This window comes from Tursiops truncatus, chromosome 17 (genome assembly GCF_011762595.2).
Source record: "Tursiops truncatus isolate mTurTru1 chromosome 17, mTurTru1.mat.Y, whole genome shotgun sequence".
NCBI lineage: Eukaryota > Metazoa > Chordata > Mammalia > Artiodactyla > Delphinidae > Tursiops > Tursiops truncatus.
This window is the reverse complement of record NC_047050.1, coordinates 76,891,591-77,025,653: the sequence shown is the minus strand read 5'-3', so window position 1 is coordinate 77,025,653 and position 134,063 is coordinate 76,891,591. Positions and strand designations below refer to the sequence as shown.

Below are 134,063 nucleotides of genomic sequence, written 5' to 3'. Positions count from 1 at the left end.
CAAAATGGTTTTCAGCTTTCTTGTGGAAAGAGTTGCCTGCCTTGCAGGAGAGGTCCTAGAATTACTGGTTGGTGGTTGTATGCGCTTGGGAGAATGTGGGACAATGGTAGGATTGCTCGCCGAAGTTTAAAATGGCTGCACCCGCTTTCATTCACCACCTTCTGCGTGTCAGGCACTGTGCTGTATGGTAGCGACAAAGACAAGTCCTTGACCTCAGTGGGATTATATCCTATGAGTCTAAACTACAGAAATGGATACTTATTTCAATAATTTTCATAATGTCAAAAATGGACGCAATGTAATTTTCTTTCAGTAAAAGGATTGCTAACTTTCGGTGTGTCTGTTCATTAGCAGCCTAACCATCAGTGAAATGAAAAAGTGAGGTCCGTGTGCGAGCATTTGTATAGGATGATAGTCACCATGTGCTAACTAAAAAGGCAAGTCCCAGCGTTACACTAGGATGTGGACGGGCTCACACATTCTCGCAGATACACCCACAGCCCCAGACAGACACACAACCATAGTATAAACCTGTATTCTACTGTATTTTAAGCGGCACATTAACAGTGAGGAGAAGTATCAGAAAGCCTCTGGAAATCAAAGGCAAGCGTCCAATAGATGTGTCGTGACAACACCATTAGATGTCAGAAAGCATCAGAACAATATACTCGCGGTGTGTAGGGAAATGGCCATCCACAGCGGATTTAAATCAGCTCAACGTCCATTCAAGAATACTGGTTAAATGAAACATTTTAAAGAAAAGGCGAGTGACAAAAGCAGTTCGCTAGTCACAGACCTTCACCGAAAGAGCTACCCAGAATTTGCTTCAACAGAAGGAACGTGGACCCTAGAGAGAAGATGTGGGATTTAAGGTGGGAGTGCGAGCACAGAAGCTGATACAACGCATGGCTACATTCGATTAATCACTGACTGTGGAGAGGCCCAAGGGCACAGATCCTGTGAGTGCGGGTGGAGGAGCCCCGCAGGACTCAGCACTGAGGTACTTAGAGCATTTCCGGAGACGCTTCCCTGCTGTGATGTGTGCTCTTCCTCAGCTTTCGGAACCAGCCCCTCCGAACCCCCAGCATGTGCTGAGGCCCTTTATCTCCAGCTCCGGACGCTCCCGGACAGGGCCAGGTGCCCTCAGCCTCGGGCTTCCCTGCTGGGAAGACTCAGGAGCCCCAGTCGCCTTTTTAGCGACAGTCGTGTGAGCTGGGAAAGCGGTGGGACTCCTGCTTCTGCAGGTTGCTCCCAAATCTGCAACGACACTAAAGGGATAATGACAGCACAGTCACGCTAGTGCGGCTTTAACGTACCAACCGCTGGCAATCTGGAGCACTTCTGCGTTACCTGATCCACATTTTGCATCCGTCCCATCCAGACGCGGCTGTGAGTGCGGGGCTGTCACCATCCTATCTTGTCCGTCAGAAAATGGGAGCCCATAGAACAAGGGTCTTTGTCCCAGGATTCAGGGCTAACCCGCGGGTCGGTGGGGATTGGAACCCTCATCCCTGTGACTGCAGGGCCTGAGCTCCACCTGGGCTCGCCCAAAACGCCAGGCAGGGGAGAGGACTCCTGCCTGGGGAGGCAGGGTCAGAGGTCAGGGAGCAAGAGGAGAAACAGTCCTGGGGAAGCCCAGAGAGACAGCCTGAAGGACTCCAGGCCCCAGCTGGGACGGACTCTGCAATTCGCTGGGGAAGAGGCCGAGTGTCCAGCGTTCCGTCAGTGCCTCAGTAGCTGAAATAAGAAGCATCCAGGCCCCCCAGGTCCCCAGCAAAGGGGCTGCTGCCAACAGGACTAACACCCCTCCCCAAAGGCTGCCACCAGCTAGCACCCACCGAGCTGATTCTAAAATTCACGTGGAATGCAAGGAACCTATGTAGCCAATGTAATCTTAAAAAAGAAGGACAAGGTAGGAGGACTCAAGCTTCCCGATTGCTAACCTTACTGCAAAGCCACAATCATCAAGACAGGGTGGTGCTGGCACAAGGGCAGACAGACCAATGGAGGAGAACTGAGTGTTCAAAAATGAAGTGGTACATCTGTGGTCACTTGATTTTTTACAAAGGTACCAAGACTCTCCGCCGGGGAGCATATATTTTCAAGGAATGATGTTGGGACAACTTTATAGCCACGTGGGAGAATATGAAATTGGACCTTTACCTCACTCAGACCTTACACAAAAACCAGCTCAAATGCACCAGAGACCTAATCATATGAGCTAACACTGTAAAAACCTTCGACGAAAATATAAAGGTAATTCTTCATGATCCTGGTTTTGGCAAAATATTCTTAAATATGACAGCAAGGGCATGAGCGCCAAAAGAAAAGCTAGATAATTTGGGCTTCATCAAAGTTAAAAATGTTTGGTCTTCAAAGGACACTTCCAAGAGAGTGAAAAGACAAGCCACAGAATGGGAGAAAGTATTTGCAAATCATATGTCTGATAAGATGCTTGTTTTCTGAATGTATAAAGAACACTCAAAACTCTGTCATAAGAAGACAATTCACGGGACTTCCCTGGTGGTCCAGTGTTTAAGACTCTGTGCTTCCACAGCAGGGGGCGAGGGTTCGATCCCTGGTCAGGGAGCTAAGATCCCACATGCTGCTCGGTGGGGTAAAAAAAAAGACAACCCAATTTAAAGTTGGGCAAGTCATTTGAATGGACATTTCTCCAAGGAAGATGCACTCACAAATGACCAACACACACATGAAAAGGTGCTCAACCTCATGAGCCGTCAGGGAAACACAAATCAAACCACAGAGGGGGGCTACTGCATACCCACTGGGATGGCTAGAATAAAGAAATCAGAAAATAACAAGTGCCGGTGAGGGTGTGGAGAAACCAGAACCCTCATGCACTGCTGGTGGGGCTGTGAAATGGTGCAGCCACTGTGGGAATAGCCTGATAATTGTTCCAATGGTTAGAGAGTGATCGTAGGACCCAACAACTCCACTACTAGGCATACACCCAAGAGAAGTAAAAACCTATGTCCACATAAAAGATGTTCACATGTATGGTAGCAGCATTACCCATAATGACCAAAGGTGGAAACAAGCCAAATGTCTTTCAGCTGCTAAATGGATAAATAAAATGAGGCATAGCCACACAGTGGAATATTATTTAGCCAGGAAGAGGAAGCACTGCAACACACCACAGCGTGGGTGAACCGTGAAAGCTCTAAGGCAAGCTGAAGAAGCCAATCACAATCGACGCCGGGTTATATGATTCCATTCACAGAAAATGTCCAGAACAGGGAAGTCTATAGGGACAGAAAGTCCATTTATGGTTGCCTAGTGACGGGGGGTTGAGCCTGGGTAGTGTAAAGGGATAATCACGAGTAGGTATGGGATTTCTTTTCAAAGTGAGGTAAATATTCTAAAATGGACTATGGTCATGGTTGACATAGCTATGAATATACTAATAATTATTGAGTTCTATACATGAGTGAATGGCATGGTATGTGAATTACATCTCAGTAAAGCTATCTAAACAAACAAACAAACAAGGTAACAACACATGTTACAACAGGGATGAAGCTTCAAATATTATGCCCAGTGAAAGAAGCCAGACACAAAAGGCCACATATCGTACGATACCTTTCGTGTGAAACATCAAGAGCGATGGGTGATTTCACGTGTCAGCTTAGCTAAGCGCTGGCGTTCAGTTCACTGGCCAAACACCAACCTCAGTGTTGCTCTGAAGATATTTTTAAATGCGATTAGCGTTTTCATCAGGAGACTTTGGGTACAGCCGATTATCCCCCATAACGCGGGTGGGCCTCACCCAATCCATGGAAGGCCTTAAGAGCAAAGACCCAGATTCCTCAAGTAGGAGAAATTCTCCTTGCGAGACTGCCTCTGTGCGTGGCTGTATGTTCCTCACTCTCATAGTTGCATACCTGCCATTGATGAATATAAACCACAGTTTACTGTTGATGGACATTAGGGCCGTTTCTGGTTGCAACCACCCCAGGTGGTGCTGCAGTGAATATTCCAGTCCTTGTCTTGAGGTGGGGCATTGTGAGTGTTTCAGGAGCTCCGTACCCAGAAGTGGTAATGCCGGGTCTTTGACGTGCTTAAGTACAGCTTTGGCAGGGCTGTTGAAGAGATTTCCACAGAGTGTGCCTATTTATACTCCACAGGGTCCCGCACACTTCAAAATCTCGCCAACACATGGTGTGGTCGTCTTTGAACGTTTAGTCATTCCCGTTGGGGTCATCGTATTGTGTTTTCACGTTGGATTTCCACCAAGAGGAATCGTGTTCAATAACTTTTCTTATACTTATTACCCATACACATTTCCTATCTGGTAAACTGGCTTTATGCCTTTTGCTCAAATTTCTATTGGATGATCTGCTATTTTAGTTACTGATTGGTAGGAAGAAGCTCATTCTATATTCAGAATACGAGTCGTTTAGCAGATACGTGTTTGAAGTGCTTTCTCCTCATCTATGGAGCACATTTTCACTGTCTTATCAGTACCTTCTCAGGGGCAGACGTTGTGAATTTTTACATAATGCCAGTTATCATTTTTTTCTTATGTGACCAGCAGAATTTTGTTCAGTTTTGAAAATTCTTAATTTTCCAAAGGACATAAAGATAGCCATCTACATTTTCCGCTGTAAAAACTTCATTTTTGAGTATTTATGGAGATCCACAAATGTCCTGAACCTGCTTCTTTTGCGTGGTGTGAATACTGTGTACGTTATCTTGTGTATCCACCACTCGTCAAGGCAATCAAGATTCTATCCCCACTCCAGGGCAGGGTCAGCTTCGTCAGAAAGCCTGTAACTGGATATATGTGCTTTCTGACTTTGCTTTTCTCCTCTGTTGGTCTATTTTTCAATCCTGAGCCCAATCCCACACTGTCTTCATAAATGAGACGATATAAATGCCCTTGGTAGTTGACAGTGCAAGTCCTCCAGCGTTTTTCTTCTCCCACTAGCTTGCCTTGGCTATTCCTAGCCCTTTCCATTTCCATAAACACTTGAACATTTGGAATCAACTTCACGCGCACACACACACACACACCACCTGCTGAGACTCTGACTGCAATTTCATTGAATTTGTAGATTAATCTTTACTCTATTGGGACTCACCATCAATAAGCTTGGTGTATCCTTCTATTGCTTTAAGACTTTAACTTCAGTAGAATCTCTGGTTCATAGGGTTTTTGAAAAATATTAAGGACATTTCGGCCTCCCTCTCTCATTGTGTTATGGTTAACAGTGTTTTCCAAGTTTTTGTCGTCATCAGAAATCTCACATTTATCACAGGGAGCCTACTCATAACAGCCCCTTATTTTCTTTATAAGGTCTATGAGGGCTGATTGATGCCTCCCTTTCGATTTCTGATATTGGCAATGAGAATTTTATTTTTCTTCTTTGTGATCTCCTTCTGTGTTACCAATGCCCTGAATCCTTCCAAAATACCAGCCTTGGTTTTGTGGATTTACGTCGTGTTCATTCTGCTCTCCTCTTTATACTTCCTTCCTCATTTCTCTGAGTGGATCATCTCTTCTTTTTCTAACATCTTGAATGGAAGCTGAGGAAACTTTCACCCTGTTCTCTCTTCTGCTAGATGCCTGTGATGTGATATATTTTGCACTAAGCACTTTTTCAGCTGCTTTCCCCGCACTCTCAACTTGTCATAACTTCATAATCGTTTAGACCTTACTATTTCCCAATTTCTGTTGGGGCTTGTCTTCTGTGTAATTGGTTTAGAAGTGCCCTGAATAATTAGTAAGCAGTTGGGGATTTCCTGGCTCTCTTTTGACTAATCATTTCTAGCCTAATTTCACTGAAGTACAGAAGGAACTCTAAGTAACGTCAATCATTTGAGATTTGTTGATGCTGGGTTACGTCATGGCATGAACTCAAGCTTGTAGAGTCACATGCGACCCTGCAAAAAGCTGTATGTGGTCATCTCTGGGTCTGTTGTTATGTATACTGATTTTTCCTAGTTTGTTAATGAGGCTGCTCAGAACTTCTATAGCACAGGTTGGCAAACAGGAGTGTGTGGGACAAACCCTGTCCACCAACCGTGTCTGTAATTAAAGCTTGGTTGGAACACAGGGATGATCATATGTTTACTTAGCCTGTATGGCTGCTTCCACCCGCACAAAGACAATGTTTTGTAGTAGTGACAGAGGCTAGAAGGTCTACAAAGCTGAAAACATTTGCTGTCTGCTCCTTTCAGGAAAAGATTATTGATCCAGGTCTATCGCTGTGATGTTTTTCTCCTTGCTCCAGCATCTAGAAGCTATGGAGAGGGACGTGTTGATGATAACTAAATATAGGATAATGGAGTTGTCTACAGTACCTAAATTCCACCAAGGTATCTTCTGTACGTATTTTGAGCCCGTGTTAGGGGTGCGTATGGATTTTGATTGTAATGTCTTTCTGCTATTTTGTCCCTTCGCCTCTACACAACGTGGCTCTTCACATAAGTAACGCTCTTGTCTTAATATTTACTCAGCCCGTGTGTGTGTATAAGAGGGTCCTTTGGGGGGCAATCAAATTGTATACCATTTTCTATATTTCATTTTCAATCTTTTCATGTCCTTGTTTTAAAGCATGTCTCTAATAAAGAGCATTTTTTTGTTTACCCCAAAAGCCTTGAGTTCCTAATTGTAGCCATTTAAATAATAATGTAATTAATGATATGTTTGTTTAAACATTTCATTTCCATTGAACGTTTACTTTGAGATAATTGTGTATTCAAATGCACTTGCAGGAAATACAGAAAGATCCTGCGAGTGCTGTACTCAGTTACTTGTTAATATCTCGCAAAATATAGTACAGTATTACGACTAATAGGGTAGTTCCATTCACAATAGTGAGGAAGAAGATTGGTTTCATCACTGCAATTTCCCTTATATGGACTCACGAACCTCTTTTCCACCCATATCTGGAGACAGTGGCCCCTGCAATACTAATTTCATGTCCATTTATAAAAGTTTGTCACCTGTATAACGGCATATAAAAGAAACTGTGTATGTAACCTTGGGAGATTGTCTTTTTTCACTGAGCATAAGTCCCTGAATATTCATTTAAGTCAGCGCATGTGTCACATTTTTCTCTCTTTCCTGCGGAGTGTCTCCCGGGTGAGAAAGTTACATGGCTTGTTTGCCCACTGCAGGACATCTGGGGTGTTTCTTGTCGTGGGATATTACAAATAAAGCTGTCATATACAGCCATGCATGTTTTCTATGGACACGTTTCAGTTTGTCTGGGGAAAACAGAGAAGTAACTTTGGGGATCTTCTGGTAGTTGCTTGTTTAGCGTTTAAAGCAACTACCACCCTGTCCTGCTCGTTGGCTGCACCATTCTTCTGGGTCACCAGCAATGTGTGAACGATCTGGTTTCTTTGCATCCTGCCCAGCATTTGGTGTGGTCCCTCTGGAGACCTCCACGCCACACCCGTCCTGCCCAGAACTTCTGGAACCATCTCCCCCGTCCGTGTCCTCCGAGACCTTCGGGCACCAGCCCGCCGCCAGGCGCTCTGAGGGAACCGCCTCTGGGGACGCGCTTCCGCCCCGAGGCCAGGCCAAACCTTCTAGAGGCCGCGCAAAGCCTGACGGGAGACGCCTTTCAGTACTTCCGGGGTGAGGTCTGCGCTCTGAGCCTGACCAGCCTCTCCTCACTCACCTGCGGCGGCTGCGCTCTCTACGGCCTGTGGGAGCCCGTCTTGAGGTCGTGTCCCTGAAGGTTCCATAAGGTCTGGGCAGGACGCAGGGATGTGGGGGAAGGTTTCAGAAGGTCCGGTCAGGACACGGGCCGGGAGCTGGGAGGGGAAGGTTCCAGAAGGTCCGGGCGGAACGCGGGCTGGGAGCGGGGAGGGGAAGGTTCCAGAAGGTCCGGTCAGGACACGGGCCGGGAGCTGGGAGGGGAAGGTTCCAGAAGGTCCGGGCGGAACGCGGGCTGGGAGCGGGGAGGGGAAGGTTCCAGAAGGTCCGGTCAGGACACGGGCCGGGAGCTGGGAGGGGAAGGTTCCAGAAGGTCCGGGCGGAACGCGGGCTGGGAGCGGGGAGGGGAAGGTTCCAGAAGGTCCGGTCAGGACACGGGCCGGGAGCTGGGAGGGGAAGGTTTCAGAAAGTCTGGGGAGAATGTGGACTGGGGGGGGGGGAGGGGAAGTTTCCAGAAGGTCCGGGCGGGACACAGGGATGGGGCAGATTCCAGAAGATCTGGGTAGGAGATGGGGGGGAGGGGGATGGATGGGGGGGAGGGGGATGGATGGGGGGGCAGGGGGGATGACGGATGGGGGGGCGGGAAGGTGCCAAAAGGTCTGGGCAGGACGCAGGGTGGTGGGGGCAGTGCTGCAGGCTTGGACTGGGTCTTAGGTCAGTGTCTGAAGATCCTAGGGTTTGGCCCTGCCCTCCTGGAGCAGGGGTCGCAGATCCACTACCACCACCCATCCGTTCTGACCACACGGCATCCCTCGCCTGGGGTCCCATGGCCTCTCCTACCCACCTAGCAGCCCTTCCTGTGGGTATTCCTTTCACCACCCCCTGTGCCATATAATATATGATGATATATGGCATATATTATCACCTTTCTGGGTACGGATGGCCCACTGAACCCACACAGCATCTTCACCACTGAAATCCCTGTCCCACCCGGACCCCACCTAGCATCCCCTCCCCTGAGTCCCAAGGCTCCCGGACTCATATACCCGTGCCTTGTAGATTCCAGGTTTATTTAAAGTAAGCCCCTAGGAGGATCAGGTATTTCCTGCTAAAAGCAATTCACAGATGTGACACCCTGTTATCTTTCTGTTGGCCGACACCCTCAGTGGAGGACCAGCACAGAGGTTTGACCAGGTCATCATTTTCCTTCCCAAACTAGTGGCCCCAACAGAGAGGAAAAATGAGTTTACAGGCTGCTGCTGAACTTTGCCTTCTACAACTTTTTGTAACCTCTGGAGCTAAAATTGTGGGTGGGGGGTGCTCAAAATAATCCAGGGTCCAGAGTAATCCCCAGGATCTTTTTTCCAGAGATCTCTTCAGGTGATTTCTTTCCAGGTGGCAGTGAATAAGGTTACTTATCACACATTTCCTTGAGGGAAGTCATGCACGTGCTATTATCAGTGTCGCTACTTGCTGATTCTCAGACTGAAACCCACCACACTGGATTTTCACATATGCTGGCAAATTCAAACTCCTCTGTGGCAAAACCATAAATGTATGATGAGTTTCATTTCCAAAGAATACACCTTTTGCCTGAATTGGGAGAAGAGGGCCTTAGCTAAGTTGTCCTCGATACATCAGTTCTCCCATCGGCCGTTTTTCTTCTCGCACAGTCTTTGCCGTATCAGGGACAACGGGAGTGGTGCGAAAGGCCACCTATTTTAATTCTCATTCATTTAATGATATTCTTATTCCTTTTTCTATCCCCATAGCTTGTAAGACTGTGATTAGCAATCCTAAAACATTCTAAATACCACCCCCAGCCCATTTAACTCTGCAAAGCCTTAGATTCCTACACTCAGGGTTATGCAACCAAATTCTGGACCTTCAGTCTTTAGCTGAGGAGGCGAATTCAGCCTCTTGTTGAAATATTTTCTGCTCTGTGTCATGATTCTCATAATGGATTGAATCTGGGCTAAATCACGTACAGCCCATTTTTTTTAATTAAAAATATTTTTTTTTGCCCACGCCACTCATCTCACGAGATCTTAGTTCCCCGACCAGGGGTCGAACCGGGCCTGTGGCTGTGAATGCATGGAGTCCTAACCGCTGGACCGCCGAGGAATTTTCTGTAGAGCACATTTTTAATCCCTGGCACTTTATATGAATTATTTGAAACAGTAAAGTTGAAAGAATTTACAGCAAATACAAGGATACCCACCACCTAAAGTCCACCCTTAACATTTGACTAGTTTTTCCACATATCCATCCATCTCTCCGACCATGCTTTAGTTCATCTTATCTTTTGATTCATTTCCAGAGGAGCTACAGGCATCAGCGTTCTTTCCCTACAAACTGTAGCAGTTTTGCCCTGCATGATTCATGCTTTATGTGTCTTATCTAAAAATTCTTTGACTAACCCAAGATTGAAAAAATTGTTCCTGTTTCCTTCTAGAAGTCTTCTAGCTTTGTATTTAGATAAGTTTTATAGCTTATAGTTATACCTGTGATCCATTTCCAATGGATTTTTGTATATGATGTGAGGTAAGGGGAAAGTCACGTTTATGTTTTTGCTTTTCTTTTTTACAAGTTCTTTTCATTTGGGGGCATATCTTTTGCATTTGGTTGCTCAAAGGTCCCAGCACCATTTGTCACAGAGGTGGCCCTTTCTTCATTGCATTATCTTGCTTGGCACTTTTGTCTAAAATCGATCAATCACACATGGGTAGGTCTGTTTCTTGACTCTTTAGTCCGTTCTGTTGATCGTACGTCTAAGCTTTCTGCAGCTGCAGCCTCACACTGTCTTGGTTACTGTAGCTTTTTTCTAACTACCATTCAAAATCCAGAACCATAAAAGAAAAGGTGGTGATAAAGCTCCTCTCCTGACCAAACTCCAGCCAGGCTCCTCTGGGCCTTTTATCAACTAAGCCTCAAGCTTGGCCTGTAAGGACTAGAGCAAACACTAAGGTCGCTTCTAACAGCTGAAGGCCGCATCCCTAGGGTGACTCAAACCCCCCCACCCCTGCCTTAAAGTACCCGCCTGAAGAACTGTGTTCCGGCGGCCACCTGAAGATGGGCCCCTTCTCCCAGCCTCCGTGGGAGGGCGGGAGCTTAACTTAGATAAGTGCCAGTTAGCAAACCCAAATGGGTTTCACAGGGACCAACCGTGCCTTCCTGCTTCTGTAATTTTCACCTCCCTGACTCCACTGAGCCCCTCTCGCCACCTCCGTACTCCCTCACTCTCCCTTTGAGATGCCCAGTCACCCCTGTGCAAATCCAAGTGGAGTTCCCTTCACACAGACTCTTTTCCCCACTGAGATAGAATGTTCCTGATCAAAATCCATCCTTACCACTTTAACTAGTGTCTGACTTTGTTTATCTTTGACCATGAAAAGCAAGCACTTCTGCTTGGCAAAAATACCAAGACCTGTATCAGATAGGAAAAAAGTTTTTTTGACTTTTTATGGCAGACAGTGGACTACTGTCACAGTGCATTTAGACAACAGACTTGAATAGAGAGCACAGAAAAAGGAATACACATATCTACCTGAATGCAAAAACGTGCTCAACGTCACTCATAATTAAAGAAATGCAAATTCATGCTACGGGATACTATTTTTATCTACTGGATTGGTGAAAACCCAAAGGGTGGATAAGAATGCATTCTTTTTTACGATACTGTGGGAACGGGCACTCACACTTCTCAGAGATGGGAGGAGAAAACTGATGTAGCTGCTGGGCAAGTGCATCTAGATTGCAAATACATTGAACCTGAGACTGTCAGTCGAATTTCTGGGAAACCGTCCTTCCGGTGTACCTGCACTCGTAAGAAATAACATTACGGACAACTGCAGCTCTATTTCTAGTACGACACGCTGTAAGCAACACAAAGGCTCATCGAAGGAGGCCCTGTAAATACACTCTCTTACATCCAGGCCGTGGATGCTCCGCCACTGTAAAAAAACAGAATTCCTGCGAAGGTGCTGCCAGTGCTAACAAAGGCACGTCTGCAGGAGAGGGCTGCGGGAAGAACGCAGGCGGGGAACGGCCACGCGCCACGCCGCTCTGGGGCCACGACGTGGGAGAAACCACAACGCGATCCTGTGCGGCCCGGGAAGCGACAGGGTGCGAGCACCAGGGCTACCTGGAGCAGCCTCTCCCCTAGCGCCAGGCGCCGGGTGCGCGTGCGCGGCCCGCCCTCAGGGGGCAGGGTCTTGCGGAGTGGGAGGGGCGGTGGGTGTCCGCTCCCTCCGCGGGAGGGCCCTGCCGCCCGCAGACGCATGGCCGATGTCTCGCCTCCTTGACCCGCCACCCGCCAGATAGCAGGGCGAATGTGGGTGTGGAACTTGGGGAACATTCCAGAAGGAGCAGGAGAGGGGAGCCCGGAAGGGAGCGGGCAGGAGTGCACGGGGCGCGTGAGGCCTGCAGGCTTGGTGAGAGGAGAGCCGGCCTCGGCATCCGGGGTGGCAAGGCCAGCCTGGGATGGGCTGGGTGCTGCAGGGGTACCCGCGCCTTCCTGTGCCCTGGGGTCAGGATGCATGGTGATGCCCTGGCCACAGATGGAGAGGGAGATGAAGATGGAGGAGGAAGGCCTGTGGTGCTGGGTGGGAGGGTGCCCCATGAGGGCTCCTGAGAGCAGGAATTCAGATCCGCGGTGGGGGAAACCTGGTGCAGCCTTCAGGGAGCAGCAGCGGGCACACCTGCCGAGCAGGTTTGCTGGGGCGTGGGCGAATGAATGCAGAGTTCCAGGGAGTGCTGACGTCCCTGGGGATAGAGGGGACTTAGTGGCGGTGACAGGCCACCGAGCACCGAGAGGCCACACCTGGCCCCAGGCCCATGGGCGAGGAGGAGAGGGTCTGCCCCGGTGTCCAGCGGGGAAGGGCTCCAAATGCTGGTGGACACACAGGGGCCAGATCTAAGCGCGGAGCCACAGGGCTGAGCACGTGGCCTGCTCGCTTCTCACGTTCAGGGCCGGATGTCCTCGGAGATGACCGTCCTCCTTGTCTGGCTGTTGCTCGTGAGCCTGCCACGGGTGGAGACCAACGTCACCGTGTCTGTAAGGCAAAGTAAGTTCCAGGCCCTCGGACTCCTGGGCTGGGAGGAGGCGGTGGGCCGGAACGCCTGTGCGGACTCGGGGGTGGCCATCCCCGTTTGGGTGCCGCCCTGGCCCCAGGTGGGTTTGGACAGTTGCAGCACAGAGGACTCAGTGGGCAAAAGACCGTGAAGAGGGTGGTCAGCTCCTGGATGCCTAGTGGGGGAGGCTCTTGATGTGGAGCCCCCCGAGAGCAGGTCCGGAAGGCTGGCTTTATTCCCCAGCACCCAGCTCTCCCTGCCACAGCCCTGCCTTCCTGGGGGAGGTCAGGCTGGAGGCCAAGCCTGGCGCAGCCATCGCTGGGCCTTCTGGGGCTGCCTTTGAGAACAGAGAGCTGCAGGAGCGTGACCAGCTTCTCCCCCAGCAGCAAGTCCCGCCGTGACGCAGAGCTGACAGTGGGCCGCCGCTCCGGGGTCTCGGGAGGGGAAGGCGGGGCCGGGTGCTGAAGGAGGTGGGGCGGGCCAGGAAGCGGGATGGAAAGGGTGTGTGAGAGCAGACTCCAAAGCTGTGGCGTTTCTTTTTCTAGAGAAGTCAGAGGTGAGACGACAGTGTTGTGTGTGGATGGGGCACATCCCTGAGGCTGGGCGGGGTGGGGGGAGGTGAGCCTTGGGTGTTGCCATATGACGGTGAGAGCTTGCGTGTCTCTGGGACGAGTGTCTGTGCGTGTCGGGTTCGTGTGGTGGGTCTTGGTGTGGAGGTGTGAGAGAGACACACCCTGTGTGTGGATGAGGGAAGCCCAGAGAGCAGAGAAGGAGCTCCGGGCATGGGGCGGGCTGTGGGGAGCTGGGAAGACAGCGGGACCCCAGGCCGTTCTCATTTGGAGGAAGGAGAGGATGGGGGGTGTTGGTCTGACAGGACCTGAGAGCTGCCACATTCCATTTTCTTTTTATTCCTCATTTCAGACGTACTGAAGTGTCACGTTTGCGAGAAGGAGAACGCTTTCAATTGTGCGAGACCAACAAACTGTAGCCAGGGCGTCTCGTATTGTAGTACTGTGGCCGTGAGTGAGTATCTCCGTTAGTGCTGGGCTTCCGCGGGCAGGCCAGTGGGGTACCTTCAGGATTCAGGGTCTGTCTAGTTTTCCTCAGTGGAGAATAACTAATATGAAAGCTACCCTTTTTTTAAATTTGAAGAGCAAAGTCCTGTGAAGCCAGGAGGGCAGGTGGACCATGGAGGAGACCCAGCTAAGTCACAGCAGGGCCGACGTAGGGCAACACGCATTGCCCGCTGGTCAGGGTGAAGTACTGAAGTGCAGGAAGAAAGTAACGGAGACTTCTTTTCATTCACTTCTAAGTGAAAAATTAAGCTTTAAGGACTTCAGACGTCCCACCAAGAGTAGCTTTTACAAGAGATGTACATAATTAGGGGCATGGGCTTAAAATATGTTCTGAAAGGAGTGTGCAGGCTTTGAAACGACTGGACACCACTGCTGGGTCATCTGTAATTCGCCCGAGGCCTTCTGGCCGCATGAGGAGCTCTCTCCCGAGGGCGAGTCTGAGGGCCCCGGCGTGACCCAGCAGTGGCTTCGTCAGGGCTGGAGAATTCACTTTCCGTTCGTCAGTCGCTTCTGGAGGCTTCCGTGTTCCAGGAAGTGTGCGGGGTGCTGAGTGGGTCGAGGTGTAAGCCCCACTGAGGCCTCACGTGGACCTGATAACTTAGTGTGGAAAGATGACTGCACGGTGAAATATGAGATGAGGTGAAGTCGGAAGACGGGCCCCGTCACCCAGCGCTGAGCTGTGCCCTTGCGGCAGGCGCACTGGCACAGCACTCACACCCAGGCCCTGGGCAGCGGCCCCTCAGGGGGCAGCGCCGAGCTCCGGGCACTGGCTGGGGTGGCCGGGAGCCCCTTGCTCTCGTGTGTCTGTCCGTGGTCACAAAGGCCTGAGCGGCCCTGCGTTTGAGAAGTTGAGGCCTAAGGAGCCTGTACGTTCCCAAACGGAGACTGCCAGGCCCAGGTTCCCGGTGCGCGCGGACAGGCCAAGGCTGGGGGCATCCGATGCCACACCCCACTCCCAGGAGCAAATCTGAACACAAAGACCTGATCCTCTTCCTCTGTGGTGATGGCTCCCGACTCCCCATCAGGTGCCCTCTCTGAGCGGGGCTTCTGAGAGGCGCCACCGGAAGGGTCAGGGTCGGGCAGATTTCAGACAGAAATGGTGTTGGTGTCGTTTTCAATTCACGTGACTCCTTTCTGTCTCTGTCCTTATTTCCCATTAGGAATATTTCCGCGGTTCTTCTATGTTTCCAAGCAGTGCGTAAAGTATTGTGGGACAATCAGTCCACCTCCACAGATGCCCAAGTCGTTCGTGCTCATAAAGCCCACGCCCTTCCTGTTCGTGGCGTGCTGTCAGCAGGACCTGTGCAACAACCATAGACCAGTCATCAAAGAAAACATAGAAGATAGATACAAAGAGGAGGGCGTCGGCAGCAGGCAGGGCCGCAGGGGCAGCAGTGTGGGGCTGGTGACTTTCCTGACACTGGCCTCTGGGCTCCTGGGCCTCAGGCTGCCATGATGAAGCCGACTGGCTGCAGACGGTTGGAACCTGTTGCATTAAACTTGTTTTCCGTTGATTAGCTCACTGGTGGTCTGACTTTCCAGGGACCTCGAAATGGGGAAGGAGTGGGGAGATCGAATCTGTCTGGCTCTAGCCGGCAGGTCGGCAGGTCAAATTAGAGCAAGGCCAAACCTTCCCCACAGCGATTTCGTCTACAAGTTGTTTCTCTCTGAAAACAAGACTTGTAAGTCTGTTTATTGCTGACAACCACTCTTGACTCCCCTTCACCTTGGAGGGCCTCAGTATTGTTGGAAGCGAGGGCCTGAGGCCCACCCATGAAGAGTAGTGCTCAGATGCTTCTGACCTTTGGGGCGCCCAGGGTCAGTGGGGGAGACACAATGATTTGGGCGTAAGACATCCCTGAAGCGAAAGAAATACTGCTCAGCGTGGGGAGTGGGACATCGTCCTGGGGACAGCCCTCTTCTGACGGGGGAGGCCCCATGGCTGCTCTCCGTCAGCTCTTGCTACCAGCTTCCAGGAGACAGAAGACACGGAATTCTGCTGAATAAGCATGCACTTCACCCACCAACTGGCACAGGTGGGTGGACTCACAAATTCTTTCACATGCATTTGTCCAGCATCTGAAACTTGAGCAGGTAGACAGCAGCAGGGTCAGCCTTTTCTCGGTTTTCAGTTGAGATGCAGCTGTCCAAAGACAGCTGAAAAGTCAGAGTCACAGTTGCGCACAAAACAAAGGCTTTCTCCCCCGTGGCGTTGACTCGGTGTTAGGATGGGGGCAGCGCCATCTGCAGCTCACCTTCCTAGCCGTCTGCCCACACTCCAGCCCGCCCCGACCTGGTCTGACTCAGGGAGACTGCTGGTGGGGGCAGCCTGGGAACCTTCCAAAGAGTCTCGGTGGCCGCAGAAGGAGGCACTGTGGGGCAGGCAGGGAGGAGGGCCCTCTCTGTCACAACTGGACCCTCTAAACCAGAGGTCTGGGTGGGCCAGAAGCTCCCTGAGGCTTGGCCAGCAACTCCAGGACTGAAGATTTCCAGCCTCTGTTAGGCTCCTACTGCGCGCATGTCCCTTTTCCAAGCACAGGCTTTGCGCTCACACCCTGCTACTCATGCCGGGGTCCAGGAATGGCATCCCCCAGCTACTCCCGACTCAAATCCTAGGATAGGAGCTTGTGGAGCATCCCTTTTGTTAGGGCAGGCAAGAGAGGTAAGAGGTCAACTACGTGAGAGTTACCATGGCACCTGAAACTGGAGTCTCTTCACCAGGAGGACGGTTAGGTGCAGTGTAAGATAACCGGGAAGTCAAGACGTGTGAATATGGAGAATCCCTAAATTTGGACCTGGTGGGTCTTTGGTGATTTGATGAGGATCGCTTTCAATGGCAGATGATGGGAGATACCAGCGTATTGCAGGATGAGGAGTTCAGGTGAACTGGGAAACGTGTTGTCACCAGTGTGATAGATACTCTTTCCAGAAGTCACTGTGGAAGGAAGGAGCTGTAAGAGGCTAGAGTTTAGAAAAAACAGATCAAGGGTCAACATCGGTGCCACATTAAGAGTGTAAAGACTTGGGAGCCTTTATCTGCGAAGAGTGGGGAGCCAGTCGGCGGAGGACAGAAGCAGGAGGCAGGGGCCCAGCTGGTGCAGGCAGAACGGAACGGGATCCAGAGCAGAGGCCGCAGTCTCGGCAGGGAGAGCGGACGCTTCTCCCGTGAGCCAGCAGAGCGACGGGCAGGAGTGCACAGAGAGCGCGCATGTGGGAAGGGGCCGGGAAGTTGAAAGGATGCACTCCCCACAGTCACGCTTGCTCCGTGAGCAGCAGACGGGGTATCTGCTGAAGAGAGTGAGCAAACAGATGGGGTGGGCATGATGGCAGCTTGGGACCGTCCCTGCAGGCTGCAGAGACAGGAGGTCGTGGCTGAGACCGTGCAGAGGCCCAGAGGAGCTTGCTGGCAAGAGGACGCAGGAGCGGTCGAGGCACAGGAGCCAGCCGACATGGTGGAGGCTCTCTGAAGCCTGCTGTGAGCTAATCCCCTGAGTCACCAGGGCAAGAGGGAACTGCACATGGTTTCAGGAGAGCAACTGAGTGACGACCTGTCGAAACTTGGCCGGATAGAGAAGGAGGTCCAGCCAAGGTGAGTAGGCCCAGGCCAGGCCTGCAAGGCCATGTGGAGGCAGAGGGCAGAGTGTTGGCTAGAACTGAGGGAAGAGCGTGAAGGGAAGCGCCTACAGTCACCCGGACCCCTCAGAACTCCATGCAGAGTACGAGAAAGCTCACGTGCTGGGGAAGGACGCGTGATTCCGCAAGTGGCGTTGCTAAGGTGGGCCACCGTGTTCCTTAAGAGCCGGTGTGGGGCTTCCCTGGTGGTGCAGTGGTTGGGGGTCTGCCTGTCGATTCGGGGGACGTGGGTTCGTGCCCCGGTCCGGGAAGATCCCACATGCCGCGGAGCGGCTGGGCCCGTGAGCCATGGCTGCTGAGCCTGCGCGTCCAGAGCCTGTGCTCCGCAGCGGGAGAGGCCACAGCAGTGAGAGGCCCGCGTACCCCAAAAAAAAAAAAAAAAAAAAAAAAAAGCCGGTGTGGTGCAAGTGACAGAAAACCCCAAACCATGGTGACCTCAGCAAGGGCAGGAAGTATTTCTTTCTGGCTCACGTACACGAAGCGCAGCGCTCAGCAGCCCAGAGCGGCGCGGCGTGGCGGGGAAGCACGCTCCGCCTTGCCGAGCGCTGCTGCAGCTCGGGGCACACGCTTCGGGGAGGGGAGTGTGTGGGCCGCAAAAGCAGCATCTCTTTCAAAGTGACAAGTTCTCCAAAATATATATGCATGCCCAAGTTGTCACCTGTACGTAGGCTTTAAAAACCAAGAAAACTGAGAATTTGAGGGTCCACTTTGAGTATAGGAAGCAGTCTTCTAGGGAGAACAGGTATCTCAGGTGCTCTGAGCTGTCGGTCCCTTGGACGGTTGGACTCAACGGGCCATGTGAAGACACACAGAGGAGCTAGGGACTGTAGCCTTCAAACATTGCCCCTCAACCACAGCAAAGGCCCCCCCCCCCCGTCCTGATACATATGCAGCAAATCACAAGGTGCTGGACACAGAGTCGCCAAAGCCTGTGTGCACCTCTGAACAAGCATGTCCACCTTCTGAAACGTCATCCTCTGTCTCAAGCACTTGGAACGCTCCTACCAACTCACTCCCTTCATAGGCCAAGCGCAGAACCGATACTACCACAAAACAAAAACAGTACAAGAAAGGAACACTAGAGGTCCAGGTAACTGTGAACTAAAAACAAAAACTGGCTAATCGGCTGTATTAAAATAATAACAGGTTATGACCAAGTACAATTTGCTCCAGAAACGTTAAGAATGAGTCAGCCTTAGAAAAAGATGTCAACCAAGGAGATAAAGGATAATAACCAGAGGATCATCAACGTTCACTTATATGATTTTTTAAAAATCCTGGATCACTAGGAACTGGAAAAAATGTCAGTAACTTACTAAAAGTCACCCACCAGAAACCTAAAACAAACACCATACTTAGTGGTGAAGTATTCCAAATGCTCCCACGTAACCCAAGAACGTAACGTGCACACACACTGTCCTGGCTACAGTCAGATGCTCAAGGGGAGGCTTAGACATGTCACAAAGGAAGGAGAATAAAGGAAGGGCTATAGAAATGCTTTCCCCCAGCAACAGGTCTAACCGGGCAGCTAAAAACCCTCCTATTACAAAACACTTAAAAATGTTGCATGAAAAAACATTCTAAATACTTTTCAACTGTATGCCAAGCTAATGTGAACACTTCAGAAGAGGAAGAAAGGAAAGAAGAGAGGGAGGGAGGGCGAAAGGGAGGCAGGGAGAAAGGAAGGAAGGGGAAAAAAAGAAAAAAAGAAAAGAAAAGGAAACAATCTTGACAATATATGGACAGCAAGTAGTGAAGCTGGCAGCTGCCTTCAGGATACTTGCTTCTTTCCAGTCACCTAGAGCCACAGGTTGGGTGGCAGACAAGGCACTGGTCTCCATAAGAGAGGAAGTGAAGGTAAAAAAACATAAATGAGGAGCTTCAGAAGGGATATGCCCTAAATTAAATACTAAACTAGAAAAAAAGATACTCTCTGCACAAGGAAGCTTGTCTGTGTCAGTATTGGCTCTACGTGGAGAAAAACATATGAAGAGAAGTTATTCCTGAGAATTAGAAACTCTCATATGACCTTGTGGCTTGTATTTCCACTACTGGTTTATTCCAATCAACCTCAAGCCACAAAATAAATGTTAAGTGGCAATGATGGGTTTCACCCTGTAGATACCTAGAAGAACAAAGGAAAATCCTCTCTGAAGGAATATCTGCTCAACTCAGAAGTCAGAGTCCCAAAGGTATTATCTCAATAAATATCTGCTAAAAAATAAAAAATCACAAAAGACACAAGAAAACAAGAAACAATGAGTAAGCAGAAGTAGACCACCAAAGGTTTCAAACATTGGAAATCATAGATATATAATAAAAAATAAATTTGCTTTAAGAAATAAAAGAGCATAGAAAACATGAGGAAAGAACGAGATACCATCAAAAAATATTAGGCAAAAAAATAAAGGAAACTGCTGGAAGCGAATGATGTAATCTTTGAATATAAAAACTTAAGGGAGATGGTGGTGGGATGAATTGGGAGATTGACATGTATACACTAATATGTATCAAATAGATAACTAATAAGAACGTGCTGCATAAAAAAAATAAAATTCAAAAATAAAGACTTAAGGGAGAAATTAAATAACAGATTACACATAGATGAAGAGAGAACAATAAACTGGAATTTGAGCTGAACAAATTATTCCACTGCAACCTAGAGATTAAAAGAAATGGAAAACACAGAGAAGAAACTAGAAGACATGAAGAACAGAAGGAGAGAGGCTAATACAGAAATAAGCAGAATCCCAGAAGAAGAGAACACAGAAAATGGAGTACAGACAATGTTCAAAGAAAAGAGCAATGGATGATTTTCCAAAAGTGATGAAAGACATGAATACTCAGGTCAAGCAATCACAACAGACCTGTACTGAGACACACTCCGAGTAAAATGTCCAGATTTCAAACCAAGAGAAAATCCTAAAAGCTGCCAGAGAGAAAAGACACGTCTCGGAGGCAACAGCAGTTACACCCTATGCAGACCTCAGCTCAACATGGGAGACAGAGGACAAGGCAGTGATCTTGGACTCACAGCCTACACAACTGTGAGAAATAAGTGTCTGCTGTTTAAGCCCCCCAGTCTACGATGTTTTGTTGTAGCAGCCCGAGCAGACTAAGACATGTGGATAAAGCAAAACAAACACTGACTAGAGAGCACAAAAATAATAATTTCTTATTTGGGAGGTTAAAGAAAATAAGACAACGTGGGATACAAACAGCATGAAAAGACAGGAGGAACGTGCTTAACGATGAAGTGTTCTCTGGTTTCTACGTGGTTCACAGAGAGGTTAGAGATGCCATAGGCATAAAGGGTCAATGCCAAAGGGTCATAGAAATAGCGTTTGTTACCTTCTGCATAGGTACAGAAAAAAGAAGTCATAATTGAGAAAAAACGGATAGAAAAAATTAAAAGTACTACATAACTGATGATAGAAATACATCTGCCTGCCTTAGCAACCACAATAAATAAAATTACCAGCTCAGAGACAGATTATTAGATTGAAGTTTTTGTTTTCATCCAGAAAAACACTCAAAACAAAAGACCACAGAAAAATTCATCATAAAAGACGGAAGAGGGCTTCCCTGGTGGCGCAGTGGTTGAGAGTCCACCTGCCAGTGCAGGGAACACGGGTTCGTGCCCTGGTCCGGGAGGATCCCACATGCCGCGGAGTGGCTAGGTCCGTGAGCCATGGCCGCTGAGCCTGCATGTCCGGAGCCTGTGCTCCACAACGGGAGAGGCCACAACAGTGAGAGGCCCGCGTACTGTAAGAAAAAAAAAAAAAAAAGATGGAAGAAGATATCATGGACTTATACTATTAATGTTAGACAAATAGACTTTAAGGCAAAAATCACTAAGAGACGTAAATGACAAAATATTCAACTCACCGGAAAAAAAATTTTTTTAACAACTTAAAACTTATGTGTATCTATCTAACAGAAGTGCTCCAAAATACGTAAAAAGTGCTCGAACAACAAGGAGAAATGGACTAAACCAGCAACACTGTGGAATGTTTAAACACACCTCTCCCAACAACTGACAGACCTGAGGGCGGAAGTTTAGTAAAAACACTGAACAACACAGCTAACATATCTTGTACCCTGCACCCAACAATTACAACATAGGCACTCTGCTCAAAAACAAGACACCATGATGAAAATCTTCAAGTACTTTAAATTGGACAGTTAACAAAGTCTACAGAAAACAAAACAATACGCAACAAAACACTGGGATAAAGCTAGAGCAGCTTCCAGGGGAAAACTGATAAGCATTTTAAAACTCAACCGCTTATAACAGAAAAGAAGAACATCGGAAAATTAAGGAATTAGACATTCCATTTCAAAAGTTAGAAATCTGTAATGAGAAATAATGAAGTGGCAGAAATTAATGAAATAAAACTCTAGGGTATAATAGAAAGGACCAAGAGTTGGGTTAGCAGCATTTGAGACAAAACCAAAGAGAGAGATTTTAGTAATCGAGAAGAGTAGTAGGTAGAAAACATCAGACTAAACACAGTACCACTTTTAAAGGACTAGAAAACAGCAAAGAGATTGCTATCTGGGACATGGTGAAGGGTCTAACATACTTGAATGCAGAGGTAAATATGGACCCCATTTCTTAACCAACCCTTTGCCATATAACTCTGCAGTCCCTTCAACCAAAGGCTGGATTTATTTCCTTGACCTTGACTTGGGGCTCAATCTTGTAACTTGCCAGGGGCTGCTTTCTTATGCCGCTATCACCATCATGAGAGAAAATGCTCATTAGTGCCCTTGTAGCAGGAGGATGAGAAACACATGTGGCTGAACATCTCAGCTGACCCCAGATCTGCAGTGAGAAGCACCGAACCCAGCCTACGCTCAGATGCATGGATGATAATATCAATGCTTTAACTCTGAGAGCTGCGTAGCCACTTGATATGCAGCAGCAGCAGCAGCTGACTGAGACAATGTGGATCCACTAAGAGGAAAAGAAAGAGAATGGGTCAGACACAACATTTCATCAAGATACAGGAGCTAATACGATTCCAAAACTGATTAAAGATATCATCCCACAGGTTTAAGAAATCCTTAAGGAACTGAAGCAGGATCAAGAAAAATCATACCCACGCACATCACAGTACAACTGCTGAACACCAAGGATAAAGAGAAAATCTTAAGAGCAGCCAGAGAAAATAGCCACCACACTTAAAGGGGCAACATCAAGACTAACAACTGAGTTCCAAAAGAGAAAATAATCAGTGAAAGACAGGAGACAATGGAATGACATCGTCAAACCACTGGCAGAAAATAACTAACAATCTAGAAGTTAATACAAAGCACAAATATCCTTCAAAATTCAAAGGTAACAGGGACTTCCCTGGTGGTCCAGTGGCTAAGACTGCGCTTCCAATGCAGGGGGTGCAGGTTCAATCCCTGGTGATGTAACTAAGATGCCACACGCCTCGCAGCACAGCCATAAAAAAAAAAAAAAAAAAAAAAAACCCTAAATAAATAAATAAAAAGAAAGATCAAAGGTAACAAATTCAGAGAAAAAAAATCTCAGAGAACTTACCCCCAGCGAACCACACTCAAAAAAATTATAAGAGGTAGAAGAAAAATGATCTCAAACATAAGCACAGAAATGCACAGAAAGAAGGGAAGAAAAGGGTGAATGTGAGACAATGTAAATGAATATCATTATCTGAAGCAATAACAACGAGGTCTTGGGGTTTCACTACATAGGGTTAAAGAATTACATAGCATATTTAACCCAACGATATCTATAGTGTAAAGAGTTGCCTGCGACAGGAGTGGCACAGGTGGCAGCGAGATACACGGAGCCAGAGGCGGTAAACATGGAAATGGACAACCGTGGCTACGTTCCAAAAAAACTTTACTTATGACAGGCGAAACCTGAATTTCATATATTTCACAAAAGTTGCTTCCCCCCGCTCCCCCCACCCCCACCGTTTAAGCGCACAAAAGATGTTCTCAGCTCCCAGGTGCAACTAAAAACAAGCAGCCGGACTGCTCTCGGGCTGCAGTCGGCCAACCACTGCATCAGGGAACCACTAACACCTAGAATCGCCGTCGAGCGGAGCCCACGGAGCGGTCACAGAGACCCCCGCCAAGAGATCTCTTTTTCTTTGAAAAAATAGTAAAACTGATAAATCCCTAGAAAGAATGATTATGACTAAGAGAAGACACAAATTATCAATATCAGGAATGAAAAGGATGACATATCTACAGGTCCTATAACCATTAAAAAGATATGGAAAGAGATACCATCTAGGGCTAAGCAAAGAGTTCTTAGAGTTGGTACCAAAAGCACAATCCATGAAAGGAAAAGTTGATACAGTGGCTCCATCAAAATTAAAACCTGATGCCCTGCTGAAGACCGATAAGAAGACGAAAAGACAGACTACAGACTGGGGGAAATGTCTGCAAGGCACGCATCCAGCAAAGTGTCGTCTAAAATTCTAAGGAACTCTCAAAACTCAACAATTAAAAAGAAGAAAATCCGATTAGAAAACGGGCCAGGGGACTTCCCTGGTGGTCCAGTGGTAAGGAATCCGCCTTCCAATGCAGGGGATGCGGGTTCGATCCCTAGTCAGGGAATTAAGATCCCACATGCCTCGGAGCAACTAAGCCTGCAGGCCGCAGCTACTGAGCTCGCGTGCCTCAACTAGAGAGAAGTCTGTGCACCGCAATGAAAGATCCTGCATGCCTCTACGAAGATCCCGTGTGCCACCACTAAGATCTGATGCAGCCAAAAACATAAAATAAATAAATAAATAAAATATTAAAAAAAGAAAGAAAATGGGTCAGAACGTACGAACAGACATTTCACCAATAAGCAGAGGCAGGTGGCAAATACGCACATGAAAAGATTTTCACCAGCATTAGCCTTTATGAAAATGCAAATTAAAGTCACAATGAGATATCACTATACACCTATCAAAGTGCTAAAGTAAAGATAGTGACCTCACCATATGCTGATGAGGAGGCATAGAAACAGGGCCATCCACACATTGCTGGTGAGAATGTGAAGTTATATCACCACAGGGGCAAACAGCGCGACAGCTTTTCATAAAACTCAGCATGCAACTACCATATGACCTAGCGATTGCCCTCTTGAGTGTGTATTCCAGAGAAATGAAGATGTATGTTCACAAGAAAACCCCGTGGATAAACGTGTATAGCAGCTTCATTTAAAAGTGCCAAAAACTGGAAACAACCGAGATGTCCTTCAATGGGCAAGTGGTTAAACCAGCTGTGGTCCATCCATGTCATGGAATATTTCTCAGCAATAAAAAGCAACAAAGTATTGAAACAGGCAACAACCTGGATGAATCTGAAGGGAATTGTGCTGAGTGAGAAAAGCAACCAGTCTCCCCCTACGTACTACGGGGATCCATCCGCATAATGACGCAGGCTTTCTCAAACCATCCAGAAGCCCAGGACCTCTTATGGGGAAGCCTCTTGGTAGAATCCCCTGAGGGTGAGAAGGCAGCCGAGTCTATGCAGCCGGTGATCAATAAATGAATGAACAGTATGTGGCGAGCTGTTGTCCTAAGCTCGGTCTGCACAGATCCACCCAGTGAGAAGGGCACTCACACCTTCTCCATCCTACAGGTGACAAAATGAAGGCTCAGTTGAACACGTTTCAAGCTTGCCACGGGGTAAAGCCCCAAGGCAAGCCAAGTGAGAGACCTTCCTCCTCTTTGGGACACTTTATGGAAGGAAATTGGTTAGATCAGCCCTGATCCATGGGCTCTGATGGCTCCCCACTGGGACGTTTCTTATCTTGTTAGGTCTTTGGGAAGCATATGCAGGGCTTCGGAAGCAGCGGCAGAACGCACAAGGGCTGGGATGCAAAGCTCTGTGGCAAGGCTGCCTCCCCACAAACTGTCAGCGCCTCTGGCCGGCAAATAGTGAAAGACGGGGCTGTGCTCGCCCCGCAGGGTCACCGGGACGAGTGGAACTAGAGAGACATGTTTGATTTGCCAGCGAAAGAGCCGCTGATGCAGCGGTAGCGTTGGCTTGTGTGGAGCTGGGGATGTGGGAAGCGGGAGGAAGGTTCTGTGACCACGGCGGCAGGTTCCCCACCTGCCAGCACTGCCCTTCCCCCGGGGCTGCTTCCACGCCCCGTAGCCGCCCGCCCGCAGCTGCCTAGTGCGTGAAGCGTTGCCCCGTGTGATAGAGGAACCGATTTTACGTTGTTTAATTTGAATTTAGATAGTCATACTCGGCTCCAGGTGATGTCAGAACACGATCCATCGTAATAGATCTTGAATGTCTATGTCTTGCTGTTCCTTGTATTTTTAAAACTGAATCAAGAAAATACATTCCTCACGTCCTAACAGTTGCAACAGCGAGTTAAGTGCACAGCTCTTCCTGCTCTATGTGATCTCAGCAGCCTCAGTGTGGTCTGGGGGGCACACCTGGCTCAGCTTCCACTTGGGAAGGTTTCTGCGGACTCAGCAGCCCAGGGAGATCCAGCCGCAGTTTCCAGGACCCTCGGCCGTGGGCAGGTCTACTGTCCAGGTGTTTGCAGCCTCCCTGGGAGCCCCACAACCCCTGAGATAATCGTTAGCATCATGGCCGTAGCTGCTGGCGGTTGATCAGCTGTGTGCCAGGTGCCGAAGGCACTAAGTTCCAGGCCTCCCAGGAGCAGCCCTGAGACAAGGGCTGGAGAGCAGGTGGCTTATTCCGGAGGTGAAGGCTCATCTCCAGGGGAGACGGGGAAGGGAGGCCACCAACCAGCTGCCACTGCAGATGGCCCCCTGGGGCTCTCTGACGCCCATGTAGAACCCTCACCTCAGAATCGTCCCACCTGGGCGAGGAAGTGCGGGTACCGTCTCCCAGTTGTCAGTGCTGGGGCCTCAGGGACTGAGGAGGGTATCGATTCCCTACCTTGCTGGGGGGAAATGGGATCCAGGCCAGGAAGTGCAGCGCCGGTGCTGGGAACGGGGCACAGGCGCGGCCAGGCCTACGGCGGTCTCTGGTAGGTGCCTTCCAGGGTTGGCCATGCGGGGGCTCATGGTAAAGCCGAGAGTGAAGCAGGCGGCTTGCCTAAGCTCTCGCTGCTGGAGGCCAGAGGCTACAGTCAGGTGTCTGAACTACCGGCCCGCCGCCCCCGCCTGAGGACCTCCCAGAAAGGTCTTCTCCGCTCCCTGGGACTGTGGCAAGCGTGTGCAGAGACCATTCCCTTCACTCTTCTCACGCCCAGGGCCCCCTTCCAATCCAGCCAAGACCAGCGTGAGCCAGTGCTGGACACAGCGCCCAGCACGAGGAGGTACATAAGTGTCTGTGGATGAGTGAATAAATGAAAAGATCAGCGCGTAGGGGCCTCACTGTCTCCAGCTCGCCCAGTCCTCCCCTACCTGTCTCCCGTTTGCAGACTGAGGACATCTGCCAGGGTCCTGGGGGCCAAGATGCCAAGGCCCAGCCTGCCCACTGGCCAGGCCTCTGCAGCAGAACCAGCAAGGTGGTGCTGCCCTCGGGGCGTTCCAGCCTCCAGGAGGCCAGCTGACTTCCCCAGGCCCCACACGGTCCTGCAGGAGCCGCCTGCCCTACAGCGACACAGGTCCTCCAGGTGGCAGGCTCCAAGCTGGGCACTGCAGGCACGGGAAGGCAGAGGGGACCCAGTGGTGGTATAAACAGCGTGGCCTGGGTCCCTGCCCGCAGACCAGCAACCCGGCTTTTACCTCACCAGCCAAGAGGGCACCTGAACTTTGGGGATGGAGAACCTCAGGGCAGCATTGGGGACACAAGGTTCTCCTTCAAAACCATCCCTGCTGGCATCCTCCAAGCTGGGGAAAGATGGGCGGCAATCCTGTGCCCACTCAGCCACTTCAGTGTCTGTTCAAGACCCTTCCCCACCTGGCAAGGGGCACGAACTCGAGGTCTGAACCTGGCAGAGAAAGCTCCACTGCCCCGAGCAAGCGTGGCCTCCACTGTCCCCTGCTTCCTCGTCCGGGTGGGAAGTGTGGCCCTGGAGCCACCCTGCTCCAGCCCCTACCGGTGGCCTCGCTCTCTGGAGCCCTAGGAGGGTAACAGGAGCAGACAGAGCTCTCCACAGCGCAGGGAGGGGGAGGGAGTGTGCTCTGGGCCAGGCCCAAGTTGCCCATTCGAGGCATCTTCCAGTCCTGGGCTGGAGCGAGGTTTGAAAGAGCCCTGAGGCGCGCGTGGTCTCGGCTATGGGAGGGGGTTGCTAACCTAAAACAGTATAACAGTCAGTTATTTTACCAGCAAAATGTGTTTGTTCTGGAATAGCAAAGGATTGCAATTTGGGATTTGCAAAGAATGCAACTGTGGTGAACTATATGCATGTCTGGTAAAGCAAAGAAGAGGAGACTCTTTTGCAGAGGAGAAGGGGAGTTGGGAGGGGCTGTTATAAACAGAGTCCATTGGAGGAAACTGGGAGTTGACGGAGTGGTAGCTTTTCATTGGCTGGGCTGTTGTCGGGCAGGGAGAAAAATCTTCCTTCCTCCTGCTGGTCTTGGTGTCACTTCTTGCCAGAGATGCAAGGTAGGTCTCTTCCTGTTGGGATCTGTATTGACCTTGAGGGGTAGGTGCATGAGATCGCCCTCTTCTGGCATCCCAACTCCATTTTAGTGACTTTCCCTTTATTAATATTCACAGGGTGCTGGTGGTGAAATGGGCTCAGGTCCACACCTACCCTCTGTGCCCAGCTTCTGGCAGCAAGGCTGCCCGCCACACTCCCACTTTGCCAGCAGAGGGTGCTAGAGGGAGATGGACACTGGAGGGCAGGAGCTGTGCCTGTGACACGGCTGTCCCTTGGCACCGCATTAAACAGGATAATGGCTCTGCCCAGGGTGTGCCGAAGTTTCCATGACGTTTTGCTGGAACAGAACCCAAGGGCACCATCTCAGAGAGGGAGCCTCTCCCATGCAGACATCCCCTGAGATGGTGTACCTGTTCACCTTGGCCCCTGCTCTGGCTGGTGAGTTCCTATTCACCCTTCCTGGCCCATCTCTAGTGCCCCTCACTGGGGAGCTGGCAGTGCCCCCCCCACTCCGTGGCTCAGCCCCAACCTGCAAGGAGGGTGTGCCGGGCTGTCCCAGGTGAGCCCTGCTGGCCGCTGGCTGTGGGGACTCCCTTGTTTATCCAGTTTCCCACCTTCTCGCTCCTGGAGAACACCAGCTGCCCATGATCAGGAGCACGGGCGTCCCTGCATCCTGGCTCCTTGCTGCCCAGACCAGCCCAAAGAGGAGCAGCCCTCGCACCTGGGGACCCAGAGTGAATTATCCCCATCCTCCACGTCTCTCTCTGTCCCTCCTCTGAAGGAGCCAGGGAGGCTCAAGGAGGGGCTAGCTGGGACACTCCCGGGCCAGGTGGACACTCAGAGACCCCCACCCCGAGACTGGGGCCCTTCAGGATGGGTAGGGAGGTGCTGGTGTTCTCCCTACTGCAGGGAAACAGAAGGCTGCAGTGCGGGGGTAGGGGCCAGGCTCTGCGTGAGCGGGAAGGGAAGGAAGAGGGGAGACTGGCCGAGGGCAGGTGCCAGAGCAACTCAGGACACCGAGCTTTCTACTCAGGACACTCAGAGTCCCACCAGCCTGAGCTCTCTGGTGGCCGCTTAAGCCCTTTCTGAGGCGCCCTGTGCCCGTGAGCACAGCAGCCTTTCTGTCCTTCCCCAACACTCTGGGCTTGGGTCCTAAGACTAGAACAGCATCCATTCCTTATGGCCAGGAGTAAGGCTCAGCATGTGACCAAAGCCCAGGCTCAGAGTGTGACCAGGGCCAGGGCTCAGAGTGGGACCAGGTCCAGGGCTCAGAGTGTGACCAGGGTCAGGGCTCAGAGTGTGACCAGGGCCAGGGCTCAGAGTATGACGAGGGTCAGGGCTCAGAGTGGGACCAGGGTCAGGGTTCAGAGTGTGACCAGGGCCAGGGCTCAGAGTGTGACCAGGGCCAGGGCTCAGAGTATGACGAGGGTCAGGGCTCAGAGTGGGACCAGGGCCAGGGCTCAGAGTGTGACCAGGGTCAGGGCTCAGAGTGTGACCCGGGTCAGGGCTCAGTGTGTGACCAGGGGTCAGGGCTCAGAGTGTGACCAGGGTCAGGGCTCAGTGTGTGACCAGGGGTCAGGGCTCAGAGTGTGACCAGGGTCAGGGCTCAGTGTGTGACCAAGGGTCAGGGCTCAGAATGTGACCAGGGCCAGGGCTCAGAGTATGACGAGGGTCAGGGCTCAGAGTGGGACCAGGGTCAGGGTTCAGAGTGTGACCAGGGCCAGGGCTCAGAGTGTGACCAGGGCCAGGGCTCAGAGTATGACGAGGGTCAGGGCTCAGAGTGGGACCAGGGCCAGGGCTCAGAGTGTGACCAGGGTCAGGGCTCAGAGTGTGACCCGGGTCAGGGCTCAGTGTGTGACCAGGGGTCAGGGCTCAGAGTGTGACCAGGGTCAGGGCTCAGTGTGTGACCAGGGGTCAGGGCTCAGAGTGTGACCAGGGTCAGGGCTCAGTGTGTGACCAGGGGTCAGGGCTCAGTGTGTGACCAAGGGTCAGGGCTCAGAATGTGACCAGGGTCAGGGCTCAGAGTATGACCAGGGTCAGGGCTCAGAGTGTGACCAGGGTCAGGACTCAGAGTATGACCAGGGTCAGGGCTCAGAGTGTGACCAGGGTCAGGGCTCAGAGTATGACCAGGGCCAGGGCTCAGAGTGGGACCAGGGCCAGGGCTCAGTGTGTGACCAGGCTCAGGGCTCAGCGTGGGACCAGGCTCAGGGCTCTGGAGCCCCCTTGGTGAAATAGGCATAGGAACACCCCTTTTCCAGACCTGCCTGACAGCGTGGGGCCTGAGTTCACATCCTGGGTCCCCGCCACTCTGTCCCCAGCACAGGGCGGGAGGAAGGGTCAGACGCAGGGAGGGGAGGGAGGAAGGGGGAGGCAGGAACAGGACTCAGCCTCTTGTTCACGTGGCGGTCCTGGGTTCATAACTGGGGTCAAGGACTTTTCCCAGAGGGGGGGATGGAGGTCCTCTGGGCAGGTGTCCAGTCCAGGGCCTCACTGGGATCTTAGTTTCCTCGCCTGCCCTGCACACCTGTGGGGCAGGGAGCTCCATGTCTCCTCTCAGCCGCTCTGGGGAGTGGAGGCCAATGCCAGGCTGAGGAGGCCATGTGCTAACTGTGACCTGGGCTGGGAGCCTGGGCCTTAATTGGAGAACGTCCAGCTTGTAAAAGAGTGAGTTTCAAATGCCTGGTTAGTTTAATGAGGGGCGGCTCCCCCCCTGCCCCCAACCCCTGGGCAGGCTGGTACTTGGGACGCATTTCTCTGCCCATCCCCAGGCCAGGGCAGCCTCTGCCCTCCTGCCCTCCTCGTGCGGAGGATCCCCCCCTTCCCTGAGAGCATCTCTGCAGATAGCTGGGCCCTCTCAGGCCCCTGCCCCACAGGACTGCAGAATCTTTGTTGCAAACGGCCCTTTGAGAGTCCTTATGTTAAGTATTTCCCACATTGCCCTATTAGGGGAAGAAAATCTCTTACAGATCCCCAGGGATATAGACCTCAGTCTGAGAAACGCGGTGCCCCCTGGGAGAAATCCAGCGGACTTTGCTTGTGGGAGGGTTTTGGGAACCCACCCCCTTGCCTATTGCTCTGCACTGGCTCCTCCTCTTCTTTCAAGCCCCGCCCCTCGTCGCCCCTACTTCAAATGCAGCCCACCTTCTCCAGGCTGCGCACAGGGCTCCGGTGTGTTACCCGACAGATCACTGAATGCGGGTCCCCCAACCCCTCGCATTCAGCCCCTCGTCCCTGCACCCCAGGACCAAGGGGTTACGGAGTAGAAATCAGCAACGCCCGGGGCAGGGGGAGCCCAGAGCCCCAGGAGCTCTCTCCCTCCCACAGACTGTCTGCTGCACCCACAGACCCAAGGCCTGGCTTCCGCCTGCTGGCCTCTGAGCTGGGTCTAGGGCCGGCCCACTGCCTGGTGCTGCAAACAAAAGGCTCATGGCCCCAGTCTGGGCTCCATCGTGCCCTTCCCAGCCACATGCCCCTCGAAGCAAGATCAAAGAACTTCCTCAGGCCTGGGCTGAGGGCTGAGGTGGAGTCTGGAAGTCACCCAGGCTTCACAGTCCAGTCCGTATCTCAGGACAGCTCCAGGCAAGGCTGGGCTTCAGGCCAGGGAAGCCAGGGGCTGCTGGGCAAGGCCTGGCTGCTGCCATGGCCCGTGGCCGCAGGAGGTCACCAAGCTCGGAGGGATGAAGGAGTGGACGGAGTCGAATGGAGTGAATGGTGTGGACAGTGTGGACGGAGTGGGTGGTGTGGATGGATGAATGGTGTGGACGGAGTGGGCAGTGTGGACGGAGTGGGTGGTGTGGACGGTGTGGATGGAGGGGGTGGTGTGGACACCAGGATTGCTTGTTCAGTGTCCGTCCCATCTCGGTATACAGATGTGCACAGTTTTAGGGGAAGTGATCAGAACTTTGTTTCCTTACCCACCCTTACCTTTTGGGGCCTGGGGTAAATGGAGAGCCAGAAGTATGACAGCTCTAAAAGAGGCTTTAAAAAGCTAAAATAAAATACCATCGAAACAAACTGGACGGGACTTTCCTGGCGGTCCAGTGCTTAAGACTCTGTGCTTCCAATGCAGGGGGAGCAGTTTCAATCCCTGGTCGGGGAACTAAGATCCCACGTGCCACATGGCGCGGAAAAAACAAAAACCCAAACAAACAAACAAAATCTGGACCGTCTAGCGCGAGTCTAGGTTCCCGGCTCCGAGACCTGAGCTGCCCTGCACTGCAAGGCTGGCCCTGCGTGCGTGTGGCCCCAGCCTGTGCGCCAGCTCCACCTCCCACCCCCACCAACAGCTGCCCTGTGCCACACCTGGGCCTGAGGATGAGCACCCAGAAGCTCAGCCCATCCTCTGCGGGTGGGTGAAGCAGCGGTCCCCCCACAGGGGTCCTGGGAAAGGGTGCAGGCTCCAGGCGGGCGCCTCTAGGACACAGGCCAGGGCGGGGGTCTGACGGTGTTCTAGACGGAGGTGATTCTGCCGGGGAGGGGAAGGTGGCGAGAGGGCCGTGGGCACAGGCCAGGCTTGGGCGAGGGGGGCCTGGAGGTATGAGTGGGTCCACCCTGGAGGCGGATGTGAGGGCAGAGCTACTCAGAGAGCCCTGCGGCCCAGTCAGAGTTGCATCCGGAAGGGTGGCTATAGTTACTGGGGAGGGGCCGGTAGCCGCCAGGAGAGAGGCTGCGCCCTGGGAGGGGATGGAGTAGAGACACCAGGAGATGTGAGCTCCCACCCCAAGACACTAAGTGGGGGCAGCCCCGTGCGAGTAGGCCATTTGCTGCATCCCCCAGGGCACCCTTGTCACCCACAGTCCCTCAAGCCTGGCCTGGAGGCCTGATGGGCAGCAGAGCAGCTCCCAGTGGGACGCCGCTGGCTCCGCTTGTCCCTGGTCAGTTGGGCGCACACACCAGCACCCTAGGAGCTCACTGGAAATGCAGGCTCCGGTCCCACCCGGGGCTCCAGGTCAGAAGCCGCGTTTCGCCAGAGCCCAGGTGATCCGTGTGCATCTGTGCGACGGATTGACAGGCCCGTCCAGAGCCAGCTTTCAGCCTGTGGCCCCTCAGTTTCCCCATTAAAATGCCTCCCTGCCGGCCCTGGCCCAAGAGAGAGGCCCAGAGGAGATGGCTATGCCTACTCAGAAGAGCTCTGGGGGAGCCGTGTCCCCCCAGACCCCAGGGCAGAGCTGTGACCCCCAGACCAGACCTCAGGGCAGGGCCCTGTCCTTAAGACTCCCAGAGCGGGTCCCCATGCCCGTGCTGCCTGCCTTCTTCCCAGCCCAACCTGGGGCCTCACGATCACTGCAGAGACAGGGAGGCCGAAGGCTCAGCACAGAGGGACAGGCAGAGAGAGGATTAGCAGACCTTCTGAGAGCCCCTGGGGCCCCTGGGGGGCAGGGCAAGGGGAGGCCCGGGAGGCATGAGTCAGGCTGGCCTGGCTGGCCCAAGCTCACCTCTAGCTAAATTCCTAGGTCTGCCTGACCAGGAAGCCGGCCGTATAAAGGCCCCCGGTGTCGGCTGTGGGGGACACAGGCGGTGTCCTGTGTTCCCAGTCCTAGCTGGCAGATGCCCCACGATGAGGCCACTCCTGGTGTTTCTGCTACCGGCTGTGCTGTGCACTGACCTGGGTAAGGGACGCTGACCTGGGTGGGAGGTGCCGGGTAGGGCTGGCTGCGGTCTGAGGGTCTGCGGCATCAGCCTGATGGGGGGCTGCAGGGATTGGGGGGAGAGGCCCTCGTGGCTGCTCCCTGACCAGCCAGACACGGAGACCTTGGTGTCCCTTTGGGCACAGTTTCTGGCATATCTGCCTCCTGTGGGGCGAAGGACCCTGGCGAGCGGTCCAAGGCGGCAGAGCTCTGGGCCAGGCAGGGGGACCTTGGTTCCAGTGAGGGTAACCAATTGTCCTGCTTTCCTGGGATTTCTGGGAGGTGGGACTGGTGCTAAAACCAGGGAAAGGAACCGGTCGCCCCCCTTCAGTCCCAGCTCTGCCCCTGCCTGATGACCTGGTTTTATGCCCTTGAACCCCAGCGCCTGATGCTTTTAAGGCCACCGGAAACGGGGCCTGAGGAGTGGGTGGTACAGCCCGTGATTATCAGCTGAATAATTATCATCCGGGGATAATTAGCCCCATCTGTGGCTTGCCTTGAGGGTGGCTGGGGGATGAGAGTTGAGGTGGAGCCGCCAGCTGTCGGGGAAGGCCCGGGGGCGGGGGGCGGGGGTAGAGGGCAGAGGGGAAGGAGCCACCTTGGGGATCAGTCCCAGATTGGGGGGGCTGGAAAGATAGGTGGAGGGGACTTTCGGGCAAGGGTGTGAGGCTGGTTCCGTGGACCGGGCAGTGGGCAGGGTCGCTTCTCAAAAGAGAGCCTGGTGCAGAGGTGAGTAGTGGGAAGAGAGAGCCGGTGCTGGGGAGGCGCCCCACCGCCTGTGCCCCGGGTCCAGCTGTGGGAGCAGGGCAGGGGGCAGGCGGGCTTGGGACGCCTCTGTCCTCCAGGGCTCAGCGCTCCTGGGAGGCTGACACCAGGATAGCACAGGGACCTAAGGAGCATTAACCCATTCATGCTCAGCACGGCCCAAGGACGTAGGGACTATCTGGACCCCTGTGGGGGAAACTGAGGCACAATAAGGTTCTTGGTCAAGGGAAGCTAGGAGTCTCTCCCCACCCCACCAGCGCCCAGGACTTAGTTGCACACAGAGGATTAGGAGCGGCCGGGGGTCACCCTGAGACACAGAGGCCTATTCTTCTTGGGGAGTTCCAGAAGCCTGACCTGGGAGGTACGGCCTCCGAGCCCGGGGCGGGGGCTCTGGAGGTCTGAGCTTGACCTCCTGCTTGCCTGTGGTCCAGCCACAAGCGCCCCAACCCTCCCCATAGGCGGAAATAGATTTGACATCAGTTGACCCATGTGGGCAAGGACACCCCACGGGGCACCCCGCCCGGGTCCCCCACAGCCCCCTACCCCGAGCCCTGGCAGAGAGGCGCCCTTTCCTACAGCGCAGCCCACGTAAGGGGCTCCTCGCTTTCCCACCTGCCCACTCGCCCTGTCACAGCTCCTGGGTCCTCGCAGCCTGGTCCCCGCCGGCCTGGCCTCCGCCAGGCTGCACCTTCTGCCCGAGGGTTCTTTCCCCAGATGACAAGTAAAAATCTGTTCATCTGTCCAGGCCCAGCTCCAGGGCCACCCACTCCAGGGAGCCTTCCCAGACGGCCCCCACCCTCTGTTAAGACCGTGGTCCCTCTCGGCCAAGTGCCCACAGAGTGTCTGTTGCACACTCCGCGCCAGCACACTCGGGGTTACGCGCTGCACCTCGGGCGGCCACCCTTGCACGGCCTTTGGGGCCTCCAGGACAGGAGCCTTGTCCCGGTCTCCCTGTCGGTGGGACCTAGGGCCGGCTGCTCAGCATTCAGGGGTGAGCCAGGACCGGCCCTTTTGCTGCAGACTCCCCATCGATCGGCCTGGGGTGGGGTGCACCAGCAGGCCCCAGGCATTGAGGGGCAAGGCCTTTCCTTCCTGTTAGTAAACAACACTTAACACCTACTGTGTGCAGGCAGCAGTCCTGAGCCTGGAGCCCCATCCTGTAGGTAAGGACACTGCGGCCCAGAGAGGGACGGGGCAGTGAGGAAGAGGACCCAGGTCGTCTCTGTCCCGGGGGAGCCTGCAGACCTCCACCCACCGCCTCTGCCCGCACTCCTGCTGCCAGACTGGCGCTCACACACACAGGGCCAGTGGAGCACAGCAGTCCCTGCCCCTCGGCCTGTCCCAGGGGACCAGGAAGAGGGGGCGCTCGGTCTAGCCCCAGGCCCGGGCCCCCAGGCTGCCCACCCCAGTGGCCGCCCGAGCCCCCAGCCCAGACTGACCACGGGTCTGCTTCCTTTCCTCCCAGCCCAGGCCCTGCAGTGCTGCGGCCTCGAGCCCTGCGAGCCTCTGGTGGAGTGCCCCGCCCAACAAGTACTGTGTGATTATGCGCCCTGGTAAGTACCCACGCCCCGCCCTGACGCCCTGCACGCCCTGCACGCCTGCACACCCCGCTGGCCTCTCCTCGGCCCACCCAGACCCTCGGGGGACACCACGCCCTCCAGCAGGAATCCCCACAGTGGGGCCCACCCCAGGGCTGTAGGGGGCAGGGACTACCCATCCTTGTTTGTAATACTCACGTGTCCATGCAAGGGTCGGTTAAGAGAAACTCCTTCAGCAGCCCAACAACACCGTCACAGCAAGGCCCCAGCATGGGCTTCCCTGTTTGAGTGAGTCCATGTAAAATACTTGGGAGGGAGGGAGCAGGCGGTCCATGGATTCTGCAAGATGTGGGCACGCAAGGAGGGTGATGGCTGGGACGCCTGGCCTCGGTCGGCAGCCCGGCGGGGGTGCCTCTCCCGGGCTCCCCACCTCACATCATGGGTGGCAGGACCCCTGACCTGGGCACCTCGCACTGTGCTGGGACCCCGGCCTGCCCTGCCCAACCACACCCAGACCCTGCCTTCTCCAGGCTCCCCTCACACCCCCAGGGCAGGCCCCTCCTTCCTCCAATCTTCAGGTCTGAGCAGCCGCGAGCTGAACCGGGGCCCAAGCTCTCGAGTAGGGCCTGCTGGTGACAGTGACAGGCAGGGTCAGGGTCCCTCCAGCCGCCTCGCTCTCCCACCTTCCTGTCCACTGGTCAGCCAGAGCATTTATGCATCACAGACCCACGGGGTCTCCTTCCTTCCTGCCTCCGGGGCTCAGGGTGCTGAAATCGGAGAGGGACGGAGCCTCTGGAAGGCCACTGGTGCCCCTGCCAGCCCCTGCCAGGCGAAGTCAGACCTTTCCCATGGTACCCTGGTTGCCCACGGGTGGGGGGGGCATCGGTACTGGGAGGTGGCCCTACCTCCCCCAGAGGCGACCCCGCAGGGTGCTGAGAGAGAAGGAATAGAGCTGCAGGGCTGCTCTGAGCTGTCTGAGGCGTGGGGTCTGGTGAGTTTGCTCGTCCTCGGTCTTGGGGGCCCCGCTGTGCCTTGGAGGGGCAGGCGGCGCTTTATGGGGCGGTCCTCAGCAAGGCACATGCTCAGGTGGGGACGCAGCACTTCCCTCTTCTCTAGGAAGCCAACTTCTGTCCCGAACCCCCTGGGCCAGAGAGGCAGAAACATGCTTTCAGCAAATCCCGTGCTGGGGGCTGACACGGCACCCCCCGGGTAGCCCCTCGGGGCTTCAGTGTACCCCGGCAGGGGTGCTCAGCTCTGTGCCCACCCCTGCCCATCCTACATCCCCGATCAGGGCACGCCAGGCGCCCGGAGCTCTGAGTCTCCGCCCAGGGCCCAAGGCCCCTGGCTCTCCAGAGGTTTTGCTCCTCCACACGTCTGCCCAGGGCCCTTCCTCAGGAGCCCGTCTACCTGCCCCAGAGGGAGGAAGGCCCTTCCTGTTCCCGGCAGCCACGTCTCTGGCCCCAGAGCCTGTGTGCCCAGCCACTGTTGGTCCCTGCTCCTGTGACAGGGCAGTGGTGGCCGTTCCGTCGGGGAGCACAGCAGTCCCGAGAAGTGCAGGGCAGCAGAGGTTTCAAGCCAGTGGGAGGGGGCCTGCCCTCCTGTGGGACTCCTGCCCGCTGTCTGCACCTTGGGCTATGTCTGGGGGACAAGATAGGCTGAGGGTGCCCTGCCTTGCAATAAGGGTGTCAGGATTCCCTTGGGGGCCCTCCCAGCCCCCAGCACAGCCAGGCCCAGAGGCCCAGGAAGAGGTGTTTATGGGGCACGTATGGGGCAGCCATCCCAGTAGCAAAGGTGGAGCTCAGGGTTGGACCCCTCCACCCAGCCTTAGAAGCTTGGGGCTTCTTCTCTTAAGGAAAGTGGAAATTTCCTTTCTTGCCTCTCTTCTCTGACCAACCTTCCCTCTGGGGCAGGCCCCACCCCTACAAGTCCCAACGGAGAGCCACGTTGGACGCCACATGACGACTCATGGCCACCTCCTCCAAGAGCTTCTGTGTTCAGAAGTAGGGGTGGGGCAAGGGGGCTGTTTCCAGATGAAGGCACTCACTCTCCCTCACTACAGATGAGCAAACTGAGGCACGAAGAGCCTTCCGGACCCTTTCCCGGCCCCCCAGCTCCTGGTGGGGGAGTGGTGGTCTGCACCCAAGCCTGAGTTCTCTCTATGCCCACCTACAGGTGCCCCCCAGTCATTAAATCAACAGACACTCAGAGGTCACGTGGACACAGACACCACGGTGACACAGCAGACCTGGGGGCCGTAGCCCGCAAACCGACAAGCAAAGGTGGGCCCGCAAGTTCTGACGGGGACTCGGGAGGAGGTCGGGTGCTGCAGGGCTCACTGGCCTCTCAGAGGGCGAGGTTGCGGCTGTGATCCTGACCACAGGCGGGCAGCCGGACGGCAGGTGCAAGGGCCCGGAGGTAGGGAAGGGCTGGAGGGACTTCAAGAGGACCCCCGGCGGGAAGACTGAGGGTGGGCACCTGACGTGCCAGCAGAGCAGGGCTCTCGGGCAGCGGGGCAGGGAGGCTGGCTCCGACCCTGGAGCCCCCGCTTCTGCTGCTGGTTTAGGGAGGAGCATTTAGGGGGCGCGGGGGTGGGGCCATCTGTGGAAGGCTCAGGCTTCGACCTGTTATTTCTGAAATCCCTGAGGGAGGGTGGGGTGGGAGGGCAGGGAGGCAGCTGGAGCTCAGAGGGCTTGGGAGCAGGGGTGACTCTGCAGTCTTCTGGGCTAGAAGCCCAGACCGCCAGCCAGCAGGGGTCCTGGAGCACCAGGCCCTCCGTGTGCCCTGGGCTTCGCAGTCAGAGCTGCTTCCTCTGTTCTGGGCACATCCCTGGGGGCTCCTGGGCCTCTGTGAGTCACCTTTCCTCCAGCCAGGGAGGCTGCCCCTGCTCCCTTCTTACATAACATCCAAAGTTATGACGGCACAAACCCTCTGATCCCCTGAGCCCCTGGGATTGTAGTCATGAGCTCCTGGCAGGCCCAGACTGGGACCCACCTCCCTGCCCCAGGGCTGTACCCACACCCAGAGAGGGCTGCAACAATATGCAAACTCCTGGACCAGGACTGGTGCCAGAGCCGGGTCCCTGAGGCCACCAAGCTGAGCAGAAAGCGTTGGAGCTGGGCTGTTCCAGACCCCAAGCTCAACAGCCGCCTGAAGCCTGGAGGAGCAGACGCCCGGCCCCGTGAGGACAGAGTGCCACTAGCTCCCAGGCCACGTGGCTGCTGCAGACGCCGCCCTGCTGGCTCCCATCGCCCTGTGCCTGGGAACCGTGTCTGCAAAATGCAGGGTCTGCAGAGAGGCTGTCCACGTCTGAAATCGGGGTCTCACTGCAGACTGAAGACTTCCCCGACACATAGTCCCAATTCCAGAGTTTCATCAGCTGTTTCCAAAAAACCTTTTTGTTAAATTCTAGGTTGTCCTGGCCATATTTTAGTGGGGCTTAAAGAGTGGCAGCACCCAAAAAGGGGTCATTTCCTGTTCCCAAGGGGCAGGGGACAAAGTGACAGGGGTGGAGGGTTGCCAAGGAAAGGAATTTCCACTGCCCTGTGTAAGAGGTACTAGTGCCAAAGACGGACAGATACGGAGCGCATGATTTATATTAGATATTTATTCCCCTCTTAAGGGCTAGGATCAGTGATGTCCTCCCAAAGCCCTTCTCCTCCCCAGTTAACATAATCTTAAATGAAAAGGGAGTGTCTGCATGTCAGGTGTTGCAAGTTCCAGAGCTGCCTGCCAACCACCTGCAGACCTAAGGCTCTCAGAGTCCCACCAGGTTTCACTCCGTGGTCTTTGAGAATTACTGTTTTCTCTTGTCAGGGGTAGGTGTGTGTATAAATGAGGAAGGGAAGAGGAGAGAGGAGAGAGGAGATAGAGAAACATCACTGTAATTATTTCCTAGAGGACATGTAAGTGGAATGAGTAGATGGGTAGATGGTGGATGGTTGAATGGATGGATGGACAGATGGATAGATTGATAGACGGATGGAAGATGGATGAATGCGTGGATAAAAGGAAGGGTGGATACATGGATGGATAGGTAGATGAGTGGATATACGGATGGGGAGGGTGGATGGATGGATAATGGATGGGTGGATGGACACATGGATAGATGGATGGATGGCTGCATGCGTGCATGATGGATAGATGAGTGGATGGGTGGGTAGGTGTTGGGAGCAAGTGAGGACAGAGAAGTGAGGGTGGAAAGTGAGAAGGGCCCTGTGGTCACTACCCCAGAACCTATACCCATGCCTTCACGGAAGGACGCAGCTCACACCTGAGGGCTTCGCCCTCATCACCCAGATCCCCAAGTCCCAGTGTCCTCTCAGGGACACAGCCAGAGAAGCTGACGGTCAGGGCCCGTGTGGGGCTCCGTGGAGAGGTGCCCAGTGCTGGCCCTAGGAGCTGCTGTGAGCAGGGCTCCCGTGAGGCCTCTCTCAGGGGGATTGCTCTCCCTTGGCCCTAGGGCTCCTGCCCAGCCACTCCTGGCAGCAGGCTGTGCTTCCAGGCAGGGAAGGGCTGCCCACGGGCAGCAGGCTGTGCTTCCAGGCAGGGAAACGCTGCCCATGTCGCTACTCCCTGGATTTTCCGTCTGGCCGAGCAGGAAAGAGGGGCCCCGCATGTGTGAGAGGCCAGTGCAGAGGGGCAGAGCCGGCCTTGGACCCCAGCCCCCGGCCCAGCCCAAGGATATTAACTGCACCCAGAAGCCTCGCCCAGCGATGGGGAGAAGGTGTCTCTGGAGCAGGGCAGCTGGTGGCCAGGGCCCCAGGGGATGATCTAGGATGGATGGGGCCACGCCAGGCCCTGGGCAGTTGGTGAGAGAGACCTACATCTAGGCCCGCGGCCCTGGGTGTAAGGGCAACTCTCCTGCACCAGGAAGGATGAGTGGAGAGGCCAGGGTGAGGGTCAGAGCCCCATGCTGGGGGGCCAGGCCCAGCTCTGGCTCCCACTCACTGACTGGGTGACCCTGGGCAAGGCCCTGCCCTCTGTATGTCAGCTGAGGGAGGCCCCGTATGCTGCAGGTGTGTGACTTACAGGAACAGAGCAAGCCCAAGGGAAACCCTGCATCACTCCGCTGCCTGACTCAGGGGAAGTCACCTCACTCCAGCTGGGGAAGGAGAGAGAGACAGAAAGGGAGCATGACCCCCAAGGCCATGCACGGCCCCTGAGCCAGACCCTGGCTGCCTTGCCGGGATGCCCTTCCCCACTCCACCCCGGGGAGAGCCCCCCTGGGTCCCTCGGCCTCCCTGATAATCATGCTCACGTGGGGTACACACAGAGCATCACGTGTCCACCCCCTCGACGTCTCCCCAGCTAGTCAGGGGGCCCTGAAGCCTGGACCTGTCTCTCCTCGTTCAGTCTCCATTGCACCCTCTGTGCCTGGTACGTGCTGAGTCCTTCTAAAACTCTGTTGAAGGAATGAAGGAGGGGGTGAATGGGGTGCCTCGAGGTGGAGGGAGGTTTGGGGGTATGGCCGGGGCCGGGGCTGCCCTTATGGTGGCCTGAGCTGAAGAAGCCTGTCCCGGCCTGAGGTTTGGAGGGCAGGCCTGGGGGCCTTTTGGAAGGCCTGGGGTGCCTGCTGTGCCACGCTGGGCCAGGCGCTTCCCTCTCTGGGCCACACTCCTGCTCTGTGTAACCCCAGTGGCCCTGCCCCTCTCCCATGCCCCACACTCCTGCTCTGTGTAACCCCAGTGGCCCTGCCCCTCTCCCATGCCCAGGCTGAGACGAGGGGGAGCGGGCAGGAAGGCAAGGTGCAGGGAGAGGGCCCGGGCAGGAGAACCTCAGCTGCAGGCAGAGGTCTGGGCTTGTCCTGGCGTCTGGCTTCCTGGCCAGCTGAGTTCAGGGAGCAGGCAGGGCTGGGGGTGGGTGTAGGGGGTAGTATTCCCTCCAAGGCCTCTCCTGGGCGTCACGCCTGCTGGTACAGTCAGGTCTAGGGACCCAGGCTGATAGGAGGGCTCGGGTTCTGGAAAGCAGCTGCTCTCTCCAGCATGTGAGGGCGGAGGGAAGGAGGGGTCAGTGGTGACAGAAACAAGCCAGTCTCTGCCCCACTCCCGGATGACCTGGCGCCAGCCCGGCCCTCTCTGGCCCTTATTTCCTCACCGGTGAAAGGGGTTGGTAGGGGACGAGCTTCAGGGCTCCTCTCTCCCCTGAACCCGGCCTCTAAGACCGTGGTGGCCAGAGCACTGCCTGCAGGAAGCCCTCCCCGACTGCACCGTCCTGGTAACTCCCAGTTCTCTGAGAGCCCCAGTCATGGAATCACCCACTTTCTCCCACAAGTAAAGTGTATCTGGGGTTGATGTTTCTGCTAGGAAGCCCCAGGAGAGGCAGCTCGCGTCCTCGTGGGCAGCCCTGCTGGGGCAAAGGCCTCCTTCCCACAGAACAGGACCAGCTGCCGCCTCTGCTCCAGTGTCTAGCCCTGCCACCAGGGCACACAGCCACGTAAAAGCCTGAGGTGCCTCACGGAGGTGGATAGGGGGTACAGGGCCCCCTCCAGCCCCACATGCAGGGACCCCACTGCCCAGCTCCCTCACGCCCAGACCTCCACTCCCAGCCGGCCCGACATCCCTGGATCCTGCAGCACCACCGGGCCCGACAGGAAATCCAATCCCCCAGACCTATTTTTCCAGCAGCTTCCATGACCCTTGGCCAAGTAGTCACCACTCCCCACCTGCCACCTGCCACCCCTCGCTAGTTGCCACCCTGTCACTGAGCCCTTTGCCCTGCTTCCCAGGGCCTCCTGGGCACCCTCCTTCCACTCCAAGGGAGGCCTCAGAGCTCAGGGTGACTTTCCCTCTCTGGATCAGGGCCCAGGGACCCCCACGTCACCTGTCTTGTCAATCCAGACCCCAGCTGCCTTAAACAAGCCCCAGGGACCAGCCAGTAGGCCAGGCAGCCTTTGCGGGCTCAGGTGGCTGATGCGGGGCTGCCTCGGGGGCTCCTGCCTGCCCCCCCCGTGCCCCCCAGGATCCTGGAAGGCACCGCAGCACCACCCCTCCACCATCGTGCAGGTCTTGCAGGTCCAGTGACTGCTTCAGGCTGGGCACACCTCTTTGGACCCCCAGCATCACGATATGCACCCCTGACTCGGCAGGGAGGAGGTGAGGCCCAGCTCAGAAGCCAGCTTGCCCGGGGGCCTGCCAGGAGGAAAGGCCAGGGGTCTGTAGCCCAGACCTGACCGTCCTGAGCCTCTGCTCCAAAGAGCCTTAGGCTGGCCCAGATCCCCACAGCAGGCGCTGCCCCACCAGACCCTCAGGGGGATGTCCACCGGCAGGTTCGGCTGCTGGCAGCGGCCCAGGGCCGACCTCCATCGGTGCCCCGGCCCCACTCAGCGTCATCACAGCCTGCCTCTGCGGGTCCCACCCGCACCTCCTAGCAGGGTCTGCCGGGCACATTGGAGAAGTAGTGGGGTCCCAGGGCCAGCAAGCAGACAGGGAAACCTGTGGGGAGAGGGACAAGGGAAGGGGGAGCCTACGCGCAGAGGCCCGAGTCCTTCCTGTGAGCAGTGCTGGAGGGGGAAGGTGCGGCGGGATCTGCCCGGCAGCCCCCAGCCGAACCCTGCACCGGGAGGGGCCCTAGGCCTGGCCTGGAAGAGCACACTGCCTTTCAGGACCAAAGCAGACATGGAGAGCAATTGTCACAAGGCAGGACACAGGCAGCTGCTGGAGGAGGGCCGGGCTGGAACATGGCGGAGGGAGCACTTGGCGAGGAGGGGGCCTGGGCCTGGAAAGATGGGAGGCAGGGGCGGTGGAGACGACGGGGGGTTGAGTCTTTGCCTCCACACCACCCCCTCCCCAGCATCCAGCCCCTGCCCCTCCTCCGAAGCCCCAGGCCCCGCTGGACTTCACATCCCTCACCCAGTTGGTGCTCACCTCTCCGCAGGCACATCTGGCATCCACGTCCCTGCCCCGAGAGCTTCTCTTTCCCCTTCTCCCGAGGTCCAGACATCTTAGTGAACACTTCACTTCCCTAGAGTCTTTTCCCCAGGACCCCTGGGGGTCAACCTAGCAACCCAGAGCCCCCGGGAGCCCAAGAAGGCAGGGCCTGAACCTCCTCCTGCACCACGCCCCTCGGCCCCGAGCACAGCACTGGGCACCCCCAGGGCAACCACACAGGCTTGGGACTCTGTGACCTTATCTGAGGGTGGAAGTCAGAGACAAAGCGGAAGGTCAAAGACAAAGTAACCAGAGCTGGGCAGAGGACAGAGAAGAGGCAGGCTGCAGAGCCAGCTGAGGCCTCTGTCCCCAGCCCAGAGAAGGGCAGGCGGTGGGGGGTGGTGGGGGGTGGTGGTGGAGCGCGGGCAGAGATCCCTCCAGCTGGCAGGGCAGGGGTGCGCCTCGCTGGAGGGCGTGGGACAGGCCGGAAGGGGCAGGTCCCCGCCCCTCCCTCCCACCAGCACCGGTCCCAGCTATAAGGCCTCCGGAGAGGAGGGGCTCCCACTGCCCCGGGAACACCCGAGATGAAGACAGCCCTGCTGTTCCTTGTTGCCCTGGCTGTGGCTTCTGGGCCAGGTGAGGGGCTGGCTGGGGGCTGGGGGCAGTGGGGAGCCGGACGCTGGAAGCCTGGAGTTGCTCACCTCTAGGCACGGAGAACCTTGGCGTTGTGAACCCTAGAACAAAGTGAACCCCGCATCTTAATTTTGTGGGATCACAGACTTAACAATATTTCAGAATCAGAAAATCAACCCCAAGAATCAGACGTTCTGAGAGGGAGCGATGCTGGGAGTTGTCTTCAGATGCCTCTCCTGGGGAAAGACAGATACTCAGGGTTCAGCCCCTGATCCCCCTCTCCAGGGCCCAGGGCCCTCCTGGGTCACCCATCCCCCTCCCCCCCGCAGGCTCAGCATGGCCAACCTGACAGCCTCCGGGACCCCAACGTAGCCTCAGGTCCTCACCGTGGGCTCCCCACCAGGAGACAGCCCCCAGGGTGGGGACTGCAGCCAGGTCCTGTGAGCCACTATCAGCAAATCCCAGAGCCTCTGATGCCCCTGGGGAAGGGTCTTCAGTGCACCCCATACTGGCCACCTCCTCACTGGTCCTCTAGGGATGCCCGGCACCGGACAGCTCCTCCGGGTGGGCTGCCAGGGCCCCAGCAGAGAGGGACTGTCACCTCCTGCCTCCTGAGGCTGTGTGCAAGACCTGAACCCTGGCGGGGCCCAGGGGCCTCAGAGGCGACTGGCCTAGGGCAGGGGTGACAGAGGGCTCTGTCCAGGAATCTTTTCTGGCAGTAAACCCAGGCATCCCTGTCTCCCTGGGAGGTCTCCCCGGGGCCTGCTGAAACCCCTACACCCTCGCCCCCAGCCCAGGCTCTCCAGTGTCACGTATGCACAAGCTCCACCAACTGTGAGAAACCTCAGAGCTGCTCAGTCAAGTCCAACTTCTGCAAGACGGTGACCAAGGGTGAGCGATCTGGGGGAGGGGAAAGGGGCCCCTGCAGGACACTCCAGGGCTCTGTCCCGGTGCCCCAGGGCTTGGAGGATCATCCCTGGGGAGGATGGTGGGAGTGATCTCGGTGACTGACCGGTCACGGTGGCGATGGAAGCTGGGAACTGGTACTTGGGAGGCCCTGGGGGTCGGAGGCGGTGCCTGGCCTGACCTCGCCCGCCCGTCCCCAGTGGAGCCCCTATCTGGGAACCTGGTGGAGAAGGACTGCGCGGAGTCGTGCACGCCCACGCACAACCTGCAGGGCCAAGTCAGCAGAGGGGCCTCGGCCACCCTGTGCTGCACGGGCGACCTGTGCAACGGGAGTCTGCAGAGCGCTGCGCCCGCCCGCGCCCTGCTCACCAGCGCCCCCCTCGGCCTGGCGCTGGCCCTGGGCCTCCACGCCCTCACCTGGGCCGCCAGCCTGTGACCCTCGGGACCGGGGCCCCACCCCCTCCTCTCCCTGGCCAGGATGGGGGCTCAGACACCCTGGCTGGGGGCTCCCCTGGAAGGTCTAGGGCAGGGCGGTGGTGCGGCACGAAGAGCTGCAGGCTTGGAGCCGCCCCTCCCCCAGCACAAGAGGACGCCCCTCCCTGAGCAGCGAGGGGAGGAGGGGGGACAGGAGGCATTCGGCTCCCTTCAGGCTTCATATTCGTTCTGTTTGGTTTCCGTTTATTTTTCTACCCAAAGCCCTGCACCGGAATAAATGGTTGCAAACCAGCGTGGTCATGTCTGTGCTAGTTCCGGGAGTAGAGGAGGTGGGGAGGAGCCATCCACACACACCGGCCCCCAAGTCCCAGGGTTTGTCACCCAGGGCCAGTCTCGGCAGCGTGCATGATGCCTGGAGGGGCACCATCACCCTTCACCCCCGGAGGGGACACGACCCTCCCCAGACACCTCCTCTGCAGCCCCAGACAAGGAGGGCCCTCCTGGGGGAGGCCTGAGTAGGCGCGCTGGCAGAAGTTTGTCAGTGGAGCAGTGATGCGAGGCCGTAGCTCTTCACCAGGCAGCCACCAGCCTGCCTGAGACCACGCGGTGGAACCCCTCCCTGCAGGGCCGCCCCGCCCACCCTGCCAGCCCTTCCCCCACCTCTCACGGCCAAGCCCCGCCTGCCCAGGCTCGCCCGGGTCCCACCTTGTCCTACCAGGTGACCTTGAGCAACACCCTCAGCCCGCGGCAGGTCTCTCCCGCTCCGCGCTCCCGTGGGCTGAGATCCGACCGTAGCTCCTGCTGCGACGGGAATATTCCGAGGACCAGCGCGCCCCCCCCCGGTGGCCACCGGGGAGCCGGGCCTTGGGAGGAGTTGCCAAGGGGGCATGCCTCTCCCCTCCCTCAGAGCCCACTCTGTGCCCTCGGCACCCGGCACCCGGGGCAGGGAGTGGAAAGGCCGGATCAGACACACGGGCCACTGCGGTCGGACAGACGGGCGGGGACGCACAGGGCGCGGACCATCCCGAGTCCTCGGGATATCCCACAGCAGGCCGGCCGTGTGGCTGGGATTTGAATCAAGAGGTGGGGGGTCAGGGACATCCGCCTCCGGAGAGGGGAGGGTGCTCTGAGCTGGGCCAGCTGGAGCCAGGGAGGAGAGTGCCTCCTGGTGCCAAACTCCGGAGAAGACCCTTCACCCCCCACCTGGAAGCCAGGGGTGCGGTCAGCAAACTTGCGGGGGCAGAAGGAGGAGGAGGCTGCCACACGGGGTCAGGGAAGGCTCCGCAGAGCAGCCATCCCTGAAGGGACACCGAGGCCACCTGGGGCCCAGGTTAGAAACCCCCGCCAGGTGGAAGAAGTTAACTACATGATGACCAGGCTGTAGCCATGACATAAGCTGCCACAATTCTGAGAACTGGCCTCAAAGAAACGGGAACAAACCAACCCTGGAAACGAAGATTAACTGTACTTAAAACAATCAAGATGACGCTGATCAGACCACTGATAGCCAATTTCAAGATGACTGTCAGTTGATTGATTTTCTCTATTGATTTTCTTCTTCTATTTCCTTGGTTTTTTGGCTCTTATTTTTATCATTTCCTTTATTTTGCTTACGTGCGGTTTGATTTACTCTTGTTCTAGTTTCTGAAGGTGGGATCATAGGCCATTATGTCGAGAACTTTATTTTTTCTCATACAAGTGTTAGTGCCAAAATTTTCCTTCTAAACATTGCTTTAGCTGCATCTACTAACTTTGATATATTGTGTTTTCATTTTCATTCAGTTAGAAATACTTTCTAATTTCCTTTAAAATTTTTCCTTTAGCCCACCGGTTATTTAGAAATGTGTTGCCCAGTTTCTAAATATTTGGTGATCTTATTTTTCTGTTCTTGATTTAATTCCATTGTAGCCCAAGAAAATAATTTGTAGGATTTCAATCCCTGTAAATTTGTTGAGATTTATTTTACGGTCCACAATAGGTCTATCTTGATTAATATTCTGTGTGTCCTTGAAAAGAACAGGCTCTCCTTCTGTACTTATCAAGCAGGTCACATGGGCTGGTAGTGTTGTTCAAGTCTCCTTTATCGTTATTCATTTTCCGTTGACTTCTATGAGCTCTTAAGAAAGGAGTGTTGGGCTTCCCTGGTGGCGCAGTGGTTAAAAATCCACCTGCCAATGCAGGGGACACGGGTTCGAGCCCTGGTCCGGGAAGATCCCACATGCTGCGGAGCAACTAAGCCCATGCGCCGCAACTACTGAGCCTGCGTGCCTAGAGCCCATGCTCCGCAACAAGAGAAGCCACTGCAACGAGAAGCCCGCGCATTGCAACGAAGAGTAGCCCCCCACTCACCATAACTAGAGAAAGCCCGCGTGCAGCAACGAAGACCCAATGCAGCCAAAAAAAAAAAAAATTCTCTAAGAAAGGAGTGTTGAAATCTCTGGCTGGAGTCATGAATTTTCTTTTTCTCCTTTTTGTTCTCTCAGGTTTTTTGGCTTTGTGTGTTTTGAAACTCAGTTGTTAGGTGCATAAACATTTAGGATTGCTATGTCCCCTTAATGAACCGATCCTTTTATCATTATGTAACGTCCTTCTTTATTCCTGGCTATATCTTTTGCTCTAAAATCCACTTTGTCTGACGTGAGTGTGGTCACTCCTGCTTTCTTTTAATTACTGTGAGCCTGGTGTCTCTTCCTCCGTGCTTTGCCTTTTAACCTACATGTGATCTTACATGTACAGTGGACTTCTTGAGCGCAGCAGAGACATGGCTCTTTCTCGTTTTATTTAATCTGACCACCTCTGCTTCCTAGTTGGGGTGTTTGGACCTTTCAGTGTGATTAGAGGCGTCATGGGTTTAACTCTCTCACCCCGCCTTCTGTCTTCTCTCTGTCCCACTTGTTCTTTTTCCTTTCCCCTCTTTTTCTGCATTCTTGTCAATGACCAGATTACTCTCTGTGATTCCATTTTATCTCCTTTGTTACTTTATTCAGTAGAGCTCTTTGATTTTTCTTTTCTTGCTCTTTCTTTACTTTTTTTTTTTTAATTCTAGAAAAGAATTCTTTTTGCCTTTGCATGTCTGAAAATATCTTTATTTCCCCTTCACTTTTCAGAGATGTTTTGGGGGGGCATATAATTCCAAGTTGTTTGTTTTGTTTTTGTGTTTTGGTATTTCAAATATTGCTTCACTGTGTTGGCTTGTACTGTTTCTGACAAGGAACCTGCTGGCGTCCTTCTTTTCTTGTGCATCACGCAATGTCTGCTGTTAGTGGTTTCTCTTTATCACTGTTTTTTTAAAAAATTTTATTTATTTTATTTATTTTTGGCTGCGTTGGGTCTTTGTCGCTGTGTGCAGGCTTTCTCTGGTTACAGCGAGCAGGGGCTACTCTTCGTTGCGGTGCCTGGGCTTCTCATTGCAGTAGCTTCTCTAATTGTGGAGCACAAGCTCTAGGAGCATGGGCTCAGTAGTTGTGGCTTGCGGGCTCTAGAGCGCAGGCTTAGCGGCTGTGGAGCACAGGCCCAGTTGCTCCACGGCATGTGGAATCTTCCCGGACCAGGGCTCGAACCTGTGTCCCCTGCACTGGCAGGCAGATTCTTAACCACTGCGCCACCAAGGAAGCCCCTATCACTGGTTTTAAGCAATTGATCACGATGTGTTTTGGTATAGTTTTCTTCAATTTCTTGTGCTTGAGGTTCATTGAATTTCTGGGTTCCATGAGTTTATAGTTTCCCTGAGGGGAATTCAGGATAGAGGAAAACTGGATACTTGCCCTAAATAGCTAAGATGCACATCAAAGGAATAATTTCAAGGAGCCCAGACTCTTGCATCTTCCCGAACAGAGAAAAGCACTAAAATCATTAACTTGCGATGTCTACTTTTCGTGACTAGCAGTGATCTTTTGATGTTCGAGTACATTTGTTTGTTTGTTTGTTTCTTCCCAGCAAGAACTCCTATATGTCCCGGCTCCTCCCTTACCTCTTTGGACCAGTTCCTCAGAGCTGAGAGGCTGTCTCCTGGGCTATAGTCCTCAGTAGGGTCCCCAAATAAAATATTAACTCAAGACTTTTAGGTTGTGAGGGTTTGTATTTTTTTCGGTTGACACAAGGTTTCTCCTCCAGCCCTGTGTGAGCTCTGGGAACCCTTGTGCCTGCTCCTTCCACATCTTGGGGTTGGTTCCTCAAATGTGTGCACTGATGGGCCCTCAGCTGAAGACACACGCACCCTCTGCTGACCTCCCCAGCCCTGTGGGTTGGAGAGGGGACAGTTCTCTCCTCTCTGCCCTGTGAGATCCAGCTGCTTTGGCTTCCCTGAACTCTCCTCTCCTCAGTCAGAGAGTCCCGGGCTCTGTCTGGGTTTCCCCTCCCTGCTCTGTGGCCTGCAGCTCCTTTGTCTCCCCCACCTCCAGGGTCACGGCCCCTGCTGCCTGCTGTGCGACCTCGGAGAACCGTGGCTTCATTTATTTTGCCCCATTTTTCAGTTGTTTAAAGGCAGGAGGAAAATCCAGTTGCTGTTAATTCATCATGATCTGATGCTGGAGCCCACAGCATATGCCCCATTGGAGTGTGAGCTTCATGACCGGGAGAATATTGGGGAATGTTTGCCCGTTTTATCTCCAACTCCTGGCACCCTGAGGCATCTCAGGGACTTTTTGGCAAATAGGGTGACCAACCATCCCAGTCTGTCCAGGGAGAGTGCCCACTTCGCTCTGGAGGCTCAGGGCCTAGGGTCCCCAAAGTGGTTCAACTCTTTTAAAGAAAAATAAAATTGAGGGTCAAAGAAAGTGTTGCATTTTTTTTCCTCACATTAGAAAAAAAAAAAAAATTTAGGGCCCATGAAAATCTTAAATTTTGCCTTAAACATTATTATTACCGTGGAAGGGGGTCCATGAAACAATGGGCTTCTTTCAAGGCTTGCTTTTACGCTTTGTTAGGAGGGACCTGGTGTGGGGACCGAGGCCCAGAGATGCTAGGTAACTTGCCGAGGTCACACAGCAGGTAAAGCGGGTCCACGTGGGGACCCAGAAGCCGGATCCAGAAATCAGCGCCTCCCCACCCCTGGCACTCGCTGCAGCTCCGCTAACATCCCTGTACAACTGGGCTAAAGGAAGAAGGGGCACGGGCTGCTGCTGGGGTGCGGGGCTGACTAGCAGCACGGGGGGTGAGTGGGCGAAGGGCGGCGGGCGGAAGCAGGGAGAGGGAGGGAGGGGCAGACGATTCCGTCCCCGTGCCCCATCGCGAGGTGCACGTGCGTCTGAGGGTAGCGCGGGTGTCACTGCGGGGGCCTAGGTCTGGGCGCGGTTGGCCCTCCGCGGGGGGCGGGGGTCCCGGTCCCCGCGGGAAGGACGAACTCGCGGGCGGGGCGGGGCCTGCGGTGAGGTCACACGCGATGGGCGGTTCTGCCGCGGGGCGGCGGCGCGGCGTGGGCACTGCTGGGCTCAAGGACTGACGCACTGTCAGACCCGGGCTCGCAGGGCCGGCGAGGGGTGAGTCCTAGGCGCAACGGGGGCTCATGGTGGTGAAGGTCATGGTTGAGGTCCCCCCGACAGCCGCCCGAACTTGGGACCGCAGTCTTGGGGGCGGGGTTCTCCGGGAGGGGGCGGGAGGAGCTGGAGCCGCAGGCCCGGCCTTGCTCAGACCTTCGACATCCCGAGGTGCACGCCCGGAAAATGGGTCATGGAAGATGGATTTGTTGTTCTCGGGAACGGGAGGGTCTAATTTAGTTCCCCGAGGCGGGGACCCGGGGCTGGACTGTCAGCGCGGGGAGGGGAGTCGTGCTCCAGACACCCCCCAGACCCTTTCCGAGAGAGTGGGCATCTCCGCTCCGAACAGCAGATCCAGACTGGGAAGTTCTTGTCTTGCCCAAGTGCCCTCCTGGAGTGCATTCAAAGCACATTCCCCCACAGGCTGGACAGAGTCCGCTGCCGATAGGGGAAGCCCTGTGCCTACCCCCACCCCACCCCCTACCCCCCCCCCCGTCGGCCGTCCCCTCGTGTCTAGACAGCCCTTGGCAGGGGAGGAAGTGGCTCTGCCTAAAGAGGCCCCTGAGGCCCCTCCAGACCCGGCGCTGGGCCCCTGTGCAAGGCCTGAGCTCTGCAGTACTGACTCAAAACCCCAGGCAGGGCTCTGGAGGTCTGCCAGGAGAGGGGCCCCTAGCTGGGCCCTGAAAGTGTCAGGAAGTGGGGGGGGGCCCACGCGGGGACACGCCAGGGGCAAAGGGTAGGGGTAGCAGTGAGGATAGACCCACCCCTGGGGCCCCAGGGCCCTGGGTGGGAGAGGGCTGGGTACCAAGCTCCTGGGCCCCTGCATCAACCATCCCCGGTAGACTGTGGGTTTGGCCTGGCGTTCAAGGCCCCTCCAGACTTCTGGCCTCCCCTTGGCCCCCCACCCCTGCTTCCTTCTCATCTCATTCGTGTCTCCTCCTCCAGGAAGTCTTCCCTGACTCCCAGGCTGAGTTGGGGGACTCCTCTGCACAAACCTGTGGGTCCCTCAGGCCCTGCTGTGACCACCTGTCCTCATCCCCCTCTGTGCAGGGCTATAGCGTCTCCAGTCGACCAGGAGCTCCCAGAGGGCAGGGGGTTGTCCCACCCTCTCTGTGCCCTGCCCCAGCCCTGGCCTGAGTTGAATCGAAGACCAGCTGCTCTCCACTTCCCTGCTCCCACTCTGCCCTCTCACCTCCGGCCATGGTGCCCCTGTTCGCCCTGTTCCTGGTGGCCTTGGTGGGCCTACCTGTGGGTAAGATGGATGGAGAACAGAGGGATGGACAGACCCACCTTTGGGGGCAGGCAGGCTGGAGGGGGTGGGGGCGGAAATCCCAGTGATCGCCTCTCCTCCCAGCTCTTCTGACCTGGGGAAGCTGACAGGACCAGGGGGCTGATGGGCTGGAGGAGGGGGCCTCTCGCTGTTCTCTGACCCCAATCTCCCTCTGGCCCCGGCCCCCGGCCCCCAGCCCAGGCTCTGGACTGCCACGTGTGCGCCTACAATGGCGAGAACTGCTTCAACCCCATGCGCTGCCCGGCCATGGTCACCTACTGCATGACCACGCGCACCTGTGAGTTGCTGGGATGCCCCTCACAGCCCTGCCTGCGGAGCACGGTGGCGGGTGGGGGAGTGTGAAGGAGCTGAGGAGGGAGGCTCCCACCTGCCCCAGGATCCTTTTTGGGAGCTCCTGGCTTAGGGGAACCTGGCCGAATGGCCCTGCATGCTGGGGTTGGCCCCCTCAGGGTCCTGGCCCACCTCCCCATCCCTCTGCAGACTACACCCCGACCAGGATGAAGGTGAGCAAGTCGTGCGTGCCCAGCTGCTTTGAGACCGTGTACGATGGCTACTCCAAGCACGCGTCCACCACTTCCTGCTGCCAGTACGACCTCTGTAACGGCGCTGGCCTTGCAGCCCCTGCAACCCTGGCCCTTGTACTCCTGGCCACCCTCTGGGGTCTGCTCTAAAGCCCCGTCCCGCCCTCCACAGACTCACTCAAGGGCAAAGTGCTGAGCAGCACGGTCCCACCCTCTCCCCCTGCACACCCCCTCTCTGCCTTCCCCAGACCCCCCCCCCCCCCAGCCACATCCAGGAATGTCTGCAAGAGGACTCTTGACCTCCCCCAGCTACCCGGGGGTCTGCTTCCAGGTCATGACCTGTTGTTTTCAGAAGGCCGATGTGGGACCACACCTCCCAAGGCATCTGGCTTTGACGGGGCCGCTCAGCCCCCTCCTCTGTCCAAGGATGGGGGTGTGGGCACGGTGTGCTGTTTATGGGGGATCTTCAGTTGGCCGGTGAACACTGACGTGAAGGGGACCCCTGCGTCTGCCCTGTAAGTGTGCTGGAGGGGGAGGGGAGATTAGGGACCCAGGGGGTGGGGACCAGTCCTAGGAAGAAGGCTCTCCAGGGTCCTAGGAGGGCTGCCCAGGGCAGGTGTGGCATGGCAGGCCGATCGGGGAAGCCCTGTGCCCCCCGCCCCCCGTTGGCCGTCCCCTCGTGTCTAGACAGCCCTTGGCAGGGGAGGAAGTGGTTCAGCCTAAAGAGGCCCGTGAGGCCCCTCCAGACCCGGCGCTGGGCCCCTGCGCAAGGCCTGAGCCTGGAGAGGCCAGGCTATATTTGGTCGAGCTTGAGAGCTGATCCCAGGACTATTTTAGGCCAGGAGGGAAGGGAGCAGAGCGGTAGCCACCCGAAGCCTGGCCTTCAGCCCTAAGCAGGCCCTGGCGGAGTGCGCCTCTTTACGGGGGGCGGGGGTTTGGGGCGGCGAACTTCGCCGGGGCGCCGAGGATTCGCGGGGGCGGGGGCGGGGGCGGTGCATCCTTGAACCGGAGCGGGGCGCCCTCTGGTGGACGCTTGGGGCCGCGCCGGGCAGGGGTGGGCTCGGTCCGCCGGAGGGGAGGGGAAGGGAAGGCGGGGTCCGGGGAAGGAGGGGAGGAGGGGTCGGGGAAGGCTGGGGACTGTGGTCAGGAAAAGAGGGGAGGGGAGAGGGAGAGGGGAGGTCCGGGGGAGGAGGGGAGGACGGCTTGGGAAAGGAGGATGCAAAGGGCCGCGCTCCCTCCCCGCGCAGCCGGGATCCCCTCGCCCCTCGCAGCGGCTTGACTGCTATCCGGGCGGCAGCAGGATCCCGACTGAACGAGTGCTGGGTGCGCCGGCCTTGTCCCCAAAGGGTTTCGCGGGCCCCTCGACCTCTGACTCTGCCCACGGGGAGGGCGGGAGCTCCGCTCCGGCTGGAGCGCTCCAGCCTCAGCTCAGGGAGTGGCTCTCAGGTGCCCCCAGTCAAGCTGGGCCTTGGGACCCCCAGAGACCCAAGAAAGGGCATCATTTAAAAGGCACCCACCCTGGGCTTCCCTGGTGGCGCAGTGGTTGATAGTCCGCCTGCCGATGCAGGGGACGCGGGTTCGTGTCCCGGTCCGGGAAGATCCCACATGCCGCGGAGCGGCTGGGCCCGTGAGCCATGGCCGCTGAGCCTGCGCGTCCGGAGCCTGTGCTCTGCAACGGGAGAGGCCACAGCTGTGAGAGGCCCGCGTACCGCAAAAAAAAAAAAAAAAAAAAAAAAAAAAAAAGGCACCCACCCTAGGTGAGCCCCGCCCTCGGCCAGCTCGGGGAAGCCCGGTCTGCCCAGCGTCCGCTGTTCTGGATCTGGGTGGCCCGGGGAGCCGGGCCCTCCTTCCAGTGAGGCCAGTCGATGTGCAACGTTGTGCCCGGGGTCACACGGCGCCTGAGGCCTCCTCAGCTGACCAGTGCCCCCAGCTCCAGTGTCTGGGGAGGGGCCAAAGGAGCCCCTTCAGGTTGGCAAGGCCCAAGTGTGCAGGATGGTGGCAGGTGCCCACGTGGGGGGTTGTCCTTGGAACTCAGAAGCCCTTGGCCCCTAAGCATGGCCCCTGTCAGGGGAACCTGTGCTGGAAATTCCCTCTTGAGAGTTTCCCTCTGGGACCGCCTGACCTCAGGGGATCCGGTCCTTAGGCAGGCCTGGGTCAGGCTTCCCGGAGGGCCAATAAGCCGAAGGACCGAACCCCAGACAGCCGTCCAGGTGGCCCCTCCCCCTGATGCCCAGTGTGGTGTGAGCCCCTCCTTGGGGGAGGCTGGGGGGAAGCCAGACCCCACCCCCAGCTCCTCCACCCAAAGACTCCCAGGAGTGGTCCATCTCAGGGAAGTGACCACACTCCCCGCAGAGTTGGCTGTGGGGCCACCGCAGCTCCAGATGCTTTCTGGGAGGGAGGGCAGCCCTGGGCAGACTGCCCTCCTGACTCAGCAGGAGAGGCCTGGGAAGCACCGTCACTGCCCTGCTTGTGCAAGCACTCTGTCCTGGGTCCGGTGGCTCCTCCGCTAGATCGGGTCCTCCCTCCCTCCCTCCCTCCTGTCCTGGCGGGGATGGAGTAGAGCCCTGCCTGGCCCCTGTGGGCTCTGGGGTCACTGAGAGCAGGGATCCAGTGCTGGGTGTGCTTGGTGTTGGGGGAGCTTCTCACACCTGCCTCTTGCCTCCATCTGTCCAACGCTCCTCCGCCCTGACCTGGTCCCATCCCAATAGCCATGGCACTGCCCCCAGCACCGGGGACCATGCTGCCCATCCCACCTCCACAGACTGGGTTCTGCCTGGCCCGGCTGTGGTCGAAACTCAGCACAGACACACCTAACGTGTTATGCTCACGCCCTGGCCGGGCCCCCTAGTGGGAAGCCCGTGGCACTGCAAAATCAGGGGACTGCACCAGTAGTGCCCTTGCAAATCAAACGAGTCATCTTGTCCCAACTGACTGTCCATGAGGCTAGTGACTAACATCTGCCCGTTTCCCTGCAGTTGTGGCTCTAAGCACTGCAAGACAACCCTGCAAGGTAGGAGCCGTTATCATGCCCCTTTCACAGATGAGGAAACTGAGGCACAGAGAGGTGAAGTAGTTGCCCAAGCCAGGTGGGACTTCTTGTCCTCCGCCCCCACTGCACCCCTGCCCCACCCTGCAGTCGCTTCTCCCATCAGCTGGGAGAGGAAGGGGAAGCTGAGAAGGTGGGTTTATAAATTTAAGAGGACATTAGCATGTGAAATCATTGTAACAGCTTAGGGTCAGGAAAGGAGAAAATCAGCACCAGGAGGTTTGAGAAGCCACGAAAGACAGAGTCAGGGCATCCAGCCCTGTGTCTGGGTGCTGGGCCAGGGGTGGAATAGCACAGAGGAGGGCAGAGGGGTGCCAGGCACTCCGAGCTCACCTGGCCCAGACCCCTTCCCCACCTGTGTCGGGATCGTGGGTCAGCAGGCGGGCAGGCCCAGGCTCTTCCCCGCGGCTCTTCGCAGCGTTTCAGATCTGGAAGCAGCCTGCCTGTCTCAGGAGCGGCTGCTTGACTGTGCGGCGGCAGCTGCATGGACTCCTGTGCCGTCCATCTGCCTGGAGCACAGCTGCGGCCCCGGTGCAGACGGACGTGCAGAGGGGAGGCTGGACAGCTGCTTCTCACCTCCCTTTGTAACATCTGATTTGTGGTGATGAACGTGTATTTTTTTCATGATTCTAAACCTCTGAGAAAGGTGAAAAGAAAGTGAGAGCTCTCTCTCATCTCTCCCCCTCCCCCAAATCTTGTTGGATCCTATCCCTGGGCTGATCTGGACCTCGTCGTTCACACCTCTGAGCCTCTGTTGTCTTGCTGATAAAATGGGGACAGTAGCGCCCACCAGGCTGCCCAGTGGGGCCAGTAACTGCCCGGTCTGGGGCCTGGCACACAGGAGGCACCGGGTGGACAGATGGATGAACGGATGGACAGATGGATGGATGGTGCCCTTTCCGTCCACTTCCTGACCCTACCCAGCATGGGCATCGACTTCAGGCCATGGCCCCCCTCCCTCACACGGCCTCCCAGAGAGGTCTCCTTTGCACCTCCTCGAGCTAGTGAATAAACGGATGAATATGTGTGTCGATTTTCTGTCCCACCAGCCACCCTCCTGTGCTCACCTCTACCCTGTGGGCTGGTGTGCTGGTCCTGCTGGCTCTGTCTGTCCTAGACTCCCGCCCACCCTGGGTCGCCCAGTCTTGCCAGTCTTGACCTCGGAACCAGCCCTGGCCCAGGGCAGGGGGTGACCCATGGGAGGGGAGGGAGCCAGGCGGGAGAGGCAGGAGGACTCCCAAGGTTCACGGGAGCGGCCCCAGTTCTGGTTCCCTGGGAGCGAGGCAGACCTACCACCTCACCCAGCGGCCCCCTGGGGAAGGCTGACGGGGTAGGGGAGGTAGGACCCCAGGAACTCACCCACCACCCAGCTTTCTAGCTCCTGGCACCGGCTCTTCCTTTCTGCCTGGGAGCGGGGTCTGAGACTGACTACCCACAGGGCCCCACCAGATAGAGGGATGGACAAAAGCCACGCGGGCTGCCAGGGCAGACAACGGCCTCTGGGCCAGCAGGGCTGGCCCCCTTCAGACAGCCCCCCAGGCTGCCCCCACGGTGCACCTCCTGTTCTGGCAGAATGGCTCGGCTGGCGCATCGCCCCCACAAAGTCTGGCTCCTGCTCTCAGGAGGGTCCTTCTGGGCTCTCACCCATCATGGGGTCTCTCAATACCAAGGGCCTTTCTGCTCCCCGCCCCCCAGCACTGGGCAAACACCCACACCTGGGCCCTGCGATACAGTCACGATCATGACCGGGGTCCCTCCTCACTCCCAGGGGGTAGGCAGTGCAGAGCCCCCACTTCTGGAGGGAGGCCCGTTTGACAGCCGGGAAAGCTGAGGACCGTGCTTTGTGGCACTTCGGACGGCAGCTGCTCCGCTAACTCAGCGCGGGGGGGCCGTGCTGGTGAAGCTTCCGGTTTCGGCGGGCCGTAAGCTTTGTTTGCATGTTTAGCGCCAGGGCCTGGCCCCCAGGCCTGAGCCAGACCCTCATTCCTGTTCACCCGGGAGGCCAGAGGCTGTGTGCTGAGGGTTCATCGTGTGTCACGCCACCTCACGTGATCCCCAATCGTATCATTTGAGGACCAGGAAAGAGGTTTATGGAATTAAACGAGGCTCTCCGGAGGCCACACAGCCATCGAGCCTGGGGACCAGGCTGGACCCCCGTGCTGCCCAGGCCCCAGTCCCGTTCCTCGGCTGCGCTGGCCTCTGGGGCGGGGCAGAGCAGCAGCTGGCATAAGACGGCAGCCCGGGCACCCTGGGAGCCAGGCCTCCCCCAGGAGGACATGAGGCTGTCCTTGGGCTCCTGCTGGCCGCTGCCTTGAACCTGGAGCTGGGTGAGTCCAGGGGTCACGGCCACCTTCTTTCTAGCTCTCCTCGCTTGCTCTAAGCCTGCCCCTCCGATCTAGGCCACCACTGAGCTGTGACTCCCACCTTGGGGGAGCCCACTTCCTGCCCCCGCACCCCTTTTCCTGAGGCACTGGCCCTCCCATCCACCAGTTCCTACCCTCTGCCCAGCCCCTCCCCGGACCTGCGGGCCCATCAGCTGAGCCCTCACCCTGTCCTCCTACCTGCAAGAGCTGCGGACTGCTCAGCGCCCTGCCCCTGGCTTGACCCCTCCTTCCCCCACCCGCACAGGCCTTCCCCGTCCAGCAGGGACCCCGCCCCCCTGGCTGCTCCTGGCCCGCCCTCTCCTGCCTTCCCCCTTCCTCTCCCCCAGGGAGGATCCAGGCCGCTCCCCTTCTGGTCTGGCCTTATTCTGGAGGCAGTGTTCCCACTCCCACCTCTGTAGTCTTCTCTGGCTCCGCCCACATCGACTGTCGCTGGCTGCATCTGCCCCTGAGGCCTGCTCAAGGGCTCCTCGGGGACATGCCCCCAAATGGGGCTGCCCACACCTGGCCTCGTCATCTCCCCACCGACCCCTGTGTTGGGGTGGCATCTCCACCCACCCAGATGCTTGAACAAGACCAGCTGGGCCCTCCCAATCCAATCCCAAGCAGCCCACTCCCCCAGCCCTCACCTGTTTTCCCATCTGGGTCAACACCCGCCTCACCAGCCCCATGGCCCTAAATGAGATGGACAGAGGAAGCACCTGGACAGCCCCGGCCCAGGCCCGGCACTCCCCTTCCCAACTGTTTCTGGGATCTGCCCACCGTCTCCCCTCGCAGGGACCCTGGGGAAGGGGGGTCTCTGCCCTGTGGGAAAAGACTGTGAGGCTCGGGGCCCAGGCCTCACCAATGACCCCCGAGAACTGCCCCTGCGTCATCAGGGTGGATGGATGAGGACAGGAAGACTGGGCAATCTGGGCTCAATGCGGAGAAAGCCCTCGTCACCGCCAGGGCTGGCTCACGGGGGCTGGGCAGCCTCCTCTCCCTCCCCCAGCTCAGCCTATGGCCAGGGGATCATGGGAGCCCTGCCGGGTGCTGAGAGTCCACTGAGGCGTTGCTGAGTGGAAAGAGAGGGTGCCATTGTGCAGGAGTTGCCCTCAGCTCTGTCCCTGTGTCTGTGCGTCCATCTGTCTGTCCCTACACCTGTGGCTGCAGTCCAAGCCTTGCAGTGTCACCAGTGCAAGGGCTTTGGAGGATGCTCCCACAAGTCCAGACGCCCAGCAGGCTCCGGCCGCTGTATCGCTATTGCCACCCATGAGTAGGGGGTGCGGAGCGGGCTGGCCACACCCTCCCGGCCCAGGTGGGGAGAGCCAGGCTCAGAAGGGCAGAGCCTGACCCAGGCGTCCAGCAAGTCAGGAGCAGGGCAGGGAGAGAACCCACTGGCCTCAGCCCAGAAGAGGGCCTGAGAGAGGGGACCAGGTCCACCCAGGCGGGGGGCTGACCCTCCGTCCCCAGGGGCCCCCATCAGGGGGTTTGGGGGTGACGGCCAAAAGGTAGGGGTTTCTTTTTGAGACAATGAAAGTATTCAAAAACTGACTTTGATGGTTGCACGTATCTCTAAATATGCCAAAAACATTTCACACGGGGGAACTGCATGGTATGTGAAACATACCCAATAAAGCTGTTAGGAAAAAAAGAAAAAACATTTTAGGAAAAACAAGACTCAAAATTCAGATTGAGGAAGATTCATGATGACATAAAAATCTAAAAAGAACTGCGTGAAAAATGCCATAAAACTAAAAGAAGACAAGGTGGGAAACATTTGCTATATGTGAAAAAGAGGTGGATTCCTTTCCTATATAAAGAAAACTACAAATCCACAGGAAGGGGCAAGGATGTGAGTAGCACGTTCAAAGAAAAAGACATTCAACCACACTTCCAATCAGAGAGGAGCAAAATGAAGGAAGTAGCATTTTAAATCCTTGAGCAAAATAATGGCTGGACAGTGACGCCAAGGCGGCAGGGACACCGCCCGCTGTGTGCCCTCGCGGGAATCGCGCAGCCTCTTGGAGGTGCCGTCTGGGAAGCTGTAAGATGTCCCTGGAGTGCTGTTGAGTGCAGGCTCCCGAGAGGTCACCCAAACACCTGGGATGGGAGGGACGTGGGGTAGTCCTAACCACTGGACCAGGGGGGCCCTGCCCGTGAGGGAGGGCACAGTGCTCGAGGGACTGATCTGGCCCCCGTGTGTGTGTCCCATTGCCCGTGGCTAAAGGCCGTGAAGACTCTGCAGTGGAGGACGCTCACAGCAGTGTTTTGAGCACAGACTGAGCAGCCTGAGTGCCCTCTAGGACAGAGAATAATCCATGAGGGCGTCCCACTGGGTGCTGCAGAGAGAAGAAACAGGCAGCAGCCCCAGGAGCCCTTCACACCGTCTGTGCAGGTTCTTCACATCTTAGAAACATGGGTTTAAGGGCGCTCAGTGCTCTGCCGGACACAAGAGGGGCACAGGTAAGTGGAAACCCAGGGAGGGAAACGCCTTGGCCTACTTGGGGATCCACAGAGCCTGCTCTGAGGAGACAACCCCACAGGCAGGCTGGGTAGGAGGCCACGCCAGGCAGACGGAGCAGCGGAGCCCTGGCCCTGGTCCCAAGCTGAGCCCGGACCCTGGTCACAGGCTGAGCCCTGACGCTGGTCACACTCAGCCCTGAGCCTGGTCCCACTCTGAGCCCTGCCCTGGTCACAGGCTGAGCCCTGATGCTGGTCCCACGTTGAGCCCTGAGCCTGGTCCCACTCTGAGCCCTGACCCTGGTCCCACTCTGAGCCCTGACCCTGGTCCCACTCTGAGCCTGGACCCTGGTCCCACTCTGAGCCCTGACGCTGGTCCCACGCTGAGCCCTGACCCTGGTCACAGGCTGAGCCCTGACCCTGGTCACAGGCTGAGCCCTGACCCTGGTCCCACGCTGAGCCCTGACCCTGGTCACACTCTGAGCCCTGACCCTGGTCCCACGCTGAGCCCTGACCCTGGTCACACTCTGAGCCCTGACCCTGGTCCCACGCTGAGCCCTGAGCCTGGCCGCATGCTGAGCCCTGACCCTGGTCACAGGCTGAGCCCTGATGCTGGTCACACGCTGAGCCCTGACCCTGGTCCCACGCTGAGCCCTGACCCTGGTCACACTCTGAGCCCTGACCCTGGTCCCACGCTGAGCCCTGACCCTGGTCACACTCTGAGCCCTGAGCCTGGTCCCACGCTGAGCCCTGAGCCTGGCCGCACGCTGAGCCCTGACCCTGGTCACAGGCTGAGCCCTGACGCTGGTCACACGCTGAGCCCTGACCCTGGTCACACTCTGAGCCCTGAGCCTGGCCGCACGCTGAGCCCTGACCCTGGTCCCACGCTGAGCCCTGACGCTGGTCACACTCTGAGCCCTGAGCCTGGTCCCACGCTGAGCCCTGAGCCTGGCCGCACGCTGAGCCCTGACCCTGGTCACAGGCTGAGCCCTGACGCTGGTCACACGCTGAGCCCTGACCCTGGTCCCACGCTGAGCCCTGGCCCTGGTCCCACGCTGAGCCCTGAGCCTGGTCCCACGCTGAGCCCTGACCCTGGTCACACTCTGAGCCCTGACCCTGGTCCCACGCTGAGCCCTGAGCCTGGCCGCATGCTGAGCCCTGACCCTGGTCACAGGCTGAGCCCTGATGCTGGTCACACGCTGAGCCCTGACCCTGGTCCCACGCTGAGCCCTGACCCTGGTCACACTCTGAGCCCTGACCCTGGTCCCACGCTGAGCCCTGACCCTGGTCACACTCTGAGCCCTGAGCCTGGTCCCACGCTGAGCCCTGGCCCTGGTCCCACGCTGAGCCCTGAGCCTGGTCCCACGCTGAGCCCTGACCCTGGTCCCACGCTGAGCCCTGAGCCTGGCCGCACGCTGATCTCTGATCGGAGGCTCCTGGAGAAACAGAAGGAAGGATGTAGACCTCTTAGCAGGGAGGCATCCTAAGCAGAGCAGCCCAGACGCTGGCTGGGGCACACTTCTCCTCACCCTAAGTAGGTAGCAACTTGGCAGAAAGGTTCAGCCTGTGTCTCCCCAGCAGGGGTCACGCAGAAACTCTAGGAGGAGCTAATGCCCAAGGGCCAGGTATGTTACAGAAGGAAAGAACAGGTGGGGGCCCTGGGTCTGAGGGCAGGAAGGCGGGGGGCTGGGCCACAGCAGAGGAACTGGGCTCAGCCCGAGGAGGAAGCTCGGCTGTGCGAGGTGGTGTCTGCGCCGCCAGGATTAGCTGCGCCCAGCATCAAGCCTGGCGGCCTGGTGAAGAGTAGAATCAGACAGGCCGGGCTGCTGTCTTGGCGTTTGCCCAGGCCTCCCTGGATGACCGGCCTGTCAGCGCCTGTTAGAGCCTCCCATCCTGCATGCCACATCCAGCCATTAGCACTGGGCACCATCGCTGGCTGTAGTGAGGAAAATAGGATCCAGCAGGCGGAGTGTCTGACACACTCTGGGTGTTAAGGAAGGCTAGGTGTCCCCCGACCCAGTGCCCTCCCAGTCTCGGGGTCAAAGACCAGACGCCAAATGGAGCTGATGCCTGGAGGCTAGAAAAGGCCGTGGGGTGAGGCGGGGTGAGGTGGGCGGTCCCAGGACAGAATTTCAACAGCGAGCTGGAGGGGAGTGAGATCTGGAGCCTTTGGTGGAAGATGGAGGGTCTAACGAGGCTGCAGCAGAGCCCCGAGTGCATCTGCGCACAGCCCTGTCAACAACCCGCCCCTACCCCCCAGCGAGTGTTCCGGCAGCAGGGGGCCTGGAGGAGGGGGGGACAGGGTCACAGGTGGGGCACACCTGGCGAGGCTGAGGCGCAGGCCGCCCTGGGGCGGGGAGGGGGAGGGGGAGCAGTGCCTGGAGCCGCTTGAATCTAGGGCCCAAATCCACATCTCCCCCATCTGAGCCCGGGCAAGGGCCTGCCTGTCAACTGCGTGACCTGCAGTTGGGCCAGGGGAGCCCTGCCTGAGGGGCAGCCCCTGGGCCTTGATCCAGGTCTGCCTGCCCCTCCAGGGGATGCCAGGATTAGCATCCCCAGGTGACCCTGCCCCTTCCCCTCCCACCCTCCAGGGCCTTCCTGTTGGCCCAGCACTTGCCCTGTCTTTGTCCCCTTAAGCCTGTGGGCACGTTTTGGCTGGCTGTCCTGGCGGCCATCTCCCCATCACTACGTCCCACGTGACCACCTCAAAGAAGCTGGGTGCTGGGGCCTGGGGCGCCCTGGGAGGATTCGAACGCGGAACCACTAGACCAGGAATCCACCCTGGAGAAAGGAGTGGGGACCCCAGGCCAGACAGGTGCCTGACAGAGGCAGGAGTCAGGGTGCAGGAGAGCCCTCACCCTCTGCTGCTCCCTTCCAGGTAGCCTGGGGGTCTTCCCCAGGTGCAGGGATGTCTCGGGTTGGGGTGGGGGAGAAGGTAGAGAGCCCCACCGAGGGAGTTGCAGAGGCGGGTGAGGGTCCCCAGTCCTGAGAGGGGGGCCATGAGGGTGCGGGGAGGGGCCCAGGCTGCGGGAGGCGGAGGAAGGAGGAAGGGGCAGGCAGGGGCAGCGGGGGACCACAGAGGAGCGGGTGTCCAGGTGGAGGCGGGTGGGCCCCAGTGGGCGGGGGCGGGTCTCCGTACCTCTGCCGCCCGCGGGAAAACCAGTCCCCCTGATCTGCTCAGCTGAGCAGTCTGGTGGCTGCAGCGGGCGTTCACCATCCCTGCAGGGCGGGCCCGGGACCGCGCGCTGCAGGGACGAGACTCAGGGGACACGGCTGGTGCTGCTGGCGCTGGTGCCGGCCACCGGCTGTGAGCTTGGTGAGGGGTGCGGGCCGCCAGAGGGGGCAGTGCCTGGGGGGTTGGGGGGACGGAGGGAGAGGAAGAAAGCAGGGAGGCAGAGGAGATGTGGTGTGCGAAGGGAGAGGTGGGAGTGGGGTGGGCCAGGCACGGAGGGGCTCTGGGGCAGATGGGGCGCCTGCGACCTGGGCCAGGGTGAGGAGGGGTGTGGCGGGGAGGGGCCTCTTCCCAGGGCTGAGACTGGCAGGGGGGTTTGTGGCCAAGGCCCTGGGTGCCCACTGGAGAACAGCCCTTCATCAGCACGGGGCTCCAGAGCAGGGCTTTCCGCTGGGGCGGGCGGGCAGGGTCAGAACCATGCTCCCGGCTCCCGGGCCACGGTGCGGGGGCAGGTCTCAGGAGGGGCCTTGCGGACACCAGGGAGGCCCTGGGGGTTGGGGGAGCAGGAGGTGGAGAAGAGGGAAGCAAACCAGACATAGTGGGAGACTCGGGGTCTGAGAGACATCCCGGGCCCTTGGGGGCCCACACCCAACCAGAAAAGGAGCTGGGTTGGGTGGGCCCCAGCCAGATGGCTCTGCCCATTTCCCAGAGGGGAAAACTGAGGTCATCCCGAGAGACACAGCAAGAGTCAGCAGGGGTGGAGGGGCCTCACTGTGCACACGGGTGGCCCGGGCTGCCATGGTAGGGGTCGGGCACGGGGGCTGGAGGAAAGAGCAGCAGCCTGTGTGCCCTAAGCGCCCCCGCCCCCCACCAGCCTGCGCCCTGACCGGCCTGGCTCTCACTGCACCGCGGCTCGTCTCCCCTCCCTTGTTAAGCTTCCACCAGTGGGCACACCGGGCCCAGCCCGGCCCAGCCTGCACGCCACATACCCCCTCGCTTGATCCCTGATCCCCTCTGCAGCCCTTCGGGTCCTGCATTTTGCTGAGGACGCCAGGGGTGACCCACCTGCCCCTGCCAGGCCCTTTACTGCAGGGGCCCCAGCGCCTCCGTCTCCCTGCGCCTCCCCAGCGCTCCCGAAGCTGCTTCATCCCTGCCTGGCCGTGGCCCCGCCAGGGGCATAAGCGGCCTCGGGACTCGGGCACCCCAGCTCCAAGCTCTTGAATCTTCCCTGAGTTTTGGTCGGTGGCGACTGGACCCTGGCTGGAGCTGTCCCCCTCAAACCTGGGCCTTCTGGTCAGAGGGCTTGGGAGGTCTGGGGCCTGCCTGACCCGACCCTCTCCACTCCTTCCCCAGTGTTGGCCTTGCAATGCTACACCTGTCCTGAGCCCACCAGCGTGTCCAGCTGAGTCACCACCACGACCTGCAATGCCCACAGAACCATGTGCAAGGCCACGCTCTGCTCCCTGGAGATGGGGCAGTGGGGCCGGGTAGGGTGGGGCCGGGGTCCCAGGGTCAGAGGTGCCGCCAGGCCAGGCAGCCCGTGGGCAGAGAGCAGTCGCCACCTTTGTCAATTCCAGAAAAGGCTTTGGGTCCAAGCAGCCGGGCTCCCTCCCTCCCTCCCTCCCTCATTCCTCCCTGTCCTTCCTGCAATGGGGACCATCTTCACCTGGCTGGGGAGCTGCTGGGGGAGGAGCGGCCTCATCCCGCGGGGCATCTGGAGCAAATCACCATGAGTGCTGTGCAACAGTGGTGGACGTGAGGAGGGGCTGGGTCACGGAGGGACTGAGACGGGGGTGGTGAGACACACACACACACGCACACAGCCCTACAGGCAAACACGGGAAGGCTGCGTGCCCCTCCTGGCCACTACCCCGCTGCTGCCCCGGCAGCACCCTCCCTGCCAGCCGCCACCTCCGAGGTCTTCCGGCTCCTTCAAAGCCGGGCACAGGCCCTTTCCAGGCAGCCTCCCCGACAGCACACGGGGTCTCCCGACCTGGAGCCCAGACCAGCCTGCTTCTCGGCACGCCCACCCCACCACTGCTTCACGTCCACCTCCGCTGTGACCTTCACGGGCAGCTTCACAGCTGCCCTCTAGGTCGATGACCCTCTGCCTGGTTTACCCATAAAAGAAGGGGGTCAGGGGGCTTCCCTGGTGGCACAGTAGTTGAGAGTCCGCCTGCTGACGCAGGGGACACGGGTTCGTGCCCCGGTCCGGGAAGATCCCACATGCCGCGGAGCGGCTGGGCCCGTGAGCCATGGCCGCTGAGCCTGCGCGTCCGGAGCCTGTGCTCTGCAGCGGGAGAGGCCACAACAGTGAGAGGCCCACATACCGCAAAAAAAAAAAAAAAAAAGAAGGGGGTCAGGGTGGCTCAAGAGCAGACCTGGTTGCACGGGAGATTGTGGGGTGGGGACCCACTCAGTCTACGAGGCTTCAGACCAGCCCCGCCCCGGCTCCTCTCACCAAGTCCTTCGTGCAGACCAAGCCCCAGGGGAGGGCCGCTCTGCTACTGTCTGTGCCACACCCGCCACGCGTGACTTGCTGGTCTGACTTGCATTAACCACAGTCTCTCCCTTTGCAAACAACGCCCCCGCTCTGTTTCCTTGCGACCATCTCTCAGTCCACGTGGCCAGGTCACTTCTGCCCTCACAACTGCCCAGGGTCCCTAGTCTCATCATACAGACAGAAATCCAGTCCAGAGGGATGAGAGAGTCACCCCAAGGCCACACGTGGAGACGGCAGCAAAGCTCAGACCCAGGCCTCCCAGTTGCCAGCCCTGAGCTCCTCCCAGCATGCCATTCTGCCCTGAGACTGGGGGTAACTTCCTACCCTCCAGCCAGCCCCCCTCCACCGTCCACACAGCATACACCATTTCATCCACCACCTACCCATCCACTTGTTCTTTCATCCACCCCCTTTCCCACCAGCCAGCCCCCCACTCATGCAGCGCCCATCCACTCATTCCTCCCTCCACCCGTCCACTCTCTCAAACGTCATCTATCCACCCATCTGTCTTTTCAACCATCCATCCATGCATCCTTCCGTCTATCCATCCACTCACCCACCCACCCATCCATCCATCCACACAACCACTCACTGAGCCCTCAGAGGACAGAGAAACCAGAGAGGCTGGGATACCAGAAAGGACTCTGGGTGAGAAGCACCTGGACTGGGCCATATAGCACAGGGGAGATTGGAGGCTATGATGGGAGACCAGAGAGGCCGCTCAGTGAGAAGCAGAGCACAGGCAAAGGCGCGGAAATGGGAAAGTGTGCGGTGGAGGTGGGCAGTGGAGAAGATCCAGGAGCCTGGGGGTGTGGGCAGAGCCCTCTTGTCTGGGGTCTAGAACCAGGAGGCTCAGGCTTGGTCTAAAGGCCATTCGTGGGGACGGAGTTGGCAGTGATGAGGCGGCTGGTCCGGGCACCACCCTCGTCAGCCCAAAGGGGGCCTGGTTGCCCCACACCCACCCCCTCACCAGGCACTCACCTCCTCTGCACCTGGCCTGACACCCCACCTCCGGCCTCTGCTCTGGTGGGTCCCTGGGTCAGGTATACACCAGGTAGAGGACATCTGGGAGTGCAGGAGATGGACCTTGGCCTGGTTGGGTTTGAGATGGACATCAGTCCAGGCCAGAGCCCGGCAAACAGGCCTACAGTTCCCGTGTGGCAGGAACGGGCCAGGCTGCAGGGAGGGGCCAGGGCAGGCTCCAGCGCTGCGAGGTGCTGCCCCCTCAGGGCCTGTGAGTGCATTGGCGGCCACGCATCCTCCTGCCAGCTGCCTCCCAGTTCTGCCCTGTGCCACCCAGATGGGGGCCCAAGGGCTGGCTATAAACCCCAACCGGAGGCCGGCACAGGCTGCCGCCCTCCCGGCTCCTGAGCACAAGGAATGGCCTTTCCCAGGGCCCTGCTGCCGCCGCTGCTCACCTCAGCCTCGACTGTGAGCTTGGGCGAGTGCGGCTGGCTGGCGAGGGGCCCGGTCTCTGGTTCTCGCTTGGCCCACCTCCTCAGTGGGGAGGGGCCATCGGGGGGCTTTGAGGGGAAGGCTTCCTTAGGTCCCCCACTGGGCTCACCTTCCCTCACCCTAAACGAGCCTCCTGGTCCTGAGCCTGGCTTCACCCAGGACAGGGGTCACAGCCCGCTCTCCAGGAAGGCAAACCAAAGCTCGGGTAGAGGCTCGCGGTGCTCAGGTCTGCGCTGGTGGCCTGGGCCGGAAGGGGCTCAGCAGGGCGAGCTGCTCGCCCAGGGAGGGACAGAAGATGCTCGAGGTGGACCCGTGGGGAATGGCCCGGGGCCTGCACCATCCCTGGCCTCTTCTCCAGCCCCTCCTCCTGTGTCCAGAATGGCCCGGGGCCTGCACCATCCCTGGCCTCTCCTCCAGCCCCTCCTCCTGTGTCCAGAACGGGTCTCAAGGTCGGATGATGAGGGTCTGTCCCTATCCCTCTCCCAGGTGAGGCCTTAAGGTGCTTCACCTGTGAGCAGCCCACGGCCCTTCCTTTGTGCGAGACCATTACTAACTGCAAGCCGGAGGACACAGCGTGCGAGACCTCGCAGCTGATGGTGGAGTCAGGTGAGGCTGGGGGCCCGCAGGCTGGCTCTGTGGGGCTGCACCAGCCTCGGGCTCCCAGCTCCCATCTCAGGGCCACGCTGCAGACCCTAACAGGGTAACTTCCCAGGGCAGCCGTTAGCTTAGGGGTCTCAGGGGAGCACGGGAAGAGGCAGGAAGGGCAAGGTCAAGTGCATGGAGGCTGGGGCGGCTGAAGAAGGCGCTGGGCGGCGGGGCGCAGGCTCTGATGCCTGCCCTCCCCGGCGGAGTTCCGCTTCAACCACAGCCCCGGGGTGACCAGTTCCTGCTCCAGCTCCTGCGAGACCGCTGACCCAGACAGCATTGGGGCTGCCTACCCCAGCTACTGCTGCTCCCATGACCTCTGTAATTCTATGGGCGTTGCCAGGCTCAGTGCTGGGGCCCTGGCCCCTCGGGGGCCATAATCCTGGGTCATCTCCTTTCCTGAAGAGCCTGGCACTGCTGGCGGTCAGCGCTGCTGGCATGCCCCCATGGCCCAAGCTCACTGGGCCTCAGGCTACTCGTGGGATCCTAGGGGAGAGAACAGTTTCAGGGCACTCTCTGCCCTCCTCCTCCACCAAACTTGTAGAAAATAAGGTGAGGCTGGAGACGACCTCTTTTCTTCTGGACGCTGAGAGCCCACAGACCGCCTTCAGGCAGCTGGGCTTGGAACCAGGCGTGTTCTGGCCCCTGAGCCTCATTCTCACCCAGGGCCATTTTGACCCATTTCACAGATGGGAAAACAGAGGCTTAGGGGGAGAAATGCATCCTGGGCCAGCCTTCCTGCATGTCAGACCAGGCAGGACCCATTCCTCAGCCCAAGGAAAATCTGACCCTGCTCCCAGAAGTCCCTGAGACCCTGTAGGCGTCTCCCCCACCCCCCACCCCCAGGATGGGGAGGAAACTGGGGTTGCAATCCAGTTTTCTCCACGGGCGAGTATGCCTGTCCAGCCCAGGGCTGCCGCAGCAGCAAGGGGAGGCTGGGGAAGCGGGCCTGTGGAGCTCAGCCTGCCTACCCAGGCTGGGTCTTCCCGAGTGTGTAGGAGTGGGGCGCACCTGGGCCTGCTGCCACCCCTACACCTCCACGGGCCTCAGTCACCTCCTGAGACAACGGGCCTACTACATCCTGGGCCCTGGGGACAGCTGCGATTAGAGGCGGCTGTGTGCACGGAACACAAAGGCCGTGCCAGCTCACCCCTGGCCCCCAGGGCCAGCTCGGGGGTCCCGGCCGTGTTGCGCCCGCAGCACTCCCAGTGGCCTGGCCTGTCTGCCCAAGGGTGGGCAGCAGAGCGGCCTCGGAGGCTGACCAACCCCCAGGAGCCCAGGGTCCTTAGGTCCCAGGAGGGCCTGTCTCAGGCTCCTGCCCCTCCCTCACGTGGCTCCCAGCTGTCCCTGGTGGTCACTTGCTCCAGCCCCATTATAGGGAGGCAGAGGCGGGAGCCAGAGTGAGCCCAGGGTGTCTCTGCCCACCGTGCCATCGGGCCTCTGGGCTGGGTACTTTCCACGCTCTGCATTGCGGCCAGACTTCTAGACAGCACCTAAAGGACCCTGCACTGGGAGGGACCCTCACCCCAAGGAGTGGGAGGCTGAGTCACTCCCACCTCAGCCTCACCAGAGGAGCAACAGGGAGGGTACCTCTGGGCTCTTTAGGGGTGCAGAGCAGGTGAGCAGGTGGGTGGCAGCAGGCACCTGTGGGGCCTCCGCCCTGCGCCGACATGGCCAGCAGACGGCACGCGCCCCTCGGACCCCTCCCCTGGGCACCCAGGTCATGCGTCTGCCGACACCTCCACCGGGAGCTCAGTGAGGTGGTCTGAGCCCAAAGGGGCCCACCAAGTCTCTGCCCAGCCCGTGGGCCCGCACCCGCCCCAGGAGATGGGAGGCCGCGGCGGAGGGGCCTCAGGAGTGGCCAGAGGGCGCCCGGCAGCTGCTCACACCATCTGCGGGCACGTGGGGCCTCAGAGGCAAGAAGCTGGTGCCAGACCGTGCCCACGTCCCACCTCCAGTCATGGGGAAGCTGGTGGGTCACAGAGAACTGCAAAGGGAGGGGAGATGCCCACCAAGGGTTACCAAGGGCTGCTCAACCCCCCACCCCTGCCCACTGGCAAGGGAAAGGAGCAAGGGTCCCTCTTCCATTAGGTTAAAATCGAGAAAAGGAGAGATGAGGGTGTGGAACGCCACCACTGCCCCCACCAGGAGCTCCAGCGCCCCTCCTGCCCCCGCCCCGAGTGTCCTGCAGGCAGGTGGCAGGCGGGGGGGTCACCTGGGGACCAGATACCCCACAGACAACACAGGGTTGTGGGGTGCTGGCGCGGACTTCCCTGTAGCCATCGGCCTGTGGGAGGTGGGGAGCATGGCCCAGAGGAGAACCAGTGCCCGGCCCGCGTGCGGGCTGAAACAGTCACTTGAATTTCTCAACAAAAGCGGCCAGTCCACGGGATCAGAGTGGGACTCGCCCCAAGAGCCAGGCTGCAGATACACTTCCAAAGCCCCAGCCCTGGCCCCAGTCCCTCTAGTCAACAAGGACCCTCCTCCCCTCTGCTGTTGGCCTGTCCTCCAAATGTGGACCGAGAGCCTCCCCTCCCCCTGCCCAGCTGGGGTGCATCTCCCTGAAGTGGACACAGAAGTCCCCATGCCCCTGGGGCAGCCACATGCAACCCAGATGCCCTTGACCATCCTGAACACCCCCTCTCTCTCTCTCTGACACACACACACACACACACACACACACACACAGTGCCAAGTGGGTCAGACCACGCCCAGGCACCCCCATCCTGTCTCCGCAGCCCCCCTTCCTGCTCCAGGGCCCCAGCCAGCCACTTAGGACCACTGGCTGGACCTGCCCAGGCTCAGATCATCTGCGCGCACCATTTCCTATCTGTGGTCCCACCCCGGAACTTGTCCTGTCTGGCAATGCTCAGCTCAGACACCTAATACGATTCCCCAACCTCCCCTGCCCCCGACCTCTCAGGACCTGTGCAAACACCTCTTACACAAAGAGAAACAGACATTCTGTGCGGGTGCCCAACTGCCCCCCACGTGGCCACTGGCTCAGGACAGGCATGAGGCACGGCCCATCAGTCCCCAAGGCCCTCAGGCTGCCCGGAAAGGTGGACAGGGCCGAGGCCCCAGCCGACCACCCTGGCAGCAAACCGCTGACCTGCTCCCCGCCTCTCCAGCCCCACTGTCCCATCGCTGAATGCCTCTTGCAAACCCAGCTGCTTCCAACTGCCCTTCTTTCCCAGGTCCCAGTGCTGGGCCCTCCTGGGCAGGTGGTCAGAGCACGGACACCACCCACACCTCCATCACTCACCTGCCTTACATCCTAGGGGTCCCACTCCCTGCCCTCATGGAGCAGCCTGCAGAACAGCCCCTATGCTCCCCCTGGCCCCCACGCATCAAGGCCCACTGACCTCTGACCCCCCTGGCACCCACACCCTGCCCGGTGACCCCAGGAGCCTGGGGGCCCAGACCCAGACTCTGGGGCATGACCTCCCAAGTCCCTGTGGAAAACTGCAGATGAGGAGAGGACCAGGGCCAGAGGGGCTTGGGGCAGCTCCTTTCTGGCCTCGACCCCATGTTCTGTGGAATGTGGACAGCATCCCAGCCTGCCAGCGTGGTCCCCAAGCTCACCCAACAAGCCCGACAGACCCCCACGCCAGAAAACACCCCTGGGGGACCAGGGCTTCGGAAATGAGGACTCCCCAGCAAGCTCACGTTTAAGACCCTTTACTCTTGGGCTTTCTTTAAATAAAACAGAAATACTGCAGCGTTCCCACGGTGGTTGAGGCAGGTGACACTGTGGGGACACATGAGGGGTGTGGCTGTGCTCCTGGCTCCAGCTGGCAGCGGGTCGTGGACTGGGTGGCAAGGGGGCAGTCCTGGGCCCCAGCTGCTCTGGCCTGCCCCTGGGCCGGAGGGGGCAGCTGCAGGGGCACAGGGGAGCAGGCACCCTGCCCTGGGCAGCCCCCCACACAGGAAAGCAGCAATCCTACACCCAGAGCCCTGACCTCTGTCCCCAGCCAGCCGGGGTGAAGGGTGAAGGGTGAAGATGGGTGAGGGCACCCAGGCAGAATCCCACACCCCAATCCCTCCTCAGCAGCAGGCCCCAGCTAGGACACCCCCAGCTACGACAGTTCACCGCCTCCACTGGAGCCCCTGTGCCATCTGACCTGCACTGGCCCCAGCACACTCTCCAGGGCCACAAGCCTCTGCTGCAGGACCCGCCCCCATCCCAGGAGCCCGGTGGCCAGACCTCCCTCCTGAGTGCCCTTGGGTCAGCCTGCCTGACCCCTGGTCTGCCAGACTCTGCCCTGGGCCTCCCCTTCCCTCACTCGCAGCCAGAGGGATCTGCCTTGAAGTGCCGCTCTGATCCTTCCCAGCTCCTTGCCGTGCCCGCCCCAGCCCTGCCTCCAGGACTGCTTGGGCCTCACCCCCACGGCAGCTCGGACTCCAAGCTCCGGTGCTCAGGGCAACTCCAGCCAGTCCCCTGCTCCAGGCACTCTCCCCCAACTAGACACACGGACACGGGGCTGCACCTGCTGGGTGGGCCACCCCCAAACCCCGCTGCCTGCATGCCAAGGGCCCTGGGCCTCCCAGTTTGCCCATCGTCATCATCCTGAGCGCATCGGAGCTGGTCTGGGTGCCTGTGTCACCCGCACCCCGTGCTCCGCGTGGGATGGGGCGGAGAGGGGCATCAATAATGGGGGCGGGGGAGGGCCCTGGGCGTGCGAAGGGGGCTGGGCCGGTCGCAAGGCCACTCCAGCTCAGAGAGAGCCCAGCCCGGCCAGCCCGTTCTGCGCTCTCTGCCTCCTGGCAGGCGGGGAAGGGTGGGCAGCTGCCCCGAGGTCAAGGCTGGTGGGCAGGGCGGGTAGGCTGTGGCGCTCACTGGTCCTTGACAACACTGCCGAGCCCGCTCTCGGCCCGGAGCAGCTGGCTGCTGGCCTCGTTGTAGGCGATCCAGTGTTGCAGGTCGGCTGGCAGCTCAGGGGGCTCCACCTGCAGGGGAAGACGAGGGTGAGACTCCCACGGGCCGCCCGCTGCCATGGGGACCAGCAGGGCCGGGGATTGGGGGGTGGCGGGGACAGCCAGGCTGCTGTCTTCACACGTCTGGACCTCGTTCCCCAGCCCCAGCCCCTCCCAGGCGTCCGCAGTGCAGGTTCCTCCCCAGCCCAGCTCTCGGGGCACCACGCCCCTCATCAGGCCTGTCTCCCCCGCTGGGTGGCAACTGAGCCCTCTGCACATTCCCAGATCTGGGGCAAAACCCTCTGAAGCCAGCTGGTTGGGGGGGCGACGGGAGACCCAGAGCGGCCAGAGGCAGGGCAGGGGATGGCGGGGCAGAAGCGGCGTCAGAGCGGCTCTGCCGGGAGAGCCCAGGACAGGGCCATGCCTGAGGCCCCCTCTCAGCGCGCCAACAGGAGCCGGACGCCACCTCGCAGCTCAGCACCGCGCTCCTGCGCCCTCCTGCTCAGCCACACCAGCCGCTTCCCTGCAAACTCGGCCACCATTTTGTGACAGGGCAAGGGGCTGGGCTAGGCTGGAGGGGTCCGAGGACTTGCGGGCCTCTCAGGAATGAGGGGGAAAGCCCGCCCACCTCAGGGCGTCAGGGAGGCTGGGCAGAGGTGCTCAGAGTCGGGTCACAGGGTAAGTCTGGGCAGAGCCAGGCTTGGCTCCCGGAAGCATCCTCCTCCCGGCCCAGCTGGAATCACCAGGTCCAGACTTGGCTGTAGCCCAGCTCTCCCTGCAAGGCCGTGCTGCCCCACACCAGCCTTTCAGCATGCAGATCTCTGGGCACTGGGCCCAGCCTGTCCCACACCAAACCCAGGACTGCACCTGGGACCCTCCCGACCCACAGGTTCAGGCCGGGTGACTCCTGGCCATCTGGGGCCGAGTGTCCTCGCCATGCCATGGTGTGGGCGCCCCCTGCCTCTCATGTAGGTCTCACCCATCAGCCCCCGCCTGACCACCCTCCCCTGCAGGACAGTGGCCCTGGCTCCCTCTCCTCTACCTTCTGCTCGCAGCTCTCAGCCCGTCGATTTAAAGCCTCGATGGCCATCCCCTCCCAGCCTCCTGACGCATGAAGGGACATGCAGAGCACCTCTGTGGGTGCGCGGTGGGAGGCATCCAGGCCCTTTGGGGGCGTCCCTGACTCAAAGAGACAGAAAACCAGGGGACTGGGCCTGTGGCCCACTGTGCAGCCTCAAGCAGGTCGCATTGCCCCTCTGAGCCTCAGTTTCCCCACCTGCGATATAAAGGAAAGGCTAGCCTCTCGTGACTAACGTGCGGCTGTGTTCCTCCTCTGCTCCTGTCCAGGGCCAGAGAGGGCAGCACCCTGCCTGAGGGCACCTAGGGGCCCAGCGGGCCCTGGCTTTGGCATGGAGGCTCCAAGCATGTTTTTAGGAACGTGCCTGCAGCAGGAGCCTGCCCTGGCAACCAGCACCGCAACGGCATCCCCAGGGCCCAGGTGCCATGATGCAGCAGCAGGCTGTGCTGGGAGGAGCAGGCCCTGGGGAGGGGCCTTGAGCCCCAGGCAGGTGCTGCAGCCTTTTCTCCAACTGGAAAAGGCAGAAGGGCTTGCAGCTCTACAGGGCTCAGGGCTCACCCCTAACCCAGGTGATGGTGACCCAGCCCCTCAGGTCTAAGCTGGGTGAAAGGGCTCTCAGGTCCTTGAGAACTCCCAGCAACCTCCCCTCACTAACGCCCCAGCCCCCATCTCCCCACCCCACCCCCACCCGGCTTCCATGCTACATTCAGAACCAAGGACCAGTGAGGCCGGCTCCGCACTCCAAGCCACACTTAGACTCTTTGGGAGACGCCTGGTCTGGCCTTCCCTGTTCTGGAAAAGGCGTAGCGTGGGGCAGGGAGCCTTGAGGGGTTAATAAGGGATGGCAGGAGGGGAGCATGCTGAGTCCGACTACAGAGAGTTGATGAGGCGACCCTGAGAGGTCCCAAGAAGAATGGCATCAGTGAAGAAGGCCCTGGGTCCAAAGAAAAGGGCTGGAGCGGTACTCGGCCGGACAGGGGCACCCCAAAAGGGGTAGGCGGCAGGCCTTCCCCAGGGGCGGGGGGCAGGGACCAGGAGTCCTCAGGGTCCAGCGGGAGGAGTGCGCTCGGGGCGGGGGACGCTTACCCTGCGCTTGCACAGGTGCTGCACAACGCGCTCCGGCGAGGTGCCCAGCACGTGCTGGCGGGAGCGCAGCAGCGCGCACACGAAGCCGTCGCGCAGGCTGATGAAGCGCGCCTCTAGGTAGAAGGCGCGGTCGTCCCAGCCCAGCAGGCGGGTGCGCACCTCAAACGGCTCGAGCAGACGCAGCGAGCGGCGGTAGCGCGCGCACGAAGCGGCCAGCACGGCGCGCGCCCCGAGCGCGCGCAGAGCCCCGAGCACGCCGCAGCGGGCCAGGTGCGCGGCGCGCGCCACGTCGGCCTCGCGCAGGTAGCGCGCGTTGTTCATGTGCAGCAGCAGGTCCAAGTCCGAGGGCAGCACGCGGCCCGAGTAGCTCTGCTCAGCCAGGAGGTCACGGACGCGGGGCTGCAGCAGGCGCGCGCGCAGTACGGCGCACGGCACGCGGACCAGGTACCAGCCGTCCAGCAGCGCGAAGTAGGCGAGCGCCAGGGCCAGCACCGCCATGAGCAGCCCCAGCATCGCGGCGGCGGGCGCAGCGGTGCTGCGGGGCCCGCGGCGCTGGTGCCGACAGTACGCGCGGCAATGCAGCCCTGATGCCCCAGCTCTGCCGGCCAGCCTGGGAACCGTTGAGCGCAGCGCGGCCGGAGCGAACCATCTCGCGAGGCTGGCTGAGGGGGGAGACGCGCCGGAGGCCTGCGCGGAGCCCCGCCCCCCGCCCCGGGCCCCCCCTCCCCGCTCTCAGTGGTCCGTCCCACCCCCGCAGCCCGCGCCGCTTTTGCTTTCCCCGGAGCGGGCGGGGCACAGGGCGGCACTCCGAGCACCACAGCGGCATCTGGCGGTGAGTCCCCGCGCTGCAGGTCTCCCGCAGCGTTGCCCGCCCTCTGCGAGCGCGAGCCCCTCGCGCCTTTCCCTGGCTCTTTAAGACTTGGAGTGACCCTGGAGATTCCGCCTCTGATCTCCGAGGGTCAGAGTCTCCAGCACTTCCCCGGCCTAGGCTGTGGAATTTGGCAGGACACATGGACATAGGCCGGTCCCTAGCGGCGCTGCTTGGAGGCTGCTGGAAACCGACCCTCCTCTACTCCAGAACCACCAGGGGCTGGCTCCCCACTTTCGCAGGGCGACGGCCCCATATGCGGCGGGTTCAGGGAGTATCTCAGTCTGGCCCCAATACACCTTTTCAGTCTCAGCCTGTAACTTCATTACCCCTCCCCCCACATTCACCCCTTCCTCCCCAAAGGTCCTGATAACCGCAGCCTCATTTCCAAGCATTCCCACCCTTTGCACTTTTTGAAGTTGGAGCGAATAACGTCCCGGATGGAGAGGGAAGAGTCAGTAAATGACTCAGCAATCGATTCAAAGGCCTTGCCTTAGGCACTTGGGACGCCTGGCCTGGCAGACTGCCACACACAGTAGGTGTCCTCTTCCTCTTTTCTGCGAGGCCAGAAGGGAAGGCCCAGAGAAGGCCCGGCCGGCCGGCCTCCAGGCCTCTCCAACGGAGGTGTTTGCCAGTGACCCTGGAGGCCGCCTCCTTAGGTCAGTACTGGAGTCCCGGGATGGGTGGGTTTAAGGAGTGATCGCTGAGGTCCCAAGGCTCTGAGAATGCATCTGGCAGCAGCTGGACTGAGGCAACTGGACTTTCATCCAGTCCACACCCAGCCTGGGCTTGGGTTGCGGGGTTCTTGAAAGCCCCTGAAGAAGGAGATCCAGGGGTAGCCCTATTCCACAGTCCACGCTGGGGCTGGGCGGGCTCCCATGCCACGTTCACTGTCAGGGCAGAGGCTGAGTTTGTTGCTTCTCTGGCTTTGCTTCTGGGGCCAGCAGCTGGGCAGAGTGGGGTCTGGGTTTCCCTGGGCCTTGGCTCTGCTTGGATACTCCCAGGGACAGGGAGCTCGTTTCCTATCAGGGCAGGCCCAGCTGCCCTAGGAAGCCCTGGCGGTGAGAAGGCCCTTCCCGCACACTGCTCGCGCGTGTCCCTGTGATGCTCTCCCTGCCCTGGCTTGGCTCTGAGCTGTCTGTCCGGAGACGAGCTAGCTTCTCAGGGCGAATAGAAGAATGACATGTTCTTGGAGCCCCCCTTTGCTGCTCCTCTGAGAACACAGCCTCCTTGTCACCCACCTTGTCCCATCCCCCCAGGGAGGGCCCCGAAGCTAGAGACCTGGTTCTGGAGATGTCAGTGAAGTTTGGTGAATGGGAATCCAGCCGGGAGCTTATGAGACCCCTGCCCCCAACTTCCTCACAGCCTGTGCTCCCCCCACCGCCCTGCCCACCTGGCTTCCTTCTGAGCTTCTGCTATCCAGGAGACCACCCAACACCACACACACACACACACACACACACACACACTGCACATGCTGTTGTCCCTGCCAGGGGACCCTCCCTGCCCCATCTGACCCTTTGCTGAAACCCGGACTGGGCTAGATCCCCAGAGCCCTGGTCTCACTCCACTTTTACTCACAGATATGATCCGTAGGCAGGGGGTGCTCTCTCCCTGCTGGACCTTGAGGCCAGGAGGCCAGGGCCTGGTCTGTCTCGTTGATTGCCAAAGCCCAGGGCCAGCGGGATGCCCGGTGCACCGAGGGCGCTCAAAACGTGAATGCTGTAAGGACCAGCGCCTTCTCTGCCCCCCTCCCCCCACCATCGGGCCGCTTCAGTCCCACACAATGGACGCAGGCATCTTGTGATGGGTCACTGGCCGTTTATTGGGAGGCTGGAAGGAGTCCTGGGCGCGGAACCTCGATCCCTTCCCTCGGCCCTGGCTTGGAGTATCCAGCAGGGTGGAGGAGCAGAGGAGGGGTACTTCTGGGTCCCCTTGGTTCCTCAAGGACTCTCGTGTCTGGGTAGCACCGAGCGTCACCGCCAGAGGTAGTCCCGCAGCCTAAGTTCTAGCGGCTGCCTGCTTGGATTCGAGGCTCCAGACCCAAGAGCAGCAGGGGCTCAGGATGCCGCCCGGCAAAACAGGAGCAGCGGTGCGAGTGGCCGGAACGCGGCGGGAAGCCCCTGGACCAGGACCCAACCTCGGCCCCGCCCCGGCCCCGCCCAAGCTCCGCCCATCCCCGCCCCCAGAGTCTCTCCCGGGCCCCGCCCGGCCCGGCCCGGCCCGGACCCCAGCAGCGCCCCGCGCGGGGCACGGATCCTGGCGGCAGCAGTTCTGTGGGCCCTTTTGGCCCAGCCCGTCCGCGTTCGAGGGCTCGCATGGGTCCGCGCACGCCTTGGTCACCACCACAGTGCCACGAAGGGGTAGCCTGCGGGCGGGACAGAACCAGGATCGCGAGGGCGCAGACCTGTTTGTCCGCAGTGCGAACTGGGAGACCGGCCCATCGTGGACCTGAAACTCAGTTCCGTAAAAAGGGGGCGGTCTCCCTAACAGAGGGTAGCTCTATCGCAGCCCTGGGGGAGACCGACTCGATTACTTCTGTGCTGGGGTTCTTTTCTGGGTGCTGTCTGCCCAGGGCGAGTCCCGGAGCCAGCGTCCCCGGTGAGGCAGACCTGGGCTCCCAGGGCATGTGCTGACGTTCAGGCAGCGGGCCACGGTGGTGGTCCAAGCATTGGGCACAGGCGAACTGCTCACCTGCGGGCTGCCCCAACACCCCACAGCTTTTGTGGGGTGGATGGATGGGGTCCCAGCTCTGCGCCCTGCAGCTGTGGGCGCTTGGGCAAGAACTCTGCATCTCTTCTGACTCAGGAAGGGCCTCCTGGGGTACTCCAGGACTGCACAGCACCTGCTGGAGACCCACTCTCCTTCCCATCTAGCTTGACTTCCTGCTGCAGCTGGAGTCCAGTGGGGAGGGTGGGGACATCCCCAGGGAGCCAGACCAGTCATCAACCTCAGCCCCGGCGGAGAGATGTCCGGCGGAGAGATGTCCGGCGAGCCAGAGTCCTCAGGGGAGGAAAGCCCAGGACTGGGTGTGGCTGGGAGCTGGGGCCAGGGCGGGAGATGCCCACTCAGGGGCCCGATTTGGGGTGGGCAGGAGCCCTCTGTGTGACCCTGGGTCAGCTCCTTCACCTCTCTGGGCCTCTTTCTACCGGGGTTGGAATGCAGCCTCACCAGTTCTAACTGTGTGATCTTGGGCAAGTTGCTTCACCTCTCTCTGCCTCGGGTTCCTCCTCTGCACAGCCCTGCCCCCAAGGGGGGAGGAATGAATGAATGACTGCAAGGGAGGCGGCAGAGGAGTGCGGGGCCTGTGGTGAGCGCTATGCCATGTCTGCGTTTGTCGCCACCTATTACTACAGATGCAGACAGACCAGGACAGTCTCTCTCCCACGGAAGGTGCTCGGCAAGTGGCATCTTAAAAACAAAAACACGTCGGTCTGTCCGGAGGATCACCTCAGCCACCACGGGGTGTCTCGTCCTTACCAAGGAGAGATAGAGGTTTAAAAAAAAAAAGCGGTTTCCTGAAGAGAGTGTGACCAGGTGTGTAACTCGCAGGATGCTCCTTATTCTTGCACAGGAAGCATCACCATGAGGGTGAAAACGGGGACGGAAAATGGGGCCCATCCTAGGGCGTGGGGAGAGGGTTCTGCACTTCCTCTTTCTTGCTTTCCCACAGTTTCTGACGATGAAATGGTGTGGGGTGGAGCGGGTGGGGGTCCCAGTCCAGATGCTGCGTTGGGCCGGCTCAGGGACCCTGGGCTGCCCCTGCAGGTGGCCCCCATGCTGTCCTCACCCTTGGAGAGGCAGAGCCCCCGTCAGCCCTCCATCCTGCGGGAGGGGGAGACCTGCCCCGCGGTGCTGGGTCCGGAGCGCTCCTGCGCCTCCCGGGGCCTGTCCCTCTTCTGGAGGCTCAAGGCTGCGTGACCTCAGGGACGGCTCAGGAGGCGAGAGGAGGCCCTGGGTTACAGGGCATGGGGACCCACCCGCCATCTCTCTCCTCTCATGTTGACCCAAAGAATTCAAACCACTGGGGCCCAGGGCACCTCACCTCCATGAGCCTTGGCCTCAGGGCGGAGCACCCCTCCACAGGGAGGCGCTAAGGTGTGGGTTGCTGTGGGCTCTGAGTGCGGGGACCTCTGGTCTCCTCTGCCCTCCCGACGTCACCACCCGCAACACTAGGCTGCCTGGGGCTCCCTGTGCCCTGGCCTGGACTCTGGTGAGTGGGACCCCACCCCACCTGCTGCTGTGCCAACCTGGAGGGTCTCTCCAGTACCCGGGTTCTAATCCTGCCTAATCCACCACCCAGCGCCTGGTGTGGGCTGGAAGCACCGTCCTGTGCAGGCAGGTCTCACCCAGGGCCCGGCCCTCCCTGAGCCCTGGTGCCCGAGGGCAGGGGCCAGCTGGGTTTTCAAAAGGACTTTCCCAGGTATGAAAAAGGCCAGGCAGGGGCCGTGTCCCCTGGGGCTCCCCCAGGCCTCACAGTTAGTTACCCCAGAAGGAGCCCCAAGCGTGTGATGGGAGCATCCTAGAGAGGGGAGGGGCCCGCGGTCGGGGTTGGGGAACTGGCTCAGCACTGGAGACCCTCTTGTACAGTTTGAATTTTTTGCTCTGGGTGTGAAGCCCTTACAACAAACAAAATAAGAAATTGAAGAAACAGACAGAGGGGCTGTCCTCAAGCTGAAGGGGGAGGACAGCGCAGGGGTTCTGGCGGCCTCATGCAGCAGCAGCAGCCCCTCCCACCCTGAAATGTCTCCATGCCTTGAAGTCTCTGGGTCAGTCCTCACAGCAGAGATGGGTCCCAGTGAGCATCTGAGGCTCAGAGAGGTTGAGCAACATGTGCGAGGCCACACAGCAAGAGCCGGGAGGTCCCAGGGACACGGCCTTGCAGCAATGTCCTCCCTTCCAGGAGTCAGACATTTGCTCCTGCCCTGGCCGGAGCCAAGGGCACAGCCACAGCCACAGACGTGGCCCCAGGTGGCAACCTTCCACAGCCCTGGACCCCAACCTTGACCTCAGCCTGCAGGCATGCAAGGACAGGTTCTCTGCAACCAAGCCCATGGGCCTTTATTAAGGGCCTACTGTGTGTTGGGGTTGCTGCCCCAGGACCCCTATGAACATGGGGAGCTGTTCCCCCCTCCAAGCTTCATCTCTTGGGGCTCCCAGGACCTCACACCTCTGACCCTAATTCTACTCGGAACATTTCCTCTCAGCCTTTTTGGGGCCCTCCTGAGAGCCTGCTTCATGCTGGGTGCGGGGGACACCACGGACAGGACCTGGCTCAGCTCGTGGAGGGGGCAAGCAGGGAAGGCTTCCTGGAGGAAGAAGTGCCTGAGTGAAGGTTAAGGGGTGGGTCGGAATATTGGGAGGGGGTCTGATGGGCCATCTGCATGCTGTTCCACATCACAGAGCGCAGCCTGCCGGGCGGTGGGAGCTGGGCAGGAGTCCTGGAGGGAGCCAGGGAGGGCTGGTAAGGGCAGAGGGGCATCGTCCGACCTGAGTTAGGGTTCAGAAGGGGCTGTGACTGGACCGGGTGTGTGTGAGGAGTGCCCCCCGGGCACCACTGCCCAGCATGGGACACAACAGGGTCCTCCTGGATCCTACAGCTGCCCGGGGCCCCAGAACAGCAGCACACCAAGAGCGGTGAGCAGCGTCAGGGTGACAATGGCCGGCTGCAGGGCGTGGGCCCCGCTGGCGTTGCACAGGTCAGTAGAGCAGCATGTGACGTTTTTCTCGCCCACGTAGTAGTTCTCTGAGTCCTCCACACAGTGCGAGCTGCAGCCCTTGCTGATGAAGGTCAGGAGATCAGCAGCACCTGGGCGAGGCATGGGGACCACTGGGCGAGGGCCGGGCCCTGGATACTCACCCACCAAATATAGACGGGAAGCTGGGCATCTATATTTATGTGTGGACAGGAGAACAAGTGGGCAGGTGGGCAGGTGGACAGAAGGATGAACAGTCCAGCGTAGAGACCTAATCCCAGGCCCTTTGAATCCCTGCCAGTGGAGGGAAGGTGCAGGGCTTCTAGGGGATGGTGCAGGGGGCAGGGCAGGGGCACAGGGAGGCCTGCGGGGACAGCAGGGCCACTTACGGATGCGCTCAGTCCAGCACTGGGTCTCAGAGTGGCTGCAGTTCTGCACGTGCTGGCAGTGCTGGTTGCTGACCTCGGCCTGGCAGGAGTAACACTGCAGGGCGGTGCCTGCAAGGTGGGGGTGGGGTGGAGCTCAGAGGCTGCCCCACCTGCCCTCCCGCGCTGCGGGGGTGTGGGGGGAACCTCTTTTTCTCATAGGTCACACAGAGTAGAGAGCACTGTCTGGTGCACAAGCACCACAAACTGGGGGCCCCTCACAGGGAGGGCGCCACGCCCACCCCCTTGCCTCTAAGGCCCTGTTATGATGCCCACACTCCTGAGAGGGACGCACACCAGGCAGGTGAGGGCAGGATGGACAGGACCCTTCACACTCCCTCTCAGCCTCCCCCTCCCCCCGACCCGGAGCTGTGAGCCCGTAGGTGCGCCCCTGGCCCGGCCCTGCTCTGTCCCTGGGGGCAGTGGCCCCAGCTGTCATGAGGATTAGGTCTCCTCTGGGTAAAACGATGAAGCTGGGATCCACGTCACCCCAGTGCCAACAGGTTCCCCGCGGCCAGCCTGTGCTCGGGCACCACACACGCCGGCCGACCCGTGTGTCCTCGGGCACCACCACGATCCCTGCTTCCCAGAAGAGGGAGCTGAGGCTCTGAGGCCTTTACTGATCACCCGGGGCCCTGGGCCGGGAGAGTCCCTACCAGGCCCGAGTCCAGACTGGAGCAGTGCAGGCCCACAGCCTCCCCCTGCTGCCCACATCAGAAGCCGGGGCTGGGCCTGGGCAGAAGGATCTCTTCCTTCCGTCCCTCTATGGCCCTTCTTCACTTGAGGCCCTTTGCCCCTGTGCCCCTCACTCACTCCACAGACTCTCTGCGCATCCCTCCAGCAGCCAGGCCAGCCCCACGGCGCTGGAGGAGAGACCCCCGCGCTGCCCGGCCTGCTCCCGCCTCGGGGGACAGCTAGGAGATGACCCGGTATCCTCGCTGCACTAAGAGCTGCCCCAGGGGGAGCTGGGTGGGGTCAAAGCCCCTTCTCCGCACCCCTGCCTCGTGTCCTTCCGCCCAGCCTGCCCCCTCCTTCCTCTCTGCCCCTCTGGCCTTCCTCGATCATCCCCCCTTCCGCCCCCCGGCCCTGCTCCCCCCACACTGCCTTGTGGCCCCCTGCGGTCTCACCTGGCTGCAGGGCCAAGACAGCGGCTAGCAGGGCAAGGAGGACAGCCTTCATGGTGGCGGGTGGGCAGCAGGGAGCAGACCTTGGGCGGCTTTATATGGTTCTGCTGGCTGGGGTGGGGGGGTGGCCGCCCACAGTCAACACCAGTAGCTTCCTGGCTGCAGGGCCCCAGGGCGGGGCAGGTCCCAATCTCCAGCCCCCAAACGGCTGCACCCTCCCGCTCCCTTTGGCCTTCTTTCTGCTTCGGGAAGGCAGAGCCTGCCCGGGGCAGGGGCCATTTCTCAGCCGCCCCAGGACGGGGCCCCAGACCACTTCTCCACCACCTCAGAGGGGCGGCAAGGCCAGAGAAAGGAGAGCGTATTCCCCAGATTCACTCACTCCTGTCTTTGACCCAGGTTGAGGGCCCCTCTCTCGGCCCCACTGTGCTCTGTGTGGGAGCCATGCTGACCCCTGTGGCTGAGTCCCACTGGGGTGACAGGCCTTGATCAGACGGCACAATCAGCAGGAAGGAAATGTGGGCTGCAGAGAGGGGGCCTGGTGGGGACCTTCTGGGGAGGCTGCCAGGTCGCACGGGTGTGGAGCACAGCGTACGGGCCGGAGCTGCGGGCCTTACCCTCATGACCTCACTCAAAACCCCGCCACACCGTGGCACTTTAGCTGCAAGGGAGTCCTGGAAATGCCGCGTCAGTGGCCTCTGCGGGACGAGGAGGTGACAAGAGCTCAGCACTGGGCCAGATATTTTCCATCCAGACCCAGGCCCCCTCTCCACCCTGTTTGTGTCCTGGGTCCCATAAGGATCCTATAAAGGCTTCCACTGGCCAAGACCTGAGGGTGAGATGCTCAGCAGTCAGGCCACTTGTTCTGCCGCACCTGACGCCTGGGCCACCATGGCGGCGGCTGCATCCATGTCACCAGCCTTCTCCCATCACAGCAGCCACAGCCAGCCTCTGGGACTGGCCCTTCCCCTCATTCCTCTGCACCAGGGAGGGCCGGTGGCTCCTGGCTGCTGCTGCCCTCTCAGCCTGACCCTCCCTTTGTGCCCAGTCTCCCTGGGACCCCTTGGAGTGTCGGCCAGGTGGTGGCAGGCACAGGCTGCACCCACTGCCTGCTGGCCCCAGGGTGTGTCTGGGGGCGACGAGCTCCTCCTACAGGGGGAGAGGGCCTCTCATTTCCTCAGGTCTTCCTGGCCCTGTGGATGGCCTCGTGGAGCACATCTCACTCCCCTCCTTGGTTTACCCCCCAGAAAAGGGCCCAGGGCACGTCGGGGGTGGAAAGGATGTTGCCGGGCGCAACATCCTTAGGGGAAGGGGCTCCGTGGGCCGCAGGGAAGGCTGAGGGGCAGCGGATGCCTCGCAGTGGGGGGCAGCCCGGGAGCAGGGTGACAGGGCAGTGTGGGCCAGGGGTGCCCTGAGACCCGGCCCTCCCGGGATTCACAGCACTCCTGGGGTCTACCCCGACCCCAGCCCCCCAGCTCCCCCCAGGCCGGGCTCTGTCCCTTGGAGCCTGGGGCCCAGAGAGGGAGGAACTTGCTCAAGGTCACACAGAGGTGAGCGTGTCCCCTGCACCGGCGCACCTTCCTTGCCCACGCTACGTGCCTGGTACTTTCTCTCCGAACATGCCCCCCCCGCCCCCCGCCCCCTCAGCTCAGCTGCCTCACGTGGGATGTAAAATGTTTGTGCCTTCACTGTTCCCTTGTGGGGCTGCCCGTCTGCGCAGTTCACGGGGAGCTGCGGTGCCCTGGGCTGGGACCTTTCTTATCTGTTTTGTGTTCAAGGCACCCAGCACCTAGCACCAGCCTGAAGCACTCATTCTTCAAATATTGACACTTGCCCGTGTGTTCGCTGATGTGATTTGATATGAAGTGGTTGCTGTAAGGCAGTGGTTCTCAGATGGGGGCGTTTCCGTGGCCCAGGGGACGTTTGGTGGGGCCTGAAGACATTTTCAGTCGCCCGAATGGGGGCGCTCCTGGCGTCCAGGGGGGCAGGCCGAGAATGCTTCCCCACACCCTGCCGTGCGCAGCACAGCACGACAGAGTCCTCGGCTGACAGAGTCCTCGGCTGACGCAGGCAGGACCCGCCGGGAGCCCCGGCGTGGCGCCGCTTTGCTGGGGTTGGGACCCGCCACTCTCCCTTACGATGTTTCCCTTTGTGGTGGGAATCTCTGCTGTATTTTGGGGGCACGTAATTTGTCTGGTTGCACAGATTCACAGCCAGAGAGGAATTTGCCAGGATGAATCCCACCTGGACTCGGCCACGTCTGATGTAGGGAGGGTCTGGAGGAGACTTTGGGCTTTAGGGGTTAGTGCGGACCCTGTAATGAGTTAAGACTCCTGGGCTTATTGGGATGACGGGAATGCACCGTGCCTGTGAGAAGGACGTGAATTTCGAGGGCCAAGGGCGCAGTGCTATAGGCTGAACTGTGTCCTCCGCTAATTCATGTTAGAGCCCTAACCCCCAGCCTGACGGTTTTCAGAGAGGGGGCCTCAGGGTTGGATGAGGTCATGAGGTTGGGGCCCTCACGATGGGATTCGGTGACCTGAGAAGATGTGGCGCCAGCTCTCTCTACCACGCGAGGATACAGTACGAGGGAACCACCTGCAAACCAGGAATAGAGTCCCCACCAGAACCTGCCCGCCCAGGAACGCTGATCTCAGACTGCTGCGCTCCAGAACTGGAAGAGAAAAAATTCTCTTGTTTACGTCCCCCAGACTGGTATTTTGTTATGGCAGCCCAAGCTGACCGAGATAGATGACCTAATGGACATGACTCAAATATAGAAGACCACGGCTGTGATGCCCTGTGGACAGTTATTAAACTCCACTCCTAATAACAGTTTGAGCTCTGACCTGGGCCCCAAACTGAGCTCTCACTGGGGTCAAAGTCTGAGCGCCGACCCTGGGCCAGTGCTGAGCGCCATCCCGTCACTCATGCACTGGGCATGCAGTGAGCCTCAGTGGAGCCTGGATCCTTCGGTGGGATCCAGCTTTCCGGGAGGGCCTGTGGGGCTTTCCCGTGACTGCCTGCGGTCCCTCCACACAGGAATGGGGTCGAGGTGTGGCTTCGATGTGACTTCCCCTTAGCCCCCTTCCTTTCCTCTGCTCTGCGGCCACCTCCTAGGACTCCAGATTTTCCTGTTCTCTCGTGGCCCTCCACCTGCCCGCCCAAACCAGTTGGGTTCCCTGGAAACCCTGCCTGTTCACATAGCTCAGAGATTTCCCTGATCTTGTCAGTGTGAAGCTGGGGCTGCTAGGACTGGTGGGGCTGGGCACTGCGGGGAGGCAGGCTGTGTAGGTTAGACCCACCTCACAGGGGTTCCTTACCAACGGGCCGCTGCCACCTCCTGGGGCTGCCACGTGGTTCCACACTTTCATGGACATCAGTTTTGGATGAATTCATTATTTTATGCAGAATTTATAAAAAAAATAAAGATGGGGTATACTGCAAAACTGCAACTGAATTCTCTTCCACATTTGTAGACATTTTCCTTTAGAAAAATGCATGTATCACCAGGAGGGTAACTGGTGCACTGCCAGATCCCTGACAGATTGGAGAGAGCGTCCACAGTGCCGGGCTCCCCATTATAGGTTCTCAAAGTTAAAGCCGTGTGCTGCAAGCTCCGACTCTGTGAGGGCGTCTCTGTGTGAAAACTGCACGTAGGAGCGACCGTGTGGAATGCGTGTGTGAGGGTGTGTTCCTGGGTGAGCAGTGCACGTGGAGGGCGTGTGTAAGTGCGTGTCCCACAGCTGAGTGTGCGTGCAGGACACTGAGACGCCGTCCACCTGATCGGTGCGCCAGCCCCACACCCTCTGTCCTGGGCTCAGGGGTCTCTGTCCCCAGAGAGCCCTGGTCGCAGAGGTGCCCCTCCTGTGTGTTCCCGAGTCCTCAGGGCCTCGGTGCCTCTCAGGACTGAGCCCCTAGCCGGCCCCCCTTCTCCTGTCCACTCCTACTTCCCCGAGCGAAGTCGGGGAGCCAGGAGCTCCGGCCACACCCCCAGCCCCCAAGTAAAGTCCCCTCTGCTGTGAGAAACCCTCGCCCTGGCTCTCGGGGGACCGGACGTCTCTCCACCCGAGGGTCTGGAACCTGGGCTGGGTGCCCAGCATGGCGCAGGCCAAGGGCCATGGGCAGAGGGGCCGCAGCACTCAGGAGCCCCGTGGGCTTGGAAGACAGTGAGAGCAGGACCTCGCCAGGCCTGGTGGCCCAGGAGGACCTTTCTGGGACACGTGGGATGCCACTGGAGGGGGCGGTGAGGGGGCGTCTGCCCAGCCAGACCCTCTCCAAGGCCTTTGGGCTGTGGACAGTCTGGCTTGGTGGGGGGCCTGATCCTGTGCATTGGGGAGATACTTGGGGGAGGGGGCCCTCCATGCCAGGCTTCATGTGACACCAGGGGATGGTCTTCCTTCTCCTTGTCTCTTCCCGACCCCTTCCTCTCTGCCTGAGTGGACTCAGTCCTGGAGACGAGGCCCGAGGCTCCCAGTGTGATCGTGGGAGCATCGGCCCCAGCAGGTTCTGACGGGAGCTAGAGATCCGGTTCCCACAAGGTGGCAGCAGAGTGCCATGCGGGGATGAAGCCGGCCTTCCTGGGGTCAACCTCACCATCCCCGGAGACCCCGCTGGCTAAGGGCCCTCCAGTCCGCCGGGGGCAAGGGCAGAAGCCAGGGCCAGGGGAGGCAACAGCGGGTTCAGGGCGGCCTGGGGGGAGCGAGCAGAGGCCAGACGCTGCCTGCATGTGGAGGGCAGAGCGTGGGGGTGGGGGGACAGAGAGTCAGGGACGACTCCGCGTTTTTGGCCGGAGCGATGGAGACGTGGAGCTGCCACTCACCGCGGTGGGTGGTGTGAAGCTGGAGCCCGGCCAGGGGAGGGGTGCGAGCGCAGGTGTAGAAATGCCGGCTCGAGGGTTAGAAGGCTACGTACGTCGGGACGCTGGGTAGGGCACAGGCGGCTAGAGTTTGCGGGAGGGGTCCTGGCAGGAGGCATAAATTTGGGAGCTGCCTGCCTTTGCTGGTAGGCACAGCAGGAGACTGGAGGAGATCCCAGGAGGGGGCGTGGACAGAGAGGAGAGAGCCGAGGGGTGAAGCTGGCCCGTTGGGAATCAGCAGGGGAGGGTGAGGAAGGAGGGCCAGGGGTGGTCGCGTCCTGGGAGCCAAGGGAAGAAGGTGAACGAAGAGGGAGAGAACTATTCAAATCTATCCTAGCTCCCTGTTGCTGCTGCTACACATGACCATAAACTGGGCTTAAAACAACACACAGGGCTTCCCTGGTGGCGCAGTGGTTGAGAGTCCGCCTGCCGATGCAGGGGACACGGGTTCGTGCCCCGGTCCGGGAAGATCCCACATGCCGCGGAGCGGCTGGGCGCGTGAGCCATGGCCGCTGAGCCTGCGCGTCCGGAGCCTGTGCTCCGCATCGGGAGAGGCCACAACAGTGAGAGGCCCCCGTATCGCAAAAAAACCCCCCAAACCCCCACACATTTATCATCTTACAGTTCTGGAGGTCAGAAGTCTGACGCGAGCCTTACGGAGCTAAAAATCAAGGTGTCCACAGAGCTGGTTCCTTCTGCAGGCTCTTTTCCTTCTGCAGGCTCTTTTCCGTCTCCTGCAGGCCCTGCATTCCTTGGCTGGTGGCCCCTTCCTCCATCTTCTAGGCGCACACTCCATCCTGCGGCTGCTGTCACATCTCTTTTTCTCCCTCTGCCTGCATCCTCACATCCTTCTCCGGCTCTGTGCCTCCTTCCTCCCTCTTATGAGGACCCTGTGATGACACCGGGCCCATCCTCATAATCGGGATAATCTCCCATCTCAAAAATCGTAACGCAATTGCATCTGCAAAGTCCCTGATGCCATGTGAGGTGACCCAGTCACCGGTTCTGGGGATTCGAGCTTGGATGTCCTCTGCCCCCCCATGCAAAATACATTCACCCCATCCGAAGGTCCCCCAAATCTCAACTCATTACAGCATCAACTCAAGTCTGAATGTCATCCAAGTCTCCCCAGCTCAGAAATTTCAAATCTCATCATCCAAATCATCTAAATTAGGGGTGGATGAGGCCAGAGAGGAGGAAAACAGCGTTGGCCGGTGGACTTCGCAAAGGGAGGGGCTCAAGCACTGCCCTCCTTCATCAGAAACGTCCCGACTCGAGGCCTCCCGGCTGGGGGCGCCGGGCCCACCCTGCCCTGCTGCCACCCCTGCCCAGGACAAGAGGCCTCGCCTTTTCGGCCCAGAGATGCACCCATCTCCGAATCCGAGCCTACGGTCACCGCGCGCCCGCCGCTACCCGCGGAGACACAGAAACGCCGAGTCCCCCGGGCCGCCTAGAGCGTCCCGGAAGTGGCTGGGGGAAGGCGGAGCGGCGCGGACCGGCGGGGGGCGGGGCGCTTCCGGCCGGCAGTGGCGGCTCGGGGTCCGCACGTGAGTGGCGTTCAGGCTTCGCAGGTGAGTGGCGTTCAGGCTTGCGGGGGTGCCGGGCGGGGCCCGGGGCCGAGCTGCTGGTGCGGAGCCTCCCCCGGGCCCCTGAAATCGAGCTGGTCTCTCCGCAGCCTCCCTCCGAGCCTGGCCGGGGCTTCCCCCCGAGGAAGGACCAGCCCTCGAGGTCCCTTCGCCAGGAAGGAGCCGGCCTGAGACCTGGCTGCTTTCTTTTCTTTTTGGTTTTTGCTTTTCTGCCCCAAACGTGGCCTCCGGCGTTAGAAACTCTGTCAAAGCAAGCCTCTCCCCTAACCCGAGCCGTCCCCCTGCTTCGGGCTGCCCACGGCCCCGCACCTGCGCCCACGAAGGAGGGGTCTGCGTGGGTAACTAACTGCCCGCCTCCCGTCTCTGCAGGGTGCGCACCCCCATGTCCGCCCCTGACCCAGGACCCCTCCCCATACCCTCTTGCCCCTCAAGACTTAATCCAGCCCTTCCTCGGGCCGGAACACTTGTGTCCGGAGTATTTTTCTGATAGTCGCCCCGCTCCCCACACACGCCCTTGCACACTACTGGCTACTGCCGAGGAAACGTGGTTTCTCACATCCTCCTCCTAAATTCCTCAAGCTCTCCTCTAAGGAAGAGCGTCTCCCCGCCTACAGGAAGGGGTAGAATGCAGGTGGTGCCCCACTCTTCTCTCTCCTGCCCCAACTCTGCCCCTGTGGCCCAAGAGGGTATCAGTGGCAAGGCTTCAAACCGTTTTAATTTTTTGGCCGTGTTGTTTCCTTTTGGTTTAAGAAATTGTTTCAGAAGCAATATCTGAATTTCACTTTTAAAGGAAGTTTTTGTCTCTCCAGCGGGACCAGTGTTTCCATCTCCCTTGTATCAGGCTCAGACGTGAGGAAGCGTCCACAGTGAGCCCGTGTCTGGCGCTGAGCCTCCTCCCGGTGCCACGTCTGGCCCTTCCTCCTGCCTTTTGTGCTTGGAGTCAGTCCCTCGCAAGTGACCGGGGGTCCCCTATTTCCTCCTGGTTTTTATGGTGGTTTTATATTAAATGTTTCCTTAAGGATGGATTATGGCCTTTAGTTCCCTCTGCTCTCCACAGGGCCAAGCAGTGCACAATCACACTGTCCCCCAGTAAATATTGCGTTAGCTGAAAAGGTCGTTCGGGATTTTCCCTAGCATCTTATGGAAAAGCCTGAACAAACTTTATAGCCAACCCAATAGGATGAAAATAGGTCCCAGCAGGCTCGGCACCCGCACTTTGCAGACCAGGAGACTGACTCAGAAGGGTTAAAGGACGTACCTTGGGCTGGCTGCTGACATGCCTAGGATTTGTCTTTGGGACTCTTGCTACATCTGAATAAACTTCATTTCTGTTGAGCGGTGGTCTCAAGGGGCTACCATTTTATGTTGCACACGTGAGTAGTCCTGTGGCCTCACCCGTGGCGTGAAGTTGGACAGAGCCGAGTGTGAGGGTTTGGGAGGGAGGTGAGGTGGGAGTTGCTGCCTTTCCACGCTGGGACCTGGCGACGGATGCTGTCAGCTGCCTGTGGTGCTGCCTCGGTGACCGGGCGAGAGGGAAGCCAGGGGACACAGCTGGCCGGGAGGGAGAAGACAGGACTAGTGACAGACACGCCACACGGCCCGAGCAGACCAGCCAGGGCTGGTCAGTGTGGGGATAACAGCTCTTCACTCCTCAGGGGCTGGAAGAAGTTGGCATTTTACCAGGTGACACGTGACAGGGCTGTGATTCTCACAGGCTGCCTAGGTCAGCCAGGACCATCTGCTAAGTCCTACATGTCTGCTCCACGGAGCAGGGAGGGGTGGGGGGCGTTTGGGGAAGTCGTCATAAAGGGATGGACATGACCAGCTGGAAGGGACCGTAATGACCCAGATCTTTATGGGGATGAAAGGTAGGTGATGATGAAAGACAAGTTAGACCAGAGCTGTGGGCTTTATATAAGGCACTTTTCTTTATGTTCTCTTACTAGCTTTAACCAAAGACGTGTATGTCAACTTAAACACGAAGTTTACTCCTTACAAGGTTACATAACTGATGCAGGAAGACCACCCTGCTCCCAGCGGGGCCAAAAGACAGTTCTCGTATTTTTGTTTCCAGCATGAATTAGTAATTTATTCATAGAGTGTTCTTGATCAACGAGTATTCAGGAAGCCTGCTCTGACCTGGCCCTTTCCAGTGTCCTGTGTGTGTGTAAGGGAGGGAGGGTGCGTGTGAGTGTTGTTTGCATGCTCACGTGTGACTGTGCGTCCAGAGGCATCCTTGGCGTCTGAGCATGTCGCTGTGGGGACCAGTAGCTGAGAGACTGGCAGCCCCTCTGGGAGGAGCCCGAGGCCTACCAAGGCCTGGTTTTCTAGAAGCAGTTTGGGGCCTGCTGTCAGAGGGTTTGAGGGGACCTTGTTTCAGAAGAGGTTTGCAGGTTCCTCAGCCCCGGAAGTCTAGAGGAATCCCTGCCCCCTGCAGCACCTCCATCCCCTGCCTTGGCCGCCCTCAAAGGAACAAGGGCTTTGTGAAGGTGGATAGGTCAGGTGGGCCGAGAGCAGCTACAGCGGGAAGGTTGGTTCTGGAGGTGGGACGTGGCTCTGAGGTCGCCCAGCGCCTATGGCTTCCTTGCTTCGTCCAGTGGCATCGCCCTTGGCGTTTTCCCGGGAGGCCAGGTTGCTTCCAAGAGAGCCACTTTCAATTTGGAGCCGTAGCGAGCGACTCAGAGGTCACTGTGGAAGCTGAGAAGTGCCAGTGTGCCCAGCGCGCCAGGCAGCCCCCCTCCGCCGGGCAGGCCTCTTCCCTGTGCCACCTGCCGGCCAGCTCGCGTGTTCATCGCCTCCACGACACCGCCGCCTGCCGCTCCCCAGCACGTCGAAAGTAGCGGATGTGCCTACGGTGGTCGAGGCACGGGCTCCGTAACGTTTTTCTTTCTTCCCCCTTTTGCTTTCCAGCTGCTAAAGCACGATGTGCGTGAGAGAGGCACCCACGGCTCAGACGGTGAAATCTCGATTTGCCGGAAACCAGCTCCCGGGGCCCCTTTACCTTCCGGTCCGTGTTTGAGGGGAGAAGCTGCCACCGTCCCTGCAGAGAAGGCTGGAGGTTCCAACCGTGGAAGCCTCGGGCGGCTGACACTCGTCCCCCCTGCAGAGAGGGCCGGGAAGCTGCCCGAGCCGGGAAGGGGCCTTGGCTCGTGGCGGCCCGCATCAGCAGGACGCCAGTGGGCGAGGGAGGTGGGAGGGGAGGGAGGCTTGGAAAGGCCTCCAGTACTGGCTCAGGTGCGACCCCTGTCGGCCGGGACGAGCCCCCTCCTCATGGCCTCCAAGCCGGCTGCCGGGAGGACCCCGGGGGAGAAGCGCAAGAGGGTGGTGCTGACCCTGAAGGAGAAGATGGACATCTGCCGACGCCTGGAGAAGGGGGAGAGCAGGAAGGCGCTGATGCAGGAGTACAACGTGGGCATGTCCACCCTGTACGACATCAGGGCCCACAAGGCCCAGCTGCTCCGCTTCTTCGCCAGCTCCGACTCGGACAAGGCCCTGGCGCACCGGCGCACGCTGCACACGCCCAAGCTTGAGCGCCTGGACCGCGTGCTGTACGAGTGGTTCCTGGTGAAGCGCGCCGAGGGCGTGCCCGTCTCGGGCCCCACGCTCATTGAAAAGGCCAAGGACTTCTACGAGCAGATGCAGCTGACCGAGCCCTGCGTGTTTTCTGGCGGCTGGCTCTGGCGTTTTAAGGCCAGACACGGCATCAAGAAGCTGGACGCGTCCAGCGAGAAACAGGCGGCCGACCACCAGGCTGCAGAGCAGTTCTGTGGCTTCTTCCGGAGCTTAACCGCCGAGCACGGCCTGTCCCCCGAGCAGGTGTACAACGCCGATGAGACCGGCCTCTTCTGGCGCAGCTCGCCCAGTCCCAGCCCGGAGGGCGGGGCGGTGCCCGGCCCCAAGCAGAACAAGGACAGGCTGAGCGTGCTCATGTGCGCCAACGCCACGGGCTCCCACAGGATCAAACCCTTGGTGGTCGGGAAATGCGGCGGCCCCAAGGCGGTCCAGGGCATCCAGCACCTGCCTGTCGCGTACAAGGCCCAAGGTAACGCGTGGGTGGACAAGGAGATTTTTACTGACTGGTTCCATCACATCTTTGTGCCCGCGGTGAAGGAGCACTTCCGAGCCATGGCTCTGCCCGAAGACAGCAAGGCCATCCTCCTGCTGGACGGCTCCCGCGCCCACCCGCGGGAGGCCGACTTAGTTTCGGAGAACATTTTCACCATCTTCCTGCCCGCCAGCGTCACCTCCCTGATCCAGCCCATGGACCAGGGCATTCGCAGGGATTTCATGAGGAACTTCGTCACTCCTCGCGGCACGCTGCAGGCCTTCACCCCCCGATGCAGCGTGCACGATGCCGTGCTCGACGTGGCCTGCGCCTGGAACGCGGTGCCGGGCGCCGTCTTTAGCCGGGCCTGGAGGAAGCTGTGGCCCGAGGTCACGCTCGTCGAAGGCTCATCTTCAGAGGAGGAGCCCGAGCGCCTCAGGACGAAGCCTCCCGACCAGACCTTCGTGCACATCCCCGGGCTCGGGGGAGGCGCCCCGGCCCGCCTTGGGAGCGCGGCCACGGGGAGTCCCGAGCTGGCCGAGGCGGGGGTGGGTGACGAGGCGGCCTGGGAGCAGGCGGCTGCATCCTTCGACGCCGTGGTGCGCTTTGCGGAGGGGCAGCCCTGCTTCTCGGCCCAGGAGGTGGGCCAGCTGCGCGCGCTGCGCTCCGTGTTCGGCAGGCGGCAGCAGGCGCAGCGGTGCAGGGCCCTCAGGGCCGCAGTCAAGCTCGAGGCGCCCTGGGAGCACGCTGGGCCTCGCGGCGCCCCGCCTCGCTCCCCTCTGCCCGGCTCGTCCACAGCGGGTGAGGCCTGAGGCAGCGGGGCCCGACCTGCGGTCTCAGGGGTCACGTCCCTCAGGACGGCCCGCCCCGTCCGGGTTTTGCCGTGTGGCCTGTCGTGCCACATGGGTGCCAGTGGGTCTTCCTGAAGGGCCCACCCAGACCCAAAACGTACCGGAGCCTCCGGTGGCCGGAAGCCAGCCTCGTGTTTTCTGGCTGAGCCTTGCTGTGTCCGAGGGTGGAGATGTCTCTCTGTCCAGGTGGGGAAGAGCCGCCTTCAGCCGACCAGTGGCGGTACCCGCTGCCACTTGACTGGGCTGGTACTTCCTGTGGCCCACCGCTCCCCTTCTCCAGGACTCAGTCTGCTGGTCTGGGGGCCGGCCCTGAGTCGGGCAGTTCACTGAGGGCGGGACTCAATAGAATAAGAGTCGGTGTGGCCCTGCCTGTGGCTCTGCAGGCCACACGTCCCCCTTCAGTCGTGAGCTCACGTAGCAGCACGAGTTTCTCCATGCTGCCAGCACATCCCGCCTCTCAGGCTCAGACCCCAAGATGCAGCAGGCTGCGCGCCTACTTGATGTGGTAGAAGTGCTCCGTTAAAGCCAGCAGGAGCGGGCGGCTGGGCCCGTCACCCCAACGTGGGGCCACAGGGCACTGCCAGTGTGTCGAGCATCTTGGCTCCGAGTCCAACCTACAGGCCTCATCCCCCATAATTTCACCTTTACAGCCCCTGCATTAATAAACTTTGACCAGATGTTCAGAAATTAGCCTTAGGCGATATAACAAAAACAGTAAAGCTCGCCGCTGAGCTGTCTAGCAGGATTTGAACTCCTGTTTTCAGCTGTGGAAAGCTGGCTGTGCTGGTGGTCTCGCAAAGGCCGGTCGCGGGGTGGCGCGGCTGTGTTTCCTGTGTTGCAGCTGATTCCCACGTTCTGCCACGTCGCTCATCAGCACAGCCGTAGGACGGAGCCCCTTATCGGCCGCGGTCGCCCTCTTCGAATGTGCGTGAAATGGGTGAGCTTTTCTGTGCTCTTTTCACTGCTTCGCCTTCAGTTGCATCCCCTTCTTGGGTAGCTGAATCGGCACATAGTTTTCATTCCTGTGTTTGTTGCGTGCCGAGAGCCCCCCGTGGGAGCCGAGGAGAGCTGAGGGCTTGCTTTGCAGTCGGCTCTGGTGTTTCTACATCTTCCCCAGCAGTGCGGCGGCAGTCACGGCCGGCCTGGCGCTGCTCTAGTGCGGTGGCAGTCACGGCCGGCCCGGCGCTGCTCTGTGGACCGTGCGTTTCCTGCTTCAAACGCGGGTATGAAGATTGTGAAACAAGCACAGATCGTTTTCACAGTGTCGTTGCTGATTCTTTGGGCCAGATTGCCTCCTGCTGTGTTGTCACATCGGTTTCCTTCCCGTGTTTGGGGCGACATCTGTGCAGCATGTACTTCTGTGCCACTTTTGGACTCCTGTGTGTCCCCTGTGCGGTTGAATTGCAGCTGCTTGAGGTGTTGACAGGGTTAGATGTCAGGGGCGGCAGCGTGGAGATGGACAGACACGCGGAGAAGCTCCCTCCCCACTGTCAGCCCCTCGACCCCAGCCCAGTGGTTCTGGAGTAGCGGGACTGTGCTGGGGGGGGACGGCCCCCCGTAGGTGCTCTGTCCCCACCAGACTGTAGACCCCAGGCCAGACTCCTGTCCTGCCGTCACAACCTGCCCCCGTCCTGGCTGTGTTGTGGCCGATCAATGAGCACTCGTCACGGACCGGCTGAGGGAGTCTGTTCTCCTTCCAGGACCAGACACGCCCCCTGTGCTGCGTTGTTCTTCAGGGGCAGGACTCGGCCCTGCCTGCTTCCCTCTCCCCTAACGAGCCGGCACGCCCCCTCCTCATGGCCTCAGTGCTGGAGATCCTGGGCGGTGCGAGGTTTCTCGGGGTGCAGACTGAGGTGCAGCGTGAGGTGCACGTGCCCGGGGAGGACCGGAGCCCGGCGGCGCCCAGCTACCCATGGGTGCCCCCGCCTCTGCCCTGCCCCTGAGTGCCCACCCCTGGGGCTTTGCTCTTCACTCACCATCCAGTTTCTGAGAGCCTCAAGGGGTCAGAATGTTCTGGTCTCAGAATCTTTCCTAAACAGTCTTAGGGGGCCCCACTGGACTGGGTGCGAAATTGGAGCCGGGTGGGAAGGCCTCCTCATCTGCCCGTGCATCGGCCCCTCTGTCTCCTCTCCTGAAGCCCCCGGGGGCAGTGGGGTCTCCGTCCTGCTGGCAGAGCCTCTTCCAGGCCCCCTGCTCACCCTGCAGGGGCAGCGAGCTCAGGCACAGCGGGAGTGGTGCACACTCCTCCCACCCCAGGCAGGCAGCACCGGTGCCCTGGGATAAGCCCAGGAGTCGTCCCTGTCGGGACTCGGCGGGCCCCTTCCGGTCTGTTTGCCCACCTTGACCTTCCCCTTCTCGGTGGTCAAAACGACTTGGCAGACCCCGAGCTGGGAGGAAGCTGCCTGCGGCCGCACCGTGTCCTCAGCCTCTCCTTCCCTCTGCGCGAGGAATCGGGGCGTCCCCGGAGCTGGACGGGCAGCAGGTGCCACCCCTGCCTGTGGTGGATAAGGGACCGTTCCTGGGCACTGCCCGCAGTGCCGGGATCCAGGGAGAGGAGACCAGAGTCTGCTGGGAGGCCTGGGGCCCCCGACTCAGGACAGGCAGCCTCCGCCGGGGTTGCCCCTTGCCTGAGCCTGGCCGAGCAAAGGCTGGACTCGCAGGTTGTAGATGGAATTCAGGCATCTGCCAGGGGCTGGGTGGGTCGGTGGTCCTTCACAGTCTCTTTTGCTTTGGATCCGCTGCCTGCAGTGCCTGCTCCCCAGTGCTGGGGGGTCTGCAGGCGCCCCAGGTTAGACCCACGGTGTGGGAGGTCCTGGAGGTCCTCCAGTTGGGGAAGGCTGAGCCTGCGTAGGGGTCTGGGGTGAACTGCCCCGCCTCACCAGTGTTTCCTGCGGGCGGGGGGAGGCAGCTGAGGCCCTGCCCTGGGCGTGTCCACGTGGTAGCACTCACACCTCTGGTGAGCCAGGTGGTGGGGTAGGGGGGATTGGAGGGTGGGTGGGTGGAGGGCAGATGAATGAAGAAAGGAAGGCAGGCAGTTGCAGCCTCTGCTTGGACCTCTTTGGGCCAGGATTACCCAGGTCGGAAGGCAGAGCCCTTTGGAGGCAGCTCGGGGCCACCGTAGCCAGATGTTTCTGGAGGGATGGAGGTCGGCGGCAGGGACACACGCTGCTTCTGTTCCTGGGAGGCTGTGGCACAGGGGCAGCAGCATTTTGGGCAGACAGGACCTGCCTGGGCAGCCCCAGGAAGGAGGCATCCGCAGGCACCAGCGTCAGTGGGTTTTCTTGGTTCGTAAACGTGCTTCTGTTTCATCCACGTGTAGCGTTGCTCAGCGCCTGCTGCGTGCTGGGCATTGGGCTCAGCTTGAGGCCAGAGGGTGGTCAGACAAAGTCCCTGTCCTGCTTCCAGGGAACACAGGTCTCCCGAGAAGGGCTGCGGGGGCGGCCGCCCCGTCCGGCAGTTGCTTTCCCAGGTTGCAGCCGCCGTGTCCGTGAGGACGCGGGGCACGTTGCTGAGGGGAGCCCAGGTTGTGTGTGAGGGTGCTTCACCTGCGTGGCAGGCCCGGGAGGCCTGGATTGCTGCCCCTTCCACCTACCACTCAGCTCCGGAAGCAGGGCTGTCACTCACCCCCAGCCCCAGAACTGTGCGCAGAGGTTCTTCCCGGGGAGGAGCGGACCGTGGGACAGAGCTCCTGGCCCCTCTGCTAAGGAGCTGACTTGGTTTGCTGCAGAGTGTGGAGAAGTGCAAGCCTGAGGCTGCTCTCAGAAACCGGACGTCGTGGAGAAAGGCCAGTGGGAGGAGGTTGATGGATGTACTGGTGATGCAGGCTGAACTGTAGGCTGTCTGTGGGTCGGGGAGAAAGTCTCCAGCGCTGAGCTCAGCATCGATTCCTTCAAAGGAGCCAAATTTGACCGGATTGGTCTGAGAAGCAGCGTACACCCAGGGCGTTGTTAAAAACAACAGAGCAGCCGGCCAGCTGTGAGTGGAACTTAACAGCTGGCTGTGGGCAGGGGCCACACAGAGCTTTGGCAGAACCACTGCCATGGGGTGGGAGGTGGGCGGAGTGGGGGCCTGCTGGAGGCCGCACCCCTGAGAAGGAGCATGGGGGCTCCGTCAGGGGCTGCAGGGGAGGCACTGAGGTGACCCAGCCAGCCAAACATGAAGCAAGCAGATCACAAGTCCCAGTTTGGGGTGACCAGTACCCGGAGCTGGTAGATATATGTCCTAAAAGGATCCGTTTCCAACCAAACATTATGAACATGCAAAGAAACAGGAAAATACGGCCACATACCATATTGTTACCAAAAAGCAGGCAACGGACACTGCCTCAGGGAGTGAGATGTTGGATTTAACAGGAAAAGACTTCCAATTGGCCTTTACAAATGTGGTCAGAGAACAAAAGGAAACCATGATTAAAGAAGTAAAGGGGGAAAAAAGAAAGGAAGGTATCAAGTAGAGAGTATCTATAAAAAGATTATAAACAAAAAGTTACTTTAAAAAACCTGGAGGGACTTCCCTGACGGTCCAGTGGTTAGGACTCCACGCTTCCACTGCAGGGGGCACGGGTTCGATCCTTGGTCGGGGAGCTAAGATCCCACATGCCGCGGGGCGTGGTCAAAAAACAAACACACCCTGCTTCTGTGACCATCTTATTTTTATTTTTTTGCAGTACGCGGGCCTCTCACTGTTGTGGCCTCTACCGTTGCGGAGCACAGGCTCTGGACGCGCAGGCTCTGGACGCGCAGGCTCAGCGGCCATGGCTCACGGGCCCAGCCGCTCCGCGGCACATGGGATCTTCCTGGACCAGGGCACGAACCTGTGTCCCCTGCATCAGCAGGCAGACTCCCAACCACTGCGCCACCAGGGAAGCCCTTCTGTGACCATCTTAAAGGAAACTCAGCTATCTTAATTAAGAATAGACAGACGACACCTTAATACAAGTATTAAAAAAAAAACAAAAAAAAAACATTCCTCTTAAAAAAAAAAAAAAAAAACCATGGAAATTCCAGAGTTGAAAAGTACAACAGATGAAAAATTCACTGGAAGGGCTGTACAGTAGATGTGAACTAACAGAAGAATTAGCGATCTTGATAGCGCTCGAGATTGATAGATTATTCCATTCAAAGAACAGGATGGAAAGAACGAAGAAGATGGATGGTCTCAGAGCCACGTGGGACAGTCTCACCCACTGCCCAGAAAGGAAGACCGAGGCGGGAGTAGCAGCCTGGTCCTCCGTCGTGGTTGGAGGTCGTGCCGCTGGGACCTCAGCCCTCCCGAGCCACCGCTGCTGCCTGCCGCCTCTCCTACCCAACCGGGCCTACGGGGGGCACAGGCCTTCGCGGGTGGACGTGGGGCCTGTCCCTGTGACGGCCCCATTTCACGGAGGGGTCCTGAGGCCTGCCCCAGACCGCAGACTTCCTGCTGTGTGACGCCCGGTCAGTGTGGCCACCGCTGTGGACTTTGGGCAGGAGGGGATTCTTGGGCAGTGCCGGAAGGGTGGGCTGGATACCCCAGGCTCAGTGGGGGAATGGCCACATCCCTCTGACACGTGCGCAGGCACAAGAAGCCCATCGCTACCGCAAAAAAAAAAAAAAAAAAGGCAAGAAACAATCAGGCAAAAATAATTGGGCTTCCCTGGTGGCGCAGTGGTTGGGAGTCCGCCTGCCGATGCAGGGGACACGGGTTCGTGCCCCGGTCCGGGAGGATCCCACATGCCTCAGAGCGGCTGGGCCCGTGGGCCATGGCCGCTGGGCCGGCACGTCCGGAGCCTGGGCTCCGCAATGGGAGAGGCCACAGCAGTGAGAGGCCCGCGTACAGCAAAAAAAAAATAAATAAATAAAAGCCCATCACGCTGGCCAGGGCCCAGGAACTGGGCTCTGGAAGCGAGTCCTGCTTCTTGTCGTGAGCAGCCCCAGTGAGAAGAGGAGCCAGAGGCCCAGCGGGGTGGGGGCCCCAGCGTAGCTCCTGGGGTCTGGGTTTTACTGGCTGCCCCCAGCCCCTGGCAGAAGCCAGGCTGTGAGGTGTGGTTGTCACCCCTCTGACACAGCCTCTCCAGGGACGGTCTTCCAGCCTGGGGCCAAGGAGTGTGTGGATGTGGAAACTGCAGGGGGTTGTGGCACCCTCACAGACCCTTCCAGACCAGGGGCCTGGTCACACGCTGAGCCCTTTGTTCTGTCTTCAGGCTCTGCACAGTGCCCTCTGCTGGGCTCATGAGGGAGTGTAGGTGGCCCCAGCCTAGAGGCCTGAAGGAGCTGGAAGGTTCCTGATCAGCCAGGACTCAGGGATCTGCTGTGCTTGGCCTGGGTGAACCCTGACCCTGGTCCCACGCTGAGCCTGGCCCTGGTCCCACGCTGAGCCTGGCCCTGGTCGCACGCTGAGCCTGGCCCTGGTCCCACGCTGAGCCCTGGCCCTGGTCCTGGTCCCACGCTGAGCCCTGACCCTGGTCCCACTCTGAGCCCTGGTCCTGGTCACACGCTGAGCCCTGGCCCTGGTCCCACTCTGAGCCCTGACCCTGGTCCCACGCTGAGCCCTGACCCTGGTCCCACACTGAGCCCTGGCCCTGGTCCTGGTCCCACGCTGAGCCCTCAGCCTGGCCCCCATGTTCCCTTAGCTCATAAGGAGGGCAAAACCAGGGAGCCTGGAGCCCTGTGTAGGTTTCACTCCTCTCCTGGGGGAAGGCAAGAGCCTTTGCTGACCTCCTCCCTCCTCCCCCACATGTGACTCAGTGCTCTCTGTGGTCACAACACTCCCCCTCCTCCGCCTCCGCCCCAACTCCAGGTGCAGTGCGGTTCCAGGCCCTGGGTGACAGTGTCCCGGGGGTGGAGAGTGACTGTGAAGCTGACTCACTGCACGGCGGGGGAGGTGTGAGCGTCAGAGCTGGGCTCGCCCAAACGCAGACCCCAGCTGGTCCAGGCGGCTCCTGCGGGAGCATCAGGGCTGCGCCAGGCCCTGGTCATCGGGTGGGCAGGCGCACACAGGGCCCAGAGCCGAGACCCTTCCAGCCAGCCCCATTCGCAGAGACCATGGGGCTTGGGGGCCCAGCAGCCAGCTGCCCTGCCTCTGCCCCTCCCTCTCCAGGGACCTGGGCTCTGGCCCCTCCCAGTCACGAACTGGGGCCAGTGGCCTCTGGCTGCAGAAGTCAGGCTGTAGGCTTTGCGGTGGGGAGGGCCCCAGAGAGCCCGCCGGGGGCATCCTGCAGGGGCGGGGAACCTCCTTCTCTGTCCAGCCTGGCCCTGTGCTCACTCAGACACAGGTCCCACCTCCACAGGCCCGCAGACAGACACTGGTGGAGCCCAGGGGCTGGGAGTCACAGGCTGAGAGAGCTTCCCAGGGGGACAGTGGGAGGCCAGAAGAGGCCTGTGAGAGCAAAAGACCAGTGTCCTGGAGGGGGTGGGACCTTCCTGTTGGGGGCCCCTCTGCCAGGCTGTGGTGTCCCAACTGCAGTGGGGAACCTCTGAAGGTGGGGATTGGGGGACAGAGGTGTGAAGAGTGAGGGGCTGGGGAGCGGGTGATGGGCAGGCCCTGCGCCCTTGTTCCCCAAGGCTTCGGTGTGAGCTCAGGCCTCCAGACACCGAGACACTGGCCACCACGAGAGTGGGCGGGGCCTCACTGCAGTGGAGAAGATGGACACCGGCTTTTATGTCTGGACCTGGCATGAGCGGGGGCCTGTGCCCGGCCTTCCCGCATCCCTGCAGTTCCCCAACAAGGCCTGGAGGTGGCCCTGCTCCCCACTTCCAGATCAGGACCCCACGGAGCAAGGGTGAGGTGGCCCTGGGTCCAGGTCCCGACCCTGTATCCTCCAGGCTCGCTCTCCATCTCTCCGCCACAAGCAGCGTACCCGCAGCCTGGCCAACAGCTATGGGAGGCTGAGGCCCCACTGGCAGCAGACGGAGAAACGGAACAGGAGGGCGAGAGAGGGTGGGGGGTAGGGGGCAGCCGGAAGAGGGGTCTAAGGAGGGATCTGTTAGCTTAGGAAGCAGCTTGGGCCCCAGGATGCTCCTCTGAGAAGGGGGCTCAGCTGCGGTTTCCAGCGAGTGGGCATCTGTTCCCTCATTTTATTAATAACGCAGAACAGTGATGTCACTGGGCTCTCCGTGAGCCAGCCACTCCACTGACCGATTCTTCCTAATTGCGAAAAAGGAGTCTAGGTGTCCTCGGGAGGCTCTTCAGCGGATTCCACGAGGCCTTGAGTTGCCGCCGTCCACTAGACGCGGGCGTCTGGGCTGCCCCGCCATCCTAGAAGGGGGGCCCAGCCAGCAGGCGCGGTGACCTCGGCATTGAGGCTCAGGCCTGGTGGTCCTGGGCCTCCAGAGAGATACTGCTGGGCACCAGGCTGGCAAAGCAGCCTGGGCCGGGGGTGGGCAGCTGCTGCTACACCCCAGCTGGAGACCTGGATGAGACCATGGGGCGGCAGCTAAGGGTGAGAGCTTGCGGCGCCGGCTGGCCCGGTTCAGTGCCCGTCTCCTTGCCTCCCGCGGCCCTGCTGTCGCCTCCACCCCAAGCAGCACTGGTCCTCGTTCAGTGGTTTGTCACTGAGAGGACTGAAGGTCGGACGTCAGAACACAAAATGGGTATTTCCGCAAACGCTTCGAAGTTCACCACCCACCTCAGCTCTGGTTCTCACAGGAAGGGACTTTCTTCTTTAGTGACAGAAAGGTCCTCCCAGCTTGTTTGCAAGAACGGGGGCTGGAAGCCACACTCTGTTGAGGACAAGCACAGTGCTCCCCGCGCCCTGCCCCGGGTCCGTGCGCGGCCCACGCTGCAGTTGCATCTGATCCGTCCAACAAAGCGGAATCTTCCAGACACTTGACGACAGGGCCTCATCCGACCACTGGGTCACAGCTGTCATCCCATGATTCAGACACCTCTTGGAGACCCTTCTGGGGGGCTGGAGATGGGGCCACCTGGACAGACAGCCGCCCACTGCCCCCAGAGGGCAAAGTTGTCCTTATAGGAAGCAACGGTCTGGAGTTGGATGGTGAACTCCTTTTCTCCAATTAGGAAGGTGGGTTCAAGTGCGTGGCCACAAGAGCACGACTGGAACTTGAGCCCAGATCTGCCTCCCTCAAGGCCCTCACTCTTCATCAGTGAAGTGCACCGCCAGCCAGAGGGCAGGCGGGTCAGGGTGGTCGTGTGGATGGTGAAGGTGGTGATAGTGATGTCGATGGCTGTGCTGGGAATGACGGTGGGGTGCGGTGGTTACGGAGGGTGGAGAGGAGATGGTGGGACACGGTGACAGTGGTGATGGTTGTATGTACTGTGCGCAGTGGAGGTGGTGGCTTTGACGGTGGTGACAGGAGTGATGGGGGGTGGAGAGGACGGTGGGGCTGGGGACGGTTGATGGTGGAGGTCACGGTTATGATGGGGGGTGTGGTAGAGGTGACAGTAATAGTGGATGAGGACGAGGATGCTGGCGATGGGGGTGCTATGGTCTGGATGTTCGTTTAACTGCTGAAATCCTAACCCCTAAGGTGATGGTACTTGGAGGTGGGGCTTTGAGAGGTGGTCAGGTTATGAGGGTGGAGCCTTGCTTTGGGTTAATGCCCTTAAAAAAGAGACCCCAGAGAGCCCCCTCGCCCCTTCCGTCACCTGAGGACACAGTGAGGTCTGCAGTCCACAACCAAGAAGAGGGCTTTCACCAGAACCCTACCACCCTGGCACCCTGACCTTGGATTTCCAGCCTCCAGGACGGTGCGAAGTCAGTTTCTGTTGTTCGCGAGCCCCCCCGGCGGTGGTATTCTGTTCGGAGCAGCCCGGGTGGAGGCAGGCGGGGATGAAGGTGGCATGGTGGCAAGGGTGCCGGTGCTGAAAGCGGGGCAATGAGGAGCTCGTGTGATGGTGGTCGTGGTGGTTTTAACAGTGGTGGTGATGTTGGGGATGGTGGGTGCTGTGGATTGGATTGTGTCCCCCTGCCCAGAGTCATGTGACGAAGCCCTAACCCCCGCAGGACAGTGTTTGGAGATAGGGCGTTGAGGAGGTGATTATGGTGAGAGGAGGTCATGAGAGTGGGGCCCTAATCTGATAGGACTAATGCCTGTATCCGAAGAGGGTGATCACTCTCAGTTTCTCTCTTTCTCGCAAGCCAAGAAAAGGCCCTGTGAGAACACTTCGAGAACACAGCCATCTACTAGCCAAGAGAGCTCTCTCCAGAAACCTAATGGGCTGCCACCCGTATATTGGACCTCCCAGCCTCCAGAACTGTGAGAAATAAATGTCTGTTGTTTAAGCCACCCAGTCTGTGGTATTTTGTTGCAGGGTTCTGAGCTGACTGAGACAGTGGGGATGGTGAGGGTGATGGTGGTGATGGAGGTGGTGATGATGATGGTGATAATGTGGTGGTGATGGTGGAAATGATGATGACTGGTGATGATGAGGGTCATGGTGGTGATGATGGTGGTGATGGTGATGATGGTGGTGATGACAGTGGTGATGATGGTGGTGATGGTGGTGATGATGAGGGTGATGATGGTGATGATGATGATGGTGGTGATGACGGTGGTGATGGTGGAAATGATGACAGTGGTGATGATGAGGGTCATGGTGGTGATGATGGTGGTGGTGATGGTGGTGATGGTGATGATGGTGGTGATGATGATGACAGTGGTGATGAGGGTGGTGATGATGATGGTGATGATGAGGGTGATGATGTTGGTCATGGTGGTGATGACGGTGGTGATGATGATGACAGTGGTGATGGTGGTGATGACGGTGATGACAGTGGTGATGATGAGGGTGATGATGGTGGTGATGATGATGGTGATGATGAGGGTGATGATGTTGGTCATGGTGGTGATGACAGTGGTGATGATGGTGGTGATGACGGTGATGACAGTGGTGATGATGATGATGGTGGTGATGACGGTGTGACAGTGGGCATGATGATGGTGATGGTGATGATGATGGTGATGACGGTGGTGATGATGGTGGTGATGATGGTGGTGGAGGGGGTGGCGGTGGCCATGGAGGAAGTGGTGTGACAACGATTACACAACTTGCAAGTGGGACACTCAGAATTCAGAGCGTGGACTGTGGGCCATGGGTGTCACTTGAGTGCCTCTTGCTGAGGGTGGCGTGGGGGAACACAGGTGGCACGTGAGCCTGCAGGCCTGCCTGGGACGGCCCTCCAGGATACCACCTCCCGCCTCCCCAGGCTCACTCTCATCTTGCCAGGGGAGACACCTAGATCCTGTGGGCTCCTGACGTGGCATTTTATGTTTATTTAGAAAAATGCGGCGCCTGCCCAGTTCGGCGAATGTGGCTTCCTCGTGCGGTGCTTAGGCTGTAAATGGAGGGCCCATTTCCACTTGGCTGCCCCCGGCAGGGGCTGGGGTAGCAGGAGATGGACGGCTCCCCAAGCTGCCCCTGCCCATGGAAGCGGGTGGTAGGCGGTAAGTTGCTGGGTGACGGGCCGGCTCGGATAGGTCCTGGGGCCGAGCTGGGCTGGGAGGAGGGCCTGGGAGGGAGGGCAGCGTGTGGGAGTCCTGACTCTGCAGGGGAGGGGAGAGGCCAGTGTCTAGGGGTGTCTCAACTCCTCCCCGAGGCTCCCCAGTCTCTGCCCCAACCTGGTGTGAGGGAGCCAAGCCCCCAAGCCCCACCTGTTGGGGGTACACAGGGCCCTGGGGACAGCCTGGTTCTGGGATGGGCGGTGCCGTCAGGGCGGAGAGCGCGGAGCAGCCCCCAGTCGGTCTCAGTGTCCCCCACCCTCTCCAGGAGGAGGGGTGTTTGGGGCCGTTACCGGAGTGGACCTGCGGGCCTGCGGACGCCTGCTGGGGGCTGGGCCGGGGGTCTGTGGAAAGGCCCCCGTTTCTCAGCGCAGGGCCCTGAAACCTCACCCTGACGTCCGGGCTGGGGCTCAGACCTCTGCCCCCAGAGGCCGCATCCGGGCCTCCCCGCCAGCTCTCCTCTCTGCCCTGTGGTTTGCCCTGCAGCCCTAGAGGCAGTGCACACCGGAGGGCCTGGCCTCCTTCTGGGTGGACAAGGACAGGGCCGACAAAGACCACCGTCTGCAGGAGGGCTGAGGGGCCGGGCCAGTGGGCACCAGGCCTGGATTCAGAGACCGGACAGAGGGAGAGAACGAGGGAGGGGTGGTGGGAGAGCACCAGGCTGGGACCCAGGCAGGAGGGGAGCAGAGGGCAGGGGCGGCCGTGGGTCTGGGCGAGTGGGCCGTGGCGGGGAGGGCCCTGGAGCCCACCCCTGCCTCCGCCCGAAACCTGAGGGGTCCCAGAGGCTCCTCACCTCCAGCTGAGGGCCAAGGGCGGCACCTCCAGGGAGGACACCTGTCCATAGGGCAGTCATGGGCCGGCGCCAGCACGGGGCGGGGCGAGCCTGCTTCCAGAGCTGGTGGGCAGCGCCGACCCCCAGGACGGCTGGCTCTACCCTTCCTCGCTCTGAGGCCCAACCCGGCCTGAGCCTGCGGCCCCCCAGCCCTGCTGCCGGGCCTTCTCTTAGGGGCCCGTCCCCTGACGTGATGCCCCGCCCCCGCCCCCGCCCGGGGGCCTGACGCCCAGTCTGCGTGGCCAGGGAGGAGTGAGGGTGTGTTTAGAAGAATCCATGAAGTGGGGTGCGGGCGGGGACACCCATGGCAGTCTGGGCTGTGCACCCAGCTCCTCGGCCATCTCAGGCGATTCCTGACTCTTGGGACGTCACAGTCTTAACAGCCGGCTGGAGCTCAGCCAGGGGAGGGAGGCGGGGACAGGAGGAGGCGGGCGCTGTGCTGTGCCGGGATGGGGGAAGGAGCCTAGTGGTCTGTGCGGGCCTCCGGGGTCTGCACTGGCTTGTGGGGATCAGACAGGCACCCCCAAACCAGGAAGAGGCACAGTGCCAGCACGTGGTAGGGCAGGCGAATGTCCGAGACGTCATCACCCTCCCTGGGCTCCCCCAGCCACCCGGCATGGCGGCCCCCCCACCCTAGGGAGCGCTTCCAGAGGTTGCTGCCACCCCCTGGTCAGGCAGCTGCCTGGACACGGATCTTAGGACCAAGGATGCAGAAGAGGGGACATGGGTTGGGAACAAGGCATGCGGGTCAGGGGTCCTGCTGACCCGCCCCCCACCCTGAACCTCCGAGGGGCAACCCTCCCCCATCAGCTGAAGAAACTGAGGCTCAGAGGGTGTCCGGAGTAGCCCGACCCTGGACTTTGACAGTGGCCGATGGCAGCGGACAGTCAGACAGGATCGGCCTCAGGGCCAGGAGTCTCGGTCATTTGCTCACCAGCTGGTTCCCCAAGCACATTTCCCACCCTCTCTGCACCTCAACTTCCTCATCTGTAAAGTGGCTGACAAAGATGGTTTGCCCAGCCTGTTCCAAGGCACAGGGAAACGCTCGGCACACAGTGGGGCCCCTTCTCCCGCACGCCTTCTGTGTCGATCCTCTTTCCAGAGAGACCCCAGAACCAAGAAGGTGACCCTGGCAGGTGGGACCGGCTGCATACCTGGCGGGGTCCGTGGCAGAAGAGAAGCACAGGCCCTTCGTTCAGTTAGTAAGAACTACGCGGCAGCAACGGCAGAGCACAGAGCCGGAGGGAGCGGACAGTGCCCCAGGGACAGATGCCCATCGAGGCACCCTGTGGGGCAGCCCAGGGATATGTCGAGCTGAGACCTGGGGCCAGGAGGCTGAGGCCCGGCAGACCCTGGGCCCCTGAGGGCCAAAGATCATCGTGGCCCATGCCTGGCATCTGAGAGGCCGACAGCAGACAGGGAGGTGCCCACCTTCGGGGGGGGCGGGGGGAGTGGGGGAAGATGCCAGCCTGGGGTCGCCCAGGAGCCTGCAGCTGGGCAGGGCACCCGGGTCGGCGGCTGTGGGATCAGGAGCCCAGGAGGGAGCCCTCAGCTGGACCAGGTGGCCTGTGGACGAGACGGCCAGGTGGGGCAGGCAGCTCGAAGGGCTGGGGGCTCAGGCCCCAGCCCCCAGGGCGGGGAGGGAGAGGCAGCAGAGGGCATGGAGGAGGGACCACGGGCCAGGGAGGAGCTGGGACAGAGCGTCTTCGCTGCCGCAGCCTGCTGCCTGCACCTGCGTGGGGAAGCTCCTCGCGCCGTCACACGAGCTATTCTCAGCCTCGCTCCTTTTATGGCTCCGGAAGTGAGCGGTGGAGGCTGGCGCACTGTGCTCGCTCTGAGATGGAAATGGAAACACAGAGAACAGAAGGACAGCAGCCACCACCCCCTCCCTGGCACGGGCATCCTCAACACCCAGCTGCGGGGGCGTCCAGCCGAGCCAGCTGGCAGAGAACCACTCATCCTGGCTGAGGGGCCAGCAACCCTTGGGGTTCCTGCTGCACGACCTGGGCCCGCCTGGGCGTCCAGGGAGGCGGTGGCGGCTGCATGCAGCCTGGCTGGAGCCCAGTGGGGTGGAGAGGAGGGGGCGGCCGCCCAGCTCCAGCCCCCCAGGCGAGCTGCCGAGCCCTCACGCGGCCGGGCCACCGGCGGACACTGGGGTCGTGGCTCTCCCCTCATCCCTGACCCTTTAAAGAGCCCTCAAGCCAGCCCATCGGCCTCCCCTGCACCCGCGTCGCCCCGCTCACCCTCAGGCTGTCCCTGCCTGGCAGGGCCCCTCTGGGCTGCTGGCACACTTGGCGTATGGGGCACCTCTGGCCGGACGGAGACTCTTCAGGGTAGGAAGCAGGGGTCTGTCTACTCCATGTGCCCAGAGCAAGCTCAGGACCTGGCAGTCAGCGAGCAGGAGATCAGGAGGAACCCGAGCACACACACTCTGACACACTCTGACACACACACACGCGCTCTCAAACTCTCACACTCACAACACACTCATAAACTGGCACACGCAGGAAGACGCCGTGCTCAGGGGCTCCAAGGGGGGCACGTAAGAGGGAGGACAAGGCTCACAGAAGACGGGGTTAACACCACATTGGGAGGCTGGGAAACCTTCCTGGAGGTGGTGACCCTGGCTCAGAGGTAGATCCCACGTAAGCCGTGCTGAGCTTCTATGCTTAGGTTTCAAAACTGGGCAGGCCTTTGTGAGCTAAACAAGGGGCGGTGGGCAGCAGGCTGGCCGGGGCATTCCTGTGGCGGGAATGGTGCACTCAGAGGCCCGCCCTTCCCTCCTCACCACCCACCACCGCCATCCACCCCCGTTGTGTGATGAGGATGGCGGGAACAGAGGGGTTAAGTGATTTGCAGGAGGTGACACAGCAAATGCCTTGGGGAGAAGTGGGGGCGGTGGGGGGAAGGGCAGGTGCCTGACTCCCGTCCCGGCTCTGTGGACATGCAGACCTGGCAGGGCCCCTGCCGAGGGGACGTTTAGCTCCAGATGCCGTGTGGGCGACCGCCCGAGAGCGGCACGCACCGAGGTGTCCTCGGCCTGTGTCCTGTGTCCTGTGTCCCGTGTCCCCTGTCCTGCGTCCTGTGTCCTGTGTCCTGTGTCCCCTGTCCCGTGTTCCTGCCTCTCACACCTGCCTCCTGGCTCCACCCCGAGCCCCCGCCGGCAGAGCCACATGGCCTCCTCCCCTCGTCTCACCTCGCTGATGCCCCAGCAGGCACCCTGGAAGCTGCAGCTGCTCCTTGAAAAGCCTGAGCCTCTGAGCAGAGGCACGGCCTGCTGGTGCCCGCAGTGCCAAGGGTGGTGGCCCAGCAGGCAGCACGCCGAGGGCCACACGCAGCCCAGCGTCCTCCAGGGACTGTGTGGGGTCACGGTGATGGCCCTATTGCATGGGGCGACCTGCACTTCCCTGCTACCTCACCTTGCTCTGCGCCTGCCAAGTCGGGTTCCGGAACTGCTGTCTGATTGGCTGATTCACCTCACAGCTGAGCAGGGCAGAGCGGTGGCTGTACCCACTCTACGGGCCAGAAAACTGAGGCCAGGGAGGGGTGGGGCAGAGGGGACTCACCCGCAGTCACGCAGGAGGTGAACCGTGCTCACGACGCCTCCGGGAGCTGGCGGGCCCATCCCCACATCCTCGCACCAGCCTTTCCTGGCTTTGGCTTCCCGGCTGAGGGGCTCAGACCAGCCCCAGACCCTCTCGGGGCCTTGGTTTCCCTTCTACCATGGCTGGGGGTGGTGAGGAATGAAGGTCCTTTGAGGATGGGCTTCCCACACCTGTGCCTATGGCCCCGCGGCTCGGCCCCCTGGCCTGGAGGATGCAAGGAGCAGCTGGGTCGGGCACCGCCGTGCCAGGATCATCGGAAAAATACAAAACTTTCCTTGAAGACCGGACCAGGAGGCGCTAAGGCAGGAGGGAGGAGGGAAGACAGTCTGGAGTGTGGAGGCCCGGAATGAACAGGCTGCCTGTTCCGGGGACAGGACGCAGCACGCACCCTGCCAAACCGGGAGAGAGGAGGAAGTCCGGGAGGAGGGGCAAGGATGGGAAAAACTGTCCCTGCAGCCTCCCCGTGGCCCAGCGCCTGCTGCTTCCCATGGCCCCGAGGCGGGCCCTGCCCCCTCCCTGGGCAGCTCCCGTCTCAGGTCAGCGAGTGCCCTGCCCTGCCCTGCCGGGTCTCCCGAGACCCCTCCCCGCTCTGCCCTGGCCTCCCGGGGTCTCTCAGGGCCTGCTCTGCTGCAGCAGACCTCTTGGGCAGGTGTGGCAGAGGGACCCCAGCTGTGTCACCTGCCGGCTCAGGGCTTGGGGAGGGCCCCCACCTCGCAGAACCTCTGTGAGATGAGGGAGAACATCTCCCGAGACAGGAGCCCGCCAGCCCTGGCGTCTCTCCCTCTCGCTGCCCCTCCATTTCCCACCTGGACGCTCTCTTTCCCGATCTCAGCTCTAAACCCTGTGTCCGAGCCCTCGGCCGTCCCTGTCTCTCCCTCCCCGCGGTCTGGCCCCGCTGCAGGTGGTCTCAGAGGAGGGTGGTGGCTGGACGCTGGCCATGGCGGGGAAGGCCCACAGGGGGCCTGGCATCCTCCCAGCTGCCTAGGCTCAGACCCCTTCTGCCAGTTGCTCCCCCAGCACCTCTGCTCGCCCCTCATCACCGGGGCCTGCACAGATGTCCCTGGCCCCAGTGCTGCCTCGGGGGGCAGAGCAAGGAAGTAGCACTGCAGCCCCTCCCGAGGGGCCACAGGGAGGGGGTCCTGACCACGTCCCACCTCCCAGATCCCAGAGGTGACACTCTGACGGGAGGCTGTCGGCAGGACGAGGTGGGGGAAGTCCTCGGGCGGGGAGCGGGTGAGGCAAGAGGGCCAGCACTCGGCCTCGCTGGACGCCAGGCCCTGGCACTGTCACCCCATTTTACAGGTGGAAAGTTGAGGCTCAGGTGGGCAACGGCCAAATGCTTCCCAACCAGAAAGGGAGGGAGAAGGGCCCATAACTTTGTCCGTTCCACGGCTCATCCCAAATGTGTGCTCTGTTCCAGGCTCCGGCGACTCAGCTGTGAGGTGCGGACACGGGCCCTGGTGCCAGAGTCGCAGCCAGCGAGAGGGAAGCAGCACCGCGGGAGGCCTGGCTTTGGGCCGAAGGAAGGAGCGGCCCGCTGCGGGGAGACGGGGCAGGCGAGCGGCCAGAAGCAGCTGCGGCCAAGGTGGGCGGATCCTGCAGCACCGGGACGCCCGGGCCCGGACAGCCCGCTGGCAGGCTCCCGGCGGGCACGAGGAGATGGGATGAGGCCACGTGACCCAGGACGGTCCCCCTGGACGCAGGACGGGCAGTGGGTACATGTGGAGGGTGGGTACTTGGACCCCAGGCCAAAGCCAGGCAGTAAGGGTCAGGTTAGACTGAGCGGCGGACAGCTGCCCTGGCCCAGCTTCTCCTCCGCGAGCAGCTGCCACAGTGGCTCCTGGGCAGATGGCCGGGAGAGCGTGAGTGCGGGAGGTGCGGGAGCTCCGCCCCAAGGTGCTCCTGGGAGTGCTGGGTGCTCACGTGAGGCTGGGAGTCGCAGGACTGTGGCCGGGGCCCTGCTCGAGGGCAGGCCAGCTCCGGCCCCCAGGAGGGCCGGGGAGGGAGCTCGGGTTGCACGGCCTGTTCTGCCCTGCTGAGGGGTACCTCCAGCACCTCTGGGGGCCCAGGGGCTGGCACTGAGGGGTCTGCAGAGGCCGGTGTGTGAGCCCCGTTGGGGAGGACTTGGTCACAGAGCAGCCCTGGGAAGGCAGCAGCTGCTGGGAGGGCGGGGGCTGTCCGGGGAAAGTGGAGACACCCAGGGCTCTGTTTGGGGTGGGTTTCCTGAGGCTGTGGACTTGCGGGGAGACCCCCGTCGAAATAAGCATCTTAGCATCAGGAGAGCATCACCTGGGGTCTGGGAGCCCGGGGCCCTAGGGGCAGAGGGGCAGAGCCCCAGAGGGGCTGGAATGGGGGCTGCGTGGCTCCCAGCGCTGGGCAGACCCTCCTGTGGTCACCCTGCCTGCCTACCCTCCCCCGCAAAGCCCCCATCTTCTAAGGCAGGCGAGACCTCGGGAGCTGGCAGGCCTGAGGAGCAGCAGACCAGCCTGGTTCTGAGAGCTGGGGAAGCCCAGGCCCCCCGCCTCCAGGCCCAGGCCTGGCTCCCCGCTCCACCTGCCGCGCTCGGCCTGTGGCCCTGAGTCATCCTGCTCTGGGTGAGGCTGCCTGTGGGAGGGGGGCACGGAGGAGCAGGGCGGGGGCAGCCCCCACCTCAGGCATGGGAGCTGGCCAGGCCCCTTCGCGCAGGCGGAAGAGTGGAGCCTGAGGCTGCAGTGTGGGGTGTGCTGAGGGCTTCTGGCGCGAAAGCTGGTAGCAACTAGGTGTTCCCGGATCAGTGGCTGTGGCCTGTCACCTGTCACGGCGGCCTCGCGAATGCAGCCTCTGGGCCGTGTCCCCCCGCCACACGTCAGGCTGGGCTGGCCACGCAGACGGCCCACCAAGGGTCTGGGTCAAGACCAGGCCTGCCTGCTGGGCTGCCCTAAGATCCCCTCTCCTGCCTGCCCCCCCCACAAAGGGGATGCCTCCCCTTCCAGTCTCCTGCCTGGGCCGCCCAGCTGGTCAGGGCTCCTGGGTCTGGGTGCCGGCCCCCAGGGGCCACATGGCCTTTGTCAACCGTGGGAGGAAGTGGAGGGGTGGCTCCTGGTCACTCGAGTGGTGGTTCTGGCACTCCCACCGCATGCGTGTGCACGCGCGCGCGCACACGCAACGCAGGTGTGCGAGCGAGGTCCCTGCCCAGCTGGCTCATCGCGTGCCTTTCCAGAGCAGGGCCCTCGGACGCAGGCCTGGGCTCACCCAGACACGGTCGCGGGCTCGCGGCTCCACTCAGGCCCCGCGGTGACCAGCCCGCTTGCCGCGGCACAGGCATCTTACACACAGGCTCGCACGCTCGGGGGTTCCTGTTCTCGCAGCTTCTGGCCCGACTCCCCCTCCCTGCTCTGTGCTGCCCCTCCACCCTCCCCTCTCTGCTCACCCACTTGCCTTTAATTAGAAATGCCAGGAGAGCGATTTTGGGGGAGTTTCTGCCAGAGACATTCCCCCACCAAGGCTGGAAGCTCAGAGAGGGAAAGGAGTGCCAGATTGCCTCTGGGGGGCGGCAGGGGGTGGCAGGGAAGGGGCCTCCAAGGGGGGCAGGGAATGGGGACTCCAGAGCGGGGGTACCCGCGTGCCCTTGAGTGTGCTAACGAGACCCGGGGGCCGGCGGGCCTGGTGTGAGGGGCTGGGCGTGGACGGGGATGACTGGACGGGGGGAGGATGGGTGGGTGGGGAGCTATGAGTATCTCTGTGGGGGAGGGGGGATGAGTGTGCAGTGTGCGTGTGAGAGCGGAAGGCCGGCAGCAGGGCTAGGGGGTCTTGACTGGCCTTGGTTGTGTGTGGCACATGGTATGTGCTACCTGTGCGCATGGAGCAGCAGAGGACCTGGACCCACACCCATCATGACGGGGACACAGGGGGAGGGCCCCTCCCCACCACTGTTGCCAGGGAGGCAGAAGGGGGCCTCCCTCCTGCAGGAGTCTCAGCTTCCGGAGCCCCATTCCTTTTATGGTGTTTTGCTTCTCTACCTCTCCTGACTGCATCAGGCCACCAGCACCCTCTCCCCCCTGCAGAGGTCTTGGAGCTTCCGACCGGTTGGGCTGTGGCCTGGGGTTCAGGGCCTACACCCTGCGGTGGGTGGAGGGCCCCTCCGTCTCCTCCACACGCCACCCCCCCACGCCCCGAGAGCAGCTGCCAGGTTTCCTGGGAGGCGCTAAGTGGAGAAGTCTTGGGCCTCAGCAAAGACCTGGGAGAGGGGGCACGGGGCAGTCCTGTCCAGCTACTGCCACCTAGGCGACACACACCCACACCAAGTCCAGGGGCCCTGGGAGAGCCAAGGCCTGGGTGCCTGTCCCTTACCCGGGCGCAGGACCAGCCCAGGGCCTGGACGCAAGGGCGCCCGGGGCGGGGATAGACGGAAGCTCAAGGCCACGTCCGGGACCTCACACCTGACACCCGGGAGCGTGTGTGCACTGGAAAACTCCTGGAGGTCTTCAGCCCAAGCGAAAGAGGGTCTCAATATGGGGTCGTTGCCACGTCTCACCTGTGGCTGAACATCCTGCAGACCCGGACTGTACAGGATCAGGTCTGCGGCCGGCGGCCCCGGAGAGCAGTCCAGCGCCCCCGCCCCCCGCCCCAGTCAGGACACAGCAGACACAGGAGGAAGCTGACCCTGAGGCCCGGGGGAGGGGCTTCCTCCTTACCTCCGGCCGGGGGCGGCGGGGCGCTCACCGGGCCTACCTGCCCGGCGCTGGCTGGCGAGGGGGCGTCGCCGGCCTGTTCCCAGTACGGTCTCTGGGTCCCACGGGCTGAATGGGTCAGGGAAGGAGCGGTGCGAGCGAGCGCATTAGTCACGCCGCCGCCGCCGCCGCCGCCGCCGCCGCCGCCGCCGCCGCCGCCGCCGCCGCCGCCGCCGCCGCCGCCGCCGCCGCCGCCGCCGGCGTGTGCAGGGGGTGGGTCCTCCCTCCGCCGGGAGCGCGCGTGGGCGCGGGGAGGCGGGCCGGCAGGCTGGGGGCGCGGGCGGGGAGCCTGCGCCCGGGCCAATGGGAGCCGTGGCTCGGTGACGGGGCCGCCCACGGCCCGCGCTGGCGGCATAAAGAGCCGGCGGCCGAGGCTGAGCGCAGAGCTCGGGTGCCGGGTCCTCCGGGTCCGCGGCCGCCGAGAGCAGCCGGGGCCAGCCGCCGCTCCGCGGGACCCTCCGCCACGCGCAGCTCCGCGTAGCCGGCGCCCAGCAGCTCTCCGTCGGCCCCAAGAGGACTTTGCAGCCTCTGCCCCACCCCGCCTGTCCGAGCACCGCCGCCACCTGCGAACAGATGGAGCTGGACCAAAGGACGACCGGCGGCCTCCACGCCTACCCCGCGCCCCGCGGCGGGCCGGTGGCCAAGCCCAACGTGATCCTGCAGATCGGGAAGTGCCGGGCGGAGATGCTGGAGCACGTGCGGAGGACCCACCGGCACCTGCTGACCGAGGTGTCCAAGCAGGTGGAGCGGGAGCTGAAGGGGCTGCACCGCTCGGTGGGCAAGTTGGAGAGCAACCTGGACGGGTACGTGCCCACGGGCGACTCACAGCGCTGGAGGAAGTCCATCAAGGCCTGCCTGTGTCGCTGCCAGGAGACCATCGCCAACCTGGAGCGCTGGGTCAAGCGGGAGATGCACGTGTGGCGGGAGGTCTTCTACCGGCTGGAGAGGTGGGCCGACCGCCTGGAGTCCATGGGCGGCAAGTACCCGGTTGGCAGCAACCCCTCCCGCCACACCACCTCCGTAGGTGTCGGGGGTCCCGAGAGCTACGGCCACGAGGCTGACACCTACGACTACACGGTCAGCCCCTATGCCATCACCCCACCACCGGCCACAGGTGAGCTGCCCGGACAAGAGGCGGTGGAGGCCCAGCAGTACCCACCCTGGGGGCTGGGAGAGGACGGGCAGCCAAGCCCTGGCGTGGACACGCAGATCTTCGAGGACCCGCGGGAGTTCCTCAGCCACCTGGAGGAGTACCTGCGCCAGGTGGGCGGCTCCGAGGAGTACTGGCTGTCACAGATCCAGAACCACATGAATGGGCCGGCCAAGAAGTGGTGGGAGTACAAGCAGGGCTCAGTGAAGAACTGGGTGGAATTCAAGAAGGAGTTCCTGCAGTACAGCGAGGGCGCGCTGTCGCGAGAGGCCGTGCAGCGTGAGCTGGACCTGCCGCAGAAGCAAGGAGAGCCGCTGGACCAGTTCCTGTGGCGCAAGCGGGACCTTTACCAGACGCTGTACGTGGATGCCGACGAAGAGGAGATCATCCAGTACGTGGTGGGCACCCTGCAGCCCAAGCTCAAGCGCTTCCTGCGGCCCCCGCTGCCCAAGACCCTGGAGCAGCTCATCCAGAAGGGCATGGAGGTGGAGGACGGCCTGGAGCAGGTGGCCGAGCCCGCCAGCCCCCACCTGCCCACCGAGGAGGAGAGCGAGGCCCTCACGCCGGCCCTCACCAGCGAGTCTGTAGCCAGTGACCGGACCCAGCCCGAATAGAGGGCGCCGGCCCCCCGCCTGCCCGCTGTGGCCTTTGCCCACCGGGACTTCTGAGTGGGCTGATCCCTGCAGGGGGAGCCCTTGTCCTCATGCAGCTGGACACCCACCTCAGCCTCCTAACCTGACCCTAACAGACACGTGTGATTCAGATGTGGGCAGCATCCCCCAAACAGCAGAGGGGCTTCCCTTCCCTGCGGGGCCCTGCCCCTCGCCCTCCCTCCGTCTGTCTTCCCCAGCATGGGCCGGCCTGGGCCAGCGGCCCCACCCTCCATACTCTCAGGCCAGGACAGCTTCCTCGTCCTGTTCAAAGTCCCGGCCCTCTGGGCACTCAGAAACCCAGCATCCAGACGGCACGGGCCCGCAGGCACCAAGCTCAAGGGACACCCCGGGGCAGAAGCTCTGGGCTTCTGGGAAGCCACCTCTCCTGGCAGTCGCCTCGTAGCCGACTGGCACCCCTGCCATGGCCCAGGGCAGCTGGCCAGCCTCGGGCAGTGTGGCTCCCTCCCCTTGGAAGAGAGCCGAAGCCAATAAAGGCAGCAGCAGCAGTGGCAGCAGCAGACCTGGCGTCCTGGTGCCTCCTGGCCCCTCAGGTGAGCCCCTGCCCCATGGTACCACCACCGGGGGGCACCGTAGAGCCGGGAGGGTCCCGGGCCAAGCCCACTTTCCAGGCGAGCCCACGAGGCTCAGGGTCATCCGCAAGTTACCGGATGGGGTGGGGGTGACATGGTGGGGAGGCGGGGAAGGAGCAGAGACCCGGGGGAGCGGGAGAGGGAGCTGGGGTGGGAGCAGGGCTGGGGAGTTTGCCGAGCCAGCTCTCACACCGACCGTGTTTTCTCTCCCGCCTCAGCACCACTGATTCATGCCAGCCTGGGGAGGGACCGAGCCCTGCTCGATGACTCACCCGTGGCAGGCGGAAGGTCCCACAGGGCCTGAGTCCTCAAACCCGGCTGAGGCAGCAGCCGGCCCTCGGAGCCAGGAGAGTGACAACAGGTAATGCAGGAGACCCCGTCCCTCGGCTGTCCTCACATGGGGCCCTCAAGCTCCTCCCCAGCCCCCAGGTCCCAGGCCGCCCCCACCCCACGCAGTCCTCTGGGTGAGCTGAGAAGCAGCCCTGGGAGAGCAGCCCTGTGACGTCCGCCGCACGCCCCTCCTGTGCAGCCCCTCCCAGCCTTGGCCTGTTCCTGAGTCCCTGACCATCCGTCTTCCTTCCTTTCAGGTCTCAAGGCTCCTGCGGAGCCTTTGCTGCTGTGCCTGGCAGTGCCTCCTCTCCTCTCCCCCTGCAAGCTGCCTGCACGAGAGGAGAAGTCTGAGGCCAGCGAGAGGCTGGTGGTGAAGACGCGCCAGCGTGAGGGCCGGGGCCTGCCGTATGCCCGCCCCGCTGGCCGCCCGCCCGCCCACCCGCCCCCAGGGCCGCCACCCCGGCTCCGGCCTCGTTCCAGCCCAGGAACCGCTGCCCACTGCGCGGCCATCCTCTCCTGCCAGAGCTTGCCACGAGGCCTGGGGCTGAGACCAGAGCCGCTGCCCCTGCCCGGCGGCCCCAAGCCCAGCCCCAGGAGACCCGGCGGGTCCTGAGGCTCATGTGGGCTCTCTACCAGGCCCTGCCGTTGCCCAGGCCTGGACCCCCACCTCCCCCAGGGCACCCACACCCTGGTGCTGGCCGGCCGCTCGTGTCTGTGGCCTGAGCAGGCCTGGTTGGGGGTTCCCCTTTCTGCCTGTCCACTGGGGGGTCCCAGCTTCGGGGGAATGACACTTACAGGTAACTCTGCCAGCTCCCCCAGATTTTATCTTTGCACATAAGCCATAACCCGTACTCGAGGCTGGTGCAGGCAGCAGGGAGGCCCCAGGGTCAAGAGGGTGTGGCCACCTCCCCGTCCCCCCAGCGGATGAAGCCCTGAATGTCAGGCCAGGCTGTGTGCACCCTTGCCACCTTCCACGAAGACAGACTCTTTTTGTAAGATTTTGTTAATAAAACACTGAAACTTCTTGGCGTGCGTGTGCTGCTGTTTCTCTGCCGGCCGGGGCTGGCTGGAGGGGGGCTGCAGAGGGAAGCAGCTCGGGGCGGCCAGCTCCTAGAGCCCAGTGAGTACAGACTGAAGGGCCTCTGGGGACCTGAGACAGCCAGCGGTGGGAGTGACTGGGAAGGGCCGCTGTTCATGCTGAACAGAGGACAGGCCCCCGAACCCTCTGTACACTCTCCCACCCACTGCCCGCCGGGGTGGGCATGGCGGGGGTGCTGGGCACTCGTCTGCGGCCAGGACTCAGCCCGCACAGAGGCCTGTGGGCCCAGGGGGCCTTCTTAGGCCCTGGATCCCTGGTGGGTGGGGAAAGATCCCTGCTGGGAGGGGACCCTGGCAAGTCCTGGCTGCAGGGTCATAAGCTTGGTCTCTCTGAGCCTCACATTCCCCGTCTGCAAAACGAGCGAGTCATCGGTAATATAATCCATGCTGGGGCCCAAGACCTTAGAAATGAGAGCCGTCCTCGCTGGGGGGTGGTCTCGACCTCACCTGCCTTCATGGGGGATGCCAGGTCCCTGAGAGAGATGGAGACATGGCCTGGAGCGGGCTCGGACCCAATAGCAGCCACTTGAGTGAGAAGCAGGCCTGGGGAGGTTAGACACCGAGAGCTTTGCTCCGAGCAGTTGGCTCACTTGACCGTGGGGTGGCGGGGCCAGTCCAGAGTCCGCAGGGCAGGTGGGACTCTCAGGCACGGGCTGGGCTGCCGTCCACAGGTGGGATGTCTCCCTTGGTGAAGGCTCAGCTCTGCTTTTCAGGCCCTTCAACCGATCGACCCAGGCCCACCCAGATTCTCACCGACCATCTAGCGTCAATCACACCCACAAAAGACCTTCAGAGCCACGGGTAGATTAGGATCTGATGGAATGCCTGGGGGCGGTGCCTAGCCAGGCTGACAAAGTCTCCTCTCAGCCACCGTGGTCATCTACAGGTGCTTGTCGTCTGCCCTCAGAAGGGGCTGCTTTGCTAGGTGGGGTGCCCGGCCAGGCGGTGCCAGCTCAGCCCCCCGCCCCCCGCACGGGTGGGGCTGCCCCTGCTGAGAGGACGCAGCTGGGATGCACGGGGGACCTGGGGAGGCAGGAAACCATCAGGAGCGGAGAACCGCCCGCTGGCAGGAAAGTCGTCACCCTCCACGCAGACGGCGGCCCGAGTGTGATGCTCCCCGGTGGAAGGCCGCCTCTTCCCTGTTCTCCTTTATTCCTTTTAAATGATGAAAGCGCTGACAAGATGGGGAAGGAAACTGACAGGAACAGGAGGCTGGGCACCATGGTGATTCCTGAGAGGCGGTAACTTCTCCGGGAGAAGTACTACTGCTCACATCAAAAGCTGGGAGCTGTAGATGCCTTTTCCTTTTAATAAAAAGTTCCTGTCTGTAATTGGATGATTGTGGAACAGGCAACCTGAGATGCAGCTCTGTGTCTCTGTGTCCCAAGAAAAGAGGTGGGAGGGCGGAGTGGGGTGTGGTGGCGGGGGTCGGGGGCCAGACCCCCAGCAGACATCACGAAGCCCACAGCCCAAGCCCCGGGACATGCCCGTCCTGCCCATCCACATATCACAGACCCGGTCTCCTCTCCTCCGTGGAGGGCCGGGAAGCTGAGGCCTGGGAGGCAGAGCTGGGACTGGGGCTGGGGGTGCCAGGAAGCCCTGAGAGGCTAACCCTGCACACCCAGGGGGCTTCTGAGCCACGTGGGCTTGGGCTCACGTCCCAGGGCCACTCTTTCTATAAAATCAAGTCTGCCTACATAGCTGATGTGAGGGTTCAAGGGCACAGTGCCGGCCAGAGCAGGCGCTCAGGATGTCACGTGCGGCTGCCCCCGAGGCCCAGCCCAGGCCGTCAGCAGGGCCCTGTGCCCCCGGTGGGCTTTCACGGCCCGTCAGGTTGGGTCTTATTGTGTGTGACTTGGTTGGCCACCAAGGGGTGTCACAGACTCTCTGTGCCTGCGGGTGGGGGGCGCATAGCCAGTAGCTGGCCCACCTGAGGGTTCCAGAGGCCCACCTCACTGGGTCCAAGGTGTGATGTGTGCTCCAGCCTCCCCTGGGCCTCCCACCGGCCCTCTCCCTTCTCTCTGCCTCAGTGAGCCCACACCCAGCCGTCTGGGCCTGAGACAGGAGGCAGGAGGCTGGGGACACCTAAAGCCACTCCCCACGGTGAGACCTCAGGTGCCCCCCGGTGCGCCGGCCCAGGGGACCGGGGCAGGTCTGGCTTGGGCAGTGGAGCTCAGGGGCCCAGGGCACTGCTGTCTCTCTGGATGAGCCCTGCCTCCTCCTGGGATATCTGTGGTTTCCCCACCCGCAGGAAGCTGCCCTCCTCCAGGCCAAGGGTTTCCCCTACTGCCAACGCCGGGGTGCAGCATCAACTCTGCCAGCAGAGAGGTGGCACAGAGGAGCTGCTGGGGCTCCCCGATGATGAGCTCCGCCCATGACGGGGTCACACACGACGGGCCCCTTTCCACAGCCCCACCTTCCCAATGCCGAAACTGAGGCTCGGGGAGATGCAGGGACCTGCCCAGGATCCTCTGCCCTCCACGCCTCCTGGAACATGCTCAGAATACTGACTTCCTTGAAGGCCTATTCCGGAACCCACATGTGCCTGACTCTGAGATCCAAGCTGGTTCTACCACCAGGGCTGCTGCTTTAAAGCCTGCTTCCCTTCCTGCTGGGGACAAAGAAAGAGGCAGGCACTGAGTCTGCAGTGGCTCTGCTGAGGGTCAGAGGACCGTCTACTGGAGGACAATGTGCTTCCCGGTCCCCAACGACCCCTGGCCCTGGTCACCCATGGACCCCTCCCCTGGGCCACTCATGACCCCTGCTTCTGACCAGTCGCTGGCCCCGGCCCGGCCTGCCCACCGGCCCAAATTACAAGGCTCCCCTCGTGCCTCTTCCTCACTTCCGGTCCCCACCCACCCGCCCAGGGGCCCCCGCAGACCCGCCAGCACCGCTCAGGGGCTCTCCCACGCTGCCTGCCGAGCTCCCAGCTGGCGCCCCACTTCTGCAGCAGCCGGGGCGGGTGGCATACATTAGCCTGTTTCCTCAGGAAGGAGGCCAGGCAGCCCCAGCGCCCAGCCCTCGGCTCTGGGGGGACCCAGATGTGAGGGCAGCTGGAGGGGGCTCCTCTGGCCCTCAGCTACCACTCCTCTCTGTGATGGAGACTGAGAGCTGGAATGGCCTCTCCTATGGATGGGGAAACTGAGGCCCAAGAGAAGCAGGAGTCCCCAGGTGCACCAAACGGCTTCCTCTGCACCTCTGCTGGCCTCGGGCTGGCCCATGGGCCAGGGGCAAGGCCGAGGGAGCCAGCGTTCCTTCCTCGGGCGCCATCCTCTGGGTCCCACCTGCCCTCTGTCAGTCACCCTGAACCGGCGTCACTCTGCCCATCCAAACTAGCTGTGCTCTCCTCTGTACCTGCCACAGAGAACTAGTCATCCGCCAGCTTCGGGCATCACGGAACCCGTCCCAGAGCGGCACGCCTCCTGCCTCTCCCCAGGAGGCCAGATCGCCATCTCTGCGAACTTCACATTCCGTGTTCAGTTATCCCAACCTGGCATCTTCCAGGCCAGAGAATTAGTTCTCCTTTCTTATACCACGTTTTGTTTCTTCCTGGGATCTCGAATAGCTCCTCTCGGTCTATCTACCATCGCCACACACTCGCTTCCCCCTCAGCGACGCCGCCGTATGACGCGTCCCACTGGGGTTTGCTTGTGCATTTAGTCTGCATTGCTCTGTTTCCCGGAACCCCCTTCCTGGGATAAAAAGATCTTTAAAGAATAAAATCGCTACCAGGCAGGTCCTGAGCCCAGCTCTCCAAATGTCTCCCAGAAGCCCTAGTTCCAAGCCAGCCCCCAGGGCCCCACAGTGGAAGGTGACACCTACTCCCCGGCCCCCCTTTTGCAGCGGTCCCCATCCCCCCTTGTCCCCTCCTTCTACACCCACCCCTCTGCCTCTGCCTCCTCTGTCTCCTGCCCTCTGGTTCCTCCCCATCCCTCCAGGCACTGTCCTCCCAGAATCCCTTAGAAGCAAACCTCTGCCACCATTCTCTCCCAAAGGCCCCTGCCCGCTGCCGGGCTCTCATTAGCTGTTTCCTGCCGCCCACCTCTGGCCACCAGGCACTGCGGCAGAATGCCTCCTTCCTCTGACTGCTCTCCGTGAAGGAGCCCTGGACCTCGGGCACGGCCCCATCTCAGGGCCCTCCAAGCACAGCCTCTTGAGCTCAGCACCAGAAAGGCCCAGGGCTGCCAGGTGTCTGTCCCCTCCCATGTCCATGGCTAAGCCCCAAGCTTGGCTCTGACCCATGAAGCAGCCTCGAAGGCAGCTGGGGCTCAGCTGGAAAGGGCAGGGGCGGGGGCCAGCCGCTGCCCTGACTCCGAGCCATAGCCCCGTACAGAGCACGCCAAGCCTGGCTCAGGGCACCCACGGGAGGAAAGTCTTGCCTGGAGGCTGCTCCCCAAAGAAAGAAGCTTCCCGAGGACAGAGTGAGCTCCCCACACTGAGGGTCACCAAACGGCTCAGACCAGGGACCTCGGAGGCCCCCTCGGACACCACGCTTGCCTGCCTGTCTGACTGTCCCACTGGGAGCTGCCCATGGTACTCCTGCCTCCACCCCTTCTGCAGGGAATGGCCTGTCTGCCAAACTCCTACTCATCCTCCAAAGCCCTGCTCTCCTCCTCTCCTCCACGGAGACCTCCCTGCCCCCCACCCTTGATGGCACCTCTTGGGTCCTCCCCATCCCATCCCTCCTTGTCCCGGAGGTCCTTCCCGAGCACAGAGGCCCCCGTGCCAGCCCTGCACCCCTTCCTGGCCCTTGCGCACGCCAGGGGTCTGCCCCTCCTCTCCTCGGACGGCCCTGGGCTCCGTGCTCCTGCTGCTGGATTGTCGGGCATCTTCCGTGCCAGGAGTCTGGGCTGTGAAGGAGGCTATTTTTAGCCTCTGTTATCCCCGTAATTATCTTGTCTTTATTTTGCCCTGATGCTTTTGGTACATTTCTGCTGGAAAATGTTAGTCTGTCTCTGTGCACTCAGGAGAAATGGGGACGAGGGGCACCTGCCCTGGAGGGAGGGTGTCAGGCATGGTGGTCAGAGAACCTCCTCTGATCACACTGTTCTGTCCGCTGTGGCTCCACTTACAAAGGCCAGGAGGGGGCCCTACAGGAGGTGCTGACACCCCCCAATCAGAGGGCACCGGGGGTCCCAGACGATGAGCCACTCTTGTGCTCCCATAGCCTCAGGAACAACCTGGCGGGGCAGGTGCACTGGAACCATTTGTGCAGTAGATTCTCCCCAGTGAGGATTCGGACCTGGTTTGGGGGGCAGAAACACTGCTCTCCTCTGGTCGCTGGATGAAGCAAGAGCGTGTGGTCCTCTCAGATCCCTACATCTCCTGGAGCCCCGTCCTTGGTGGGAAGGACCCCGTGTTCCTGCCGCTCCTTGAAGCCTGTGAGGCGACCTTACCTGGGGTTTGCTCGTTTTAGCAAGTGTAGGAAAACCCGTTGCTCTGCGGGGCTTCCCCAGCAGGAACAGATGGGGCGTGGGCGCCCACACTGCAGGCTGGGGCCGGGATTCTGAGTCCTTCCTTGGGCTGGAGGTACCTATGGGAAGGGAACATGGAATGAGGCGTCTCAGCCGGTGGTGGGGGGCAGGTGACACACCCAGAGATCTGGGCCCAGCACCCGCCCAGGATTCCAGCTCCCGACCCCCAGACCACAATGCATCCTCTCAGACCTGCCTCCTGAAGGTGTCTGGTAGCCCTGCTCCTGAGGCACCCCTGGCACCCTCCTTCGGGCCCCCTTGGCCGGTCTGCAAGGCCTTTCACCCGCTCCACCCCATCCCACCCGCCGCCCTGCGCAGACCCCCACGCACTGCCTGGCGGCTTCGCTTGGCCACGCCCTCCTCTAGCCCACTGTTCCCACCACAGCTCCAATCCTTCCATCTTCTGCAGGCAGACGCCTGGGCTGCCTCCTCTAGGAAGCCTGCCATCATGCACGCTCTCATCCAGGTGAGCCCAGCAAATAAGTCACCTCTGACAAGCCACTCACATCACAGCCCTGCTCCGGTCCTGCCGGTCTTCCCACTGCAGGGACAGCAGAGGTCTCCCAGGCTGGCACTCCAGGCCCCCAAGACCAGCTAATCCCTCCTCCCCTCAGGATACTCCTCCCACACACCCGGCCTGGCCACCCCCACGACGGACTCAGTCACGTTGCATGAGCTGGTCCTCTTCCAGCAGTGCCGTTCTGCGGCCAGCGCTGGCCAGTGGGTTTGTGTGAGTGACGGGCAGAGGTGCCCTCAGCCCAGGGCTGGGCCATCCCTCCAAGATTATTTCCCCCTGAGTGCTCATTTTTTAAAGTTGTTGTTCTTTATTTAGTGTTTCTCTGCATTTCCACTCTTCTCCCCTCCCCCACCATCTAGGTGTTGCTATGGGAACCAGGCTGTGGTACCCACAGCATCTGTGATGGACAGATTTCGGGGCACCTGTGTGTGTGCATGTGTGTCTGTGGGAGTGCATGTGTGTGCGTCTGGAGAGTGTGTGTGTGCATGTGTGTGTGTGTCTGTAAGTGTGTGTGTGGTGGTATGGTGGGCGGGGCTTGAGAAAGGTCCCCGAGGTTTCCTGATTGGGGTCAGGAGGTCCAGAGGGGGGATGGGGCTATCAGACCCCACATTCCTGTGATTCTCCCGCATCCCCACCAAGGGCACACCCCGTCACAGCCACCCTCCCTTTCCTCATGGTTGCATCGTCCTTGTCACCATCCTGTGGCCCCGGGTGACATCAGCCTGGTCATCCCTGTCCGGGAAGGCCACGGCAGCAGCGTCGCCCTGTCCCCACTGCCCTCGCTGAGGTCCCGCTCCTTTGGCCTCTGCGGGGAGTTGGGTGGCCCTGGCTGAACCAGCCCTCTCCCTGTCGCGGCTTTGGGATGGTACTGGGCCTGTCTCCCCTGCAGGCCGCGGTCAGGATCAGATCAGACTCAGTGCCCAGTGCGGGGACGCTGGCCCGGCTCCCCACAGACTCGCTGGGGACCAGTGCCTGCTGTCGCCTTGGCTCTCCTCCTCCCTCGTCCGTCTCCCCATCCCTGCCACGGCAGCACTGGCCGGGAGGGGAGGGGGCCTCTGTCAAACGGCCAGAGCCCTCTCGGGACACAGGCCACCGGACCCAGGGGAGCTGAGGGGAGAGGGGCTCCCAGCCAGGGTGGGGGTGGGGGAAGCGGGGGTCGGTGCCTGCACTGCTGACAGCAGCCCCCGCCCGTCATCTGGCCTCCCGCCCACCTGGGAGCTCCGTGCCTGGAGTCCCGATGAGCTGCGTGGGTGGGAGAGGAGAGCCGGCTGGGCAGGGCGGGGCTGGGCCTTGCTGAGCTGCTGCCTCACTCCTCCCTTTACCCCGCCTCCCACCCCGCCCACCCAGCCAGTGGATGGGGTGCCTGGGGGTGGAATGCAGGCCTCAGGGGCTGGTGGGGCTGCTGCAGAGCCAGCCAGTCGACGGGGTCTCATCCCACGACAGGGCTGTGTCTCCCTGTTCTGTGCCGTCAGCCATGTTCCCCCACCAGCTCTGCACACCTGACAAGGGGCCATCCTGATCGCATCTGCCTGGAGGATGGAATACTTCCTACACTGTGTAATATTTTGGATATATTGGGTTAAATAAAAAGTGATTAAAATTAATTCATCTCTTTGTTTTTTTTGGTGACTACTAGAAAATTTGAAGTCCCAGTTTCCGCGCACTCTGTCTCTGTTTCTCTGCCTCGCCCAGAGTGCAGAGGACAAGGACCTCCACTGGGGGGCGCTGAGTTTCCTTCGCAAGCTGGGGGTGGGTGGCAAGCAGGGCCGTCCAGGGGAGACCTCAGGGCAGTGGGGGGCACCGGGTTTGCTGATCCTGACGGCCCTGGGGGAGGGCTGAGTACTGGGGGGTCCCTGGAGTTCTGGCTTCCCCACCTGTTAACCTGGGGACCCCAGAGGGCTCCATGCTCTGGGAAAGGCCCTGCCCAGGCTCCAAGGCGGCCAGGATCTCCACGGGGGTGCCGTTCCAGAGCCCGAGGCCCTGAGCGGTCATTGCCAGTGAGTGACTGAGGACACTTTGGGGCGCCAGGCTGCAGCCAGGTCACCCCCTCTCCTGGCTTCCAGTGCCTGAGGCCAATTCCACACCGTCTGGCAGAGGCGTCCCTCCCAGATCAGACTGGGCTGTGGGGCTGGAGGGGAGTCTGGCAGCCTGGTGCCACCTCGCCGACCTGCACAGGGTGTGCCCAGCCCTGGCTCTGCGCGCAGGCCCGTCCTGTCACACCTGGCCCTCCCTCTCCGTGCTCAGGGCTCAGCTGCCCCTGGGGTCAGTCTCCCTGACCCAGGGGCTCCCGGCCATGGGGAGGGGTTTCTGGCCCCAGATGTACAGGGACGCCCCTCATAGGCACTTCAGCTCCCGGAGCTTGGGTTAGAGACGCAGATTCCAGAGCCTAGCCCGAGGCCAGATCTACCAGCATCTTTTTGGGGTAGAAGGGTGGCATCTGACTTTCAGGCCCTGTGGGGGTTGCCCTGTCCCTTCCACATGCAGGAAACCACATGACGCCATGCGCTCGGCCTGGGCACCCTGATGGACAGTCTTCGCCAGTCTCTCCCCTGGGCTGGTTGTGGCCCTTTTGTTCTTGCCCCAGGGCTTGGCCCAGAAGACCAGCAGGGGCTCAGCCAGGGACACCTGTAGCCTCCGCCTGGATGGTGACCCCTTGGTCCAAAGAGGCATCCCTGTACCTGGACAGGAGGGGTCTGGGAGGGGTCTCTGGGCCCAGCCCACAGAGTGGACCCTTGCTCGTGACCTCCTCTGTCCCCAGGCCTGGTGTGAGGGCTCTGCCACCTGCCCTGTGGGAAACTCCCTAACCCGGATGCCTGTCCCCAAGATGCCAGCTGTTCAGAGCACCCCGCCTCAGGCTGCCACGTCCCCAGTGCCCGGGCCCCAGCCCCACCCTCTGTCTGCACTTCACCACTTCACCAGAGAGGGTGGACCACTGTCCCAGGTGGCCTCTGCCTTCCATTGACTCAGAGCTACCTACATGTCAGCCGGTTGTAGGAAACCACCATCACACAGGTGATCCCGGCCCACGGGACACACGTGACTATTGCTGCATCTCTTTGTCAGCTCATTTCAGCATTTCTTCCGCCCTGTTTATGTGTGTTCCCTGGATTTTCCTTTGAACTGGTTGAAACATTTTCCTGCGTCCCTCACTGGTGAAGGAAATAATGCCTTTGACACGTGTGCATTTCATCGATGGCCAGAAAACCAGAGCATGGGCTTCCTTTCACCCACAGAGACCTGGCCCTATTTAAACTCAAGCTTCCCTGGCACCCCAACCTCAGGTGCCTCAGGCCTCCCTGGGGGGGTCGCCCCTCTTCTCCTGGAGAGAATAAGTTAGGCTTGTTCCCAGGATGCAAGGCTGGCTCGATATTTGAAAATCAAGCAATGTAATCCACTATGTTAGCAAGCTAAAAAAGAAAAGTCACATGATCATATCAGTTGATACTGAAAAAATAGTTGAGAAAATTCAACAGTCAAGTCATGATAAAAATGCTCAGAAAAACAAGAGGAGCGGGGAATGCTCTCAACTTGATAAAGAGCATCAAACAAACAAACAAAACAAAACAAACAAACAAACAAACAAAAACAACAACAAACCAAAACCTGACAGCCAACCGCATGCCATTGGGGTGAAAGGCTGAATGTTTTCCTGTGATCAGGAATAAGGCAGGGATGTCTCTCTCTCCACTCTCATTCAACACAGTAGTGGAAGTTCTAGCCACTGGAATAAAGCAAGAAAAATAAATAAAAGGCATAGAGATGGAAAGGAAGAAACAGAATTGCTCCTGTTTGCAGATGACATGATTGTCTGTGTACAACCTCCCAAGAAATCAACAGAAAAATCTCCTGAAGCTAGTAAGTGAGCTCAGCAAGGTTGCAGGATGCAAGACCAACGCACAAAAATCAACTGTATATTTCTACGTATTAGCAGCAAACCTCCCTCCCTGCTTCATTCATGTGCCTGGAGAGAGAGTAAGTTCCCCAGCCTTGGAGGTAACCAACCGATGGCTGGCGGAAGGGACTCCTTTCGAGGCGGGTGGGGGACTGGCCACGAAAACTCTCTTCAGTAGGTTAGGGAAGCTGAGGCAGCTTCTCCCAAAGTGAGCTGGTCCTTTCCAAGGCTGATAGGTGGGGCCAATGCCAGCCTCAAAGAGGTGGCCAAGGGAAAGGTGAAGGAATCAAGTGACTGTCCAACCCTGGCAGATGGAGGCTGTGGGAGCCTGGCCCCCAGAGGAAATACCCACCACCTTCCCTCACACAGCTGTCACCCCACACGGTCACCGGTCGCCAAGGTGGTCCTTGAAGGAGAAACAACGCCTGTCACCAGCTCTGACTCAGGCCAGGACTTGTGGGTTATGCGTGTGAAGCATTTTAGGGCAGCATTAGGTCGCTGCCCCAGTACACCGCTAATGATCCTGGTGCCTTACCCGTGGCGTCTGGGGCGTCCACTTGCTTGTGCTGTGGCTGAGGTCGAGGGGGCGGAGGATGTGACCCCAGAGTCCACACCCCTGGTGGGCGCCCAGCCCATGGAAGTCCTCACACAGGGCACCGTCACTGACCCCGTGCTGGGGGCTCAGAGGTGACTTGAAGGGCTCGCGGTCAAATGGGGGGACGGGCCACACTGGCAAACTCAGTGTGGGCCACTTGGACGCAGTGCCCAGGGAGCAGGTGAGGACAGAGTCAAGCAGTGAAGTGGGAGAAGTGGGGGTTTCTAAGGAATCATCACAAATAATAACATCTACCTCCCCTGCTGCCTGCCTGACATCCGCGCCCCTGTCCTTCCTCCCTGAAGCCCTGACTCTGTTTGAGGCGGCCATGTGGCCCTTCACAGAGCCCCTCCCCAGAATCTCTAGCCATGTGGCCCATTTCTTGCCAATGAGGAGTAAAAAGGCCCTGGGGAGGGCTTACAGAAAGCTCTTGTTTTCATCTGACACAGACCCTTTCACCCTTTTTGCTGCCTGGAGTGGTGATGTGATGGTTGGAGGCAAAGCAGCAATACTGGAGGTAAGAGGTATAAAAAAAAATTTTTGTTTTTTTCTTTTGCGATACGCGAGCCTCTCACTGCTGTGGCCTCTCCTGTTGCAGAGCACAGGCTCCGGACGCGCAGGCTCAGCGGCCATGGCTCACGGGCCCAGCCACTCCGCGGCATGTGGGATCCTCCCGGACCGGGGCACGAACCCGTGTCCCCTGCATCGGCAGGCGGACTCTCAACCACTGTGCCACCAGGGAAGCCCTTTTTTTTTTCATTTTAAGAAGGTAGAAGGAGGCAGGGTCATTGTTGGGGCACAGAGCTTCCAAACCAGCCCTGGGCTGCCCACTCCAGACTTCTGATTATATGAGAAGAATACCCACTGCCGCTGGGTTGGGGTTAGCCCCTGCCACACCCTCTGAGCTCATCTCTGACTTCTGCTACAGCGGACGGCAGCACCTGCGCAAGCTCATGACTTTCCATTCAAGCCTCCCCCTTTCTTCCTTGCTCAGGGCTACCTCCAAAGAGCAGGGCTGGAGCTGCAGGCCTGGCCGGGAAGTGCAGAGGAGTCAAGACCGGCAGAGGCCGCCTGCACTCACGCGGGCAGCAGTGGGTGGACAGGTGGGCCACTCTCCTCTGAGTGGCCAGTTGACCACAGCACCGAGCTCCGGTCCCCCGTAAGCTTTCTGTCCTTAACTGACGAGCTGCCAGCTCCAGGGCCAGTTGTCCTGCCTGAGCAGACGGCTCGGGGCTGGTCTGCGGCTGGAAGGCAGGTCTAGCTCCCGACCCCTGACACTCGTGCAGTGGGTACTGGGGAGGTGGCGGGGTGGGCCAGGCTGTCAGGGCTGGGCTGCCGGGGCGCACATGACACAGCTGGGCTCGCCCGGAAGCGCTGGAGACCCTGACGGGTGGGGAGGTCTTAGTGCCGCTGCTTTAGCAAGGGCAGTCGGGTCATCTGGGGGCTGCCGACGGCCAAGGCCTGCTGGGAGAGCAGCTGCTTGAGGGGTGGCCCGGGGCTGAAGGAGGCTGACCCTGGCCCTTCAGACTCGGCCAGCCTGGGATGCCCACATCCTGTGCGGCAGAGGCCGGGGCTGGGGACGAGAAGGCTTGGCCCACCCAAAGGGCACTTAAGGAGCCTGTGCCTGGCTCCACGTCCTGTGGACACATATCGGAGGAGGAAGAGGCAGCAGGATGGACGGTCATCCCCAGAGAGAGCAGTGACCGGAGGCTGGATGTGCCCTGGAGCGCGTGAGCCAGGGAAAACACACACACTGACGTACGTGCAATCCCATTCCATCCTGAGCTGCCAGAGCTGCATGGCTTCTCACAGGTCATCCTGTCCAGCCTCCACCTGTCAGACAGCGCCTGATTCTGCGAGCTAATCACTTCCAGCCCCCTGCCTGCGTGTCCAGCCTCCACCTCCCAGAGAGCGCCTGACTCTGCGAGCTAATCACTTCCAGCCCCCTGCCTCCGTGTCCAGCCTCCACCTGTCAGAGAGCGCCTGACTCTGCGAGCTAATCATTTCCAGCCCCCTGCCTCCGTGGAGGAAGGAGAGCAGGTTTGCCAGCAGACACGGTGCCCGCCCCTCGGCCGGAGCTGGGGAGCCGGGCAGCGTCCAGTCCTCCACCATGCCTCCTGGGAGCAGGGTCTACAGGGGAGGGTGACACACAGGCCGTGGCTTCTCCTGCACCAGCCTCCAGGGTGCTGGAGGAGGTCTCCCCCGCCCACTCCAGGTCCCCGGGCTCTGGGGAGGCAAGGCCTGGCCCCGGGCGTGCGCTCTGGAGCCTGGACCGAGCGGAACAGCTGGGAGGACGGTGCTAGGTCAGCACAGATAGCGCGAGGCCCAGGGGCTCTTGGGCTCTGGGCCAAGGGCTCCTGGCGTGGCCAGAGCGGGGCCTCCCCACCGCTTCCACTCCCCATGAGCCGGGCTTGCTCCAGAGCCGAGTCCCCGCCCAGGTGTCAGGCCTGGCCGTGGCCGGCCATGCACACGCCAGCTGTGCCCCGTCCTTCTGCTCACCCACCTGTCCGTCCTCCCACTCGTTCATTCAACGCTCATGGCGCGTCACAATGTGCCAAGAAAGTAAGACAAGGACTCCTTTATTCCCACCTTCTTCGAACCTCCTGTGAGAGACCAAAAAACGAGGGAAGAGCCTTCGCAGGTCAGATGCTATTGCCATGAGGGCAAAGAAACTGAGGGGTTGGGGGCACCGTCCCCTCTGAGCTGCGGCGGCTGGTCTTCAGGCGGTCCTTCGCGCCTTCACTCCTTCGTGCACTCCTTCCACATGCTGGGCCCCCGTTAGTTCCACAGGTCAATCACGTTGACAGACGGAGCACCCTGGCTGGCACTGGGACCCAGCGGTGGACACAGTCTCTGCCACCACGTGGCTGCGCGTGGAGGCGTGGGCGGGACAACCCTAAGGGGCAGATGGCCGGGCTCTGAGAGCATCGTCTCATTCGACTCCGTTTAAATTTATTTATTTTATTTATTTATTATTTTTGGCTGCATTAGGTCTTCGTTGCTGTGTGCGGGCTTTCTCTAGTTGCGGCGAGCAGGGGCTACTCTTCATTGTGGTGCGTGGGCTTCTCGTTGCGGTGGCTTCTCTTGTTTCAGAGCACGGGCTCTAGGCGCGCGGGCTCAGTAGTTGCGGCTCGCGGGCTCTAGAGCACAGGCTCAGTAGTCGTGGCGCATGGGCTTAGTTGCTCCACGGCATGTGGGATCTTCCCAGCCCAGGGCTCGAACCTGTGTCCCCTGCATTGGCAGACGGATTCTTAACCACTGCGCCACCAGGGAAGCCGTTGACTCTGTTTAATTCCCATGTGATCCAATGGCAGATGAAGACACGGGCTCAGAGGGAGGGCTTGCCCAGGGCCCTGCAGCCCAAAGGGACAGAGCTGCCCCTCTTCCCAGACACCCTCTCCCTCCCGGGGTCAGCCCCTCGGACTCTGCTCCCCACCCGCCCCTTCCCAGGCCTCCTTCCTGCCGCCACCCACCTGGGACAGCATCCTGGGCTGGGAGGCATCTGCGAGGTCCTCCTCGGCCTGCCTCAGGGCACAGCTCCCACCCCCACAACGTGGGAGCCGCTGACCTCACCACTGACACCAGCCGCGTGCATCGTGGGCCGCACCCTCCGATTTCTTCACTGGGGAACCCCATTTACCTGGAACAGGCACAGACGCTCATGCCGTGTCCTGGGTCACCCAGCTGGTGAACCATGGGACTGGCCGGGGTGACCCCAGCGTCCAGCTTTAGAGCCGAGAACCTGGTGGGGCTCTTTCCAGTGGGCTCTGGGCCGCAGGTGAGGCCCATGCAGGGCACCAGGTGGACGGCACTCCTTCTCCACCTGCCGTCCCCTTACTCCTTTGCTTCTCCCCTCCCCAAGTTGGCCAGGATCCCCCTTTTTCTACTGGCCTTCTGTCGGTTGGCCTGTGTGGGGACCCGCCGGGACCCTGCAGGTGGAATAGGGAGGCAAAGATAGGCCGGCGCTGTGGTCCATCCTCAGGGTGGACTCCCTTGGCCAGCGAGCGACTGCAGGTGAGTGGGCT

General features: G+C 60.1%; 8 protein-coding genes and 1 long non-coding RNA gene across 20 annotated transcripts; 5 read left to right on the top strand and 4 right to left on the bottom strand.

Annotated features, from left to right (window-relative positions):
• Positions 1-13,591: 13,591 nt before the first annotated feature.
• Positions 13,592-47,277, bottom strand: LOC117308739 (uncharacterized). 2 transcript variants are annotated; one of them, XR_012327450.1, is made up of 5 exons: positions 46,410-47,277; positions 43,718-44,454; positions 36,761-43,568; positions 36,054-36,194; positions 13,592-28,262 (listed from the first exon to the last, which is right to left on the bottom strand). It is a non-coding gene; the product is annotated as an uncharacterized lncRNA (long non-coding RNA). The 2 variants fall into 2 exon arrangements; XR_004522916.2 differs by having other exon boundaries at positions 36,054-36,135; positions 36,761-44,454.
• LY6D (lymphocyte antigen 6 family member D) lies at positions 44,243-45,986 on the top strand. The gene is made up of 3 exons (XM_033843261.2): positions 44,243-44,356; positions 45,146-45,244; positions 45,460-45,986. Exons 1-3 carry the CDS (start codon positions 44,305-44,307, stop codon positions 45,693-45,695), a joined length of 387 nt encoding a protein of 128 aa, XP_033699152.1. The 5' UTR covers positions 44,243-44,304; the 3' UTR covers positions 45,696-45,986.
• A 3,692-nt stretch (positions 47,278-50,969) lies between the features above and the next one.
• Positions 50,970-57,051, top strand: LYNX1 (Ly6/neurotoxin 1). Of its 7 annotated transcripts, XR_012327449.1 has the most exons (7): positions 50,970-51,171; positions 52,219-52,420; positions 52,635-52,736; positions 52,940-52,962; positions 53,290-53,495; positions 54,548-54,737; positions 55,956-56,092. XR_012327449.1 is itself a non-coding variant. In XM_073794870.1 (6 exons), exons 2-6 carry the CDS (start codon positions 52,369-52,371, stop codon positions 54,609-54,611), a joined length of 447 nt encoding a protein of 148 aa, XP_073650971.1. In that variant the 5' UTR covers positions 50,970-51,171; positions 52,219-52,368; the 3' UTR covers positions 54,612-56,098. The 7 variants fall into 7 exon arrangements, 6 of the variants coding, with proteins under 6 accessions (XP_073650971.1, XP_073650972.1, XP_073650974.1 ...); XM_073794870.1 differs by having other exon boundaries at positions 54,548-56,098; XM_073794871.1 differs by having other exon boundaries at positions 50,975-51,171; positions 53,333-53,495; positions 54,548-56,098.
• A 6,797-nt stretch (positions 57,052-63,848) lies between these two features.
• On the top strand, positions 63,849-69,004 carry LOC117308655 (secreted Ly-6/uPAR-related protein 1-like). The gene is made up of 4 exons (XM_033842885.1): positions 63,849-63,854; positions 64,075-64,165; positions 68,466-68,575; positions 68,831-69,004. The coding sequence occupies exons 1-4, from the start codon at positions 63,849-63,851 to the stop codon at positions 69,002-69,004; spliced, it is 381 nt and encodes a 126-aa protein (XP_033698776.1).
• Positions 69,005-72,295: 3,291 nt separating this feature from the next.
• Positions 72,296-76,366, bottom strand: THEM6 (thioesterase superfamily member 6). The gene is made up of 2 exons (XM_033842893.2): positions 75,706-76,366; positions 72,296-73,574 (listed from the first exon to the last, which is right to left on the bottom strand). Exons 1-2 carry the CDS (start codon positions 76,216-76,218, stop codon positions 73,461-73,463), a joined length of 627 nt encoding a protein of 208 aa, XP_033698784.1. The 5' UTR covers positions 76,219-76,366; the 3' UTR covers positions 72,296-73,460.
• Positions 76,367-78,333: 1,967 nt separating this feature from the next.
• PSCA (prostate stem cell antigen) lies at positions 78,334-89,590 on the bottom strand. Its single transcript, XM_073794256.1, has 4 exons — positions 89,519-89,590; positions 89,296-89,314; positions 82,659-82,766; positions 78,334-82,382 (listed from the first exon to the last, which is right to left on the bottom strand). The coding sequence occupies exons 1-4, from the start codon at positions 89,588-89,590 to the stop codon at positions 82,168-82,170; spliced, it is 414 nt and encodes a 137-aa protein (XP_073650357.1). The 3' UTR covers positions 78,334-82,167.
• A 552-nt stretch (positions 89,591-90,142) lies between these two features.
• JRK (Jrk helix-turn-helix protein) lies at positions 90,143-105,381 on the top strand. 3 transcript variants are annotated; one of them, XR_004522718.2, is made up of 3 exons: positions 90,143-90,244; positions 93,170-96,092; positions 105,234-105,381. XR_004522718.2 is itself a non-coding variant. In XM_033842704.2 (2 exons), the coding sequence occupies exon 2, from the start codon at positions 93,530-93,532 to the stop codon at positions 95,114-95,116; it is 1,587 nt and encodes a 528-aa protein (XP_033698595.1). In that variant the 5' UTR covers positions 90,166-90,244; positions 93,170-93,529; the 3' UTR covers positions 95,117-105,381. The 3 variants fall into 3 exon arrangements, 1 of the variants encoding a protein (XP_033698595.1); XR_012327448.1 differs by having other exon boundaries at positions 93,170-104,156; XM_033842704.2 differs by having other exon boundaries at positions 90,166-90,244; positions 93,170-105,381.
• LOC141276959 (uncharacterized) lies at positions 105,211-111,896 on the bottom strand. 3 transcript variants are annotated; one of them, XM_073794866.1, is made up of 3 exons: positions 110,992-111,896; positions 107,387-109,808; positions 105,211-106,638 (listed from the first exon to the last, which is right to left on the bottom strand). In XM_073794866.1, the coding sequence occupies exon 3, from the start codon at positions 105,934-105,936 to the stop codon at positions 105,211-105,213; it is 726 nt and encodes a 241-aa protein (XP_073650967.1). In that variant the 5' UTR covers positions 105,937-106,638; positions 107,387-109,808; positions 110,992-111,896. The 3 variants fall into 3 exon arrangements, with proteins under 3 accessions (XP_073650967.1, XP_073650968.1, XP_073650966.1); XM_073794867.1 differs by having other exon boundaries at positions 108,580-109,808; XM_073794865.1 differs by having other exon boundaries at positions 105,211-109,259; positions 109,669-109,808.
• Positions 111,897-114,764: 2,868 nt separating this feature from the next.
• Positions 114,765-119,480, top strand: ARC (activity regulated cytoskeleton associated protein). Its single transcript, XM_033843122.2, has 3 exons — positions 114,765-118,093; positions 118,351-118,493; positions 118,720-119,480. The coding sequence occupies exon 1, from the start codon at positions 116,313-116,315 to the stop codon at positions 117,501-117,503; it is 1,191 nt and encodes a 396-aa protein (XP_033699013.1). The 5' UTR covers positions 114,765-116,312; the 3' UTR covers positions 117,504-118,093; positions 118,351-118,493; positions 118,720-119,480.
• Positions 119,481-134,063: the final 14,583 nt, after the last annotated feature.

Excerpts from the sequence above, each read along its gene's own strand:
- LY6D (XM_033843261.2), top strand. The coding sequence starts at position 44,305 with ATGAAGACAGCCCTGCTGTTCCTTGTTGCCCTGGCTGTGGCTTCTGGG. Across the intron at positions 44,357-45,145 it reads GGCTGTGGCTTCTGGGCCAG|CCCAGGCTCTCCAGTGTCAC; the intron begins GTGAGGGGCTGG and ends CCTCGCCCCCAG. Across the intron at positions 45,245-45,459 it reads CTGCAAGACGGTGACCAAGG|TGGAGCCCCTATCTGGGAAC; the intron begins GTGAGCGATCTG and ends GCCCGTCCCCAG.
- LYNX1 (XM_073794868.1), top strand. The coding sequence starts at position 52,369 with ATGGTGCCCCTGTTCGCCCTGTTCCTGGTGGCCTTGGTGGGCCTACCT. Across the intron at positions 52,421-52,634 it reads CTTGGTGGGCCTACCTGTGG|CCCAGGCTCTGGACTGCCAC; the intron begins GTAAGATGGATG and ends CCCGGCCCCCAG. Across the intron at positions 53,496-55,955 it reads GGGACCCCTGCGTCTGCCCT|TTGTGGCTCTAAGCACTGCA; the intron begins GTAAGTGTGCTG and ends GTTTCCCTGCAG.
- LOC117308655 (XM_033842885.1), top strand. Across the intron at positions 64,166-68,465 it reads GGCCACCGGCTGTGAGCTTG|GTGAGGCCTTAAGGTGCTTC; the intron begins GTGAGGGGTGCG and ends TCCCTCTCCCAG. Across the intron at positions 68,576-68,830 it reads GCGAGACCTCGCAGCTGATG|TTCCGCTTCAACCACAGCCC; the intron begins GTGGAGTCAGGT and ends TCCCCGGCGGAG.
- THEM6 (XM_033842893.2), bottom strand. The coding sequence starts at position 76,218 with ATGCTGGGGCTGCTCATGGCGGTGCTGGCCCTGGCGCTCGCCTACTTC. Across the intron at positions 73,575-75,705 it reads AGCACCTGTGCAAGCGCAGG|GTGGAGCCCCCTGAGCTGCC; the intron begins GTAAGCGTCCCC and ends CTTCCCCTGCAG.
- PSCA (XM_073794256.1), bottom strand. The coding sequence starts at position 89,590 with ATGAGGATGGGCCCGGTGTCATCACAGGGTCCTCATAAGAGGGAGGAA. Across the intron at positions 82,383-82,658 it reads GTGCTGGACTGAGCGCATCC|GTGCTGCTGATCTCCTGACC; the intron begins GTAAGTGGCCCT and ends TGCCTCGCCCAG.
- JRK (XM_033842704.2), top strand. The coding sequence starts at position 93,530 with ATGGCCTCCAAGCCGGCTGCCGGGAGGACCCCGGGGGAGAAGCGCAAG.
- LOC141276959 (XM_073794866.1), bottom strand. The coding sequence starts at position 105,936 with ATGACCAACATCATCACCCTCATCATCACCATCATCATCACCACCATC.
- ARC (XM_033843122.2), top strand. The coding sequence starts at position 116,313 with ATGGAGCTGGACCAAAGGACGACCGGCGGCCTCCACGCCTACCCCGCG.